Source organism: Haliotis rufescens, unplaced genomic scaffold (genome assembly GCF_023055435.1).
Source record: "Haliotis rufescens isolate VD_foot unplaced genomic scaffold, xgHalRufe1.0.p SCAF_11, whole genome shotgun sequence".
Classification (NCBI taxonomy): Eukaryota; Metazoa; Mollusca; class Gastropoda; order Lepetellida; family Haliotidae; genus Haliotis; species Haliotis rufescens.
The window spans coordinates 10324056-10454558 of NW_025963791.1; the positions used below are offsets into that span (position 1 = coordinate 10324056).

A 130503-nucleotide genomic window follows, 5' to 3' on the forward strand; every position below is an offset into this window, starting at 1 on the left:
TCTTTTGGTTAATGTGAAATGAGTTGTGTCTTTCGAGTCTGCTTATGAGAAAATATCAAGTATCTTTCATAAGACGCCATGAACTTCGCCACTTATGTAACTTAGACATTTCGCCACAATAACAAGGAGAATGTGTTTTCTTACAGCCACGCTAGGCAAGACAGTTTACGTACGCTTCAGTGACTTCAGTCTGATTGAACAACTTTCCTGATATATTAAAACTTCTACATGCATGGTTTTATAGTATCTTTTAATGTTGACATTTATTGTTTTAAAGTGAACCGTAATCTTATAGGCTAGACATCTCTTAATGTTAATGTATGTATTGTTGGCAACTTAATTTGCATGTAATAGATGTAATATGTGACACTTTAATATTCTCTTAAAAAAGAGAGAAACGCTTTACGGATGTTTTTGGCCATAAAAGCAATATAAGCGGACCAAAAGGTGCAAAATGAAGAGGTTTAATGTGTTATAGTGTCAGTGAAAAATTTCCCGGATCAAAATGATTCGAAAAAAACGCACCCAGTGCATGAACAAAAGGGCCATGGAGCTGCACGCAGTGCACATGCAGCAGCACTATGGTTGGTTGGTTTGTTTGTTTAACGCCGCACTCAGCAATATTCCAGCTATATGACGGCGGTCTGTAAATAATCGTGTCTGGACCAGACAATCCAGTGATTAATATCATGAGCATCGATCCACACAATTGGGATCGATGACATGCATCAACCAAGTCAGCGAGCCTGACCACCCGATCCCGTTAGTCGCCTTTTACGACAAGCATAGTCACCTTTTACGGCAAGCATGGGTTGCTGAAGACCTATTCTATCCAGCACGGATCACAAAAGCCTGTCTACACAACAACGTTAATGTTCTCCCCAGGCCCTCCAGATCCCCGGATTTGAACCCGATAGAGCACCCGAGGGGTGAATTGGATAGACGGTTACGCCGACCACAACCCCAGACGTTGTAGCAGTTGGCTTTTACTTTGCAGGCCCAGTGGGCTTCCATTCCCCAGGATGTCATTTGATGTGATTTGCATACTCGTCTCTTCCATGGGTCAGGCCGCTATCGATTCAAACAGGGTACATACGCGTTTTGATGGTAGCTGACCTTCTTCTTGGACTTTTCCTATGTACCGATAACTGAGATGACTACAATCACCAAGTTGTTCTCTCCGCAACATTTTGGCTCAATACCTAGCATGGTTCCTTGTATAAATGTATTTTCCTACCACACAGAAATCTGGCTTTGTGCGTTATATTCTTTTTTTTAAAGAGTTATTTCATTAGCTGACTCTAAGTTGGCTTAATCTTGAGCCGACTTACGGGATAGGGTGGTCATGCTCACAGACTTAGTTGATGCATGTCATCGTATCCCAAGTGCATGGATCGCTGATGTGGTGTCAATCACTGGATTATGTGGTCCAGACTCGACTATTTACAGACTGCTGTCATGTAGCTGGAATAAAGGACAAACAAAGGCAAACAAACAAGTGAATGGGCTCGTGCAATCCTGTGCATTATGCTTGTGACAAATGTAAGGAATGTAGCATTATGTGTTCAGAGGTTAGGGAGACCTCTTTTCGGCACCTTGAAGATCCGTGTGAGAATTGGTCCTCCCATGCTTGTAGTCAGAGGCGACGAACGGGATCTGGTGGTCAGGCTGGCTATCGTATCCCAAATGCCTGGATCGATGCTCATGATGTCAATCACTGGATTGTCTGGTCCAGACTCGATTATTTACAGACCGCAGTCATATAGCATTACTGGTAATATTGCTGAGTGCAGGGTTAAACAACAAACCAAACCAAACCAAAAAGATAGATGTTCATGGTGTCAATGACTGGATTGTCAGGTCCAGGCTTGAATATTTACAAGACTGCTTACTTATACCTGGAAAAAGACCCAAACTAATAATGATAAATGCTTTTACTGACTCGCCAGAAGCATTTGAGGAAAAAGAACTTGTGTAGAGTCAAATTACAAGAGCGCTTCTCAAATTCAAATATGTTTATTGATCAACTAGAGAAACATTCTAGTAAATAAATAATGAAAAAAAGAAGAGTTAAAACTAATTACAAATCAATATACAAATTACAAAACATCTTATATTTGAACCTCCAGTAAGTGGATCCGGAAAAACACCCACCATGTCAGATTTGGATGTTTGGAATCTACAGAAGTTTGTACAATTCAATACAGGTGAATCAGACATATAAGAAGGTGAAGAAAAACAAAAGAAGGGTCATCATTGAAAGGCTTTTCATGTGTCAGGCTTTTCAGGGATAATAACTCAAAGATGAAGTGTTATCTCAGGCATCCACTATGTACAAGCACTTAAAAGAGATTATAAATATTACAGTGCTCTTATTTTCCAGTTATATAATCCCCATCATGTAAGCTGTGTACAATAAAATCACTAACTTGCAATTTTCTTAATACAAATTGGTATATTATACACAATTACCATATCATAAATATCATATGTCGTATAAAATTATAATGTGGGGATTAATAATGTTCTTAACCACAAACATGAATCCATGTCCAGATATATTTCTGTCAGGTTGTAATTTGAACTAAGTAATAGCTATCATAAGCTGATTTGAAGTTTTGGCAGACTGTCATGGGAAAAAGTTGCCTAATTCTGTCAGAAAAAGTAAATAAATTGGATGGATATCAACCTCTCTGCTCCCGTAATATCTCAATTCATACAAAATGTTGTAACTTTGTTCTTCAAAGAAAATCTATAAATATAAATATTAACAAACAACAATAAATTAACAATAAACAACAGTAACAACAACATAACACACAATACTTGTAGTAATTATCCTGACATGTAGACTGCAAGTCTCTAAAATGTGCAGAAACATGATATGTCCTTGTGATCTAGGGCTGAAGGTGGCCCTCTGGGGAGTGTGGTCACTTGTTTACCCTGGTTCAGTTCTCTACAAGGGCAAGTATGAACCTATTCTGTGACCAAGCACATCCTCCCAAACATTGGTTAATGCTACAACTCTCACCCATGTCGTAATCAGCAGCATAATTGGAGCTGTTTTCTATATTGTCTTTCTCCCTTCCCAAGAATGCATGTGATATTGTTACCATATAAATCACAAAAATATTATTATCAATATTAAACCAGCTGTTTATTATTTTTCACGACCCTTTCGACTTGTGTTTTAGGTACTGTTACATTATGGACCACACTCTAGCTTTCTACCATATGGCTGCTTTATCTGATATTCATTGCTAGAAAATAATACCAAGCTATTTGCTAGGTGACTAGAATTTACGAGTGATTATATTGTTTCTTGTTCCACGACACTGCTAGTCATGTCCGTCCTTGGTATTTATCTGTACAAGATGTACACCAAGTATCAGTGAGTAATAGTAATGAATTTGTATACTCTTATTACACATGTGGAAGTGATGCAAGACATCATTATCTCATTATCATATGTTAAGATGTAAAATGTTTAAGGTGTAATATATGCACACTAGGGCTGGGACGAGTCCAAATTTACTACCCGGATACCATTCCCCCTAATACCCGACCCTACCCGGGTACCCACTGTAGGTCTCAGGAGATGTCTCAAAATGTCCGATTGGGAACAGCATAGCATAGCTCTGGCAAACCGTATTTAGATGCATGTATTAAACAATCTGGTCATTCAAACACTGAAGTTGAATTAAGTTATATCTTTATTCAAACATATGAAAAATCAGAAGTAATGGGTGCATAGTCAGAAAGAAATGCGAACATTAGTGACTTGTAGTTCTGGATAATTTGTCGGGTAGTCTTGTGGGTACCCGGGTCCTTGTCAGTACCCACCCGACCCGGGTACCCGAGTTACCCGTCCCAGCCCTAATGCACGCCTATCCTGAAAACGTTGATATTAGTTTCAAATACAATGTAACTAATAATTTCCCCTTTTAATTTATCTGGAATTATTTTTCTTGGGGAAATACCGTATTCGACGTAATAAGCGCCCAGGGCACTCTCAAAATAAGAAATAGGGGGCTCTTATTGGAATATTATTTTGGTGAAAAAAGAGAGTTGAAAGATAAATTTCGTGGTTTATGCTGACAGCCTAAAATGTTTATATTCAACAGATATATTTTTTCCAGAATTTCATTGCCCATAATTAAGGGTGCATATAACACACGAGTGCGTATTATACGCGAATAAATAAGTCTTTTGTACATTGATCAATCGAATTGGGATTGTTCACTAGCCAATTTATTAGCAAATATCGCCGTGGGCGCTTATTACATCGAATACGGTACATCATGTATTCTTTTATTCTAGTAACAAACCCCTGTACGGACATTTTGTCAAGCCATGTTCAAACATGTTCATTAAAGTCATGAAAAAACATAGTCCCCTTCGCATAACCATAGTCCAAGCTGAATGATCTGAGTGAGATCAGTCTTGTGTCAACAAGAGAATCACGTTTCACACCAGTATTTCAGGAATCAATTATACTGCGATTATGGCACCAATACAGATCCATTAAGTTAGCATAATAACTCCTAAAGCCCTATTATCCACCTGTCTCTGGATATTCCCCATCGACAACATTTACATCCTGTGAGTGAGTGAGTGAGTGAGTGAGTATGGTTTTACGCCGCTTTTAGCAATATTCCAGCAATATCACGGCGGGGGACACCATTTCATCCTGTGACTTCCACACAAAAAATACACACGCATAGAGACAGTTATATCTACATGTGGGACATCCATGTGTACTATTGGACAAGCTGCACAGTTACAGGACTACAAAGCCTTTGCAAGAACAAAATCTGTATATCTCTACATGACTAAGCTGACTAGATTTCCTGCATTTAAAGTAAATGGGCTAGATTAAGACTCCCAAGGTGGCGCAGTGTCTTGGTGCCTTGTATTGGTCATCCATTGAATATGTAACAGCTAATAGAAGCATTAGCTATGAAGTGACAATACCAATATACTTGCTGATGAGGACAATGTGCCTTGCATAAGTGTGTGAGCTTGTACAGCACCATCAGCAGCACGACCATCATAGGATGGAGGCTAATTCTGTTTAAAAGAGACACCAGTCATCAAGGTGTCATGGAATATAAATTTGTTCAAATATGGCTGCAATCAAATGCTGGAATGTGGAATGTGATCAATGCTCTTACTACAAGCTAACTGGAATACACTGGTAGTAACCCAACTCTACAGCCTGTTCAGATACATGGTATGTACATATGGAGTTATTGTGACACAAGCTATTGTGGTTACACTTCAATAGCTATATATAACTAACATCACAGTATGATTATTATCTAAGAATGAATGTCAAGGGGCCGTAACCCTAATGTTGAATATACATGTTTTAGGGTGTCCTAATTTTAAAAACAGGACCTATAATAATGTTAACACTGTATGTTATTCCTCGAAGCAGTTATGCATGTTCAATATATACCATATGTTGGACAAGGGTAAGTATGGATAAACAAGTTTCTGTTACAACTAAGATGTTTTCAGAGTAGATTCTAAAACATTTATCAAGCAAGTCATCACCCTGAATAGAATATACCCTGAAAATTAGCTCATTTGTAATAAAGAAGTTGTTCATGCATAAAACTTTTCCTTGTACATCACAACTTCTCAATGTCATTCAAAGACGTTGTACAATGTATAATGTCATGTCATGCAATAATAGCATATACTCAAGCAGATGTTTGTACATAAATCAGTAAATGAAACGTATAAACACAGTAACTGTGTCATATGAAGTAATGAGTGCCTGCATAGTGTGGTGATCATAAGTAGAGCACGTGGCAAGGCTGACAATGCTGCAAGAGTAGTGCCAGAGCACCTCAGCAAATGGAGTACAGAGGCGCTCCGCCTGATAACGCTACACAGACTACAGAGTTCCTCTGTTGGTGGAAGTGAAGTGCCAGGGCACTCATCACTGAGTACAGAGTTCCAAGGATAGACACGCCCACTGGTCTGTTTGTCCGACACAAGTGAAAATCTAGGACCAGTTTGTTTACTCCCAAAATCCACTTATTTTACATAACCACTAGTCCGAAATTAGCTGTGGACCAGCTGTGTTGGATATGACCAATGGTGTCATCGTTCCTGTGTTGTGGAAGTAGTGCCAGCGTATTCCTGTACACTTAGTACAGTTCCTATGCTGCCTGAACTCAACAGATCAACTCAAATGTGTGGCCATATCAAACGTGCAGGGTTGTGGCATTAGTGAGGGGCTGCAAGTGTCAGTGACGATTCAAATTTTCTCGATGTGCTTTCTGAAAAAATCAAAACAAACAAATTATAGCAAGTGAAGCATTCATATTTTTGACAGGTGAACAAGTGCAAATAAACTAGATTTCAATGGGTAAACATGCGAGTGGTACAAGGGTACAAGTGGTACAGAGGGAACTGGATAGTAGGGGTCTCCACAGTAGATCTTGGCTATTGAGGACCTCAGTGGTGGATCCTAAATAGTTGATCTTGGCTAGTGAGGGCCTTATCACTAGATCTTGCTTTTGATGACCTTATTAGTGGATTTTGGCTAGTGGAGACCTGATTAATAGATCTTGGTTTTGGGGGACCTCTGTGGTTTTTGGCTAGTGAAGACCTGATTAGTAGATCTTGGTTTTTGGGAACCTCTGTGGATTTTGGCTAGTGGAGACCTGATTAGTAGATCTTGGTTTTTGGGGACCTCTGTGGATTTTGGCTAGTGGAGACCTGATTAGTAGATCTTGGTTTTTGGGGACCTCTGTGGTTTTTGGCTAGTGAAGACCTGATTAGTAGATCTTGGTTTTGGGGACCTCTGTGGATTTTGGCTAGTGAAGACCTGATTAGTAGATCTTGGTTTTTGGGGGACCTCTGTGGATTTTGGCAAGTTGAGACCTTCAGGGTCTTCTTTATATGGATCTCTTTGGCTAAAGATACTTGGTAATATTTTGTTGAAAATAGAGATGGGAGAAAATGTTCATTACTACTCTATAATTGGTTTAACTGGGATGTATGAAGTTCCCTGTATACAACTGCATTGGTGACAAAAATGAAAATATAAATGGTAAAATCAACCAGTGATGCAGACAATGATTGAAAATTCAAATAAACATAAATTCTGTGACAGTGTATAAAAATATATTTAAAAACAAAAACAATTAAAGAGCAATCTCCATACACATAACGAGAACACCCAATGAATATATAACCAGTTTGTAAAGTACATCTATATCTAATCAAGTCTGTGTGAGTCCAGGTATATGGCTCGGTTAATTACACTGTAATTGCAGTTGGCATCGAGTTACCTGTTGTACCCATATATCTGACTTCTATAATAATGATATGCTGCAACAGATGTACACGTGACTGTAAAACAATCTACTTCTAGATTAAATCAATTTGTAAAACAGAGATGTCATTCCAGGCTTGGATACACTTTCTGATGGATTAGCCCAGTGAAGTTGGATTGCATAAGTAATCTATATATACTACACAAAAAATAGTTAAAAACACCCAATTCTTTCATATTTCAGACTAGTAATTCATTATTGGGGCACGGCGTTGGATTGGTCTTTGGACTATCATATTTAGCCCAGCCCAATACATGTAACAATTTTTAAAAGAACAGTGTAATTTTTGCCTGCCTGTTTGTTGTCATACATTTTGACATACACCCTCTGTCACTGTCCTTTTTTCATGACCCCGCTCCATCCAGTTGTGATAAATTTTGGCATCAGCCCTCTTTAGCTGTGTCATTTTTTCATGACCCCCCAAATCTAATAAATCCCTTCCTACAGTTGTGTGAAAGAACAGAGTACCCTTCACTTCTTTTGAGTAGTATATGTATAAATCAATAAAAGCAGCATGACATGGAATTAATAAGACTGCAGGATTCAGTAATGGCTTGAATATGTGAACATGAGTCATGGCGAATACGTCTCTAAATCATGCATATACCTGGAGTAGGATAGCACTAGATTTATCTATCAGCAGATGTGACTATAGTCATATTCATACTGATAAGGAATGATACATTATTATTGTAGTCATGAACTACTCTTGAAACAAAGAATGCTTCTTGCTTGAGAAATGCACATATTATCTAAAAACAATATAAAGACTTCGATCACTTTCTTGCCTTGCAAAGTTAATACCTTGAATAAATGAGATCATCAAAATAGCTCAACTTTGGTGTTAGAAAATTCTTGTTGCATCTAGCCAGACTTGCTGTTAATGCTGACATATTTTACACCAAATAGATGACGGAGACAGTGCCTGATGGTCAACAAATCTACCCCGAATTTGAGTATTTTGTAAATAACAATTTTTAAACTCATCTAATGGACCATAGTGACCATAGTGACCATCTCAGGCATAATTCACAACCCAAAAATATTTACAATATAAACACTATCTGAACACTGTTCTACTTATAGTGGGCACAGGTGGCCCAGTCGTCTAAGGCGCCACGATTCGCTGTGCAGAGTTGCATCGCTTGGGCACGCCAGAAACCTATGATTCTGGGTTCGAATTCCAGTTTGCCTGATTATGTTTCTAGGTTTGTCAGCACCATACCCGTGCTCATGGGTTTCACTGAAGTGGTAAACGTCTGAGACCTACATCACTTCGGGCTTTCCTCCCAGATTAAGCTGACACGCTGTGATATAACTGGAATAATGTTAAAAGTGGCGTTAAACCCAACTCACTCACTCACTCGAATGATGGGCTATAAAGCTTATAGCATATGGTTATGTCTGACATAGTGAAAATATCCCGTCATCCCAAAGGAGTGTAAAGTAGCACTGGCTGGCTTCATCCTTGGGAGAAGACTGACAACTGGTGTTGCATGAACTACTCTCTAATGACTCTTTAGTGGCATTAACAACCCTTTGATGGGTTTCTGGTAGAGAGATCCCCATTATGCCAGTTTGTTAGATGGAATAAATGGATAAGGGGTGGACACAATGGATACTGAGGGAGGACAGTAGCCACTTTGTAAGTCCAGTTCTCAGCTGTTACCTGGCTGGTTTAGCGTGTGATCATACCCTGACGACATGAACTGATCCCAACCCACTGACCATTGGTTTACCCACACAAGCTGACGTATGAGTAAGATGAGCGATTGATTCAATGAGCCCTTGTTCCAACCCTTCGATGGGGGGAGCCCAACAACACACTATATTTCTGAACACAAGCATGTTCTCTGAACAGTTTTTTTCCTGTAAAACCTGAGGCCAACTTATTTCAGGCAACTTGGAGGACAGATTATTTTTTTTGTAAACAAATCCACCCCAACCCCCGAGAATATCAAATGGTAAAAAGGAGTATCAAACGTAATTTCCTGGCGACCGACCTACACTTCCTCCACGAAATACATCACCCTCCATAACATGACAACCTAATCTACGCTGAAATTAACACGAGGACTGTCAGTATGCAGAGGAACATAATTCCCACAACACACCTCAAACTTAACAACGAACTGGTTGAAGATTCCGAACATGTCGCTTGTGTCCATCTTGTTGGGGTCCTCCCCGAAGTACTGCACCATCTCATGGAACGCCTCCATGGCGGTTGTCTGAAGTCGGGACATGGACTGCACCTCACTGGTGGCACGTCCGATGAATTTCTGTGGGAAACTCAGGAAAGATAGTGATAAAATGATTCTTTAAAAGTGCTTTAGGCCTGTGGCAGAAACAAATATCCCTACATGACAAAACTTTACTAAAAGGGCTGTTATTACAATAAAACAGACTATTTAAACCAAATGTAAACTAAAACATGAATAGACTAATTGATTTTGTAGCATCATATAAATATTACCAAAATTTGACTTAATTATCTCCCTTTGCTATGACATCATCGGTGACATCTGTATGAGCGCTAGTGCATCATTGCCCAATGTTTGTTAGAAGCAGCCTATATAATCTTTAGCAACACATGTTATCCCCATCTGAAGTCTTCATTAAGGGTACAAACAAATGATGCTATCTATTCCTAAGTTTGAAGTAGAAAATCCATCTAAACTATAAGCTCTTGTACATATTCTCTGGGCTTTCCACTGGTCGATACCAGTAAGAGTCACCTTCTTCTATGGGTATTTTAAAAATATAGCTGATCAGACATAACTGTCCAAATGAACAAGGTCAAGATAAAACCCCGGATAATTCTTACCGACAGGGCAGTACAATTATTCACATTGAAAGAAAAAGAAGCTGACATCATATGTTCCAAAATATATGTATTTGGACCAATTTTCAGGTTGATGCACATTATCTTTTTATTGTTGGTGTGATTGAAGGACAATGCCGAGCATGATATCAACAGTGAAGGATACACCAATGACTTCGTTGAATCTGTCCGTGAATCCGGCCGGTGCTGAGTGGCCTTTCATCTTCTCCAGGGTGCTGGAGATTTCCTGTAACAGGTGGTGCCAAGGATACATCAGTCAAACATCATGAACTTATACATACCCATGTGTTATCCATCACTATGTCTGTAGAAGGGGGAACATGATGACATACATCTGCTGAAACTCATTCACTGCTGGATTGATGTATTGACAGACACTGATCCATGCATGTATGTGTGTACCGGTAGTCTTTTAAGGTGTTGTATCGAGGAGAATTGATGCATGTATTTTGGCCAGACTTTTTCTTCTTACTTTCATGGATTTTTGGCCAATAGCACAGTAGTTCAGGATTTAAGAATAATATCTATTCCAATTTCAAATATTTTTTTCCATTTCCTTAAAAAGTATAATCAGTAGGTAGGGAAATATACTTTTTTTTAAAAATAACTAGAGACAAGTTTTGATTATAGTATTTTAAATAATTCATCTATATTAACAGTGATAGTAAATGAAGTTTTTTTTAAACATTTTACTTATTTCTGGTCAACGGAATAAAACAATTGATTTTGGGGGAGTCAACGGATTTGTAAATGAAGTTTAAAAAAAGTCTGGCCTTAAGACGTTCCCACACAAAAAAAACATCAAGAATATACATCACAGATATATTTGTCATTATAAACGCATTTGTTTCCCTGAGCAGTGACACTGTATTATTTCATGTTGTGATATTCAGCTTTAATTTGTTACAAGCAAATCCATGTTCCTTTGAGATGGGTAATATCTCATGATGACTGACTAAAATCTTATTATTGAAAAATCCCTTTAGGCATGGTCTCTAGTGACTGTTTATGTATTGTTACCTGGAGCTGGCTATAAACTATATTTGTATAGTATCCCGTCAGAATGGGTGGTTAGAGAGAGAGATATATATAGAGAGAGAGTATGGTTTTATGCCGCTTTTAGCAATATTCCAGCAATATCACGGCGGGGGACACCAGAAATGGGCTTCACACATAGTGCCCATGTAGGGAATCGAACCAGGGTCTTCGGCATGACGAGCGAACGCTTTAACCACTAGACTACCCGACCGCCCCTACAGAGAGAGAGAACAGTGCTGTACCTGTACTGCCTTTCTGAGATCCTGTAACTCCTGGTGAAGCAGAACGTTGGACACTGCAACAGGGATATATCACACATATAGCATACTCATTGTCTTGCGCAGTACTCTTGAAATGTTGAATGACAGTTTGAAATTATCAATGAACAGGTGTGTGAATGGCTGCTTGTACTAATCTGGACTTATGCCAGTTTTATAATGCTAGCCCACTGAGATACCACTGAGCCCACACAGTTTAACATGAATACCCCACTCAGATACAGTATACTGACTCTGAGCAAACATGCCAAAAAGGTCTGAAAGAAATCTAGATTTTTAACTTTGGCAATTGACATTATTGACAATAACAAGTCTGCTTCAGTAAATTAAAACTTTATTTCATCATAACAGTTTATGTAAATTATTATCAATGATGACAATTTCATATCAATAATCATTGATATTTCTTCTCATCATTGATAATTCTGATTATCGATCTTTTTTGCCAGCCCTACACCCATTTTATATTTGTTTGAAACAAACCAATTGATTAATATCACATACTATTTTAGAACATCCTAGCATGGCAAGTCAACGATTAATCTTTTGCAACACCTGGGAACAAATCCTTTGTTTCCAGCACGTTCAAGAACAGATTATCAAATCAAGTGACTAGTCCTTAAACACACATGAGCCGAGTCTCTCTTAATCCATCTTGAATATAAAATAAATCTGTCTATAAATAAAAGAGTCTGGACCAGACAATCCAGTGATTGACATCACAAGCATCGATTCACGCAATTAGGATATGATGACATGCACCAACCAAGTCAGCGAGCCTGACCACCGGATCCTGTTGGTGGCCTCTTGCAACAAGCATAGTCGCCTTTTATAGCAAGCATGGGCTGCTGAAGACGTATTCTACCCCAGATCTTCACGGGTCTCTGCATTATGTGAGAGTGAGAGCTGAAAGAAAAGATGACAAGGAGCACTACCTTTACTAGCTTTAGAAACTGCCTTTATTTCCTCGCTGAGTGTGATGAGCTCGGGGAACTTGGTCTTGATGGTGTCCACCAGGACATGGAGGAAGGTCAACTTGTTGTCGCTGGTCTTCGTAACGTCAAGCTAGGAGGTAAACACAACTACCATATACAACTGTGTCCATGTCAGCATACAAAACCAACTATGCTTCACTCATCGGTTGATCTGATCACATGAACACTTGGTTTAATATTGAAACATATTCATCGTATCCATGATGGTGATGATACCGGTAACTTCAACACGAGTAGAAACGGAAGCTGGTTCCATAGCCGAACATGTCTTTTAGATATCTACAAATTTCATTATAAATACTTGCATCTTCACTGTTTAGTTTTGACGACAACCCTTGAAAGACCCCTAATTCTAGGTACATAAACCTCGCCTTATACACAGCAATATACAGTACCAGTTTGGTAAAGCCCACTAGCATGCACATGATGCTGATAATACGAGCATCATAATCAGGGTGGATCAGGGACTCTAACTCTGCTGACCAAATGTGGCATGTTATACATCTGGCCCACTGATGCCCCAAGGTGCACACATTGACAGGGATGTGTGTTGTACTACCTGTGTGAGGAAGGTGACTCGGAAGCCCGCAGCCTCTCCCACCCTCTGGTTGCCCTTGTTCATGTAGTTCCCCATCGCCAGGATCAGCTGAAATAAAAACGTACCATGAGGTCATTGCTGATGTCAACAACATACCATGAGGTCATCACTCACTGATGTCAACAAAGTACCATGTGGTCATCGCTGATGTCAACAACATACCGTGTTGTTGAGAAGGCTGCTTTCTGATTGGCCAATATCAACTTCTTGTTAGTCATTTCATTGGTTGGTCAAAGTTCACGAAAGGTCGTTCTGACGTGACCCGTAACTGGATGTAATTGGATGTAATTGGATGTTCTCAGATCTTTGTTTAGCAGTAGTGAGATCTAAGATCTGATTTAAATGAGATTGGAATTCAGAGTTCCAGATAATGTTTTGAGCCATTAAGTATTTACTTAAACAAAAATCACCTAAAAATATATTTACATATAACTCTGTCACAACAATTTTGTTATTACACAGGATCTCACCTCCAAAATCTTGGCCAACTTCTTGCTTTCTTTCATTTCTAATGATGCTGTCTTGATGTAATGCAGATTCTGAAAACATATTCACGTGAATAGTTCAAATCATGAGAATGTCCACAGGCATACAACTGTTCTCAACTTTATGATAACAAAACTGAGAAACTAGAATCCCAGGTTGAGGATGTGTCCAGTTAGTTTGTGTTCAAGGTGATATAAATATTGTCTCTAATCAGCCGGAACAGCAAAATATTGATTTTACAAAGAGGACTCTTGCTGGGATTGTTTTGATGTAACTGGCTAATATACTAAACATTACAATAGCTAGTGAAGTTTTAACAAGACCGCTAAACGTTGACAGATAGCTAAAAATAACCTTCTTGTATTTTAGTTGTGTCCGATTAAGGTAGTGATTATGTATATTTGTTTATCTGTTTTATTTGTGGATCACTTAATTCCAATTGCACAAGGTGTCATTGTAGGAAAGATGTTTTTAAATAAATGTCAATTCAACAGTCCTTTGTTGCTGTGAATGTAATCCAATTATTGATCAACCAGGGAAGTATCAAAGGGAGATAACTTTGTACCTCCTTCATTTCGGTTATTTTCTCCTCAAAGTTTGTCTTGAATAGCATGGCCTGGAGTCGTTGATGGTAGCCTGGAATACGGCTCATCTAAAAGAAAAAACATGAAAGGTCATCACAAACTCAAATGACATAATACAAGAAATAACGGTCTCTGTGTTCTCAGGCAAATTAAATGATGTGTCAGCATAACAGATACAAAATAACCCTGCAAAGTGTGTTTCACTCAAGAAGTGGCAGCAGTGGTTGATAGCATGAGCATCCGTTACTCCCCTGGAGTGAGTGAGTGAGTTGGGTTAACACTTACTTTGAACAATGTTTCAGTTATTATCATGACATGACATTGATGAAACCCACAAGCTTATTGCTGACAATGTACTCTGGTACAGTGACACATTCAAATGGCCAAGTCACAGCAAGGAGTTGGTCCTTCAGCTTGTCACCAATATCAAGTTCTCAATATCCAACATATGCTGTGACTTATTAGTCCCCAAATAAGGTGTCTTTTGTGAGAAGCATGGGAACACTTGTGTACCCATCCTGCATGCCGTGACTGACAGATTTTATTGGTGCTTCGTTTATCTTGTCAGGCCATATCAAGCGTGTGTGGGCAAGCATGGTGGAGTTACCTCATATGTGAACTGGTCAGGTTTGCTAAGATCTTCAATGTCTCCCTTGAAATCACCATAGCTGGCCATCTGACAAAAGTGGGGTAAAATAAAATAATTATATGAATAATCCATTTGAATCTTAAAAAAAATGAAAAAAATGTTTACCTACACCACAAGGCTACTTGTAACATGAAAGTCAGGAACACTTTTCAACTTTCCCCACCAAGAATACCAGTAAACACAATTGGACTCACATTGAATTTGGCTATATAATACAATGTCACTTGTCAAGGATAGATAACACAGTGTACTTAACATCACATTGGAAATTTGAAAAAAAATAAATTGGTAATAAAAATGACGTGGCGTGCAGATGACGGAGAAACCTTTCCTGTTTTTAGCCTAATGTAAACCTGTCCTCTCGGGCAACCCAAGATACTTCCTCTGTCTTCGACAGTATTACCGCTTTCAAAATAAACTATATAAGTTGAATGGTTGATGATTTCAAGATCTTAACAATCCTTGACTGCATATATCCAGTCTGTTTCAGTGCATAACTTACCTTAACATTCCATGCATCTCACTATCTGTTATTTGCAGTGTGGGTGTATATGTGTCAATAATCATTCAGTGTCACCAAGTGTTAAAGCACTCCTTTGAATTTCAATGTTTCAGTGTCAGTCCACATGTTTCAGTATCAGTCCATTGTTTCAGTATCAGTCCATCGTTTCAGCGTCACAGTATCGGTCCACATGTTTCAATGTCAGTCCACATGTTCAGTGTCAGTCCATTGTTTCAGTATCAGTCCACATGTTCAGTGTCAGTCCACATGTTCAATGTCAGTACATGTTTCAGTGTCGGTCCACATGTTTCAGTATCAGTCCATTGTTTCAGTATCAGTCAACATGTTTCAATGTCAGTACATGTTTCAATGTCAGTCCATGTTTCAGTGTCAGTCCACATGTTCAGTGTCAGTCCACATGTTTCAGTGTCAGTCCACGTTTCAGTGTCAGTCCACATGTTTCAGTGTCAGTCCACATGTTTCAGTGTCAGTCCACATGTTCAGTGTTAGTCCACATGTTCAATATCAGTCTATTGTTTCAGTATCACTCCACATGTTCAATGTCAGTCCACATGTTCAATATCAGTCTATTGTTTCAGTATCACTCCACATGTTCAATGTCAGTCCACATGTTCAATATCAGTCTATTGTTTCAGTATCAGTCCACATGTTCAATATCAGTCTACTGTTTCAGTATTAGTCCACATGTTCAATGTCAGTCCACATGTTTCAGTATCAGTATATTGTTTCAGCGTCAAAGTGAACATGATTACATGGAAGTGCAGTTAACATAATGTCATCTAAAGAGGGACTATGTTCCATGGGCAGGTCATATTCCACTTCAGGTCTAAACATTCCAGTTTGTACTATTTGTGGCACCGAGACATTGTTTAGTGTATTTAAGGTACCAGTAATCACTGCTCGACTGAGACACATCATACAATTTTGCAGGCACATTAGTTTGAATTGTTTCAGTGTCAGTCCACATGTTCAGTGTCAGTCCACATGTTTCAGTGTCAGTCCACGTTTCAGTGTCAGTCCTAATGTTTCAGTGTCAGTCCACATGTTTCAGTGTCAGTCCACATGTTCAGTGTTAGTCCACATGTTCAATATCAGTCTATTGTTTCAGTATCACTCCACATGTTCAATGTCAGTCCACATGTTCAATATCAGTCTATTGTTTCAGTATCACTCCACATGTTCAATGTCAGTCCACATGTTCAATATCAGTCTATTGTTTCAGTATCAGTCCACATGTTCAATATCAGTCTACTGTTTCAGTATTAGTCCACATGTTCAATGTCAGTCCACATGTTTCAGTATCAGTATATTGTTTCAGCGTCAAAGTGAACATGATTACATGGAAGTGCAGTTAACATAATGTCATCTAAAGAGGGACTATGTTCCATGGGCAGGTCATATTCCACTTCAGGTCTAAACATTCCAGTTTGTACTATTTGTGGCACCGAGACATTGTTTAGTGTATTTAAGGTACCAGTAATCACTGCTCGACTGAGACACATCATACAATTTTGCAGGCACATTAGTTTGAATTACTGGAATCAAAATTGCTGGAATGCCAATTGGTTCTGAACATAGTCCTCCTTTAGGTTTGCTTTATATGTAACTTTCCTATACTAGACTTTCACACCAGAAATCAACACAATAATTCCATTCCTTTATAAGTATTTGCCAAGATGCTTGGGGTTACCTCCGTTCCACTGGGAGAGTAAGCCAGGAGTTGTTTAATGAGTTCTGGAGTCAAGATGTGCTCATCCATCCTGTACAGAGCCTCCTTCATCTGGGCTCCGGTCATCTTCAGGTGGCCCATCAGAATAGCTGCCAACAGAGAAGGGTACAGGAAGAGTGACATGGACAGAACCAGGTGCCAACAGAGAGAAGAGTACAGGAAGAGGGACATGGACAGAACCAGGTCTGCTGCCAACAGAGAGAAGAGTACAGGAAGAGTGACATGGACAGAACCAGGTCTGCTGCCAACAGAGAGAAGAGTACAGGAAGAGTGACATGGACAGAACCAGGTCTGCTGCCAACAGAGAGAGGAGTACAGGAAGAGGGACATGGACAGAACCAGGTCTGCTGCCAACAGAGAGAAGAGTACAGGAAGAGTGACATGGACAGAACCAGGTCTGCTGCCAACAGAGAGAAGAGTACAGGAAGAGGGACATGGACAGAACCAGGTCTGCTGCCAACAGAGAGAAGAGTACAGGAAGAGAGACATGGACAGAACCAGGCCTGCTGCCAACAGAGAGAGGAGTACAGAAAGAGAGACATGGACAGAACCAGGCCTGCTGCCAACAGAGAGAGGAGTACAGGAAGCAGGACATGGACAGAACCAGGTCTGCTGCCAACAGAGAGAAGAGTACAGGAAGCGGGACATGGACAGAACCAGCTGCCAACAGAGAGAAGAGTACAGGAAGAGGGACATGGACAGAACCAGGTCTGCTGCCAACAGAGAGAAGAGTACAGGAAGCGGGACATGGACAGAACCAGGTCTGCTGCCAACAGAGAGAGGAGTACAGGAAGCGGGACATGGACAGAACCAGGTCTGCTGCCAAGAGAGAGAAGAGTACAGGAAGAGTGACATGGACAGAACCAGGTCTGCTGCCAACAGAGAGAAGAGTACAGGAAGAGTCACATGGACAGAACCAAAGTCTGCTGCCAGCAGAGAGAGGAGTACAGGAAGCGGGACATGGACAGAACCAGGCCTGCTGCCAACAGAGAGAGAAGAGTACAGGAAGCGGGACATGGACAGAACCAGGTCTGCTGCCAACAGAGAGAAGAGTACAGGAAGCGGGACATGGACAGAACCAAGTCTGCTGCCAACAGAGAGAAGAGTACAGGAAGAGTGACATGGACAGAACCAGGTCTGCTGCCAACAGAGAGAGGAGTAGGTAGAGAGACATGGACAGAACCAGGTCTGCTGCCAACAGAGAGAAGAGTACAGGAAGAGGGACATGGACACAACCAGGTCTGCTGCCAACAGAGAGAGGAGTAGGTAGAGAGACATGGACAGAACCAGGTCTGCTGCCAACAGAGAGAAGAGTACAGGAAGAGGGACATGGACACAACCAGGTCTGCTGCCAACAGAGAGAAGAGTACAGGAAGAGAGACATGGACAGAACCAGGTCTGCTGCCAACAGAGAGAGGAGTACAGGAAGAGAGACATGGACAGAACCAGGTGCCAACAGAGAGAAGAGTACAGGAAGAGAGACATGGACAGAACCAGGTCTGCTGCCAACAGAGAGAAGAGTACAGGAAGAGTGACATGGACAGAACCAGGTCTGCTGCCAACAGAGAGAGGAGTACAGGAAGAGAGACATGGACAGAACCAGGTGCCAACAGAGAGAAGAGTACAGGAAGAGTGACATGGACAGAACCAGGTCTGCTGCCAACAGAGAGAGGAGTACAGGAAGCGGGACATGGACACAACCAGCTGCCAACAGAGAGAGGAGTACAGGAAGCGGGACATGGACACAACCAGGTGCCAACAGAGAGAAGAGTACAGGAAGGGAGACATGGACAGAACCAGGTCTGCTGCCAACAGAGAGAAGAGTACAGGAAGCGGGACATGGACAGAACCAGGTCAGCTGCCAACAGAGAGAGGAGTACAGGAAGCGGGACATGGACAGAACCAAGTCTGCTGCCAACAGAGAGAAGAGTACAGGAAGAGTCACATGGACAGAACCAGGTCTGCTGCCAACAGAGAGAAGAGTACAGGAAGAGTCACATGGACAGAACCAAAGTCTGCTGCCAGCAGAGAGAGGAGTACAGGAAGCGGGACATGGACAGAACCAGGCCTGCTGCCAACAGAGAGAGAAGAGTACAGGAAGCGGGACATGGACAGAACCAGGTCTGCTGCCAACAGAGAGAAGAGTACAGGAAGCGGGACATGGACAGAACCAAGTCTGCTGCCAAGAGAGAGAAGAGTACAGGAAGAGTGACATGGACAGAACCAGGTCTGCTGTCAACAGAGAGAAGAGTACAGAAAGAGAGACATGGACAGAACCAGGTCCGCTGCCAACAGAGAGAAGAGTACAGAAAGAGAGACATGGACAGAACCAGGTCTGCTGCCAACAGAGAGAAGAGTACAGAAAGAGAGACATGGACAGAACCAAGCCTGCTGCCAACAGAGAGAGGAGTACAGGAAGCGGGACATGGACAGAACCAAGTCTGCTGCCAAGAGAGAGAAGAGTACAGGAAGAGTGACATGGACAGAACCAGGTCTGCTGCCAACAGAGAGAAGAGTACAGGAAGAGTGACATGGACAGAACCAGGTCTGCTGCCAACAGAGAGAAGAGTACAGGAAGAGTGACATGGACAGAACCAGGTCTGCTGCCAACAGAGAGAGGAGTAGGTAGAGAGACATGGACAGAACCAGGTCTGCTGCCAACAGAGAGAAGAGTACAGGAAGAGGGACATGGACAGAACCAGGTCTGCTGCCAACAGAGAGAAGAGTACAGGAAGAGAGACATGGACAGAACCAGGTCTGCTGCCAACAGAGAGAGGAGTACAGGAAGAGAGACATGGACAGAACCAGGTGCCAACAGAGAGAAGAGTACAGGAAGAGAGACATGGACAGAACCAGGTCTGCTGCCAACAGAGAGAAGAGTACAGGAAGAGTGACATGGACAGAACCAGGTCTGCTGCCAACAGAGAGAGGAGTACAGGAAGAGAGACATGGACAGAACCAGGTCTGCTGCCAACAGAGAGAAGAGTACAGGAAGCGGGACATGGACAGAACCAGGTCTGCTGCCAACAGAGAGAGGAGTACAGGAAGAGAGACATGGACAGAACCAAGCCTGCTGCCAACAGAGAGAAGAGTACAGGAAGAGTGACATGGACAGAACCAGGTCTGCTGCCAACAGAGAGAAGAGTACAGGAAGAGAGACATGGACAGAACCAGGTCTGCTGCCAACAGAGAGAAGAGTACAGGAAGAGTGACATGGACAGAACCAGGTCTGCTGCCAACAGAGAGAGGAGTACAGGAAGAGAGACATGGACAGAACCAGGTGCCAACAGAGAGAAGAGTACAGGAAGAGTGACATGGACAGAACCAGGTCTGCTGCCAACAGAGAGAGGAGTACAGGAAGCGGGATATGGACACAACCAGCTGCCAACAGAGAGAGGAGTACAGGAAGCGGGACATGGACACAACCAGGTGCCAACAGAGAGAAGAGTACAGGAAGGGAGACATGGACAGAACCAGGCCTGCTGCCAACAGAGAGAGGAGTACAGGAAGCGGGACATGGACACAACCAGGTGCCAACAGAGAGAAGAGTACAGGAAGGGAGACATGGACAGAACCAGGTCTGCTGCCAACAGAGAGAGGAGTACAGGAAGAGGGACATGGACAGAACCAGGTCTGCTGCCAACAGAGAGAAGAGTACAGGAAGAGGGACATGGACAGAACCAGGTCTGCTGCCAACAGAGAGAGGAGTACAGGAAGAGAGACATGGACACAACCAGGTCTGCTGCCAACAGAGAGAAGAGTACAGGAAGAGGGACATGGACAGAACCAGGTCTGCTGCCAACAGAGAGAAGAGTACAGGAAGAGGGACATGGACAGAACCAGGTCTGCTGCCAACAGAGAGAAGAGTACAGGAAGAGGGACATGGACAGAACCAGGTCTGCTGCCAACAGAGAGAAGAGTACAGGAAGAGGGACATGGACAGAACCAGGTCTGCTGCCAACAGAGAGAAGAGTACAGGAAGAGGGACATGGACAGAACCAGGTCTGCTGCCAACAGAGAGAGGAGTACAGGAAGAGGGACATGGACAGAACCAGGTCTGCTGCCAACAGAGAGAGGAGTACAGGAAGAGGGACATGGACAGAACCAGGTCTGCTGCCAACAGAGAGAAGAGTACAGGAAGGGAGACATGGACAGAACCAGGTCTGCTGCCAACAGAGAGAAGAGTACAGGAAGAGTGACATGGACAGAACCAGGTCTGCTGCCAACAGAGAGAAGAGTACAGGAAGCGGGACATGGACAGAACCAGCTGCCAAAGATTAACCTGAGTCTATCTGTTCATGAGTTCTGGGAACTTTGAGTAAAGATGAACACGGTACCAGAAACAAACAAGGAGTGCCTGAAATTTGATTGTATTTCTGATTAGAAAGAAATATAGATATATTAATTTCAATGATTTACACAACCACATTCACTCGCCTTGGCCTTCATTTTCCATGTCCATTCACACTTTTTGTTGGTAGAAAAGTCCTTTAATTACATAACCTTATGGTAAATATCAGACATTCTCCAAAGGTTCGGATATACTTACACACATTGTATGCTTTCTTTGGATTTAGAATGCAGAGCTCCTGACGCTTCTCATGAAAATCTGAAATCCAAGAAAGGGAGAGACCTTGAGTTATGGACTTAAATGTGAATAATTTTGATGTTTACTTGTATATATATTATATTCATTGCCTTAAAGGTAGCACAAAATCCCTGTAATAATTTTTTTTTGAATCTTAGAATTAAATTTACCTTGCTTCCATAGGGAGGAACCATCTATTCATCATGGTGTGTTTTCTTTGCGGTAGAACAGGTACATGTCAGCCACAAGTATTGATGATGATGCATACAAGGAACAATCTGTGCTGCTAATCAGCTAGTTCCATTGATACCTCATCCCACAGACTATGAGATGAGGTCCAGCTTCTAATGCTGATCTTACTACCAATCTTTGCTTTCATAGGTAACAAAGAAGTCCTCTAGATGTAATCTGAGTCTGACTCACGTGTTTTCTGCATCTTGGTACTAAACTGGTTTTCCAGCTCCATATGCTTCACCATCTTTTCCAAGGAAGCGTTGTCTTTCTGAAGGTTTAAACATTCTCATGCATTAAGGTACATCCATAAAATCTAGATATAAAAATTATCATTGCTCTACAATAGATGATGACCAGTAGCCACATCAGCAAGAACATCTCAGTCAAGCCTGAATTCACAGATAATGACCCAACTTGAATTCCTGTATTTGTATTAGAGAATACAAGACATGTTCAATAGTTCAAACCAAACCACAACTAGGGCAGCTTGTGTTGACTAGAATGGCTGCAGGATCTAACTTCAAATAAGAAATCATTTAATCTGATTGAATCAGTATTTGGAATGTGATGTCCTTGGTTTCCAATGTTATTTCTCTTTAGTATTCTCCTTATATAATACACATCTGTGTATAATGTGTGAAACCTTCTTTTGAGTTTATTTTTTTTAAAAGAATATAGCTTGTATACAATCAGTATAACAGTCTGCCATCAGCCAGAAGCATTTCTTCCAACTTTCTTGTGCTTGCTAGACCAAACATTCCAAGCACATCCCCAAGAGGTACACACATTGACATTCCACCATAAGTTAGTCCTGCAGAACTACTCACATTGACATTTCTCCATATCATGTTCTCCAGAGCTACTCTCATTGACATTCCACCATAAGCATGTCCCCCAGAGCTACTCACATTGACATTCCACCATAAGCAAGTCCCCCAGAGCTACTCTCATTGACATTCCACCATAAGCAAGTCCCCCAGAGCTACTCACATTGACATTCCACCATAAGCTAGTCCCCCAGAGCTACTCACATTGACATTCCACCATAAGCTAGTCCCCCAGAGCTACTCACATTGACATTCCACCATAAGCTAGTCCCCCAGAGCTACTCACATTGACATTCCACCATAAGCAAGTCCCCCAGAGCTACTCACATTGACATTTCTCCATAGGCAAGTCCCCCAGAGCTACTCACATTGACATTCCACCATAAGCTAGTCCCCCAGAGCTACTCACATTGACATTCCACCATAAGCTAGTCCCCCAGAGCTACTCACATTGACATTCCACCATAAGCTAGTCCCCCAGAGCTACTCACATTGACATTCCACCATAAGCAAGTCCCCCAGAGCTACTCACATTGACATTTCTCCATAGGCAAGTCCCCCAGAGCTACTCACATTGACATTCCACCATAAGCTAGTCCCCCAGAGCTACTCACATTGACATTCCACCATAAGCTAGTCCCCCAGAGCTACTCACATTGACATTCCACCATAAGCTAGTCCCCCAGAGCTACTCACATTGACATTCCACCATAAGCTAGTCCCCCAGAGCTACTCACATTGACATTCCACCATAAGCTAGTCCCCCAGAGCTACTCACATTGACATTCCACCATAAGCAAGTCCCCCAGAGCTACTCACATTGACATTCCACCATAAGCTAGTCCCCCAGAGCTACTCACATTGACATTTCTCCATATCATGTTCTCCAGAGCTACTCACATTGACATTTCTCCATATCGTGTTCTCCACGATGTTGTTGTCCAGTTTCTCCCAGTTGATCCTCTTCACGTTCATCCCGCCAGGCTCGATCTTGCTGCTGGGACCTGAAGGCAGGATGAGAACAATCCGTAGTCCATATGTTACAGCATGAACAACAGCAGAAGAGGTGTTACATGCAAAAACTGAAACCTACATTATGAAAATTGTTTTACTGATTGACAACGACACAAAATATTGACAACAATCAGATTTTATGAAGATGAACTGCAATTGGTCCTTTACTATCATCCATGATATTCCAAAGGAAGTCGGGTTTCACTCTTCGATTTGAAACATGGGTGTCAGTGGTCAGATGTTTATGAACACAGAACTGATGTCACGTGACCATAAGAGATGATGTCACATGGGCATAGTGAGTGAGTGAGTGAATATGGTTTTACGCCGCTTTTAGCAATATTCCAGCAATATCACAGCGGGGGACACCAGAAATGGGCTTCACACATTGTACCCATGTCGGGAATCGAGCCTGGGTCTTCGGCCTGACGAGCGAACGCTTTAACCACTAGGCTACCCGACCGCCCCCACATGGGCATAGAGCTGTAATCACATGACCATGGACATTAAGTCACATGGGCATAAATATGATGTCACATGGCCATAACGCTGTTTTTAATGAGCACAAGGACATGAGGCCGAGGCTGAGGCTGCTCATAGTACCATGATAACAAGTGTCCCTGTGTTGTCACTCTGTGAACTAAGTAGATTAATATCTCTAAGTTGCAGATTGATATATTACTGGTACAGTACATTAACTACAGTATTTCCTACTAGTCTATTTGTCTAAAGGAGGTTCAACCTGTATCAGAGGATATAGTTACACTGTTTCTGCCCAATGTCTACAATAGGTCTTGTTGCTTTACTTTATCATTAGCAAGACACTTTACCTGGAGGTGGAGGTGGTGGCGGTGGTGGCGGTGGTGGCGGTGGTGGTGGCGGAGGTGGTGGAGGTGGTGGCGCTTGTGCTGGTGCAGCAAACATGCCATTCCGAGCAGTGGCATTACTATTGGATCTGGAGACTTGGATGCTCTGGGCAGTTACGCTACTCCCTGACCTCGACACAACCCCATTGACTGCAACTTGGTCACTCTTGGTCACTATGGTAATGTTCTTGGCTGGGGACCTAGGGCCCAAAACGCCATTAGTCTGATGACTCTTGTTGACCACAGGTCGGTCAAGTTCCTCTGCCTCAGCAGCCATCACAGCATCTAGTTCCTTCAGGGCCACCATGGCCTTCTGGTTGAACGTGTCGCCAGAGTAGTTGGATAAATCCTTGTCTGTGTGATAGTCTGTTTCATCTGTACTATACATCACATGGTTGCCGACAGAGCTCTGCGACGATTCCGTCGACGTGGTATGACTCAGATTATTATGGATCTTTACTTGTGTGGGCATTCCATTTGGGATGTTGCCATGAGAACTGTGCCTCACAGGTTCTTGTCCCTGGTACCCAATCGGGATCACCGTTACAAACCGCTTTGAGTCTGAATAATCACCATTAGCCAACAGGGGGCCACCATTGGGATCACCTGCTAATAATGCAAAAAGACACACTTAACAAAACGTTGATTAAATGGACAATAAACATACAATTCTTCATGTAATGTTTAACAATACTATTAATCATCTAGACATAAATACTGACTATTCAAATTTATGTGATGAGACAAACATATCTAACTAGTGACATTTTCCTCACGTGCAACCTGGTAACCTACGTAACAGTGACAAATATGACCTGGGTTCCACAAACAGATCTCTTGGGCTCCCAATTCTTACCAATAAGGACCGTCCTGCTCATAAGTGCCTCCCTGACCTCTTGCACTGCCCTCCTCGTCTCCTCCAACTCCCACAGCAGCGCACGCTCAGAGTTCTCCTTGTGATCTTTGGATTTTGGACGCCACTCAATAGATTCAGAAGAAGCTGAGCTGGTCTTTTCTTCATCATCAGACGATGACTGAATGACCATGAAAATGCGCAATGGTGAGTAACTTAAGCTTGTTTTAGTTTGCCTATAATTGTTATGTTTCATCTATGTGATATAGCCCATTTCTCATACAGCAGAGGGTTTCACCGCGAATAACTGCACTATTGCTGATTCTGCGTTATAGTCACTCATTGAGCAGAGTGCTTGGAATCGAAAGCTTGTATATCATAGTTGTAGTCCTGATTATTTACGACAGTCTTTTGAAAGAATTGAAAGATATATGTCTTACCAATTCCTCCTGATGGTGGTGGACTTTCCCAGACCCTGGAACAAGAACAAGCACACTACACTATGTGGTGGAAAGCCTGGAAGAACTATAGGGTCTGGGAGACAGCACACTACACTAAGTGGTTGAACGCCTTGAGGAACTATAGGGTTCAGGAGACAGCATACTACACTAAGCGGTGAAAGGTCTGGAGGAACTCTGGGGTCTAGGCAATCTCATTAAAATCAGACCTCAGTTCTTGCTTCCGCTAAACAAAGATCTGAGGACATCCCATTAGGGGTCACGTCAGAAAGACCTTTCATCCGACCAATCAGAGCATCGCTTACCAGATTGTGAAAGTGACAGTTGGAATGTGATGTCTAATCATGCAACCTCGAAAAATTTAACTCCGAACGATAATTACAGGTTTAACGACTGAATCCATACAATCTAGACAATCTATTATCCATCCCAGAATGTTCTTTTGTTCAGGTTTCAAATTTGTAACCGAGAATCTGTCAAAATATGTTTCGAAGTGTAGCCGCCAATTTGAAATTAGTGCCGTAAAACATGAGAAAGCTGCCTTCTGATTGGTCATACCATTGGACGGTTAAAGTTCGCGCAAGGTTGGTCTGACGTGACTTGTAATGGTATGTCCTCAGATCTTTGTTTAGCGGGTCCTAGAGATTGGGGTCTAGGAGACAGAATAATAAACTGAGTGGTGGAGCGTCTAGAGGAACTCTTGGGTCCAGGAGACAGCACACTACACTAAGTGGTGGAACGTCAAGAGGGTCTAGGCATCTTCCCGAGGCAAAGGAGTTAACTGACTATTAAAGACCAGTTTCCACCCTTGCCGAACTTGGCTGGAATTGCTGGGCTTGATCGTAGCGCCACCAGTGGCTATTACGAGTTATGTCCCTTCTATGTCCCTCCTATTGACCAATCAGATTCCATCTCTCATATCACTTACACTTGCTTCAAACAAAATGGTGGCGCCCAGTCAAGACGTTATGATCGATAATCAAGATCTATATTAAAATGAAACGGGTCTTATATCATGAAGTGCATCAAATCACGTGAGCGCCTTCATTAAAAACATGAAGAGATTAGCAAAATATCTGTTGAGACCGAGTTGTCGATGCACATGCTTTGCAAATCCTGCAAGCGAACAAATTCTGTTTGGCAGTTTATGAACCAGACTTCGTTGCGCGATTTTGATTGGACTGTGCATAGACTTGTTAGTCCAGCCAAAATATAACTCCATAATACCAGCCTAGTTCGGCAAGGGTGAAAACTGGACTTTTAAAGTCAATTAACTCCCTAGCCTCAGGAAGATGGGTCCAGGAGACAGCACACTACACTAAGTGGTGGAACACCTTGAGGAACTCTAGGGTCCAGGAGACAGCACACTACACTAAGCGGTGGAACACCTTGAGGAACTCTAGGGTCCAGGAGACAGCACACTACACTAAGCGGTGGAACACCTTGAGGAACTCTAGGGTCCAGGAGACAGCACACTACACTAAGCGGTGGAACACCTTGAGGAGCTCTAGGGTCCAGGAGACAGCACACTACACTAAGTGGTGGAACACCTTGAGGAGCTCTAGGGTCCAGGAGACAGCACACTACACTAAGCGGTGGAACACCTTGAGGAGCTCTAGGGTCCAGGAGACAGCACACTACACTAAGCGGTGGAACACCTTGAGGAGCTCTAGGGTCCAGGAGACAGCACACTACACTAAGTGGTGGAACGCCTTGAGGAACAATAGGGTCTAGGAGACAGCACACTACACTAAGTGGTGGAACGCCTTGAGGAACAATAGGGTCTAGGAGACAGCACACTACACTAAGTGGTGGAACGCCTTGAGGAACAATAGGGTCTAGGAGACAGCACACTACACTAAGTGTTGGGACTTCTTGAGGAACTATTGGATCGAAGAGACAGCACACTACACTAAGTGGTGGAACACCTTGAGGAACAATAGGGTACAGGAGACAGCACAATGATATCAAATGGTCACTCCCTAAGGACAGGCTACTGGCCAGTGGTGGGATGGTGTCATGCAAAGAGTATGGTGGATGTGTTGTGATGCCGCCATCGGTAACATGTGGGACATCAGGAGGATGTGGACTACAAAATGTGAATGGTTGTTACACACAGCACAGGCTGCTGGGAGACCAAGGACAGACGCATGGGCAGAGCACTGGCCTGGGAGGCATCTTACTGGTCAGTGTTGGGGGACATATCTGTGTTGATGGACACACAGCTGGGTCTTACATCATGGTGGGACAAGAACACGCAGGCAATGGATTGATATGGACAATCAGCAAATTGATTCTTTGATTGGTCGTGTGGAATGGATTGTTGTTGTCAAAACCGGTGGCCAATTCTCTCTGTCTGGAGCAGTCCACCTGTGACTGCAGTCTCAGCATAGGAGTGAACGAGGTTTTACTCAGCTTTCAGCAATATTGCACCAATGAAGTAAATGATGACACAAGAAAAGGCACGACCTATTTCTGTCAGAAACAGGACCTGCATGGTCTTTTGTGTTGTCAAGATACTGCTCCAACCACTTAACATTGCCACAGGTGATTGAAACAGTTTCTTCCTCTGATAATGACAGATGTGCTCTGTCTATTCACAGGGATGGGACAGTGTTCAAGTGCATAGTGACACTGTGTCATGTGCTTCGACACATTCAGACTTATATTGATAAGTATTCAGAACGTCTGACAGTGTCATCAAAATCAAAATGTAGTAAGAGTAGTAACAATAAAGTTTTGTATGAATGAAATACTAGGCAGTGTTCGATGTTACAAATCAGCTTTTTAGATCTTACTTACATGATACATGTACTTGAAATATTTGTGCTGTAATCATGGTAATAATGTAGTAATTAGTTCTAGCTCAAACAGGACAGATGACATAACAAAACAAGATGTACAACTGTCAAGACAGAATCACAAGTGAAGACACACGATTACATGCTGTGAAAGTCTGAAATTCAGTAAACAAAATATGTTGTGCGCTTAAACAGAGCAATGTGACAGATTGCAGACACAACACCTATCTACCGATCTCAATCTCTTCCTGAACTGCAAGGTCATCGTGAAGGTCATCGTCAGCGGGACCAATGTAGGAATCCATTGCTGAGTCAGAAATCTGACTTGCTGATTGAGGAGGGTCAGAAAACAAACCACTTTGATTGACAGAAACCAATGTAGCGTCAGAAATCTGACTGACTGATTGAAGAGGGTCAGAAAACAAACCTCTTTGATTGCCAGAATCCATGACACATCAGTGGACACACTCCAATGAATACAAGAACCATAGCATGTGTAGTAGATTACCAGGTTGCAGTTCTAATGCTCAAAGGAGTTCTTGTGACTATATTCTAAAGATTATTATTTCTGGCAGGCTAGAGCCTTTATCATCTTGCTGAAGCAATTAATAGATTTCACCCAGTTGTTGAAACGTAAAAAATCCTTTCTTTTGCAACAGACTGTACCATACAAGGAAACCATCTTACTGGTTGCAGAATGAGCCATTGTGATAAAATCCTCTTGTTCGTATTAAATTGAGTGAGGCAAGGAATTTTGAATGAAGACAGGTGGGTGAGAATCTGATAATTAACTTAGCATGGACTTTGTTCATTTATTACTTTTATTTCAAAGATTCTTATGGATAATATTTCAGATCCCCACACAATAGGGTAGAACATGGAGACTTAGACATCAAAATATATTCTCACATTTTCAAAACATTTCCTAAAACATATTGATTTAACGCATCCTTTGCTTAAAGTGAAGCAGCCATAAACATCTTCAATTTACATTGCTTAATTGTTGTTGACAATTTTAAAAATATTTTATGCAATAAAGACTTAAGGGAAAAATTACAATGTACCTATCCAGGCTCTTTCTCTAATATTAATAACATCAGAAATAAGACCTAAACCTCTGTTATAGAAATACTGGAACTTACTTATGTACTGTTGTCGGAAATTAAGTCTCCGCTTGACAATATCTTGGTGCGACGACGTCAGCAGCGGCAGGATAAACTTCCACAATGTCTTCTTGGATGGTGTGTCCAGCATCTCTTCCAGCTCATTCAGCAGGGCCTTCACATCTCTGCAGAACAATGTCATACACATGTACAGGGCCTTCACATCTCTGCAGAACAATGTCATATACATGTACAGGGCCTTCACATCTCTGCAGAACAATGTCATACACATGTACAGGGCCTTCACATCTCTGCAGAACAATGTCATACACATGTACCACGGCCTTCACTTCTCCGTCATACACATGTACAGGGCCTTCACATCTCTGTCATACACATGTACAGGGCCTTCACATCTCTGCAGAACAATGTCATACACATGTACAGGGCCTTCACATCTCTGCAGAACAATGTCATACACATGAACAGGGCCTTCACATCTCTGCAGAACAATGTCATACACATGTACAGGGCCTCCACATCTCTGCAGAACAATGTCATACACATGTACAGGGCCTTCACATCTCTGCAGAACAATGTCATACACATGTACAGGGCCTTCACATCTCTGCAGAACAATGTCATACACAAGTAAAGGGCCTTCACATCTCTGCAGAACAATGTCATACACATGTACAAAGACTTCACATCTCTGCAGAACAATGTCATACACATATATATCATCGGATCATAGGTTTTCGGACAGCCATGGTTATCGTGATTACTCGCGATATAACGGGGGAGTAGCATCACACAGACATTGTAAATACTTACATGATGGCTTGTTTTTAAGAGAAAGTTGTCTATCATAAGTGAACGAGATGCTTTACAGTTGTTCATGTGATTAGAGAGAAAACTATGAATGTTTCTTAAGCGTCCGAAAACCCATATTATAAAAATGATCATTTACATTGGGTATTGATAGTTTTCTTTGGGAATTCAATATATTTCAATTCCCTTGGGTCCTTTCTAATGGACATTTATAGACGTTTCTAAAATAATTCTGACAAAAATGCTCTTTCACTCAGCTTTTAATTTGTATCTTCTGTGTGCTGATACGCAAGTATTAAATCATACATTGGGTAAGCATGCAGAGTGTTGTCATTCTAGAGATTGTTTGTTCTTAAATTTCAAGCTTATTTGTATGAACTTAAAATTAGGTATTGGTGATATATTTTGTGTATTTTACACAAATACACAGCTTATTTGGAGCTCTGCTGAGAGGTGGGCAGGGGCCAACTGAGATTTGTGAAATGTATCACCTAGACCAATGATGCAAGTACTGAAACCCTGGGCCATGGATGAAATTAACTCAAAAAACAAACACGCCCACCACAAGGGAAGTAGGATATTTGGTTTCTGCTAGCAATGCAAAACGTTAGTTAAAGTATAGTCCATGTAAAATGAGAAGGTTTTCAAATTTCAATATTTATAGATTTGAAAGGTTCTTCCAAATTATCTAGTGCAGCGATTTAACAGGAGAATCGAAAGGACATACAAAATGTTTAGCATATGTCAAAACACTTACAGGCCCTATGGGCTAGTAGAACTATAATTTTATTGGCCTGAGGTAATTTCTACTAGCCTCCTATCCCAAATGTGTGGATCGATTCTCATGCTATCAATCACTGAATTGTCTGGTCCAGACTCGATTATTTACAGACCGCCGTCATATAGTTGGAATATTACTGAGTACAGCGTTAAACAACAAACAAACAAACAAACAAATAGTGAACCATTAATACTCAAGACAGGAAGTATCCATGTAGCATCCTCTCAAAGGGTTAAAAAAGGAGAACTCTTTAAAAAACAATAAAAATAAAACCTATCTGTATGACGTATATATACCACAAGGAAATCATCCGAACAAAACCTATACCACAGTCTTGCTATGATCTCATTCACGAAAAAGAAGAAGTTTTGAAATCAATTTCCAATACATCAGAGAGAACAGCAATGAAAGCACAGACAATTTCTTGCTTCATGGCTCCTTTGAGATGCAAGGTTTTGGTGAAGTGAAGATAAATGGATTCCCTGGGAGATGATGGCCAGGGTCGGGTCACTCAAACAGCCCAACATTTGGCAATATTATCAGCCTTGTCAGGTCCAGCAATACACGCTCCACAGAGGCAGAACACACAATAGAAGTTACTGCACTATAAACAACATATCCCCATCACTGGGGGTTATGTTGCCATACACAGTGCTTGCAGGCCTCATGGTGCTGTCAACATGTGGGGGATATGGCTATTTATCACATAGGGATGTGGGCTAACACTCTACACAAGTGTGGAAATCATATACTAGTTGTTTAGCCTAAGGTCAGACTTTGATTACAGGTTTTATTACTGAAAGCTTTAGATGGTAGGTTGCAATAAGAAAAAATAATAATTACAAATACCTACAACAGGCTTTTAAAGTGGCTTTGAGATTTAATCAGGTCAGAAGAAATGAAAAAAAAAGGATGCTCACTGGATCTCTAAATAATTTGAAATGACACCAGAGTTTGTTTTTAAGTATTATTTTATTATTTCAGTTGATGCCAAAACAAAAGGTTTGCGATTAGTTTTGTCATCAAAATGTTTTACTATTGCCAGCATAAAGCCTCAGCAATACTGATTATATCTGTTTCCCGAGTTTTTAGTTTTTTTAAGGTCGGCAGATCAATAAACCAAGTGGAAAAATGTAAGGCCTCTGTGGACAAAAAGAGAAGTGGATAAAAAACTGATACAGAAACTGATACAGAAACTGATACAGAAACTTGAAAGCAGCTCTAATTCAATATGGTGCTGATGAAGATAATTCTGTGCCTAACTTTAAGTGCTTTGAGTGTTAGCCTGGCATTTTAATGAGATGGACATGATGATGAAGCTGTACACGTTGCCAGCATGTTGTTCCATGCTTATGAGTGTTATTACCCACGTGGAATGTTGAAGCCAGTTCCATAAAGACAGGATTATTAGTTTACACACACAGAAAAAAATGTAAGATACTTATACATGGGTTTGTTCATAATTATGTTTTATTTGCATTGCAAAAGTAATTGTTACCAAATGGAAGTTATGCCCTAACTTAAAACAAATTGAAGAACATTTCAAAAAGGCACGTTAATGAAAGATGTTTTTTTGTAAAACTAGGTTACACATCCCCTTACACAAATCTTTAACAATAATATTATCTAAGATTTTGAGACGTTATGTTTACCCTGTCACCTCTCTTAACTTTTTTTTTTTTTTTAAAGCCACACAAAGTCATATTCCAGCTTATATGATGAGTTGCTGAAGACCAATTCTAACCTGGATCTTCACAGGGAGTCTCATAATTAATTTCAGCTAAACTTCAAATCAGGCCAATAGGAAAAGGGAACTAACTCTTTACCTTGTCCTTCCCAAAAACTCTGGGCACAAATAGACATTTCGAAGATCCAAGTTTCCCTATAAATCTAACACCACCCAACCACCCTTTTTCCAATTTATTTGACTCAGCAACAAAACTGAAACAAGATGAAACCACAACTAAAATAATTCAGCCAAGAAAGAAAATCAATTCATTCAAGGAGCTTATATGAGAATATATTTAATCCATGTTTTCCCACCTGTTCTCTTCGTACATATGGAGGGAGCGCTTGATCTGTATTCGCTCCTGTGATGTGAGCAGGAACTCGATCTGCTGCTGGAAGGAGGCGGGCAGACGGGCAGACGTCCCGATGTGGGTCTCCCACCCCGCCTGCTGGAGACCATCTGACAAAACATTGCAATGTAGGATAACCAGTGCAAGCTACCATTTACACGAGGAGTATTACATACACCCGGACGACATGGTTAACATACATTCTTAATGTCAGTATTTTCATTACCATCAGGTGTGGCCCAGTTGTCAAAGGCGGCACAATTCGCCCCTTAGGCGTGACAGAAAACTGTGATTGTTGGTTCGAATCCCAGATTCTACCTTTTAATGTTTCTAGGTTTGTCAGCACCATATCCATGCTTGTGGGTTTCACCTAAGTGGTAAACATGTAAGACTTTGGCCTTTCCTCCTGCATCAAGGCCAGTTAGTTTGGAGAAGGGCCAGTAACTTTAAAAAGGAGCAAGCCCTGCTGGCTACATACAGATTTGTTGTTAAATCTACCCCTGTATACATAAGGCTTTGATGTATCAAAGAGACTGACTTTAGAAGTTTTCACAAAGCATTCTTTTTCAACATTTGAACAGGAGTAGGTCTTTGACCCAAGCTGATATTCTTTGGAGATGTAGATAGGGACAGTACAAACAAATGGTTAAAAAAAATTGTCTTTGGTCACAGACCTGCTCACAGTTTATTTTCTCTAAAGTATGAAAAGTTAGTCTTTACTGCACATTTTAGGCATTTTTATGTATTTGATGAAGCCGTAGTCCAACACTTCCAAGTGTAAAAACAGAAAACAGGCTAGTAGATCATTTAAACATGTCTGAGAATTTTTTTTACCATATTTCAAATTCGAAAATTGAACATTTCCAGTGGGCCAAGTTCTGTCCAGAATACTACTACCTGGGCAGCTAGTAATGTCACTGTAACATTATATAAAAACAGCAGTTGTGTGGAAGGCAGGGTCCCCAGACTAACAGGGTTTTACTGTATATCAAACGTGCCTCTCTCGGGACTGCTGACTCATCCCTTATTGCAGCTGATTCCTATCATTTGACTGAGAGGGAAGTAAATTGATTTTTTTGGTTCCATTTCTCATGTTTATGAAGTTAAGAAATTGTTTTTCATGTAAGAAATGTATAAATAAGTTTTCTTCTTACTTGCTGTCATTTGCCCATGGCCATTTATTTTCTGCTGTGTTCGCAAAACCTCTGAAACATAAAGTTCCAACAAAGTGACTTCATGCAATGGTCATTTCTGAAAATGAGAATCATCGGACAATCAGACACTCGTCAAGTGAGATGCTATTCTAGTAACACACTGTTCAAGTACAACCCCCTTCAAGTGAGACTCTCCCGACATGGGTACAATGTGTGAAGCCCATTTCTGGTGTCCCCCGCCATGATATTGCTGGAATATTGCTAAAAACGGCGTAAAACCAAACTCAATCACACTCACTCACGTCAGACTCTCTATAAGTCAGAACCCCCCTATAAGTCAGACCGTCTATAAGTCAGACTCTCTAAAAGTCAGAGCCTCTCTATAAGTTACAACCCTTTTACAAGTCAGGCTCTCCTCAAGTCAGACCCTCTATAAGTCAGACCCCCACTTTAAGTCAGACCCTCTATAAATCCGGCTCTCTTCAAGTCAGAACCTCTTCAAGTCAGACCCCCACTATAAATCAGACCCTCTATAAATCAGGCTCTCTTCAAGTCAGAACCTCTTCAAGTCAGACCCCCACTATAAATCAGACCCTCTATAAATCAGGCTCTCTTCAAGTCAGAACCTCTTCAAGTCAGACCCCCACTATAAGTCAGACCCTCTATAAGTCAGACTCTCTTCAAGTCAGACCCTCTATAAGTCAGACCCCCACTATAAGTCAGACCCTCTATAAATCAGGCTCTCTTCAAGTCAGAACCTCTATAAATCAGGCTCTCTTCAAGTCAGAACCTCTATAAGTCAGACCCTCTATAAATCAGGCTCTCTTCAAGTCAGAACCTCTTCAAGTCAGACCCCAACTATGAGTCAAACCTCTATAAATCAGGCTCTCTTCAAGTCAGAACCTCTTCAAGTCAGACCCCCACTATAAGTCAGACCTTCTATAAATCAGGCTCTCTTCAAGTCAGAACCTCTTCAAGTCAGACCCCCACTATAAGTCAGACCCTCTTCAAGTCAGACCCTCTATAAGTCAGACACTCTTCAAGTCAGACCCTCTATAAGTCAGACACTCTTCAAATCAGACTCTTTTGAAGATGGACACTTTTCAAGTCACAAGCTCTTCCAGTCAGACACTTTTCAAGAAGATGTTTATACTGGAAGTCATGAAATGTTTGTTTTCTAAGGATGTGAAAAAGGGGAAGTAATTATGAAGGTGCCAGTGCCGCTCCCTGATGGAGAAGCAGAGGATGCCATGCTGCCTCACCAGTGGGGTACCTCCCAAGTCGTTCCCTAATTGTCAGTGAATATGGTAAAGACATGGTGTATTGCTCATGGAGGTGCACATAACACACTCAGGATACCGTCTTCATTCCACACATTTGCTTAATTCTCTAGCTGCTACTTTGTCTGAACCACTTAACATGTCCGTGTACACTGAGGGCTTCTACTGGGCTATCTCATGCAGGCTGGCAGTTGGCAGGTGGAGCAGAGAAAATTACCGCTTCTCAAATGTTTCTTGACTGTTTTGGGTTAACTAGCATGTGGGTTCGAAATTCCTTTTGTGAATATATTTAAATGCTGGATACAGAACTGAATTGAAGGGAGGCTGATAGTAGTGGAGATGTGGAAGTGTGGATGAAACTCATGGAGCTGGGTGTGTATGTGTTACTTACCAAGCAGTGGGTATTGGTTGGGCAGGGAAGATGGATCACACACAACAGTGGGTATTGGTTGGGCAGGGTACATGGATCTCACACAGGAGTGGGTATTGGTTGGGCAGAGTACATGGATCTCACATGGCAGTGGGTATTGGTTGGGCAGAGTACATGGATCTCACACAGCAGTTGGTATTGGTTGGGCAGAGTACATGGATCTCACACAGCAGCGGGTATTGGTTGGGTAGGGTATATGGATCTCACACAGCAGTGGGTATTGGTTGGGAAGGGTAGATGGATCTCACACAACAGTGGGTATTGGTTGGGCAGAGTACATGGATCTCACACAGCAGTTGGTATTGGTTGGGCAGTGTACATGGATCTCACACAGCAGTGGGTATTGGTTGGGCAGAGTACATGGATCTCACACAGCAGCGGGTATTGGTTGGGTATGGTATATGGATCTCACACAGCAGTGGGTATTGGTTGGGAAGGGTAGATGGATCTCACACAACAGTGGGTATTGGTTGGGCAGAGTACATGGATCTCACATGGCAGTGGGTATTGGTTTGGTAGGGTAAACTCACCCAGCAGTACATGTTGGGGCAGACTAATTCGGTGAATACAGAACTCCTGATGCTGCGGAGGCAGACGGGCGATCACAAACATCCACAATGTCCTCTTTGATGGTGTGTCCAGGATTTCAGACAGACTTGTTTCAAGCTCCACCACATCTCTGAGGAAAAAAGGCACAAAACATAAAATATATGAAAAAGAATCCCTTACTAAATTGCAATGATACTGCAACTCGGCACTATCTCAAACCATACAAAAAATAGGCAGACTTGGGAGGAACATACCATACACAACATACAATCTGTTTTAGTTAAAAGATGTGAATAAATACTATTATATTTTTTACAGTACAAATTCATCATTCACCAAAACAAAACTAAAAGGCGACTAACGGGATCGGGTAGTCAGGCTCGCTGACTTGGTTGATACATGTCATTGATCCCAATTGCGTGGATCGATGCTCATGATATTAATCACTGGATTGTCTGGTCCAGACTCGATTATTTACAGACCGCCGTCATATAGCTGGAATATTGCTGAGTGTGGCGTTATACAACAAACCAACCAACAACTATACAAATAGTTATGGTCAGATTTCTTATATCACCAATACAGAGAAACAGATCACAATGTGAAACCCATCAACCCATAAACCTAGGATTCTTCCACCAAAGAGCATACCCACTGCTTTGTCTTACCATGTAATACAAACTATTACATGAAATCTGTTGTTTATCATTCAGTTTCATCTCCAGCACAGACACAACAGGGAATGAAGGTTTTTGTTTGAATTTATGTGGATCCAGATTGATCAATACTTTAAGCTCACAACACTCTCTGAAGAGCCTGTACTTGCCTGCCTTGTGGGACAATGTGTAACAATGGACAGGTGTATGTGAGTGGTCAAGTGAGTGGTTGGTTGAGTGGTTGGTGGAGTGGCTGGTTGAGTGAGTAAGTGGTTGATTGAGTCGTGAAGTACTGCTTGGTTGAGCGAGTCATTAAGTGAGTAAGCGGTTTGTTAAGTGGTTGGTTGAGTGAGTTCTTAAGTGAGTCGTTAAGTGAGTGAGTGGTTGAGTGAGAAAGTAGTTGGTTAAGTGGTTGGTTGAGTGGGTAGTTGAGTGGGTAAGTGGTTGAGTGAGTTGTTAAGTGAATGGATGGTTGAGTGGTTGGTTGTGTGAGTAAGTGGTTGAGTGAGTTGTTAAGTGAGTGGTTGGTTGAGTGAGTAAGTGGTTGAGTGAGTTGTTAAGTGAGTCGTTAAGTGAGTGAATGGTTGAGTGTGTAAGTGGTTGGTTAAGTGGTTAGTTGAGTGGTTGATTTAGTTAAGGTTGAGTGAGTAAGTGGTTGAGTGAGTTGTTAAGTGAGTCGTTAAGCGAGTGGTTGGTTGAGTGAGTAAGTGGTTGGTTAAGTGGTTGGTTGAGTAGGAAAGTGGTTGAGTGAGTTCTTAAGTGAGTGGTTGGTTGAGTGGTTGGCTGAGTGAATGAGTTGTTACTTGAGAGGTTGGTTGAGTGAATGGTTGAGTGAGTTGTTAAGTGAGTCGTTAAGCGAGTGGTTGGTTGAGTGAGTAAGTGGTTGGTTAAGTGGTTGGTTGAGTGGTTGATTGAGTAAGTTAGTGGTTGGTTAAGTGGTTGGTTGAGTAGGAAAGTGGTTGAGTGAGTTCTTAAGTGAGTGGTTGGTTGAGTGGTTGGCTGAGTGAATGAGTTGTTACTTGAGAGGTTGGTTGAGTGAATGGTTGAGTGGTTGGTTGAGTGAGATGTTAAGTGAGTGGTTGGTTGAGTGAGTAAGTGGTTGAGTAGGTTGTTAAGTGAGTAGTTAAGTGAGTGGCTGGTTGAGTGGCTGGTTGAGTGAGTGGTTGAGTGGTTGAGTGAGTGGTTGAGTGGTTGAGTGAGTGAGTGAGTGAGTGAGTGAGTGAGTTGGGTTGAACGCCGCTTTTAACAGTATTACAGTTATATCACAGCGTGTCAGCTTAATGTGGGAGGAAAGCCCGAAGTGATGCGAGTCTCAGATGTTTACCACTTCGGTGAAACCCACGAGCACAGGTATGGTGCTGACAAACCTAGAAATATAATCGGGGCGAACTGGGATTCGAACCCACAATCATAGGTTTCTGGCGTGCCCAAGGGATGGTTGGTTGAGTGGTTGGTTGAGTGAGTATGTGGTTGAGTGAGTTGTTAAGTGAGTGGTTGGTTGAGTGGTTGGTTGAGTAGGTGGTTGAGTGAGTGGTTGGTTGAGTGGTTGGTTGAGAGAGTTGTTAAGTGAGTGGTTGGTTGAGTGGTTGGTTGAGTAGCTGGTTGAGTGAGTGGTTGGTTGTGTTGTTGGTTGAGTAAGTGGTTGAGTGAGTGGTTGGTTGAGTCAATGATTGGTTGAGTGGTTGATTGAGTAGTCGAGTGAGTTAGTGAACGAATGGTTCAGTGAGTCAATGAAAACACCGAGAAAACACCTGAAGCAATCTATATACAATAAATACCTACTTGCCGATCACAAGATATACATACATGTCAAAACAAGGCAGACACGCTCCCTAGATCTACATACATTTCAAAACAAGGCAGACACACTCCCTAGATCTACATACATTTCAAAACAAGGCAGACATGCTCCCTAGATCTACATACATTTCAAAACATTTAGGCAGACATGCTCCCTAGATCTACATACATTTCAAAACAAGGCAGACATGCTCCCTAGATCTACATACATTTCAAAACAAGGCAGACATGCTCCCTAGATCTACATACATTTCAAAACAAGGCAGACATGCTCCCTAGATCTACATACATTTCAAAACAAGGCAGACATGCTCCCTAGATCTACATACATTTCAAAACAAGGCAGACACGCTCCCTAGATCTACATACATTTCAAAACAAGGCAGACACACTCCCTAGATCTACATACATTTCAAAAAAAGGCAGACACGCTCCCTAGATCTACATACATTTCAAAACAAGGCAGACACGCTGAGCTTCGCGGTGCAGTCAAGAGGTGGAAACACTAAAGCATGTCAGAAATTAGGTGTACATCTACAGCAGCAAGTCCAACACGAGTGCCAGGCAGTGAGAAGGGTTCACCAGGCAGTGTATGTGAGGCAGTAGTGGAAGGCAGTTTACAGTCAATGGGGAAACATTTGGCAGGAGTCAGTGCAGGCTACAGGTGAACTCAGCGAGGAGGAGCAACAGGAGCTCGGGACTACTGTCGTGCTTCACCTCCCTTAGTGACACGTGTGGAGCCTATCACATGGTAAGTGAGAGTGTTGTATCTCCCCGGTGTCAACATTGACAGATTGTTGTGAACATGCAGCAGTGTATAACTCTACATTCACAACTTAGTCAGGTCATAAACTGGGTTTATAAGTGAATGTCATATTTCTACTGTCTCTGTTCATGTAGAACAATAAACCCATTGCTGATGACAGAAACTAGACAGCACTGCACATGGTGATCATCAGGATCACGACTATTATGTGAATGGTTGGCGATGGATACGGCAAACTGAGGATTTATCTGATGACGTGTGTATGGACAGGAAATATGGGTATTGATAGATATGGTGAAATGAATATGTAAATTTTCTTAACATGTGTTTCAATAATAATTTCAGCTGTGGATGTTATGTTAGTGTTACTTAGACATACCCTTTTACCTGCAGTAAATCCCTGTCGCTGACACCCACACCTGCAGTAAATCTCAATCACTCACACACCTGTACTAAATATTCGTAACACCCACATCAGCAGTAAATTCCTGTCACCAACACCTGAAGTAAATTCCTGTCACACACACCGGCAGTAAATCCCTGTCACCCACACCTGCAGTAAATCCCTGTCACCCACACCTGCACTTGCAGTAAACCCCCAACACTCACACCCACACCTGCAGTAAATCTGTCACTCACAATCACACTTGCACTAAATCTCAATCCCTCACACACCTGTACTAAATTCCCATAACAGCCACCTGCAGTAAATCCCTGTCACCCACACTTGCAGTAAATCCCTGTCACTCATACCCACACCTGCAGTAAACCCCCATAACGCATACCCACACCTGCAGTAAGCCCCCATAACTCACACCCACACCTGCAGTAAACCCGTCACTCACCGCGTCACTTCATAGGTCTGCATTGATCTCTTCAGGTGAGATCTCTCCTTCGATGTCAACAGAAAATCAACCTTAAAGGAAAAAATACAGCACATTATACAATAACTTTATTAATAATTAATATTGATATTATTATAATCAATTTTACAAATAATCAACATTAACACAAAGAATTTGAACATACTACTAATACTTTGATATTTTTCAAACTTATAAGATTAAAATAAATGAATAAAAAGTAAGACTGAATTTGAATTAAATTCTTAGTTTCCAACCTACCCTGTGCTTGAATGTGCGACCCTCTTTATCGACAAACTTCTGATTGCTCAGCCACTCTGTGGAGGCGTGGCTTGATTCAGATGAATCCGTGGATAGTGAACTCAGACTGATGGTTGGTGCTGCAAAAGAAAGAGGGTGACAACTCAGAAAATTAAAAATCACCAACTACTACAATTAATACTATTAATTCTAGTTCAGTCATGGATCAAAAAAATTCTTCCACACTTTACTTCTAAAGAACACATCTAAACATCTTCATGCGTGTCCTGGGCGAAATGTGCCTCCACATCCAGCAGTGAATGGGTACCCGGTAGGGTGAGATGGTAATGTAAACATTCTAGTCCCTCACAGACAGCTTGGGTTGTATACTCCCAATGGTGTTGAGAATGAAATTCGAGTGCACACTGACCCATTGACCAGGGTAATAATGCAACACTCTGAGCATGCTTTAGAGTGTGGATTTGAAGCATATTATTATTAAGCCTGAAAAAAACCTAGGTTTTCAACAAACAAAATCTCAACTAAACTTCCAATCTGAAAGTGAAATTGGGTCCATATGGGGAAAACAACCCATTTCTTAGAACTGACAAATACATATATGACACAAGGATTCATAACAGTCTAAAGTGTAACATATGAATCCAATGTATACCAGGAGAGCTATGTGTATTGTTCAAGGAGTGGGGTAATGTTCCTCAAAGGGTATGAAGCCATGATGGGAATCCTGCTGCTATTTGCATCTTATCCCCATCTCACCCAGTAAACCGTAATTCAGTGCTGCACGTTTGGAAACAGTCGGTGCCAGCTGATCCCACTGAACCTGTGCAGCATTCCAGGAAGCATGTTGATGCCATTCCAGAAAAACGGGGGGGGGGGGGGGGGGAAATGACCTATTTATCCACCAACAAGTAACATCTGATAACATCTGTATTTCCTAACACCAGAATGATTATGGACAGTTGCATTGTAACAGATTAAAGTACCTTTCGCTTATTTTTTTGTATCTTATTAATACCATTAATCATGAACAACTTTGATTGGGGCTTCATGTGCAAAAATAAATTTAATTTAATAAGAAATTAAATAACTGTAAACATATGCTGTTAGAACTAAATAGAAAACACATGTCTTAATTTAAATATTTTTGCATTATTATTATTATTGATTATTGATCATCATCATCATCATAAAACAACAACAACAATTTTGAAAAGGACTTCAGATGTAAAAAGAAATGTCCATAATTCAATTTTAAGAGATTTAATCCCTAACCATATGTTTCCTAAAGTAGATTTATGTACAGACATTCTCCCATTACTCTACTCTATCACAGCTGCTTGCTCTTGGCAGTGTGAAGTAAGGTATTGTTTGTGATGAAAGTTGACATGCTCAGTGAGGAACAAGGGGTAAGCAGGCAAAACATCAAGATTGATAAACATAAACATGGCAGTTCTACACATTGTGTGTGCAGCTTGAACGACTGTGATGAGTAAACCACGGAGCATCATCAACACTACATCAGTTGTTTCTTCTGTAAAGTCAAACCTTGTTTGTCAGGACACCCCCATCTTCACGAGGCAAGGTAGTTAACTGACTATAAACATCCATTTTCCACCCTTCCACCCAGGGAAGTGAACAAAATTAGTTCGATGTAACTAAAGCATTTTTTATAATAGCTACTTGGCAATAATATACACCTTCTACACTAATAGGGGCAGTGGGGTAGCCTAGTGGTTAAAGCGTCCGCTCATCACGCTGAAGACCTGGGTTAGATTCTCCACATGGGTACCATTTCTGGAGTCCCCGTTGTGACATTACTGGAATATTGCTAAAAGTGGCATAAAACTATTCTGACTCGCTCCACACTGCTGTTTATTGTTAACAAATCTGCAATATACACAAGAAAATATGTCTTGTAAATTTTCAGGCTTAGTAGGGGGCACTTATAAAGAACACTTACAAATTGGTCTAGACTCGGTCAGGGACTCGGTCAGGGATCGCTAATTGGAGCAGGATGCTCAATACGGTTGATACGGGTAGATTTGAGTTAATGAATGAAAATGTGCCTTGATATATACTGGCAGAAAATGGTGTATTGTGATTAACTTCATACAATTATACATGTCACCCTAATATCGCTGGTAGGACTGATATTTGCTGAATCAAGTTTAGTTGGCATCAAATTCAAGAAGCACATCGGAGTCTTTTTTATAGAGAGAGCTGAACACGTTGAACGGTTCCAGGGTCAATATTTATGGTATTTGTGGTAATTACATCTATTATAGAATTTAAAAAGTGATCACATCAGATCAACTCCATTTCAGAGAGCAATCTTTTTCAGAGCAAAATATCTTAATCTAATATAAAATGTGTCTGTTAACAGTATTAAAAGTGAGTGTTTCTGGTCATGTGACGTCTGCTACTCACAGTTGAGTCCCCCGACACAGCGCAGCACCTCCAAGGTTGGCGCCGTCCCACTGTCCTTCAACAGCTGCACAAGGCGATTGTGGTCAGCACGCCTACAAGGCAAATGTAGCATCACTTTAGATACAACAAAGAAATGTCATTTGTAATTACTTTAATATGACGACATATCGGTAATAAAAGTTGTTTGAGCCTTTTTTTTTTATTAGTAAGTTTACAAATATCAATATAGGTGGTCGAAAAACAAAATACATTTTCAACCTCCAGTAGTACGGCTGCTAATGAATGAAAAACAAACCTGTTGCTCACACCATAAAATACAGTCACGAAAAGATACAGTAAGATGATCCATTGCTTTTTGGTTAGAATAAAGATTTTTTATTCACCATTTTTTACTTCTTACAAATAGCGGTGATAATTCTCATGTTTTTTTCATTTCACCTAAATGTAAAAAGCGCGACCAAAATGTTTGTCAAAGGTCAATAAACATATTTTTTTCTAATTCCAGTTTTTTTTAAAGTCAGTCAAACTCATAATCCCCACCTCCAAATTCATTTTCTTTATAATGCCCTAAATCAACTTTTACCTTAAGAAAAATAAGCAAATCACTTAGATGTAAGTTTGCCTGATGACTAATTAAATCACACCATGAGAACTTTAAAGTGCCTAAATGATGACTTTAAGAAGGAATTACAAACAATGTCTGTAATTACTTTTCTATATAATGCATCACTTTAACATTGTAATTGAACAACATATCAAACAGGCCATTTTTCCTGTTCTTAGTTCTAAGTGCAAAAGATTTATGTTAATTGTTTTTCATCAAAGTCGTTGTTTTGAACAAGCAGCGTATAAAGTATAGCACACCTGACATCGATGCCATTGAGCCTCATGATGAAGTCTCGTGGCTGAAGACCTGCTTTGTCGGCTGGACCACCTTCATCCAGGTTCTCAATGTAGGCAGGGTTACTTCCCTTGATGATGAAGCCAAAACTGCCATCATCTCGTATGACCTGGATCACTCTATAGAGGATATAAATATCATATGATTATCCCATTACATGGAAATATAGATCAAATCTTTTGAGAAAGCCAAAAAATCAAAATAATCCCTGCTGAATTAATTGTCTGGTACCTAGCTGTAATGCTGTATACAAAAGATAGGATTTCATAGTTGAGAAGATAGTTTGTCATATTGACAAATAACACTGGATGAACCTAGCGTCATTGTTCTTGGAGAAGTCTGTGAAAAGAATGGTAGCTTGTCTGGCTGCAGAAAAAGAAACATGGCTGCCAATTATTACCACAGCTGAGCAAGTTGTATATATCTAACATCAGTTTCTTTCACTTCATGACAAGTTCCTTTATGTTGATACATTAGCATTTTTCTTAATTTGACATTTGCAGGGGAAAAAATAAATTATTTAGGCATATTAAGTCTGCTGATGATTTGTGGAGTGGGTTATTCTTGAAATAATCCAACAGTAAGAAACATGGTGTCAGACTGGTGCATTGTGGGTTACAGTAGATAAAGACATAATAAGACACTCAAGGTCTGATTGCAGTCCCAGTAAGTTTGATTCAAATTGTTAAGTTCACACAAGTTTGTTTCTCTCCTAACTTTTGTGTACCAAAGCGACCACCTCCGTGGTCCAGTGGGTGGAGCATCTCCCAGGTTATGAAGGGTTGGTGGTTCCATCCCTGCGTCATACCAAAAGATGTTAAAAAAATGGTACTCGTTATCCTGCCTGGCACTCGGCATTAATGTTTGGTTTGCGTCAAATTTCATGAATAATTATGATAATTATGATACTTATTAATCATGACGTCAAAAGCAGGAATGGAAATGACTTTAGAATGTTTAGCATAGTCCCTCTTGAATGTCCTCCTCATTGTAAACAGTCTGCTCAAAACAGTCGATGGACTTAACAAAGTCATCTTCCTGAGGCCAGGGAGTTAATTCACTATAAAGGTCCAGTTTCCACCCTTGCCGAACTAGGCAGGAATTATGGAGTTAGATTTTGGCTGGACTAACGAGTCTATCCATAGTCCAATCAAAATCGAGTAACGAAATTGCACTTCGCGAGGTAAGACCCATTTATTACAATCTAGATCTTGATTATTGGTCAAATCATCTTGACTGGAACTGTTGCTTGAAGCAAATGCAAGCGATAAGACAGGTGGAATCTGATTGGTCAATAGGTCAGTTAACTCCCTCGCCTCCGGAAGATGAATAAAGTCAGTAATTTGCTTTTAGAGAATAACATTCTGATGACACAGCTTGGAAAACAGTTTTACATTACACTCAAAGCTTAGAATTAAGGATTGTCACTTGAGAATGGAAATCTATCTCGAAAAGCCAACGTCACATGGAATAATTTATCTATTGTAAAAGATCACTTCAAATTCCCAATTAATTTTCTTTCATCTTTTACGTGTACAATGGAAGTATTTGTAAAATATTTGCATCAGAAAAATGTCCCACAGCCTCACTCATTATCATCAAGGGTAAATTGTTTGGAATGTTTTTTTCATTCTGAGTTCCAATTAACGTTACCTGCTTAAAGAAATTTCAGAGCCAGTAAATCATGTGGTGTTTTGTTGCTGTTCTGCACAAAACCATCTGGAGCAAAACAAACCCTGGTGATTGAAATGTGAAGCACACCCTTCAGTCGGTAACTTCTGCCAGACTGCTTATTCTGTTCCTATTCACTGACTTCTACTATAAATACTTCAAAGCATTCTCGAACCAAACCAGCTGGAGCTGCATTTCATGAAATTCTCAACATTGCTTATATTTTTTCTTATCTCATCATTACAAAATGCTTGGGGGACACTTCTGAAATTTTGTGGTTTACAGATTCCATTGACAGTAGACAAAAACATCTTTTTAGAAATGAAATTTACAAAACCTTGAATTTTTATTTCCTGTTTCTCTTTGATGTATTAGAAAATTGAAAACAACCAAATTCAAACAAAAAGTAATTGTTAAGACTTTAAAAAATAATTGATCAAATGCTGTTTCTTGTCTCTGGCCCCTACCGTATTTGCCGTAATAAGTGTCATGGGTGCTTAGAAAATAGGGAGGGCACATATCAAAAGAATACACAAATTAAATTTGTTTTCAGAGATCGAGAGTGGAGAAGAAGATTGAGTTCAAACTTAGTAACCATGAAACTAAAACGCTTTTGATAATAATTACTAGGCAGTTACATACACTTTCTACACCGCTGTGTTTATTGTAAAAAGATCTGTAACATCAGCGTTAGAAATTGGCACTAAGTCCTGAAGTCCTTGCCAAACTGCCCAATGCTAAAGGTATCATGAGGACCAGTAGAAATTTGCTCTTTTTAAGGGCTTTGCTATATGTTATTATTATAAGGACTAGTTGACTAAAAATGTTAGTTTCTACAGCTGAATATGTACAAGAAAATATTTTGGGGTTCAGTACCAGGCGGTCATAAAGATTATTGATTGGTCAAGAAGTTGGTCAAGGTGCTTATTAGAGTGTGTTGTATAATATGGCAAATATGGTAGTGATTGGCACAAAGCCTTCTCTGACATGTGTTAAGACATACACATGTTACTCTAATTATGTCAAACATCCTGCAGTAAAACCCGGCAGAAATAAAAACAGTTGTTAGCAATAAGTTTTTCCCTCAATGCCAACCAATACAAACAACCTAATGTCAAATAACATGAAAAGAAAAACCATTTTGAGTTAAACAGATTAATATTTTTGTTATTTTTTCCATCAACAAACTGCTATGTTTGTGAAAATGTGAAAAACAGGTAACAAAAAAAGTGCGTTCTTCTACCTTCTGTATCCAATCTTGTGGGACAGGCCTCCGGACACATTGCTGGACTGATCACTGGGCATGTGAGATGGGTTCTTCATCTTCATCAGTTCTTCAAATCGGGGGCGGTGATATGGGGGCACAAAAGGTCTGAAAGACAAGAAAAAAATAAAAAATAGCCCAGACTGAAATGTTTTTAGCCAGGTCACATAAATATATATTTTAGGACTGGCTAAAAAGATCAAAAATAGGAATTATTGTCGATGGGAAGAAATATTAACGATTATCGATATGAAACAATTGTCATCGATAAATACTCCATAAACTATTGTGACGAAATAAAGTTTAGATTTACGAAACAGATTTGTCATTGTCAATAATACAGCGTTAGGCACTAGTCCTTACCAAACTGCCCAATAGTAAAGGTATCCTAAGGACTAGTAAAAATTGGCCCATTTCAAGGGTTTTGCTATATGTTATCATTGTAAGGACTATAGTGGACAAAAACTGTTAGTTTCTAACCCTGTAATGGGAATTGTTTAAGTAGAAAGGCAAGTGTTGCATCTCAAATGTCCACAAAGTAATCTGTGCATAAATGTGTCACTGCTCACCAGTGGTGGGAAATCAGTCGATTTCCTTTAACATGTTTAAGACTTTCTTGCATATTGGCTTAAAGTTTTTCTCCAATATTTATTGATAATCGATCTCTATGATCAATATCGATAGCCAGCCCTAATATTTTTACATACCACTGCATATATATGCAAGGAGACACAGCTGTCTGCATGAGTGTCTGTCTATATGTAATCATGGGTTGGGTGAAAAAACCTAACCTCCCTACCAATCCAACTACGTCACTTTGTCCGAAACAAGAGACATTTTTAAATATGGCCATAAAATTTTAGATGTGAAACAAAAAAAGAGAGTTGTGTCACAATTAGGCATGGCAGTTGTAGGCAGCTTGGATGATGTGTGTGTTTATGCAGCTTTACATGGAGTGCTGATATGCAGATGGTCGACTGAACACATAGAAGTGTGATGCTAAAACCAGCTCTATCTGTCACTTTGGGTTTTCTTAGGGAAAACAAATTTTGAGTTTTGATCATTAATAAAAATGATTTTTTCAAAAAGAAAATACAAAAAATTGGATTTTGTCAAAATCTGACAAAAAGTAGACATATTTCAAACAAGTTTGTACCTGATTTGTCTGAGAACCCGTCGTTGATGTGGAGTTTTAAGAATGACACCCAGTGCCTCACAAAACACATCCACATCCCGATCCTCGGCATACTGCTTCAGTATTCCCACAACGGCCATCTTCTTCTCATAGTCATCACCAAGGATGAGGTTCATCTGTAACACAACAATAGGAAGAGTGTGGTCGACAGTTAAAGCGGGACTAGCTTCTGTAACACAACAACAGGCAGAGTGTGGTGGGCAGTTAAAAGGGGGACAGGCTTCATCTGTAACACAACAACAGGCAGAGTGTGGTCGACAGTTAAAGGGGGACTAGCTTCTGTAACACAACAACAGGCAGAGTGTGGTGGGCAGTTAAAAGGGGGACAGGCTTCATCTGTAACACAACAACAGGTAGAGTGTGGTCGACAGTTAAAGGGGGACTAGCTTCTGTAACACAACAACAGGAAGAGTGTGGTCGACAGTTAAAAGGGGGACTAGCTTCTGTAACACAACAATAGGAAGAGTGTGGTGGGCAGTTAAAGGGGGACTAGCTTCTGTAACACAACAACAGGTAGAGTGTGGTCGACAGTTAAAGGGGGACTAGCTTCTGGAACACAACAACAGGTAGAGTGTGGTGGGCAGTTAAAGGGGGACTAGCTTCTGTAACACAACAACAGGTAGAGTGTGGTGGGCAGTTAAAGGGGGACTAGCTTCTGTAACACAACAACAGGTAGAGTGTGGTGGGCAGTTAAAGGGGGACTAGCTTCTGTAACACAACAACAGGTAGAGTGTGGTCGACAGTTAAAGGGGGACTAGCTTCTGTAACACAACAACGGGTAGAGTGTGGTGGGCAGTTAAAGGGGGACTAGCTTCTGTAACACAACAACGGGTAGAGTGTGGTCGACAGTTAAAGGGGGACTAGCTTCTGTAACACAACAACGGGTAGAGTGTGGTGGGCAGTTAAAGGGGGACTAGCTTCTGTAACACAACAACGGGTAGAGTGTGGTCGACAGTTAAAGGGGGACTAGCTTCTGTAACACAACAACGGGTAGAGCGTGGTCGACAGTTAAAGAGGGACTAGCTTCTGTAACACAACAACAGGTAGAGTGTGGTGGGCAGTTAAAGGGGGACTAGCTTCTGTAACACAACAACAGGAAGAGTGTGGTCGACAGTTAAAAGGGGGACAGGCTTCATCTGTAACACAACAACAGGCAGAGTGTGGTCGACAGTTAAAGGGGGACTAGCTTCTGTAACACAACAACAGGAAGAGTGTGGTCGACAGTTAAAGGGGGACTAGCTTCATCTGTAACACAACAATAGGAAGAGTGTGGTCGACAGTTAAAGGGGGACTAGCTTCTGTAACACAACAACAGGTAGAGTGTGGTCGACAGTTAAAGGGGGACTAGCTTCTGTAACACAACAACAGGTAGAGTGTGGTGGGCAGTTAAAGGGGGACTAGCTTCTGTAACACAACAACAGGTAGAGTGTGGTCGACAGTTAAAGGGGGACTAGCTTCTGTAACACAACAACAGGTAGAGTGTGGTCGACAGTTAAAGGGGGACTAGCTTCTGTAACACAACAACAGGTAGAGTGTGGTGGGCAGTTAAAGGGGGACTAGCTTCTGTAACACAACAACAGGTAGAGTGTGATGGGCAGTTAAAGGGGGACTAGCTTCTGTAACACAACAACAGGTAGAGTGTGGTCGACAGTTAAAGGGGGACTAGCTTCTGTAACACAACAACAGGTAGAGTGTGGTCGACAGTTAAAGGGGGACTAGCTTCTGTAACACAACAACAGGTAGAGTGTGGTCGACAGTTAAAGGGGGACTAGCTTCTGTAACACAACAACAGGTAGAGTGTGGTCGACAGTTAAAGGGGGACTAGCTTCTGTAACACAACAACAGGTAGAGTGTGGTCGACAGTTAAAGGAGGACTAGCTTCTGTAACACAACAACAGGTAGAGTGTGGTCGACAGTTAAAGGGGGACTAGCTTCTGTAACACAACAACAGGCAGAGTGTGGTCGACAGTTAAAGGAGGACTAGCTTCTGTAACACAACAACAGGTAGAGTGTGGTCGACAGTTAAAGGGGGACTAGCTTCTGTAACACAACAACAGGTAGAGTGTGGTGGGCAGTTAAAAGGGGGACAGGCTTCATCTGTAACACAACAACAGGCAGAGTGTGGTCGACAGTTAAAGGGGGACTAGCTTCTGTAACACAAGGTAGAGTGTGATGGGCACTCAGTTTGTTGTGCAATCTCAGTATACAGGTGTCTCAATTGATGAACACTGATGGATACATTCCTCGAACAAGGTAACTGCCTGATATGATACATATTACCTTGGACTTTTATTCGTTATAATTCCAAAATTTGTATTCATATATTCATTTACTGTAACAAGAACGCAGGAGGCCTCAACAACTACTGATCAAATTGTTCCATACGTAAAAATATCCCGCATTAGCGATCAGTTGTTTCAAAGTGCTACACCTATGGTTAATATTATTTTAAATATATAACTTATTATGAAAAAGCTGCAACTTAAATAGCTCGATATTGGAATATATTTCTGATAAAATAATAGTTTCAGATACAATATATCTGATTATTACATCAAAATTCTTTGAAGGTATATTATTGTGTTTTTTTGTACCTGAAAGTTTATCAAAATGAACATCTTACGTAAATTTAATAATACATGCAACAATTGTTATAAGGACATAATGGAACATCTTCCCTAAATTTAATAATACATGCAACAATTGTTTTAATGGAACCCCTGCCCTTCATGATTATTTTGAAGTTTTCAACAACAAAAAAATGTGTTTGTGTTTCATGTTTTTATTGCAAGAAATGATTACTTGAAACACAACCATCTTGAAAATATCCATATTTCAACTGTTGTCTTACAACCATATCTCCATATGAATATTAAAATTGTAGGTGCTTATATCTTCATCATTTGAGCATGAGATACACGCTAAATGTGTCCGAAACAATCATTTCCTGTACTATAATATTATATAATATTATAAACTGTTGTATAGCATGATTGAAACCATGCTTATCCAAATAATTCTGAATAATTATTTTATCAGACAAGAGAGCTAGAACATGTAGAAATATTCCATCCACTAAAAGGCTTTCCTCCTAAAATGGTGGCACTTAATGTCAGCCATCTGGTTCTTCAAACCATCAACAATCAATGGAGCTGGGAGAACCCCATGTCAGATTTAATTAGCTCTGAGGAATGCTTCATTAAAGTTTAAAGGGTGTCTAATAAATACGGGCAGCTTCTATGGGCAAGAACAACACAAGGCAATCAATAATGCTAGCTTTCCTCTTTAATCCTTATGCTGGGGACTGCTATCTCATGTCTACTTGAGGAAGCCATGGCTTGAAGTAGCTGTGATAATTTAAAGTGTAGTCCCGTGGAAGTTAACGTTTCAATCATGGAGCATGTCTGTGCGAGTTCTTTCCTCTCCATGGATGTGAATAGCATACAATTTTTCAAGGTATATTATTAATAATAAATCTTGATGCAAGATTTGACATTAAATGATTCTACACATCTGTTTTCCCTTCCAGGTCTAAAAGGAAGAACTGTAAGTTAAAACATTAAAGAATTGTACATGTTTTAGCATCTTAAGAGTTAATTAAAACTTATAAACATAGAATTTTCAGAGTCGTAGGGTAGCTCAGTGGTGAAAATACTGGCTCGTCACTCTGAAGAACCAGGTTTGATTCCTCTCATGGGTAAAAAAACCACACCAAAGAGTACAATATTTTTTATTCCCCAACTGTGATGCACATTGAATATTGCTGCAAGTGCTGTAAAATACTATAATAATTATGATGTTGTTGATGATGATGATGATGATGATTGTCATCATCATACCACTGGCAACATGTGGTGGGACGATACACTGATGCATAGGTGGATCGTGATATTTTACTTCCTGATACAAGTATTGATCACAGTCGCACACAAAGTAAAAAAATTGATTCATACCGCAAATATTTACTTTAATGGCAGGTTTCAAAATTAACATAAGTCCGCTAGTCTGAGACAAGAAAAGTCAGGAAGGATGAATTGTGGAATAACAATTTTACCATTTTGTAGATGGTATCTCTGTAGCAAATAATTTTTGGCAAGGTTGACGGAATGCCCGTTTATAATTTCAAAATAAGTTGCTGATTTGCTAATCGAATATGCAGGGTTACTTCACAATATTTTGATGATACACACAAGTTCTATTTTTGTATATCTGTAATGTTCATTGCTTATTTGATACGCTTGGATTTTATTTTACTGCGTATTTCTGCATTTCTGATGCGTATTTTATGCAGATATGCAGCTTATCCGGAGCTCTGGAAGTAGGTTGGTACAAGGCCATCTATAGTAATGTGTGTTACCCATCTCTATACTCAAATTCAGCAGAAACGGATCAGGGGACAGTAAAGTTTAGAAAATAGTGCCACAGCACTATAGCTCACCTGGATATGTAGTCAACAACTTAATGTCAACAAATATTCAAACATTTTCTGCATAAACACTGAGGACAAAAGTATTAACAAACATGAAGCAAGTAACTAACTCTCTATGAAGTTTTCAAATCCACAAGAATGAATGTACTGTTGTAGAACGTTGTTTCAACCTTCTAAGGTGAAAAAACCCAGACAGTAAAATCCTAATGATTATAACTAAACATGATGTCATCAAATGGAACCATACAGGCAAAGTTCAGCTCCCTCATTCTGGCAATTTCAAAGACTATGTTTCCAGAGCCAAAACAGCATTTTGAGAGAAGTAAAGATCATTAAAGTACATTTTGAGCAGAAGCAGAAATCAGATTCAAACCTCTTGAACAAAGTTAGACGTCATCATTGGTGGGAACAAGTATATGAAGCATCAGCTTCATTGGTCAAGTGTTTTCTGAGGAGATGGTTTCAGTGCTATTAAATGCAGTTTGGGAGAATTTAGGAGCATGGTCAAAGTGCAGAGATCAAATAAAGGACCATCTTCCCGAGGCAAGGGAGTTAACTGACTGCAAAAGTCCAGTCTCTACCCTTGCCGAACTAGGATGAAATTATGAGTTATATTTTAGCTGGACTAACACGTCTATGCATAGTGCAATCAAAATCCTGTAATGAAATCAACATAATGCCCTGCACATTTCGGTTGATTGCAGGATTTGCAAAGCAAGTGTAACTTCATCTTCCCGAGGCAAGAGAGTTAACTGACTATAAAAGTCCAATTCCACCCTTGCCGAACTAGGCTGGTATTATGGAGTTACTTTTTGACTGGACTAACGAGTCTATGCATAGTCGAAACCGAAATCGAAATCCGCTTCGTAAACTGTCGTGCAGATGTCAGTCAATTGCAGAATTTGCAAAGCATGTGCACCGCCAACTTGTTGTCAGCAGATATTTTCCAAATCTTTTCATGTTTTTAATCAAGGTGCTCACGTGATTTGATGCATTTCGCCATGTAAGACACTTTTATCACAATATAGATCTTGATTATCGATCAGATCGTCCTGACCGGGCGCCACCATTTTGTGTGAAGCAAACGCAAGTGATACGAGAGGTGGGATCTGATTGGGCCACAGGAGAGGCGTAGAAGGGACATAACTGGTAATAGCCACTGGTGGCGCTACGATCGATCCCAGTAATTCCAGCCTAGTTCGGCAAGGGTGGAAACTGGACTTTTAAAGTCAGTTAACTCTCTTGCCTCGGGAAGATGATGTAACTTCAACTTCAACTGTTATTTTCCAAATATTTTCATGTTTTTAATCATGGTGCTCATGTGATTTGATGTACTTTGTGACGTAAGACCCGTTTTATTAAAATATAGATGTTGATTCTCGATCAGATCATATTAACTGGCCGCCACCATTTGCTTTGAAGCAAATGCAAGTGATATCAGAGGTGGAATCTGATTGGTCAATAGGATGGACATTGAAGGGACATAATTCGTAATAGCCACTGGTGGCACTACAATCAAACCCAGAAATTCCGGCCTAGTTTGTCGAGGGTTGAAACTGGACTTTTACAGTCAGTTAACTCCCTTCACTCGGGAACATGATAAAGGATAAAATTCGAAATATCTCTAAAACAGAACCTATTCCTTAATCCCCATTTTGAAAGATATGGCTCAGTAAAGAACATAATAAGTTTCAGTTTTCAATGTGGTCAAAGTGCAAAGGTCAAATTGAGGCCAAAATTCAAACTATAGCAAAAATATGAACATACATATTGAGCCCCACTATAGACTATGCCTGTACCAAATTTCATGACATTTTAAAAAAAAGTGACTGAAATATGGCTATTTATATGTATTTCAATATGGCTATTAATATGTATTTCAATATGGCTACCTTGGCGGCCATTGGATTCAAGCCTGTTATTGAAAAGTATGTAGTATCATCTTTGGTGGGAACAAGCATGTGAAGTTTCAGCTTCATTGGTCAACTGATATCTGTGGAGAAAATGTACTGAAGAGATGACCCATGATGTTTTGAATTTACCAATATGGCCACTGACAGTTATATTTGATCTTTGATCAAGATGTCTTGATCAAAGTGGATACTACACTAGGTGACCGTCCCACCCACCAAGTTTCAGGCCGTTGGCCCTTTAAGTTTTTGGAAAGAAGGTTTTTAAAATTCTTTCTCATTTTTAATCAAAGACGGCTTCCTGGCAGCCATTTTGAAATTCCATTTTTGATGCCTTGAACGCACTTTTGGGAACCAGACAACTTGTGATGACATAAGCTGACATAGCCTTTCAGGTCATGTGAGCTAATAATAAATGAAATGATGACAGCTGGTTAATTACATACATTGTCCAACATTATGGCATCACTATTGTGATATGTTTGTAGTGCAATGATTAGTGTACTGGAGCTAACAACTATTTAACAGAAGGAGAAAAACTTTATGCATCTTCAAAAATCCTGCAAAAAAAGGAATGGGTTTTTTTATGCACCAGGAAATTTAGGTTTCTTTTCTGAATGAGATGATAAATTTTATGTTCAGACAGGTAATGGGTTGAAATAAAAACATTTTAATTATTTTTTGGGGAGTAGGACAGAAACTCAGGACTGGCAGGAAATGAGAACTTCCCAAGAGACAGTTGGCCCCACGGAAGGTCATTCTGACAATGAAGACAGTTGTATGTCATCAACAACTTGTCCCCACACTGCTAAGTCCCTCACACGATATATATGTCCTAGTCTTCCAGCCCACTAGTCAGTTCGAATAGCGGATGAATATCTATATATCCTTGTCATATTCCTTTGTGTGCAGTTTGAGCTAAACCAATAAAATATGTGCAAAATCAATAAATCTACATAATGGCCCTAAAGACGTGATGCACACACCTCACTATAACAACGCCTGTTTTAGAATAAACACAATTTCATGATTGAGAGAATATCCAAAATATATTTTTTTCATCAAGTATAAATTGCAATTAAACCAACTGTAATATCTATTTGTTGTGTAATTGTTATAGTTGAAAGGAGTTTTAAAATGAGGTATGTGTTGTAATATGAGAAAATGGAGACCACCTGCTGCTCATTTCAATCGTAATGAAAAGAATGTGAGCTGAGGTAGTCTGAATGTCTGCCACTGATCAGAATATCAAACACAACACATTCCTCCAACTATGATAGGCATGATAGGGCAAGGCGATACTTTCACAGTTGCCTCTTCATCAGGCTGAGATTTTTAAACATGTTAAATAATCATATTTTCTTTGTTGAACAAAAAAATGGGCAAACTTGAACAGATAAATTCATTTACCACAGTCTCTGCACATGACTACTTTGAAAATTATTCCTAGTTATATAACCATATCGTCATTGGAAAAATGTATGTACTTTAAAAATCAATCAAATGTTCTTCACCATCAGATGTACTAAGCACCAAAGGCATTCAGAAACCGAACAAGAAAGAATTGCAGTGGGTGTTCAAAATGCAATGAGGGTGTGGCCAAATGATGTCATCTGCCACGCCTTATCATTTCTTATCATGTGATGTTTTTGTCTGAAATTTCAGGCCAGCATGGCTAGCTTACTGTCATCCATTTTGGAGCTAAACATGCTTTATAATACCTTTATGTCAGAATGGTGAGATCTAACTGGACCAAGTTATCATCACAAAATACCATGTATCCGTCTTGGAGGGAAATAAATTTCTCAGTGGTTGAATAAATCCCATATACCCTGCCAAGAACAAGACAGGCTGCACGTAGATTTCTAAAAAGCATATTAGATCCCTTATACCCCGCTTCCACTCAAAAAGACACATGCTTATTCCGAGTCAATGAAAGTCACGCGACATAGCACAAGCTAACCTCCGCTCAATCAAACAGCTGTTTTCTATCAATTTTGAATTTGTTTTAATTCTTTTACAATGTCATATTAAAACATGTCGGTAGGATAGATTTGTTGTAGAAGGATCAATCGGGGTACATGGGGTTTTGCGCGTCCCGTATTAGGTTTAAATGTTTAAATGTTGATGAAACTAAAACTCTTTAAATAATAGTAACTTGGCAATGATACACTTTTTTTTTTTAAATATGTGTATTATACACAAGAAATATGGTCTTAATAAGGGACGCTTATAAAGATTACTTACTGATTGGTCTACTCACTCACCGAGTCTGAGTTGGTGTGATTGCACATATTGGAGCAGGGTGTTTTATACATCGAATATAGTTTAAAAATGACAATCAATAATGACTTAGAAGTACTTTTCTATCAATATTAGGTGACACTTCTTTTTTACTTGCTTTACTGAAATTTTTACAGGAAAATCCTGTCCGTAGGTGGTGAAAACAAATAAAAAATGCAATTCAATTTTTTTAGTTTTCTGCTTCACTGCAGGTCGGCTGGTATGAAGGAATAATAATTGTTTAATGTGAGGGGAGACTGCAACACAGCTGTTGCTTTTAGCCGTGCAAACCTGGAGAATCAACATGATCAACGGGACACTGTTGAGCACCAATGCATCCTATCAATTTCAGGAAAACAAAAAACTTTATTTTGATTCTCATGTTTAATATAAGTCAACTTCCGTGGTTCCGTGTTTAGAAAATATTTTTGTGCAATATGCTACCAGCTTATTGTTGGGCTAAAAAAAGAGTAAATTCTGATTTTTTTCTTTTTTATTGTAACAAAATGTAGTCAACGGTTCCGTTAAGCAGCATTAAAGTGTGGCCTTAGAGCTTCTGCGGTAATGCGGTTGTCAAATAGGAATTGATACCTCTCATTGACCAATTAAAATGGAGTAATTTCAAACTTCATGGTAATTTGAGTTTAACTGACTGTACTGGTAAATTAAGGTATGGTCCAATAGCATCATACAATCAGATTTAGCATGTGTCCTGACAGGCTCTTAAAAAAAGCCAGACCAAGTACATATCAGGTCTGGTTACTACTAACACCTTGTCAATATTTTTTAATATCATTACAGAAATAAATCAGTGGAATGGAGTTGTGTGAAGTGTACCATTTATCATATGGTCAGGTAGAGGGATTTACTGGACATTAAATCCTGCATCCTATTTATCAACTTCAAAATGGACGTGCAGCAAATATGGACGTGCAGCAAATATGGAGTGCATCCACTGGGATACAGAAAATTTGTATGCAGTTTGGTCATTAATTACATTACACAGTCGAATGGTTCAAGAACTCCATATCTCTTTTCAACCAACAGCCTCGGAGAATGTGCACTCTTACGTTACTTGTGTACCGAAATGTCTTAAATTCTAGACATTTATCTGAGATGCCCATTTTGGAGCATGGGATCTCCATTTTTTAACCTGGGACCCTCACAATTGAAGACTTTGAGGCACCTGGACACCCAAAATATATAACCCAGGTAGATCCCTGCTAGTGTGAATTCAACAATGCATCACAGTGAATCATGACACCACTAGTCATTGTCATACCACATCCACATCCTGGTGGAGAGTTAATTAAACAGCAAGACAGCATGTGCCATATGTACACTGCATACTGCACTAATAAATAATACATAATAAATCATCATGCCATTGTCATTTATCAAATGATGAGGAATTGGCAAGGCTGAACCTGCAGTGGTCATTGTGTATATTTTCTGCAATCAATATCATGTTTGTTTGTTTGTTGTTCAATGCCGCACTCAGCAATATTCCAGTTATATGACGACGGTCTGTAAATAATCGAGCGGACCAGACTGACATGATGAGCATCAATCATGGCAATTGAGACACGCATGCATGAACCAAGTCAGCGAGCTTCACCATGCGAACCCGTTACTCGCTTCTTACGACAAACATAGTCGTCTTTTACGGCAAGCATCGGTTGCTGAAGACCTATTCTATCCTGTCATCCTGTTTTTAACATTCAGCCATGCCTGGATAGTTTCAGATGATGGGAGAAGATGTTGGAAGATGAGGAGTTACTTCTTTTTCTGAGTTGCAGTCATGATTACACAGTCAATTTCTTACAAGTTTCCTGTAAACAATCAAAATACTAATTGAATACTTGGGTTTTAGAAAATAATAGTCTCAGGCGATGCCCGCATTATCATAAAGTCTGCCACATGTTTCGTTTTTATTTCTATTTTCTCAAAAAAACTTAAAAATCCTAATACTTAAAAACAATGCGATCCAATATAGCACACAGTTACTTCCCTTTACATGCGCACTGCTTTACTGCGCATCTCGTGTTATGGTCATGGATAAACGTTTCGTTATTTGGGTATTTTATCCAGTGATTGGTTTTGATTGGGTATCCACAATTTTAGAGGGTACTAAATTGTTTTTTACCACCTGTTTCTTGACATTTGGATGTTTTAACCCATTTCATAACAATCCTTCTAAATCATTTAAGACAAGATAAGCTTTTTTACCAGGGGGTTAATTTTGATTGGGGATCCACATTTTTTAGAGGGTAATCAAATTTATTGACATTTGGGTATTTGAACTTAAAAACATGTTTTGTAACAATCCATGTAAATCATTTAAAACTACATAAATTGTAGTATATTTGTCTGCGTCTGTTTGCAGCTCCCTCTTCGGGAAGCCATTTTTGTTGTTGCAAAACCTAGCATTGTAAGAAAGGGGCTATAACCCCAATCAGCAACTGTTTAAGATATACTGACTAGACACAATGTGCTTTTTAATTGCAATCATCAGTATTCAAGTTTGTTTACACAGAAGTTTTCCGAATGTAACTGTCGGTAAGTGAATTTGGCGATCGGCTAATACACAATCATTTTATCTAACAGTTTTCAAATATGCAATCGTTTTTTCTAAAAGTTGTAAATATTCTCATTAGTTTCATTTCAATAGCATATTTATAGTTTTTGTTGCGAATTTGATATGCTAGGATTTGATTTGTCTGGGTATTTCAGATTTAATTTATGCTTTGTTTGTTTGTTTGTTTGTTGCTTTACACTGCACTCAGCAATATTCCAGCTATATGATAGCAGTCATATTTTATCTCGAGCTGTGTTTGCACTTCTGAAAGGGCTTTGTTCCCTATATAAGAGGTTTGCAGTGGCCAGAGACAACATCCAATGCATTTGATTAAGTATTATTAAAAAACTCAATAGTTATTTTACTTTTGTATGACCTTTTTTGTTGCATGACTTTTAATATTTCTGATCTATCAAAGATAAATCAGTCAGGGACATAAAACGAACTACAAGGATTTTATTTTATTTACCGATTGTGGCATTAGGATGTGGTTGGTTGAATCTGTGAAGTGACAATAAAAAGAGTGGTGCCCTATCATGCAAACATTAATATTGATAAACAGGTCAGTCTGTCATTAAAAATCTGGAAAGGAAGTAAGTACACATGCATTGGCGAGGAGGCAATGTTTCTCTTCTCACACTTTTGTTCAATGCAGATACATGTATAAGCACCTTTATCAAGCTGATATAAAAAGTGTGTTGTACAACTAGATTTGAAACGTTCAAAAGTGTACATAAAGAAGCTGCTATCCCTACCACTGCTTGTTATTCTGTGATAACCCATTCAGTTAAAGACCTCTTGCAAAGCTGATGACACCTAAGTATTTACTCCCTACCTCATAATGAGTTTTGTAGTTGCATCTTCTTGCACGCAGGTTCTTTGGTTTGTGAAATATAAAAATGTAAAAAAATATTTACTTCTTTCTGTCAGCCTTTCGATACAAAGTAATAAAGGCTGTTCTAAACAGCCAGGCAAAAGAAAGTATACACTAGAAAATTTAATTTGACCAAAAACTTAGAAACGTTATCAAAATGTTACTAGGCTGTAAACAGTTGCCGGAACACTTCAAACTTAAGGTCCAAAACACCTGTATCAAATACATCACCATCGGAAAACCATTTCTTGTTTGTTTCTTTTTTTGCCACCATCAAACATGAATGTATTCTTTTATTTATATAAAAAAGTCAATATTCAGCCATGTAATGATGGGGAAAGAGATATAACTGCTCAGACTTCACGGTCACATTAATGAGAACATCCAAGACTTGTTTTTTCCCCGTTACAATGTATTGTTGTTTAATGTCCAGTTCGTGCCTGACAAAGTTGGGAGTAATAAAGAAACGCCCAAGTTGAGGCAGCACATGTTGCAGCGCCGACTCCCACAGGGCCGGCCAGGAGGACAATGAGTAAACACTCAATATACAATAGCAGCATATCCACATCAATACACATCCAGGCATGACTGTGAGCTGGTGATATCACCACTCTGGCCCGCCCACTGATGACCGTCGATTAAATAAAGCAGAAGCATGTTTGGAGAGCCAGTTTACTGTATTGCGTCAGTGGCACCTTGGCCTCTCAGGAAATGCAACCCGGGGGTGGGGGACCAAAGCTCACCTGGTCGACTGACAGACTGACTGGCTGATGCTGCACTGTGTCAGTCTATCAGCTATATGCAGCAACAGTTTACTGTCAGCTACTATAGAGCACCTGCCCAGCTGTGTCCCACCAGCCTGGTATATTAACCATATAAAATTATGCAAACTAGACGCCTGCCCTCTAACCTGTGGCTAGTAAAATTTTGGTTTGACTAAAGATTCTGAAATGTCCCAAACACGTCTGGCTACTGAAATTTTAAGAGTTTTTTTATGTACACCTTACAGTTGATTAAAAAAAAACTTCCTCCCATTTCTGTTGATCAATATGATCATCAAAAATATAAAACTACAATTAATATCCATAATGAACCGTTGTTGCAAACTACAATTAATATCCATAATGAACCGTTGTTGCAAACTACAATTAATATCCATAATGAACTGTTGTTGCAAACAACGATTCATTAAGGATATTAATGGTAGTTTGCAACAACAGTTCATTGTAGATATTAGTTGTAGTTTTATATAATAGAGTTAGATTCATTAGAGTCATCTCCCTTCATCTTGTATGAGTGACTTTGGACACCGTAGTACTGTCTATAACAAACATGTTTTGATTCGTTGTAATTCGTAGTTTACCCAGTCACAAGCTGTGTTACTTAACAAACTTAGACTACCCATGTAAGACTTTGGGGGATGAAAATATACAGTTGCATATTTATGCTAGTGAAATATGAAACAGACTAGTATACAGCTTTAAAGGCTAGCCAGCCCCACTGGCCTGCAATATTTTGTGACTATTTTACACGTTAACAAAGGATTGGTGAAACATTTCACAAAATGTCAAACACCTCAGACAATGTTAGATATGGATGAGTAATGCATGTACCATAAGGCCACAATGAAATAATTATTACATTTTCTTACAAATTTTTCAAAAATGTTTTGGAGGCATTGTATTATTTATATTTTATTTCTTTAAAGTAGGTGAGTGAGGGTGTATGGTTTTAGGCCACTTTTAGCAATATTCCAGCAATATAACAGGGGGGTGGGAGACACCAGAAATGGGCTTCACACGAACCCAGGACTTCGGCATGATGAGCGAACGCTTTAACCACTAGACTACCCCACCTCCCCTTTAAACAAAGTATTTAGGCATTTGTGTACAGTAGCTGTCTGCATTCTGAATCTTGGTTTTGGTCCAATCAGTCAAATGTGTAAGACAAAAAATGAAAAAAGCATCGTCTGACTAAGATTGCTGCATCTACCTTGTCATGGAGATCCCTGGCTCTCTGGACCCTGTGTTTGGCTGGTGTGGACTTGTTCAGGTTCTTCTCCACTTGCAGCATGTTGGCGGTCCTTCCCACCGGGATGGTCAGGAGACTCATGCGCCCCGCCTTGGACAGTCTCCCCACATCATCCAGACTCAGGGCTGGCTGGTTGTTCACCTCCAGAATTACATCACCTGAAGGTCACAGAGTGAGTGAGTGAGTGAGTGAGTGAGTGAGTGAGTGAGTGAGTGAGTGAGTGAGTGAGTGAGTGAGTGAGTGAGTGAGTGAGTGAGTGAGTGAAATGGGTTTCACGCTGTCATAATCCATTCACAATTATATTTACCTTGTGTGACAAGTATGGGTACTATAAGGATCAAAGGATGCTGAATCTAATTACTAAACGGGCATCCTAAGTGAATACATTGTATAAAAATGTTGGCATTGTTCTGTTCTTGCATTTTCTTCTCAACTTGATATTTCAGACAATGTCACTGATCTGACGCTTATATCTGTCTGGGTAGTCATATTGATGTTATCATGACTATTGGGGCAGAAATTATGGATGAAATAATTCAGCTATATGACGGCGGTCTATAAATAATCGAGTCTGGACCAGACAATCCAGTGATTGATATCATGAGCATCGATCAACACAATTTGGATCGATGACGTTTGTAGAGTAATAGTGTGAATATTTTATTTTTCAAACTTAAAAGGAAATCAAAAGCCAGTTGGTCTGGCATCAATTCAACTTCAAATTTTCTCACAATTTACAATGACTAATCAGGAAAAAACAATTGTATTTTGAATGATGGAAACACATGATTTTGATATATCTGTATCAAATCCGCCACTTGTCCCTGTTGCTCTGAGCAGTGCCAGGAGAGATGTGATCCTTGCCTTGCCAGGAACATTAATATTGCAGGCCCAATTGTAAATAAATCATGCATGCTGGTTGTGCTGCAGTAATTAGGCAGATTGGGGCTGTTAAGTCAGCACTGGCCATGTGCCTTGATGACCACACACTCAATGTTCCTGATGTGCTCACTGTTAGGATTGGAGCGCCATTGATAACTATGGGCAAATTGACAAGAGAGGACAATTCAGGAATTGAAACTTCTAACTGTGTGCATGTGTGCGTGCGTGCGTGCATGTGTGCGTGCGTGCGTGCATGCAAATTTTATAAGAAAAAAAATGTCTTGTCCCCGAAAATTACTGAAGACAATAATTATGCTTCAGACTGTTGACCAAAAAAGACTTGTCTGTCGCAAACATTACATTGTTGCAAGGTGTTTTTTCTAAAAACAAAATTCAGGCCTTAGAGTTTTAAATAAAAAATATATACATTGTATCTGGTTTTGTTGTTATAAATGAAAAAATATCTAATCTTGATGCAAAATCCAAGCCCCTCCCCCCCGAATATCAAATAATAGGTGCCTAAAGTATGCCAGTTACCTTAGTGCTACGATTGCTTTGTCGAACTGATTTTAGTTTCAATCCAAGGAATAATCGTGAAATCTGTGATGGATTATTTTCCAATCATACCCTTTCTTTTTTTTTGAATTTCTTCGGATGATAAAATTTATTCCACCATGAATTTAGAACATACATGATTCTGATTGGTCAATCTGAGGTTTCAAATAACACAAAATACACCTCTGACTGAAACATCTGTTTTGACTCAGCATTCGGTTGCAAAATCAATTTAGCTCATTTAAATCTGAAGTAACCTAGCTCTACATTGAAAACACAGCATGGCTGTTTCCTAAATATAACATGTAAACCATCTGGCATGTGATAACAAGAGTGGTTCAAGGCTTCTAGAAGAGGTGGGCTTGCTGCAGAGTTATTTCCCTCATTACCTGTAGGATAAGAAAGCTTTAAATGTATGATTTTTCCTATTTTATTCACGAATGTTTGTGGACAGAGTAAGAAAGAAGATTGGTTTTCCAATATCAAAGTTCAGTGGGATCTATATCACAGATTACAATAATAAACATAATAGAAATTTTGAAATATGATGGGGCGGTCGGATAGCCTAGTGGTTAAAGCGTTTGCTCGTCAAGCCTAAGACCCGGGTTCGATTCCCGACATGGGTACAATGTGTGAAGCCCATTTCTTGTGTCTCCTGCCGTGATATTGCTGGAATATTGCTAAAAGCAACGTAAACCCATACTCACTCATTCACTTAGAAATATGACTATGCATGTTTAAACAGGGACTATATTCTCCGCAGCCATAAGCCCATTTTTATCCACTGCAATTAGTGCCAGGTGTGTATGGAGACAATGCTTCTTTGAGATCAGGGTCATGATTAACTGCAAATCATTGCTAATTGATATACTTAATAAAATCTGAGTTATAAAACAAAGTAGGTTTTAAACATGATAAATATTTCCAACAAATGCCTGATTATAGCCTGATAATGCCTGTGAATTATAGTGTTGGGAGATGATTGTGAAATCATGCATTATGACTGATGACTGGATCATCCAAACCGATAGATCATCAAAATTTATCGGTTCGTGTCAGTTTGCTGTTTTTGTTAAGTTCAGTACAATAAGATTGCAACCGACAAAAACATACACAAATTCAGCAGTTTATTTTTAAAAAAAATCATGATGGCTTCACGCTTTCTCCAAGTCATAACTAGTCCGATCAATTTCCGATTATTTCAATTTAAAGGAACACACCTAGTCAATTAACCTAAGCCTGTTTTCTTCTTCTAATGACAACCATCGCCTTGCTTCCAACAGAAAGAGTATGACATCAGGAACATAGGCCTGATAATCCTTCTTATACACTGGCAGTGGGTATCCACAAGTTTTAGAAGGTATTCAAATTTTCAGTACACAACTGTTTCTTGACATTTGGGTATTATAACTTGAAAACCTGTTTCGTAACAATCCCTGTAAATCATTTAAAACTATGTGAATAGTAGTATGCCTGTCTGCGTCTGCTTGCAGCTCCCTCTCTGCAGTGCTCCAGATAACTTTTTGAGCAATAGAGTTTTTACTCAAAGATTTCTATTTTAATTGGGTTATTACAGTTTTCATTGGGTAACCAATATTTTTCCACTCATCTATTCATCACTCTATTGGGTTTTTCCCAAAATGAGTAAGCATTTTGAGATTTAAAAAAAAACAACATAATGTTTTAGATGTATATAACGGTTCTAAATATAGGCTTGACACGGAAAGTAAATTAGCTTGTAATTGTGTTTCGGAGATTAGCTCCGTTGTACACATGCTCAAAAAGCTTCATTGGCTTTGTTTGTCGTCACGATATAGCTGAAATATTGCCGATGTAAGTAAAGCTTTAACTCACTCACTCATTGGCTTTGTACGCATGCTGTTTTTATACATTTGATTTTTTCATTTAATGCATACGTTTATGTAAGCAAATTAATTGAAAGTAATTGGGTTTTGAATATTTTTGGGGGGTATTTTACACAAATACGCTGCTTATCTGTAGCTCTGTCTCTGGGAAGCCATTTTTGTTTGCTAAACCTGACATTGTAAGAAAGACGCTATCACCAATCAGCAACTGTTTAAGATACACTGACTAGACACGATGTGCTTTATCAGTCTTCGAGTTTTTTTGTAGCATAATGTCACTGTCTGTAAGGGAATTTTTCGTGATCAGCTGATCTAATAGTTGTAATATTTGCAATCATTTAATCTAATAGTTGTAATATGCACATTAGTTTTATTTCAATAGCATATTCATAGCCGAATTCGTTGTGTATTTGATACACTAGGATTTATTTTGTCTGCATTTTTCAGTTTATTTAATGTGGTTTTTTTTAACGCAAATACCCAGCTTATCTAGCATGTCCAGAGCTTGGAACTACTGTATTATGTGGCATATTAGTCAAAATGATAAAATACAAGGGGTTAAGAACACGGCTAGATATTTCAACAATACATAGCATGGCAAGTGAAATGTTTTGTGTCCAGTAATGTTTTTTAAGACATAATAATTCCTGGTAAGGCAAAAAAGGAAATGTTTCTCAAGCATTGATGCACCACTTTACATCCTGCATGAGTCATTTGGATATTTTTATCAAATTCCCTGCATCATATAGGGCAGACTTATCTATGCTTGACAAATGACATTGAATGAAAGGGCAGAGTTCAATGTGTTCCCCGTTGTTTTTGTTGGTAATCATGAAAGGAAAAAAATCTCCTTCATCACTTTCTTTCAATAAAATATAAAATAAAGTCCTACCTACCACCTTACTTAATTTGCCTGAGAAACAGTTACTTTCTTTATGCAGGCTAAGTCAGGTCAGTGGGAACAGTGTTTGTGTAGGGGGAAGGGGCTTAGTTAATCAGTCTGTGGAAAAACTTTGGATTCTGAACTCCATGAACTCAGGGCACGAAATTAGAAAAAAAAATTTGTGTGCCCAAGGGCACTGAACCTGTTTTTCAGGTGTGCCATTTTCAGTTGAGGTGTGCCTTGTCTATATTACCCAGTAATTATAACAAATAGTGATTGTCTGCTAGCTTTTTCACAACAATTAACATGAAAAACCTTCTGTTTGAAACGCAAGATCTATGTAATATTTGTGATAGTCTGTCAAATTACGGAAAGATGTGATAACATTCAAGTGTATTTTCTGCAGTCCTGAACATCTTGTCACACATCTGTAAGATACTTTCAATGGAAATCACTGGAAATACTGTCAACTGATTTCAGAACAGGAAGTCGATAGTGGAACATGCAAGTCTTTCATTTCACGGGTTAATTTTGCCAAGACATGAAATACAAATTAACGTAAGTACTTTTAATGAAAATGACCATGAGGCACTGTACATAAAATTCAAGGGTGACATTTTCTATTCTATGTGTGCCTTGGGCACTGCCCCACTAGAGCCCTGGAACTAGTCACCTGACATTATTTTCAGTAGATTTTGTATTAGATTATGGACTTTTATTTGGTGAAGCTTACCAGAACAAAAGTAAACTTTCAAGACCTGTGCTTCGAGATAGCAGCTTGAGCCACAGAAATATATTGTAGGTTTTTCAATTTATTTTATATAGGACAGTCATGTTTGTTTGTTTGTTTATCAGGTAAACAGTGAAGGTGGCAAGTTGGTGATGTGATGATTTATATATGCTTGTTCGTCTGTTGTTTAACGCACACTCGGCAATATTCCTATATGACAGTGGCCTGTAAATAGCCGTGTCAGACTAGACAATCCAGTGATCAGTATTGTGAGTAACAATCTACGCTGTTGGGGTTCATGCATGCAATCAACCACTTCACCGAGCCTGAACCCCTTATCCATTTAAGCTCACCTCATGACCAGCATAGGTTGCTGGAGACCAATTCCAACCTAGAATCCCCACAGAATAATTTCTATACGCACCTATCCTCAGTCCAGCTCTGTAAGCTGGGCTTCCGAAGTCCACGGCTCCCACAACCAGCGGCCGGCCTTCCACAAGAGTAAATCCGTACCCTGTTGCATTGCGGGCAGGAATATCCACTTGACACAAACACGACACAACCTCCACCCCCGGGGGCTGGGCACGGCTTTGTTTGGCGAGTACTCGCAATGATTCTGCAGACAGAGACGTCACATCTCGTCCTTCCAACTGTAGAATCTGGTCTCCGGGCATAAGCCCTGACCGATGAGCAACACTGCCTTTCTCCACATAGATAACATAGCATGGACCACGCCCATATATCTGAAAGCCATATGACAGGGGCCACTTCACTGGCACCCTTAGAGGCATGTTGTTAGTTAAACGAGTCACAAATTACAGTATTTGAGATGGTACTGAGATTGGGTGTACTTCAACGGCAGCAGTATTTCTTATTCCATTCGTTCTTTAGGTATAGTCCATTTTGTGGTCGGCACAAATCTGAAATTTAAGTTCAATAATATTTAAAATAAATTCTTCTTAAAAACAAGTTAAATTTCATACTAAACCAGAGTAAACCTTGATAAATCTGCAGTGAATACAGGGATAGACATGGCCACTAGACCGTTAAGTAGTCCGAGACTAGTGAAAATCTAGGGGGACTATCGTTGTTTTATCCTAAAAATTTACAATTTACATAACCCATAATGAACAATGGCATCTATCCCTGGAATCTGATTAATACTTTTACAATCATGTTTTCCCATAACATATAAGTTTACCACTGTATAAAACACTATGAAACACACAAACAAACATGCAACATTTCTCTTTTACACAAACAGAAGTTCTGCATCTCTTCAAAATTTACCGTTATGATCCTGAACCAACTCAATTAGGTCAAAAGTACAGTCACCTGGCCTTACTCATCGCTCCAGGTGTTCATCCATTATTCACCATCATCACATTAATTTAGACACTCAGCGTTTGATTTGGAATCTCTCCACGCTGGTGGAGTTCATCACAACCATGTTGAGGCAAGAATATACTCCCTTATGCTGAACTCATATTCTCGGAGATATCCGCCACATACTCTGTTATGTGTCTTACACTGACATGCATGATATTTATATACTGAACTATTAGGGTGTGTACTTGTAACAATCAATAAAGCCATTGTGCCAAATGAAGAATATATTATTGAACAGGATAACTGTAATTGTAAAGCATTGTTGGAATATATGCCTGTGTTCCTTCCAAAAAGATATAACTCTACATTCTATCTCTTAACGGCAACAATATTTGTAAATATTCTATGAAAATATTAAAAAACCCTTAAGGTTTTCAATTCGAGAGTATTGACAGAAACACACTCGTATATCAGATGGAGAAAGTCATATCCAGAATATTCTCGATAAATGCATTGATTGTAAAGATCTCATAGCAAACACATTTTACTTTCACTTGAAAACAATCTAATCACGTGATATGTGAAACAGTCAAATTTAGAAAAGTTACCTTTGAAGCTGTTTCCTCGCAGTCAACCACAGTGACACACATTTACCTGTCCAGCACGTCCGATCAAACGATGATGCCTCACCGCTGCATGGTGAATAAATCCCATATCGATCAACAGCAACAAGTTGCGTTCGAAGCTAGCGCGCTGATCAATATTATGTCACGTGACGCCACGTGAGAAGCTGTTGATGTAAACTTCCGGTTTCACACGTGCATAAGAATGGCTGCCGAAATTGTAAACACGCCGAGAGAGCAGCGTTTATTTTGACGATCTGCGGCGTCCTGGCAACGGGAAAGCGCTGGCGCTGTTCTTCAGATGATAGAGCAGAATATGCTGCACGTGGACCCAGGGGTAAAGCTTTCTCTACTTGTTGATCAGGAAGTAAAATAGAGCTTTGGTATCGCCAACTCAAATGTCGCGTGTTGTCGATACGTCGCAGATGTCATTTTTGTGGTGGAAATGAATCTTGTCTTGACATTTGACAAATCGATGTATCATGTCAAAGTCACCTTGTCAAAGATATTTCTCTTCCCAAGGACTTATATTTCGATATAAATTTGTAAGATGACTAGCCAGTTTGAGGTGATACTTTCTAATTCAGACGTCGAACATACTATTGATTCCCAATAATTGAGATAACAGCAATGATATGAGAGAATCATGACGTTAAGTTTGATTCATCCCTGAGTGTTGGCGATTTATGTCCTCATAAAAGAACTCTGGAGGCAACGGTCGGCGAAACTTCAATCATGCCTTCTACACTAATGAAATGGATGCTCTGTTGACAGGCATGGAGTAATGAGACAGCTTCTGTTATTTTAGACATATATCTTGTTATTTTAGACAAATATCTTGTATACATGCTGGCATCTTGCCACTTTTGTATCTCCTTTTAGGGCAGTTTTTAGACGTTTATGATACAGTGAAGATAATGAGGCTAGAATACAAAATAAGAGATGTGCACAAGCTTTGTTAAAGTTTATGAATTTTTTGCCGCCTTGCTATAATAGCAGGAGGTTTGGGGGGCTTGCCTCCAACACAACACCTTGAAGCAAATGCTGTCACAAGTACATGTCAGTTTAAGTTGCCAAAGTTACTAAAGAGTATGTTTTGTTTTTTAAATAATGGAAACATAAATTATAGGGGCACTGATCTACAGCAAGTCCCCGGGACTGGTTGTTGCCTTTGTTATTGTTTTTTTGTCCCCATGAGTACCCGGATGATATAGCAGAAATATAGACTAGTTCGCGACCTGTGTTGCGCCCTTTGTAAGCACATTATTGATTGTGTAAGGGCGTATGGTCACATTGATCAACAAACTGAAATACAGTTTATTATTGAAATAAAAAAGGAAATGTAGGTATCTTTGCATTGGTAATGGTTATGAAGTTTTGATAAGGCACTTCCTTGGTATTGTGTGGTTTTCGTTTACACTATTTTGACTTGCAGTGCAAAATAAATATTTCACCTGAGCATTGCTTATTTTATCGTGTGTATATTTTATAGTCAAAATGTGTAACATTTCCACTTAGGCAGTTTATCAAATGCCTAAATATTCAGTTATTTTACAAATTGACTGAAAAATCTGTCAATTTATGTTATTATGATACCAAATTCTAAACATTTTTATGCTTTAATTTAATCACCCAGTGACTGAAAATGCTTGGCTTAAAAGAAAACGAAATTCAAAGTACATTTCTGTAGTTTGGGCTTCTAATCCTATCATAATTAGTTTACTGTGATGTTTTAAGCCCCTTTGACATGTTTGAACATCTTAAGAATTGTTAGTCAATCTGATAAATAAATGGACAGATGTTTCAGTCAATTTGTAAATTAATGAAATATTTTGATATTTTTATGAATTGCCCAAGTGAATCACATTTTATACATTGACTGTAACATATACATGCCTACAAACGAAAAGGCTTGTGAAAACAATGTCTGTCTTGCATTGAAGAACTTTTCAACGAAAACATAGAGGAACAAGCATGATTCTATTCAATGCAACTGCAAATGAAAGAAAACACAATGCAAATATCAGAATTACAGCCTACCAAAGTTATATGTATAAATTTAGGCAGCTACCTTCTTCAAGGAATGTATCCGTGAATATCCACGTAAAGGAACAATATGCCATACATCTACATGTGTACCAAAGAAACTTATTCGATGTCAATCAATGTATTATCGGCTAATCCTTTGAACAAAGTATGTTGTTTTTACATCAGCCCTTCATGCCCAGATATGGGTGTATTCCATCGGCTTTAGTGAACCTACACATGTAAACACTTACTTCTGACAAATCCACTGTGCAAGATAACAGTGATTAATCAATCAACATATTTTCTGTTGATCCTTTGATGGCTAGGAATGATCCATTGATTTACAACAAAGTAAATCAACTGATCATTCATCTCTTGCTGGGATGCCACGTGCATGTTACATAACACACATTTCACCTCACTCCAAACCTGGATTCAGATTGAATAATTACCCCAGACACAATAAATGCCAAATGGGAACCTTTATCAGGTAATCTAAGTGGTGCTACCACTAATTATACCTGTAATAAACTCATTAACTGAGCATCAAGTGAATGACGACAAATACACAAATGTAGGGTTATACCAGATGACAAAAGTAGTAATGGTATTATCCACACAATCCCTGCAGGGATACCTTTTTTATTATTAAACTATAACCATCAGGGGTATTTCCAAATATCGACATCCGATGAGCTTCCGACGTTCTTTTTGTCTGGGCATATTGTTTAGGCTAAAAAAATGAATTAACATGCGCCCTTTGTCAAAATCTTTCCTGACTATTTCATGTTAAATCTGTAATGTTGTAATCACATCACATTGATTTCTTTCTATCTGCAGGTGACAAAACTGTGATGTAGTGCTTATAACGTCTTCACGCCAGTAAGCCACCGTTGATAGTAGTGCGTGACCTTACCCATCGGCCTTGACCCGACCCGACCTACCGACCTGCGCCATCATGGACTTCATCCTCCTCTTCACCATCTACCTTTCCCTTTTTGGACTGTTTGTTGTCTTCTACTTGTTTGGAGATCACCCGTTGCTGAACAGCGGGGTGGTTGGCAGACTGAAGGAAAACGTCATACAGGTACTGAGTATGCTTGGAAATATTATTATCCCCTGCATAACTCCTAAACCATTCAATATTTTTTCATGGAACTTTGCAGGTTTGTCAGGTACAAGCTGAACTGGTGCCTTTTGCTGTTTAGAAATTTTTATTTTTTACGTTTCCATGGCAACAAGATGGACTGAGGTTCCAAACTCTTCTTTTTTTTTACAATTTCCATGACAAGTTCCACCTCGGTTATAAATGGTTAGGGTTTGTTTAGATTTAATTATGTCATAAACTCTGCAACAGGGGCAGAGGATATAGCCACGTTAGTGGCAAACTCTTGTTAAACTTCTGATGTACCAGGGGGCACGGGTGGCCCAGTCGTCTAAGGCGCCGCGATTCGTTGTGCAGAGTTGCGTCCCTTGGGCACGCCAGAAACTTATGATTGTGGGTTCGAATCCCGGTTCGCCCCAATTATGTTTCTAGGTTTGACGGCACCATACCCGTGCTCGTGGGTTTCACCGAAGTGGTAAACGTCTGAGACCTGCATCACTTTGGGCTTTCCTCCCACATTAAGCTGACACGCTGTGATATGACTGGAATACTGTTAAAAGCGGCGTTAAACCAAACTCACTCACTCACTCACTCTGATGTACCAAGCTACTCCGTGGCATGTTACGAGCATTTCATTGATAGGTCCTATATCGATAACATGGGTTATGTGTGTCAAGACAGGATGTATGAGATCGAAGGTCGAGGGTGTATACACATGTTCGGGTGGTAAAATTCTCCACATCCCACTCCTGTGAGAAATATGTCATTTTGAGTTCCTAAGTTTCAGATTTATTTTTGGTGAAATCTTTTAGCGTTACAATTAGATCTATCTTGTGACTGCCATCATATTTGTGTGGTAACCCGAAGTACAAACAGGGTCAGTTGTCAAGTGACAAGTGACACCACATCAAACATAATAACATGGCTACTATTCGTTACCTCATGTACATCCATACAGGCATGTCGGCCAACTAGTCTGTCTCACAATCCCTGAACCATAACATTTTCCCTTTTGCCCAGTCCTTACTGTAATGCTATAGCCCTAAATGAAGCAAGTCTAGATTTTCTACAGGTACATTGGGGCTCCTTTTCTTTATTTATATGTAGTTGCTTGTTTCTATCAAAATTTTATGAAATTCAGAGACAAAGGGTTAGTCTCGCCAGTCGTCTTGTATAGGTTTTTACAAGATGGAAACTGGCTTGCCAGCTAGAATCTTTAACGAGTAATGACAAGATGATACAAATATACATAAGGGTGACATGTACAATGGTATGAATATAAATTATAAAGAACTACTTGAATAAGTCATAGGTCTCAAGTCACTGTTAAATTGACTTAAATGTACTAAATATGTTGATTTAAACATATTACATTATGAAAAATCAATTGGGTTACAGCGGTTAGGCACTAGTCCTATAGTCCTTGCCAAACTGCCCAATAGTTAAAGTATCATGAAGACGAGTAGAAATTTGCCCTTTTTAAGGGTTTCGCTGTATGTTATCACTATAAGGACTAGTGGATGAAAACTGTTTGTTTCTAACGTTGAATTAGTCTTTTGAATGGCATTTAGAAGTGATACACATTAGGAAGAGAATTTATGGAATTTATTGACATCCATAACTTCTCTTCCTTAAATGGATTTGCCACATATGATACACTTACGAGGCCTTCTATATACATTTCATTACATTATGGTTATGTTCATGTATAACAGAGATTGTACATTTATGAAAAATGATAGTGCATTACAGGGTTTGCCCTAGACATTAAAAATTGGGAGTCATTATGACCCCCAACTTTTCAGATTAGGAGTCATTCATCAATTTTTGGGAGTCATATTAACTAATCTCAGAATCTCGCTATCAGGATGAAAAATTAAGTAAACATAAACAAGGTAAGATTTTAACTTTTTATATTCTTCATTATTTTAACTGTAACATAAATATCTTTGATTCACAAAGTCAAGTATATTGGGCCTAATACTCGATAAATCTTTTTTTACATTATGAATCATAAATAACTTCTATTCTAATCTTTTTGGAAACTGTGAAAAGTGCAACGTAGATCGTGATAGGTACTAGGCAGAGCATGTATACTGTTGTGTTGGTCGTCTACCACCTGCGACTCGACCTTCGTTAACTCTTTCAACACCAGTCAAACAGAAGTGTTTACTGCTGTGACACCGAGTTCCCAGAGACTCTTGTGTGATAGATGAAGCCAACATTTATCAAAGAAAATACCTGCTTGTAAAATATATTTGCCACTACATGTTATACACCATTTGAAAGGTCTGATCCTATGGTTTATAAATATGAAAGTTATGTTTTTCACATTATATAGAATAATGCATTTACAACTTAATTAAGTTCGTTGTAAATAAAAAATGTAAGCTAATACGTTGTTAACATCCAGATTAAGGACCAAGGAAGCGAAAACTTGACGATTTTCGGCAAATATAAGATTTCATAAAATCCACTTACCTATTTCTGTTTTATTTTCATTGTTTATGTAATTGGAAAATCATTTTAAAAAGAATTATACCCATTTCCCGATAACAGCGGCTGTCCGCTCAGTAACAAGAAGAAATACCCCCGTTTTCGAGGCTTCGTATGAATAACACGTTCGTCGAAGAATGGCAAATGACACATCGCTAGAAAGCTTATTCCTTTATCTACACGCTCGTAACATCGGCTGTTTTTTTTCGTAGTTATAACAAGCGATTTCATTGGAATAAAATTGATTTCCAATGACGCTTTCTTTCCGAAATCTGCTACAAGTTTCGCGATTGGTCAATTTTGAGCACGTGACCTAAGGCAGCCAATCAAATTACAGCTGTGATACCAAGCTCGTGTTTGATAAATTTCAGAAGTTGGCGAAAGGTTTTTGTTAAATCGTTATTCTGAACGTTTTAAGCAGGAAATCACGATACATATTAAAAATATGGAACTTCGTGAATGTATCGTGCTAGGTTACGAGCTGTGACAAAGATTTTTCACGCATATATTTTTGCATTAAACATCTTGTCCGAGCCGAGAATTCAAGGCGACGAAAGCCGAGATGTCTTATATTACAGGCGATCGCACAAAAAGATGGAAATAATAACTTAGATGTAAGCTTGATTACTTTTAGATATATTTTTGTTGATTTTATTTATTACTTTGTATAATATATTTAAAGATTTGTTTAACACGCCTTTATTTTGCTCTCTGACATGTTCGATGTGGACCCGTTGTCGAAATGTGTGTCCGAGAATTTTATTTTCAACAACATCGCGGGGAAATAGTGAATATTTTTTTAATTTATCGATAAAAAATTATAAATTGAAATGGAATACGTATTTCAGACATTGTGAAATGTGATAGATTTAATAAATGAATGATATTACAGGTAGGTCCATAAAAATATATACTATTTTAACGTGACTACGGCTTGGCCGGTTAACCCGCTTACGGTGTCTGGGGACTCGAAAACCGGCCTACGGTGTTGAAAGAGTTTACCGCTGATCATCTATAACGCTCATCAATTATTTGGACCCCGAAGGTAGCGTTGTAACGAGGGATCACTGTATTTTCTTTCTGACAAACGGAAAGGTCTCAGTTTACTAATTGTAATGGCTGTTTCATTGCGTCAACACTGACGCAGTAGAAAATATTTTTAACGTATTTTCAATTATTTATGCGTCAAATACGCAGGTTTTCTGCGTCAGGGCGAACCCTGGCATTATATTTATGTACAGTCTAGGGCTGGGACAAGTCCAAATTTACTACCCAGTTACCCGACCCCCTATTACTAGACCCTACCCAGGTACCTGCTGTAAGTATCAAGAGATGGGTACAAAATGTCCGATTGGGAATAGTTTGACTTTCTGTCAAAGTTTAGACACACATATAAAATGATCTGGTCATGCATACACTAAACTTGACGGAAGTTTTATCTTTATTCAAACCTATAGAGGTCAAAAGGAATGGGTGCAGAATCTGAAAGAAATGCTAACGTTAATGACTTGTAGCGTAACCATAGAGTTATAGATAATTTGTGTCATTAAACAATATGTCACATGATAAACAATGGGTCCGGGTAGTCCTGTGGGTACCCGGGTCCTTCTCGGTACCCACCCGACCCGAGTACCTGAGTAACCCGTCCCAGCCCTAGTACAGTCAACACTTATATGTTTGAGTTGGGCGACTCTTCACTTTTTTTTATGATGGAATGTCTCCCTCAACAGTCAAGTGTCAAGAGTTCATGTATTGTGTCAAGTATCCTGTCATGATGTCACTATCAAGATGTGTATTGTATCACAACAAAGTGTATCCTAACAGCCCTAGCAGGGATTCATTGAACAGCTGGCCCGTTGGCTTGTGGCCAGTTAAAATTACAAAGGGCTTGCTGAAACATAAAGTAGATGGCCCATCTTGCTTGTCAAAATTTCACCCCTTCTCTGTGTATGTTTAATATTTTTAACTGGACACTGCATGTGACTCGTGTACTTTGATGAGAAAATATTTAGGGTGGAGATGAGGTCGTGTGAAGATCATCTCGGTAGAATGACATAATCAGCGTCCGTTTTGTACATGTTGTAATGTACAACAATGTGTGTGCAACCACATCTTTATTTGCTCATTAATCACAACAAAACGGGGCAAATGGAAGCCATCATATAAGTGCAGGAAATGACAATTTAGGGGTGAGGAATTCTAAACTTTTCAGAGCCCCCTGGGTAACTCAGTCATGGCCTCAAACATTTAGTTTTGGGCCAGTTAGTTTGTAGAAGGGCCAGTAACTTTTGAAAGGAGCAAACCCTTCTGGTTACATTCAAATTTGTTGTTAAATCTGCCCCTGCCTAGCACTTGGATACCTTTGTAAAGTCTTGTCATGTCATCAGTAATAGCCCCTGGAAAAGAACACAAGAGCACAGTTTAGAATATGTCAGAATAATTAATGTTTCTTTGAAAATGGTTATGAAGAAATGACTTCATACAATTTGTGACCATTATCCTTTGATAAATGAACAAAACATTTAATTGGGCAACTGGTGATAGAATCAGTGTGTGAGGACCTGGGTGTAACTTGATGTAATGTACTGGTGATGTTTGTGTTTCAGACTGTGATGTTCTGCATCCCAAGCTCAGTCCTCCAGATCAGCTCAGACACAGCACACTATCTGTTTAATACAAGGTAGGGACAGTAGTTAATAGGGAGGTGGGTTGGTCTAGTGGTGGAAGCTTTCGCTCATCATCCTAAAGACCCGGGTTCAATTCCCCACATGGGTACAATGTGTGAAGCCCATTTATGGTGTCCCTTGCCGTGATTTTGCTGAAATATTGGCATAAAACCATACTCACTCACTCACAGAAGTTTATAAGACTCAGTTGTCCTGTATTAATTCAGCGTGGGGAAATATACATGAGCCTTGCTGTCTGGAACCTTGCTCTTATCGGATGTCAGGAGTACATTTCTGCTGTAACCATGAATTATGTGATCTCTACACTATAAAGCTGCCAGTTGGTGTTGTCACAGTCTCTATCTCCTACCCATGAAAACTGTACACCGTTAACACCAGTGTAGAAGAAAAATAAGATAATTATGAAGTAAGGAAAGATTATCAGAATGTGTAAAATTGATGCACAGTCACATGATTCAATAATAAATAGATATAAAATATATTCTGCTGACTGAATATGTATGAGTTGGTATCAGAATTTGCATGTAGCATGTGTTTAGTAATGCAAGACATATTTTCAATTGGCTTACAGAATCCACTGACCCTTAAAAATTAAGAGTAAAAACCAACAAACTGAAAGCCCTATTTGTTTGTTCCTCCAAATGCATACTTACATGTTCACAACAGATAAATGTGTAAACAATACGTAAAACTGCAAGATCAACATATGCAGATATATTGCCTGAACCAAAAACAAATCTAAGGCTAAAAAAATAGTATTGGTTTTCAGGCACCGCCCTCATCATTGTAAAGTTCGCCCACACGTTTTGTTTAAAAAAACAAAACCCAAATCCTGAAATATTCCTAGTACAAGGGTAGTCAAATACTGTGTTCCAGTGTTTTACTCACCAAGGAATACATTGATGTAGGGAGGCCCTTTCCCAGGTTGACTGTACACACCTGTTTATTTTGTTACATACTTGTTTGGACAACCAACTCTCTCTCTCCCCCCCCCCCCAAAAAAAAACCATACAAAAAAAACCACCAAAAAAAACCACTCCCAAGCCATTGCCTTTTTTTTTAAGCCTAAAATGTCTATTATTATTATTGTTCCTTCCAAACATGCCAAACATGGCTACTATTCAGGATTGTTTTCCTATGGTGCAAACAATAAAGCAAGTTGGCCCTGAGCTGTTTATTTACTGTCACGCTCCAGGACTGAACATAAGCTAGCTTTGTTCTTCAGATAGTCATCATTCCTAGTGTTGCCGAAATCAGGATACTGCTGTAAAAACATGCTCCACCTCTTCCAGGAACCACATCATGCAGTGTGTGTTTGGTCTGTTGGTTCTTCTCGGCCATGCTATCTGGATGTTTGATCTGCTCCCAGTCTTCTACACCCTGGACCCCGACGCCAACCACATCATCGTTCCCATCTCCATCGCTTTCATCAACCTGGCCTGCTTTCATTACAGCTGCACCACCAGTGCAGGGGAGATAACTCTGACCAACCAGGAAAAGCTGTTTTCTGTGTACAAGCCCGATAAGCTGCTGTACAGATCAGGGGCTGTGTGTTGTACATGTAAACTAGAGAAGCCCCCTCGGTCCAAGCACTGTAGTAAGTGGACTGGGTACCTTAGGGCTACAACTGTCATAAGTCTTTGTCAGAGCTCCAGATAAGCTTTTGGTGTTGTGGGTATTTTACCCATGCATTTTAAGATCATGGGGTATCAGTAATTCTATCTGGGTATTTAAATTTCTGTTACCCACTAGTTTTTACACATGTGGGTATTTAAGTTAAATATTTAAAAAACACTATTCATCTAGTCCCTGCAAACTGATGTCGTGTGGGTTTGAGAGCTTTAAAGGACTCAAAAATACCACGATACTTCCACAACAAAGTGTGATGGGTAATGATTATGATGTAACTGTCATCGTGGAGTTTGGCAAGGTTGACGGAATGCCTGTTTATAATTTCAAAATAAGTTGCTGATTTGCTAATCGAATACGCAGGGTTACTTCACAATATTTTGATGATACGCACAAGTTTTATTTTTGTAGCGTATCTGTAATGTTTGTTGCGTATTTGATACGCTTGGATATTATTTTACTGCATATTTCTGCATTTCTGATGCATATTTTACACAGATACCCAGCTTATCTGGAGCTCTGCTTTTTTAAGGTATGGGAGTAACGACAACCTGAGTGCTAAGATCGCTTTGTACGACGGCACCCTGGAGAATAGTATAATGTGCATGGTTCAAAATTACTTATATTAGAGGACCAATGGCATGGTTCATATCATAGATGCACAGCTCTGGGTGTGGGTCCAATCTTGATTATTTACTGCTGCTGTCATATAGCTGGAGAATTGCTGAGTGCGATATTGATATATAAATATGCCAGTGGTGTAACGATACAGCGATACAGTATGGTATCATGATACGAGGCCCACGATTAGAATACATCGATTTTCAATCCCTGTTTCGCGATACATACCATACAATACATTACAAGGTATATTGGTGTTAAATGCATTAATAATAACAGAAACTGTTCAACAACCAGTTTATGCAGAATAGCTAGTATTTCCCGATTGACTATAAACAACATAACCTTCACAGTGCCTCAAGTCTATATGTGTATGCCTTACATTGTCCCATCTTTGATCTCTGAAATTAAAAAACAAATGACTCGGGGTTGTGATTCTCCTGGAAAAAGAAAGAATATCAACTTATGAAATAAAAGTGTTGTATCGGGATATGTATTGTATCACGACCCCACCGTATCATTACACCTCTAAAATAGACGTAACGGCACAGATCATTTCGTATAGGCACAGTAAGGATATGTTTCTCGTGACTGAACATGCTGAAGGGCACACTGAGAAATCTTATGTTTTCAGTTCAATGTGATGATGTACATCACATGAAGCCAGTGATAATTGTGCTTTAACAATAGGGGGCACAGGTGGCCCAGTCGTCTAAGGCGCCACGATTCGCTGTGCAGAGTTGCGTCCCTTGGGCTCGTCAGAAACCTGTGTTTGTGGGTTCGAATCCCTGATTATGTTTCTAGGTTTGTCAGCACCATACCCGAGCTTGTGGGTTTCACTGAGGTGGTAAACGTCTCAGACCTCCATCACTTCGGGCTTTCCTCCCAAATTAAGCTGACACGCCGCGATATACCTGGAATACTGTTGAAATCGGCGTTACCCACCCACCCACCCACTCACTCACCCACCCACTCACTCACTCACTCACTCACTCACTCACTCACTCACTCACTCACTCACTCACTCACTCATGACAATAGTTATCTGGACAAGCATGTTAAATGAACAAAGGAACAGGCTTAACGTGCCTAGTGCACAGTAAGATGCATAAAATAAACCCTGGATCCAGGGTAGAATAGGTCTTAAGCAATCCATGCGTGTTGTAAAAGGTGACTATGCTTGTCGTAAGCGGTGACTGACGGGATCGGGTGGTCAGACTCGCTGACTTGGTTGTGTGTCATCATGTTTCAGTTGCGTGGATCGTTGGAATTAGACAGACTTTTCTTTAGGATAAATAGTTACTAATAGCTGTGTGATTCTGTGAATATCATATGTTAGGAATAAAAATTGTATTACTTGAGCCATTGGCTGGTGTAATACATCATGACACATTTTGTATTTCTAATACATGATATTTTACCACATGAGGGTAATGATCTTATCATATTATGTCATTCTTAAAATAATTGATGTTTAGCACATATTTTTTCTCCGTGAAGTGTTTGAGTTAACCACCACATTCTGCTGAATGATGTGCAGTCATATTTGTCGTCATAAAGTATTTTCCTTCATTAGGATGATTTGTTGAGTGAGTGACTGAGTATGGTTTTATGCCGCTTTTAGCGGGGGACCAGAAATGGGCTTCACACATTGTATCCATGCCGGTGAGTCGAACCCTGGTCTTCAGCGTAATGAGTGAACGCTTTAACCACTGGGCTACCAAACCACCCCACGATGATTTGTTGATGTTTTGTTCTGTTTGTGTCTCCTGTCTGATGTGTACACAAACTACATGTGTTTCCTTGCAGGTATCTGTGACAAGTGTGTGCACCGCTTCGACCACCACTGCGTGTGGACCAACAACTGTGTCGGGGCAGCCAATGTCCGCTTCTTCAACTCCTTCCTCGTCTCCCTTGTGGTCATGTGCCTCAACGGGGCCTATATGTGTTTCCGGGCCCTGTACCTCATCGTCATTCGCATGAAGCTGCTGCAGACATCGTACGTGGACATGAGGACGGGCGAGGTGAAGCCCATCTCATTAGCAGTCTTGTGTCAGGTACGTTTTAACTTCTTTAACATGATTAACGTGTGATGAATGTTCCCCAAATTGTTAAAATATTGAACTGAATGTTTGAATTTAAGCTCTCTATTTTTATACAAGAATATCTCTAATATGCCTTCACTTAAAAATGGCATTAGTAAACTTTAAATTGTATTTCAGCACCTGTTTTTCTCTGAATCTCTGTTTCAGCACCTGTTCATGAAGCAGTCCTGTTTTTAGCACCTGTTCATGCAGTATCCCTCTGTGTTTCAGCACCTGTTCATGCAGCAGTCTCTCTGTTTCAGCACCTGTTCATGCAGTATCCCTCTGTGTTTCAGCACCTGTTCATGCAGTATCCCTCTGTGTTTCAGCACCTGTTCATGCAGTATCCCTGTGTTTCAGCACCTGTTCATGCAGTATCCCTCTGTGTTTCAGCACCTGTTCATGCAGCAGTCCTGTTTCAGCAAATGTTCATGCAGTATCCCTCTATTTCAGTGCCTGTTCATGCAGTATCCTTCTGTGTTTCAGCACCTGTTCATGCAGCAGTCTCTCTGTTTCAGCACCTGTTCATGCAGTATCCCTCTGTGTTTCAGCACCTGTTCATGCAGTATCCCTGTTTCAGCACCTGTTCATGTAGCATCCCTCTGTGTTTCAGCACCTGTTCATGCAGTATCCCTCTGTTTCAGCGCCTGTTCATGCAGTATCCCTCTGTGTTTCAGCACCTGTTCATGCAGCATCCCTCTGTGTTTCAGCACCTGTTCATGCAGCAGTCTCTCTGTTTCAGCACCTGTTCATGCAGTATCCCTCTATTTAAGCACCTGTTCATGCAGTATCCCTCTGTGTTTCAGCACCTGTTCATGCAGTATCCCTCTGTGTTTCAGCACCTGTTCATTCAGTATCCCTGTTTCAGCACCTGTTCATGCAGTATCCCTCTGTGTTTAAGCACCTGTTCATGCAGCAGTCTCTCTGTTTCAGCACCTGTTCATGCAGTATCCCTCTGTTTCAGCACCTGTTCATGCAGTATCCCTCTGTGTTTCAGCACCTGTTCATGCAGCAGTCTCTGTGTTTCAGCACCTGTTCATGCAGTATCCCTCTGTGTTTCAGCACCTGTTCATGCAGTATCCCTCTGTGTTTAAGCACCTGTTCATGCAGTATCTCTCTGTGTTTAAGCACCTGTTCATGCAGCAGTCTCACTGTTTCAGCACCTGTTCATGCAGCAGTCTCTCTGTTTCAGCACCTGTTCATGCAGTATCCCTCTGTGTTTAAGCACCTGTTCATGCAGCAGTCTCTCTGTTTCAGCACCTGTTCATGCAGCAGTCTCTGTTTCAGCACCTGTTCATGCAGTATCTCTCTGTGTTTAAGCACCTGTTCATGCAGCAATCTCTGTTTCAGCACCTGTTCATGCAGTATCCCTCTGTGTCAGCACCTGTTCATGCAGCATCCCTCTGTGTCAGCACCTGTTCATGCTGTATCCCTCTGTTTCAGCACCTGTTCATGCAGTATCCCTCTGTGTTTCAGCACCTGTTCATGCAGCATCCCTCTGTGTTTCAGCACCTGTTCATGCAGCATCCCTCTGTTTCAGCACCTGTTCATGCAGCATCCCTCTGTGTTTAAGCACCTGTTCATGCAGCAGTCCTCTGTTTCAGCACCTGTTCATGCAGTATCCCTCTGTTTAAGCACCTGTTCATGCAGCAATCTCTGTTTCAGCACCTGTTCATGCAGCATCCCTCTGTTTCAGCACCTGTTCATGCAGTATCCCTCTGTGTTTAAGCACCTGTTCATGCAGCAGTCCTCTGTTTCAGCACCTGTTCATGCAGTATCCCTCTGTTTCAGCACCTGTTCATGCAGCATCCCTCTGTTTCAGCACCTGTTCATGCAGCATCCCTCTGTTTCAGCACCTGTTCATGCAGCATCCCTCTGTTTCAGCACCTGTTCATGCAGTATCCCTCTGTGTTTCAGCACCTGTTCATGCAGCATCCCTCTGTTTCAGCACCTGTTCATGCAGTATCCCTCTGTTTCAGCACCTGTTCATGCAGTATCCCTCTGTTTCAGCACCTGTTCATGCAGTATCCCTCTGTTTAAGCACCTGTTCATGCAGCATCCCTCTGTTTCAGCACCTGTTCATGCAGTATCCCTCTGTTTCAGCACCTGTTCATGCAGCATCCCCGCTGTGTGTTCCTGGCAGCATCCCTGTCTGTGCTCATCGTGCTCCTGGGCACATTCATGGGCTATCATCTCTACCTAGTGGTCACCAACCAAACCACCAATGAACGATACAAAGTGTCATATCTGGCTGAGAGGGAATACATTGAAACTGGAGATGCTCAACGGAGAAAGAAACTCCTGGCTCATAGACCCTATGATAAAGGCCTACTGCAAAATATTTCCGAAGTCTTATTCCCTTGGAGTGTCATCAAGTCAGCGCTGAAAGCCAAAGGGAGATAACTCTTTACATTCCTATATCCATCACTCAGGATCCTTTCAAGGCAGTTTATCTGAATGCAAGATAACCCAGATGTGTATGGTCCATGCCAGGTTTTCATGTGTATACATACATGCTGAATGTTATAGGGTCTGTAGTATTTTGTTTACACTTAAATTTGACTTATTGCTAACAGTATTAATCTAGACGCCAAACTGATTGTAATAATACTTGCTTTGAAGGAGTGCTTGAATTAAATCATGAGGTAAATGACCATATCTCAAGTATTCTCATGGTCGCATCTAGTATAAGCTTGTGTCTCTTGTTATAGAAATGCATTTGTAGTTATTCCATAACAGGAACACTCAAAAGATAGTCATGACCGTTATGAAGTATATAAAAGTAATTAAGCTGTGATTTCAGCGTTAAAAACTAACAGTCTTAGTCCACTAGTCCTGATATTGATAACATATATAGCAAACCCATTTGAAAAGGGCAAATTGCTACTAGTCCTTATGATACCTTAACTACTGGGGAGTTCGGCAAGGACTACAGGGTGCCGTTGTACAAAACAACCTCAGCGCTGCGACTGTCGTAAGTCTATGTTAAGGTATGGAGTTACGATCACCTTAGCGCTAAGATCGCTTTGTACAACGGCACCCAGGACTAGTGCCAATTTCTAACTCTGGATTTAGCTAGAAACAAATCACATGCAAATGGCATTAGGAAACTTGAGAAATCAGGATTTTAGCAATACAGTGTCCTAAAGTGTCGATTGTATGATTCAGACTACATCATGAGCATCTGTTCATGAATCACACCTTCCATCTTATGTACTGATACTCCTTCTTAGATCTGTACTAACATGCTTCGGAGGGGAGATGATGACAAGCCGTACATGAGGATGCTCATGATGTGGGTATCCTTGAGTTTACAAACTGTAATATGTAGATAATTTATATTGTAGTATATAATCTATATCATGTATATATTTTCTTTAATGCCTTACTTTTCACCATGGTACTTTTCATCCTTCATGTTGATGTTGATGATGATGATGATGATGTCATTTTTCATTTTTTGTGATAGTTATGTTACAAATTGTGTTGAATTTATTCGTAACCAGTAGCCAAATTCCAGTTGTTAGAGCCTTACGCACATCTTTGTACCAAAGCTACGTGATATTTTTGTACCAGTTCGTGTAGTTATTGATAACAATACCAAAAACAATAACTTTTTAACTGTGGTTGTATTGTGTTAGGTGAACTACAAAGCCTTGTTTGTGAAATTCCTTACAAGAGATCTCCTAAATTGATTTGACAGTGGAGCATGGGTAAGAATAGCTTCCAAGCAGCATGAGTGAGGTGAGTGAATTGCATCGGATGGTTAGACTCGGCGTCATGTTATTTCATGTCGTCATGTCCTGACCGGCAGTTGCTCAGTGTCTTCAGTCACTGGTGTGTCTCATCCAGTGTTCAGTACTTACAGGACTTCTTGCAACATAATGGAGAGTTCAGGAACATTCTTTCACTCTCTCCGAGATATGCTCTGGGAATGTGTTTGTCTCATGAAATGAGGCTTTAATATTCAAGTCTTTGAAGACGACATCACACGTGTACAGTCTCTATTTATATTTGCAACCCAGTTGAGCACAGCCTTTCTCTCAGGCTCTGTTGACACTAATAATCACACATTTCATAGTGTGATGCCAGTATTAATAGAGCTTTAAAAGATGTTTGCAGTGTAGGATCAAACATAGACTGTCTTCATTTCAAGTCATGTAACCACCGACCTACCCTGCCGTCCATCTTCCATTACGTTTAGATGGAGTTTGTGAGATTTGGAAGAGTTGAGTTATTTCAAGATGCATCATCTATACTTGGTCTGGCTTTTATACACTACATTCCTCCATCTCATGAATACAATCGTTCGCATTACATATCTATTTTGGTCAGCTAATGAAATCGGGTAGAAGGCAAGTGAGGTGTACTCTACTTTTGTGGACCCTATTTTCACCGGACATTGATTCATTGTGTATCGCTGCATTGAATATTTCAATTATATGAGGGATGTGTGTATAATGATCAGGTGTGGATCAGACAAACCAGTGATTGATATTATGAACAACATCCTATAGGGCTGAGACGAGTCCAGTCCTGGGTACCCACTACCTTATTACCTGACCCTACCAGGGTACCCACTGTAGGTCTCAAGAGATAGGTACAAGATGTCCGATTGGGACTTATTTTACCATGACCCTGGCAAAATGTATTTAGATACATGTATTAAACGATCTGGTCATGCATACACTGAAGTTGACTGAAGTATTATCTTTATTCAACCATATTAAAAGTCAGAAGGAATGGTGCATGGTCGGAAAGAAATGCGAAAATTAGTGACTTGTAGTGTAACTATAGAGTTATAGATAAATGTTGTCAATAAACAATATTTCATGTGACTAACCACGGGTCAGGATAGACCTGTGGGTACCCGGGTCCTTCTCAGTACCCACCTGACTGGGGTACCCAAGTTACCCATCCCAGCCCTAACATCCCTATGCGGTTGGGTTACGATGACATGCAATCAATCTGTGTCTGTGGTTGATAAGGGAAACATTGCTGTTTATTCACAGTACACTAAGCACTCATTTGTCAGTGCTCTCGTTGGCATCGTGGACACATCTTCATGGATAATGGAGGAATGTACAGTATACGAGGCTGTGAAGTATTGATGATGTACGAACTAGATGGTGTATGTGCTTTTATACCTTTATATGCTGTGGATGTCAATATTAGTGTAGTACAGTCTGAAACACAGGTTAGACAAGCAATGAAAGTGTGTTGTGCCGTCATTGTATTGTGATCTGTTGCTACCCTCCCTCCGTGTAAACTGAAGTGGAGGATGGTGTACTAGCTTCATAGTCTTCCAGTTCTGTAATGAATTTCCCTGTAATGATTGATGTTCTCCCACAGGATTGAGTATTTCCCTGTGGGTAACAGTGTCACTTGTCGCAATAGAGAACATTGAATGATGACAGTGATGTGTTAACCATTAGGCAGGACTGCAGGGTCCAACCAAGCTGTAAAGATGCATCTTTCCGAGGCAAGGGAGTTAACTGACTATAAAAATCCAGTTTCTACCCTTGCCGAACTAGACACAGGAATTATGGAGTTATGTTTTGGCTGGACTAACGAGTCAATGCATAGTCAAATCAGAATCATGTAACGATGTTGACATTCTGTTCATAAACTTCAGTGCAGATTTCAGACAATTGCAGAATTTGCAGAGCGTGTGTACCGTCATCTGGGCTTCAACAGATATTTTCCAAATCTTTTCTGTATTTCATGTTTTTAATCAGGTGCCCAAGTGGTTCCATGCATTTTGCGTTGTAAGACTCATCTTATTACAGTAAATATCATGAGTATAAATCAGATCATTTTCACTGGGCACCGCCATTTTGTTTGAAGCAAATGCAAATGATATGAGAGGTGGAATCTGATTGGTCTGTCGGAGGGTCATAGAAGTGATGTAACTCATAATAATCACTGGTTGCGCTACAATCGAGCCACATAATTCCAGCCTAGATTGTCGGGGGGGGGGGGGGGGGGGGGGGGGTGTGTGTGTGGAAAACTGGGCTTTTTTAGTCAGTTAACTGCCTTGCCTCGGGAAGATGTAAAGATTCCACCTCACCTGTTTCATTAGAAAGCCACTTTCTTGCCCTGATTGTCCTGTAAGATTTCTATTTGTTGGCAGTTATCAAACACATTAAAACTTGATGAAAACACTGCTGATTAATCTTACTGGTATGTCCATTGTTCCATTGTGAGTCAATACCAGCAATAATGCGTCATGGTATTCCACGCAGCAATAGGTATGTACATCTTGTTTGTCCAGCCATCCAACAACTACTATGACTGATTGAGGTATGGCCTGCAACTCAATCCTTCCTTCCTGTGTCATACAGTAATTACAGCGTTGGTTTGTGTGGTAAACTGGTGTGGAGGTACATGCTTCAGTGTGTCAGTCAGTGAAGAGGACAGATGTGTTGCAGCAACTGTCAGGCTCCTCATGGAGCTAGATCTCTACACTAGTGTCAGGCTCCTCATGAAGCTAGGTCTCTACACTAGTGTCAGGCTCCTCATGGAGCTAGATCTCTACACTAGTGTCAGGCTCCTCATGGAGCTAGATCTCTACACACCTGTCAGGCTCCTCATGGAGCTAGATCTCTACACAACTGTCAGGCTTCTCATGGAGCTAGATCTCTACACAACTGTCAGGCTCCTCATGGAGCTAGATCTCTACACTAGTGTCAGGCTCCTCATGGAGCTAGATCTCTACACAACTGTCAGGCTCCTCAAGGGGCTAGATCTCTACACAACTGTCAGGCTCCTCATGGAGCTAGATCTCTACACTAGTGTCAGGCTTCTCATGGAGCTAGATCTCTACACAACTGTCAGGCTCCTCATGGAGCTAGATCTCTACACAACTGTCAGGCTCCTCATGGAGCTAGTTCTCTACACAACTGTCAGGCTTCTCATGGAGCTAGATCTCTACACAACTGTCAGGCTCCTCATGGAGCTAGTTCTCTACACAACTGTCAGGCTTCTCATGGAGCTAGATCTCTACACAACTGTCAGGCTCCTCATGGAGCTAGATCTCTACACTAGTGTCAGGCTCCTCATGGAGCTAGATCTCTACACAACTGTCAGGCTCCTCAAGGGGCTAGATCTCTACACAACTGTCAGGCTCCTCATGGAGCTAGATCTCTACACTAGTGTCAGGCTTCTCATGGAGCTAGATCTCTACACAACTGTCAGGCTCCTCATGGAGCTAGATCTCTACACAACTGTCAGGCTCCTCATGGAGCTAGTTCTCTACACAACTGTCAGGCTTCTCATGGAGCTAGATCTCTACACACCTGTCAGGCTCCTCATGGAGCTAGATCTCTACACAACTGTCAGGCTCCTCAAGGGGCTAGATCTCTACACACCTGTCAGGCTCCTCATGGAGCTAGTTCTCTATACAACTTCACAATACGGCTGAGACACTGCCGATGTGGCGTTAAATATTAACTCACTCACTCTCTATACAACTAGCATACTCCTCTTGGTTTTTTTGGATCCATCAATTATTCTGTTGAATTAGCTAAGCATGTGTTTAACACTATATTTTGATTATATCTGTTATGAACTGACCTTCCTTTCATCATGTTTGTGATGTCTGTATCATAAGGTGCGTGGGCCAGGGGCATATTATAACTCTGATCTTTGTATCCTCATGCAGTGCTTCATCATAAAAAGGGATCAACTTGGAGCTACATTGAGCATGTTGAGCGTGCTTTATGAACACTTGGCAGATAGCTCTAATAGCTTATCTGCATCTTGGTGTGACCCTCGAGGCTCCTATTTTTAATCTTAGCATCCCATGGTGTATTTCATTAGCTAAATCTCAGAACTCTCAGTTCTATAATTTGATGGTCAAAATTTATGTTCTAAGATGCCCTAATGTAATGTTGTATGTTTTTTTTGTTGAAGAGTTTTTGACACAATCTTATTATTTTCTTGTGATCTTGAAACACTGGCTAATTATCATCATTTAAAAAAAATAAGGATTTCTTCTGACCTTTTTTTGGCTTAAATTTGGACCGATGTTGATGGCATTTATATCCCTGTCCTGTGTTGTGATATCGGCATGAAATGTCAGAAAATCCCAATATGGCTGATAAAAGATTCAGCTGAATAGATCATGATAATAATCCATCTATTATTTATCACATATATTTATACATCATAAACATGATGCAATGCAAAGAAGACAAAGAACCAGTCTCAGAATGGCTTCTAGTAGCATGTTATACATTTATTAGATAAGGAGATAATCAATGTACACATGGATAAAAGAAAATCTATTTCATGTGAAATGTGAATTTGTTTTTGTATTTACATGTGCAAAAACATTAAAGTCATGGACAATTTATTCTTTAAGTTTTAAGCTAATCCTATTGATCCAGAGGACATTGTGATCAGGTGAAAATAATAATAATATGGATAATTTTCTTTGTTGTCACATTACACACGGTTGTCTTTCAGTTACTTGGTTGTGAAATATTTATGATGTATGCAAGAATCTTATGAACTGTCATTTGATTATCACAGAAACCGCTCAGTTATGACTGATAAAACTCAGTATGGTGAGTGAGTGGGTGAGTGAGTGAGTGAGGTTCATTCCGCTTTTAGCATTATTCCAGGATTTCAGTGTGGCAAACCTGAAGTGCTGGGACAATACACCGATGCGTCAGTCGCACACTAAAGTACTCACGGAAATGAAAAAAAACTGTTTTTCTCAATTTAACAATCGACACAAAGTGTTACGTAGCTGTAGATACGAAATAACAAAACAACTCGAAAAGTACTAGTCTGGATTTGTTAGTTTGATCTCAGTGAACAATACAAAATGTACTTTACAGTAGGTAATTTGTCGGCACTTTCAACATTCTAAAATAAAACTAAGTCCAAATTGACATAGCAGAAACAGACTATAGGCATTATGCACCTGTTCTCACCTGTCGTCAAGGTGTCATAGGTCACCTTGATCTACTTACACCTGGTTATGCCCTGTTTCACAATAGTCTGTTTTATTCACATTTTTACACACTTTTAAAAAGGCATAAAAACATTTGATACGCTGTATTTGTGCCACGGCCCAATTAGTACTAATTTAGTTGTTTGAATATTTACATATTTTGTATATTAACTGCATTTATTTAAGATCTGAGATCGAAAAAACAGGTTTTTTTTCATTTCCGTGAGTACTTTAAGTAAAAATATCAATTCTGACCTTAAATGTTTGCTTTAATAACTGTTCCACTTGACACTAATCAGTAGTGCAAGCTAATAGTAAAAACATATTTTTAGCAATGCTCAGTCAAATTTAGAATTTTGCATATTGTGTTAACAAATCACTGATTAAGCTTTAGAAATCCTTCAGAAATACATATCATAGGATTGTATTTCTCCCACTTGTCTGATTAACTTTCAGAAAAGCTCTTTTGACAGTGCCTTTGAGGGCCCAAAAAATCCCTTTCGCCTAAAAAATGGCAACAAATGAAAAGGGGTAACATTTTACGAAAATGTTTATTTGAATTAAACCATAATATAAATTAAACATAATAGTAGTAATCCATGGCCAATTTTGGTGCATATTCACCTTAACTGACTTTTTGGAATAGAAAAATGACTTTGAAATGTGGCGAAAATGTCCAATTTTGGGGGAAAGTTTATAACTTATGACACATCTCAGCTTCCAGGCACCGTTTCTAGTACAGCACCAACTGTGCCTGTTAATATGGGAATGCAGAAGATAAAAGGCTGAAATATTTTTCTCTCACATTTGACTTAAGGGTTTCCAATTTCTGTCTCTTTACAGCAAATTCATCAGTGGCTCTTTTTAATTTTCTTTTCAAATTGTAATTTTCCATTTCTAGAGATATCATTAAGGAATTAAGATTAAGCTGCTGAAAGCGAACATAAAAAAACCCTTCCAACCCATTTAGCACACATTTGACGGTTTCTGGGGGCAAATTTGTGAATTTCAAATACTAACTCATGTTTAAAACTTAGTCGGAACTACACTCACATCAGCCTGTGCTTTCATGCTGTCAATAAGTTGCAACTGTTCAAGTAATGGGAACATATTCAAACTTCACTGCTTATTTTCTAAACTTTTTTTCTTTGGTTTTTCAATGCTACGTTTCTGGGACCCGTTCCACAAAGCGATCCTAGCGCTACGACTGTCGTAAGTCAGTTTTAAAGAATGGGAGTTACGACCGACTTAGCGCTAAGATCGCTTTGTGGAACGGGGCCCTGGATCTTGATCTCAGCAATGAAAGGGAACCAGACCCACTACTACTACTAGAACTGCTAAATTGAACAAGTGATGGAATGTTTCTCTTGAAGTTTTATCACTCACAAAGTTCACACTCAAAATGACCATAAAGCCACTGTGCAACCTTATTATTTTCTGACAAACATTGAGAATAAGTTGATGTAACAGATTCACAATCTCTCAATTTTCTGTAAGAATCAATTAAATTCTGGTGGTGATGTTCAGGATACACATTCAATGGACACTCAATTGTGGCCGAATGAGACTTTTTCAAGTTGCATGTTTTGAAGCAACTGTTTGACAGGTCTTTTCATTAATTAAAACATAAATTTAGTTATTTATTGTAACACATATATAACATCATAATTGTTCCTCATACCTACGTTGAAACTACATTCATTAATGATAATAAACATGTTTCAGTCACAAACACATGACATTGACAATGTGAAATGGTTCAGCCTGACAAAGTTATTTTAGTTTTTTTAAAACTTTAAACACATATTATAGTTTGTCAACGCAAAATTTACAGTTAAAAAATACCTCAATGTCATAAATATATTCTCCAATACAACATTCTTACATTTACTACTTCAAATTGCGACAATTGTTGCAAGATTGTTAAAAACAAATACTGTAGAGTTTGTGAAACACAAGCTCCTCACAGCGATATCCCGTTTGCAGAGCTCTCTATACCGAGAGTGTAACGAAGGTGTAACACGCTGGGAAGGAGCTTGGTGAAACATGTCCAAAGGGAAGTAACTGCATAGTAATGTAAAAACTGCATATTGCTAATAGAAATAGGGTGGGGTCTGATTTAATTTATTTTTTTTAGATATTGTCCCTTATGTATTACATCTAAAACACGCTGAAAATTATAAGAAATGATTGCAGAAGAGAATAAACCTATTTACAACTGCGTATTCGGCTGTGTTGATAGTTTTAAGAATAACTGTTGACTTCATCAATGTAACTCAACTTCGAAGAAAATTCTAAAAATAGCAGCTTATGAAATACGCACGCAATCTTTACCCTAGTTTGTGATGTATGCTGATTTTACTGCTTTCTGCGTTAATCAATGAGTTAAGAGATGGGATTTTGAACCGACCCTCCGAGGTGTGGTAAACTAGCTTTGAGAATTCGTGTGTTACCTCCTCTTGCCTTGAGCATTGCTACTGTCACTATTCAATTCAGAGCCGAAGACATCTTTTCAGACTCTTTGAATCCCACCTATTATTGTTATGTGTACGATAAAGCATGTTCGAGGTTTTTATGATATTTAAAACCATTATCTGCGGGATAAGTCATATCCTCATCAAAAGGATAATGGCTTTTAATATCATACAAAACCCAAGGGGAACTGTTTTATCTAAATATGAACTGAAAAAACCCAACTTAAACATACTTTCCATGAACCTAAGGAAACTGGCGTAAAATATCTATTGCTGGCGTACGGTTTTTGAAAAAGACAATAAAAAAAGCAGCCTGTGTAGCCTAATGTTACACTCACTGGGCCACTGATAAAAAGGTTGTGTGTTCAATCCCCGGGAATATGAAAAAAACATTTTTCACTTGATTTTACATTTCATTACATGTTACAATCTGAATGGAAGTTGTATTAATAAAATCCCCGGGATATTTTAACACATAATATAGCAAATAATCCTGGAGTTTCCTATAAAATTCCAGATATATTATATAAAATCCCGCTGACATTACAACAATGGGATGAAGTCCCTGGAGGTTTATAAGAGAACGCCTCATTCGGTTTGGCACTGTACAAATGGACTTACTATTGTTCTGACAGTGTCTGCAAGCTGCTGTGTGGACAGTAGGGGCTGACCCAATCCCACCCTATAATAAGTTACTGGTTACCCTTTTTCAGTGTGTGATAACCTGGCCTGTCAAGCTGATGATAATGTGTTATTTGTTGTTCAACATATTCAACCAACTATGTTTTATTACTTAGCTATATTGATAGAATCTTTGTGTTGTGTTGAATCAGGACGTAAACTTCTGCTGTGGGCACAAATGCATTTTACCTGACATCTATCCACCATAATGGCGTGCGACAGCATTACTATTTGAAAATGATGCTCTCAGAACAGAACAAATTACTCTGCTTGCTTTTGTTTGGTTTAATATGAATAAACAGAATTGGAAATTAGAGCAATTTGTAAACATAATTGGATGTCAACGTCCAAGCTTTACTTGAAAATAGAAGGTCCAGTATTGTGTGCTGTAATCTCATCATTGATGTACCTTGGGGCCATTTTCAACAAACAGTGTTTTTCCATTTACATTGGTAGCTAAAAATCACATTTACTTATGAAAGCATTTAATTCAAGGTGTAGGGGCAAGCCCCACAAATCAAGCTATTTTAGCAATGTGGCTGCAAATGGCATCTGGAAAATGTATAAATTGTTCCAAAGAGGGAGCTTGTGGAGATCACTTACCAAAATGGTGGAAGGTGTAGGGCTGCGATGGTTCAAAATTGTGTACACTAAAATCGTTATCGATTACTATTTAACGTTTTCGTTAAAATCGTGCATCGTTAGAAAGAATTGCGAAAATTAGCGACTTGTAGTGTAACCACTGAGCTATACATGTAGTGAGTTTTTGTCTACCGGGTAAACAATATACGTGACTATAACCAGGGGTCTGGGTAGTCCTGTGGTTCCCTGGGTCCTACTCAGGACCCACCCGACCCGAGTTACCCGTCCCAGCCCTAGTAAGATGCTACTTGCCCTGGCAGGTTTACCTTGTCATGTGTTTGTTTATTTCTATGCAAATTCCTCGACCTCATAGTCATGATATTAAAGAGCAGAGACCTATTATTTCCCAGACAGATGTTTGAATGGTTTTCACCACATTGTGTTTGCAGTACAGAACTCGGGGCCTGTTTCTTAAAGCAATCATTATAAGTAGCAAGTCTTAGCTTTGCGCCATGCATGTGAGCCAGTGCTGTTTGTACATAGGCAATATCAATCAATCCCTTTCTGTCATCAGATCTAGTCATGTCCTGCCTATGAGGCAGGAAGGTAGAAACAGCCACACAGTGGCATTTTGTATGTCATAGTTTCATAACCGGAATATCAAGTGATTCAAGTGATTCGGTTGTTAATGTTTGGGATGGCCTATGACCCAAGAGACCCAAATTCTACACATGGAATTATATCATTCAGTATTGATAGCATACTTCTACATAAAATTTGTGAAAGTGATACTTTGTTCTAAAACATTTCTGAAAGAACGAGACAATATGCAAGCAAATGCGACACAAATTGGTAAATTGTCTATGTCATTGTGACTGATAAATAGTGATTGTGTTATACAAACTCGCGACTGTTTTTGGTATGATGTTTAGTATTATGATGTATGAGGCTGGCTTGGGAAAATTCCGGCATGGGTTTTATACCACTAGAATGTAACCAGTTAAAATAGGAAGTGTACTTGAAGGCAGACCTTTGTCGGCAACACTTCATGATATATTGTCCACTCAGTTATGAAGATGATTATTATCTGTCAATGGTAGTAAGAATTTTTAAATTAAATTTTCTTGAAATTTATTTTAATTTTATATGCTGTTATTGATGTAGTTTCACATTTAAACAAATGTAGATGAAGCATCAAGGATTGTCATCTGAAGAAAGCCTTTTGTCCTTAGCCCCTGTCAGGGGCAGCCATCATAGAGCTGGAATATTGCTGAGTGCGACGTTACACAGCAACAACAAACCTGTGTCATAGTGGTATTAGTACAGTGAAATCTTGTTAATTGTTCCCAGTGAAACCACAGAGATTAAAAGAAACCTGGATTGTAATCAGATATGCCAACCATTTTGATGTCTACCAGAACTGTAACAATATTTTGGACCAAATTTCGCGATAATGGTTACGGTATGTAAAAATATATCAAGAATATTGTCACAATACAACCTTGCTAGTATTTGGACTAGTTATTGGCCTCGCTAAAGGCATTGTCACACATACAGCCATTATTGATAAGCCCTTGGTTTAACTTGTGAAGGGAAGGTTGACATTTGAGGTTGTATTTTGAGGAGTTTGGGTGATACAATGCAATACAAATGATGATTATTGTCATCAAAACCATAGTCAATCACACCGATAATTATTACTATAGATTTTTTAATTATTCATGTTAGCCCCCAATTAACCCAGATACACAATTGCCCCAATTTTATCTCTATTTTTTCCATTTATTCGTACATGTATGTAGTGAAGTACCTTTTTCATATATAGATGTCCCCGTCAGTTATTGTCCCCAGATTTGACTCATGGATTTTGACTTATTCTTTTAATGTAACATTATGGTACAGATGCTCGTACCTTTATCAAGCAAGTGATCAACAGCTGGGTAATTGTCTGGATGGCAGAGTGTCCAGATTGATGAGGTGTCATTGTATCCAAGTTTGTATCTTACTACTGGAATGAACACAATAAGTGTTAAGCTTGTTGTATGGCAAACTCTTCCACCTCCAAGGCAAATATACGATAGTGTGAGGGCAGAATCAGTGGCCTTTTTGTCAAAGGTGCCTCAATTCAATGTGCAGAGTTGCATCCGTTTGGCATGACATGATCCTATGATTGTGAGTTCGAATCCCAGATTTGCCCTGATTATGGACATTGGTTTGTCTGGACCTAACCGTTGGTCATGGGTTTCACCAAAGTGGTAAATGTGTGTGACCTGCATCACTTCATCTTTTATTCCAACCAGCCACACCTTGATTTTACAGTACAAATCTAATGATCCTCAGGCTCTGTTTAGGTATCAGTGATCTGTCATGGCCCTCAGAGGAAGCTCACATGTTGATTTTGGGGTATTTTCACAAGGGCAGACTATTTTAATTACTTGTTTTACAGATCACCTGTCACTTTGTAGCGATTATAAAATGTATATTGTCTGTAATATCCAGTAACTTTACCTTTAAATTTACAATTACATGTGACTGTGCATGCTCTCTCATTCTCACTTGCGGGAGGCCCTGGTCGCCTATTCGCTGTGCAGAGTTGCGTCCCTTGGGCACGCCAGAAACCTTTGATTGTGGGTTCAAATCCCGGTTCGCCCTGATTATGTTTCTAGGTTTGTCAGCACCATACCCGTGCTCGTGAGTTTCACCGAAGTGGTAAACGTCTGAGACCTGCATCACTTTGAGCTTTCCTCCCACATTAAGCTGACACGCCGTGATATAACTGGAATACTGTTAAAAAGCAGCATTAAACCCAACTCACTCACCCACTCACTCTCTCACTTGCTTCAGGTTAGACTTCACCTAAAGGAAAGGGATAGTATTTTCCCATAACACAAGAACAAAAAAGGAATCTTAAGTTTAAAACTGAGGTTTGCCAACTTTGTTTCATCCAAAAATTGATTTGCAGTTTCACAGTAGGTATCGCTTGGGTGCAATCAAGCCTCAGAGTTTACAACTTTTATCAACTCATGATGATATATTTAATAACAAAAGAAGATGAGATTTTTTATTTATCATCCAAAATCATTCTTCCATTTGTAAACAGTTTTAATCATTATAATGCAGTGAGTGTAATAGGTACAGCTAATAAGCTTTAGTGTCAGAGAGATTAGAAATGTTTTGATGGTGACCTCATTGTAACAGTGATGTCACAATGGTCTGCAAATTTAATTGCAGCAATGTCTCCGAGAAACAAAAATCCCTTGATCTCCCCCAGGTGATAGCTTCTGTGGAAGCCAGTTTGGGATCATAACAGAAAAAATGTTTATGGGCACCGTGCAGTGGTAAATGATATAAGTCAATGATTTGTTTCATTTCAAAAAGAAATTTATTCACTCTTGCCCACCCAACCCGACCCACTCTTTCTCTCTGCCCTCGTTTCCCCAACACCTTTCCTGCCTTTGGTATTATGTGTACCAGAGCTGGGACGAGTCCAAATTTACTACCCTACCCCTGCCCGACCCCTACTGCCCGACCCTACCCGGGTACCTGCTGTAGGTCTCAGGAGCTGGGTACAAAATGTCTGTCTTGGAATTGTTTGACCAATAAGCATTTAGGTACCCTATAAAATGATCTGGTAATGCTTACACTGAAGTAGACTGAAGCTTTATCTTTCATATTAAAACATATAAAAATCAACAGGAATGCATTCATAGTCCGAAAGAAATGCGAACATTTGTGACTTGTAGTGTAACCATGGAGGTCTAGATAATTTTTGCCATTAACAATATATCATGTGACTATCCACGGGTCCGGGTAGTCCTGTGGGTACCCGGGTCCTCCTCAGTACCCCATTGACCTATGTACCCGCATTACCCGTCCCAGCCCAAATGTGTACAAGAAGTAATAAATTGATCTCTCCCTGTAAAGAATTTTTTACTTGTTGATTTTCAAGCACCTATTTGTCATTTGACTGTTTGGCTCTGTCATGTCTGTGAGAGATATACAGTAGTGTTTCCTCTTATTGTTGACTATTTCAGTGATATTTACATTTGTTTCATATTACACTGTGTAATAACAAACTATGCATTTTCTTGTTTTTCATCTTGATTAAATATTTCCAGACTCATAATGATTTGTGTTTTGTATGTATGACTCAAAAGTTCACAAGTAGTCACACTGATTTACATATGATAATGAATCACAGTCACATTCAAGAACATTCATGTTGAATTGACTGTACATCGATCAGACAGAACAGGACTAGTAATGAAGAGAGACTGACAAAAACTACACAGATTAAGCCAGTTGGTATGTACACTGAATTTATACCACTCCACTTATATTAAATTATTTTTAGCATTCAATGATACACGAAAAGGATTCTCATGAAATGTTGAGAGATATTTAAATATATCGGACATATCAAATCATCCCTATGAAAAGTGGAATAGTATTTTTCCTCTATAACTCCAGTACCCAGCTGATTGGATTCAAATCATTTAAAACCCACCTTGTAAACACTATTTGTATGTATGTATGTGTGTGTGTGTGTGTGTGTGTGTCTGTCTGACTGACTGTCTGTCTGTCTGTCTGATGTATGACAGATGTATGACAGTAATCCGATTGTTAAGCTATAAATTATTTCACAAAGCCCATACTGTAAATAACACTGATTAAAAAATGGTGAGATAAGATAAGGCTTTGGCTAACACTTCCTTCTATCTGAGACAATACGGTCTCTGCCTGTACGTTTGCATCAATAATGTGGGACTTAATCATTATAGACAGATATTGTGGTTTATGTCAACATGTTACAAGTATCATGTTCAACATAAATCTGATTAATAAACTATTTAGTGGAATGAATCCGTGCTTGGCATAATGAATTAAAATCCGTGTCTATAAATAACAGGGGTTTTCCAGAATTCAATCTATTTTTAGATGGGAATTTCCCACATTTTAACATTTGATAAGACTAGCTGAAATGAACAACGTTCTTTTTTTTACTTTCTCACTTCCTTGACTAGTGTCGGTATAGAATCAGGCTTATTAAAAAAATATACAGTTAATAATTCAAAGTATTTCAACCACGACAGGAAGAGAATGAATGATATGTGCGTAGTTTCATAAAGCAGATACCATATATGCATGGTCATTGATACAAGTAGGAGTTGACTATAAACAACATATCACAGTCAAAGTGCCAATCCCAGTCTTGCGAATGAGCTGCAGGTATTGGTCAAACAGGGCGTTTATATACACTGTATTGTATCGTGCACACCTTCGGTCACGTGACTAATGGCCGCGATATAGGGTATTCCCCTTTTAGAGCTCACGCAATACACAGCCGTCAGCCGACCAGTTCAGCTATGTGAGTATCCGTCCACTGCAAGTAGACTTGCGCCATATTACTCTTGTTAAGTGTTATTTTCCATACTCAAGTTATGGTCAGCGAAGGATATTACAAGTAGGTATTTTGTTTTTGATGGTACTCCATATTAATTTTTTCAAATTTCATATTTATGAATTTCTCGGAATCAGGTGATGTCTTTTGGGGAGGGATATATTACTCAGGTGTTAATCATAGCGTAATAATTTATACTGTTTACTAGGAGTGACGTGGGGCTATAGAAAAAGCTAAACTAAATATAGATTTATTTAGACGGAATTATCTGACATTGCGTATCAAACCAATTGACTCAAGTCAAGACAACTAGAGGTATGTACCGTCAGTCACGGGACATTGTAACTAATAATCCATACTTAAACCCTCACAGATGAGGTCTAAGAGTTTGTTGGTAAAGATCATGTGTTGCATGGTCCTATGCGTCAGTATGTTCTCTGTAGGTTACAGAAAAATAACAATATGGCTTTAATATTGCTAATATATTTCAGCATGTTTTTTTTCAATTTTGTTTAAGTCAGTTTTTCGTGTTTTTATTGGGTGTAGGATAATTCGTTTACGCAGTTTCATTGATGATAAAATATGTTTCCCAATGCTGAAAACCTCTTAAATTTTAAAAGGCGTGTCACATGACCTTTTGCTATTTCAATTTCTCCTCAGGGAGTGGCTATTTCCTCCTCGTCTGAGCGATATTGTACAAACCTCGTTAGTCTGAACCTCGATAATCCGGAAATCCCTGCTTCAGGACCATTAGGTCAGACATCGTTTGTTAACGAAGATTCGGCTCAGGTAGGAACATCGACAAAAATCAAAATGTTATGTAGGTTGGGGATTAGAAGAGAGATTAATTATGTGTCGCAATTCGTCATAATTCCTCCAGTTTCGATATTTTTAAAGATAAATGTTTAACACATTTAAATTATAGTATTTGATTTTTTTTATTTATATTGAGAGCGACAGTAAAGGATTTTTTAAAGCTTTTAATTTTTGGAGTAAGCGGATGGTGCATTCAATTACAAAGGGACATTACTCCGTATCCTTGATTCGTTCTTATCATTGATTCATTGGGAACAGTTCAATCCTGTTAACGAGATGTAAGTCTATTTGATTTGTTTGCTTGTTTGTTGTTTAGCGCCGCACTTAGCAATATTCTAGCTATATGACGGAACTTGTATCCGAGAAGATTATTTTATCATAAAAAATGAGTGAGTTGGGTTTAACGCCGCTTTTAATAGTATTCCAGTTATATCGCGGCGTGTCAGCTTAATGTGGGAGGAAAGCCCGAAGTGATGCAGGTCTCAGACGTTTACCACTTCGGTGAAACCCACGAGCATGGGATTAGTGCTGACAAACCTAGAAACATAATCGTGGCGAACCGGGATTCGAACCCACTATCATTAAGAGAGAAACTGTATGAGAAACTGGAGGCACTTGTATATTTTATTCATTTAAAAAAACTGATAAATACATTAACTGTCGACAGATGATATTCAAATGAAGCATGAGTGTTTTGTACGACTTTTTATCGTGTATTTTATAAAGGGAACAAGGCACACATAGCAATTTCCTTCGTCTGTGGATACCGATGCACGTGAGGCATGGGGTGGTTGTAATTGTTAAATTAATATATTATTGCCCCTACAGCGGGATTTAAATGCAGCGACATATTTAACAAGTATGTATTCAACTTGTCACCACGTAATTTCATCTAATATTAAAAAGAACCCACTATGTTCGTTGAATTTAGTTTGGTGGAAAGTTGAGGTGATGTTGGGTTTAACGTCGCGTCCAAGGTTATCGCACTTATTTAGCGACGTGCATGTACGTGTGTGTGTTTGTGTGGCTGCTTGAACTAGTCCGGACTGATGCCGATTTATAGTGCTAGCTCACTGAGATACCATGCCGCAGTTTAACATGGATACCCCACTCAGACACAGTATACTGACTCCGAGCCGACCAGTCCTTGTCTTAGCCCCTTTATGCCGAGCGCCAGACAGGATAACAACAAGTACCATGCATCGTTTAACGTCTTTTGGTATGACGCGGCGGGGGATCGAACCCCGGACCTTCTGCTCTCCGGGCGGACGTTCTACCACTAGACCACGGAGGCGGTCTTGATGGAAAGGAGAACATGTAGATTATGTTAAATGTTTTTGTAACAATACATTTCTACCCTAATAGGCAAAGTTGGGTTGAAATATCAAACTTTAGACAAAAAAAACCATATCATATAATTATATAGATACACTATCATGTCGCCCACTTTGATAAACATTTGGTTGTTTTGTACAAAAACAAGCCATTTTAATATTTTAACTATTGTTCAAATTTGAGGACAGTTATCGGTTTCGTGTTCCCCATGTATACATTTTCAGGATGAATTTTTATTCACACATTGATGCGGCTCATGTGCTCTTTGAAGAATGCTGAGGTATTGCCATCTCCAAATTCAGAATGTCCCGCTTGGCATCCTCCTAACATCCATAACATCATTCTTTAACTTGTACGGTCTGGTTAAAGACAGGTTCGGACGGTTACGTGGATCGACGGAATGGACAATTGCTTTTGCCCTACTCGAATATTTACAGGGCTTCGTGAAATGGCTATATTGTGAATAGTACTGGCTGGCACCTTACCGATAACTGTCAGGCAGACTAAGATATGATGATTATGATCACTGATGCATAATGTATTGGAACAACTGGCAGCTATTTACACTATTATAGATATCCAGGGGGCACGGGTGGCCCAGTCGTCTAAGGAGCCTCGATTCGCTATGCAGAGTTGCGTCCCTTGGGCACGCCAGAAACTTATGATTGTGGGTTCGAATCCCGGTTCGCCCCAATTATGTTTCTAGGTTTGACAGCACCATACCCGTGCTCGTGGGTTTCACCGAAGTGGTAAAGTCTGAGACCTGCATCACTTCGGGCTTTCTTCCCACATTAAGCTGACACGCCGCGATATAACTGGAATACTATTAAAAGCGGCGATAAACCCAACTCACTCACTTACATCTGATGACGAACACCTGGTGTTTTACGTGTACAGAATATGTCACAAAACTCTGTTGGTTATTTATATTGAATATTACTATATCGTGAATAAATTATTATATGAAGTGGTAAACGTCTGAGACCTGCATCACTTCGGGATTTCCTCCCACATTAAGCTGACACGCCGTAATGTAACTGGAATAATGGAACTCACTAACTAACTATAGATATCCAAATTATGTTCGTCATGTGTACTTCCTGAGTAATAATGGAGATGCATTTTGGCAAACATAACAAATATGCTCGTGAATAGGAAACGCCGATTCAACCATCCCGACGAAATAAGTGACCAGTCTATTTCTGTACAAAGCTAGGCATGGATGATACGTCCAAGAGAAAGAAATGAGATGTTGGATATCAGGGAAAGTTGTCATTTAGTTTACATACCAGACACAACTAATACATATTACCAGGAAATCTAGGACAGAAAGTTGTCATTTAGTTTACATACCAGACACAACCTATATGTATTACCAGGATATCCAAGACAGAAAGTTGTCATTTCGTTTACATACCAGACACAACCAATACATATCACCAGGTACTCTAGGACGGAAAGGTGTCATTAAGTTTACATACCAGACACAACCAATGCATATCACCAGGTACTCTAGGACGGAAAGGTGTCATTAAGTTTACATACCAGACACAACCAATGCATATCACCAGGTACTCTAGGACGGAAAGGTGTCATTACGTTTACATACCAGACAACCAATGCATATCACCAGGTACTCTAGGACGGAAAGGTGTCATTAAGTTTACATACCAGACACAACTAATATATATTACTAGGTAATCTAGGACGGAGAGTTGTCATTTCGTTTACATACCAGACACAACCAATACATATTACCAGGTAATCTAGGACGGAAAGTTGTCATTAAGTTTACATACCAGACACAACCAATGCATATCACCAGGTACTCTAGGACGGAAAGTTGTCATTAAGTTTACATACCAGACACAACCAATACATATTACCAGGTAATCTAGGACGGAAAGTTGTCATTAAGTTTACATACCAGACACAACCAATGCATATCACCAGGTACTCTAGGACTGAGAGTTTTCATTTCGTTTACATACCAGACACAACTAATATATATTACTAGGTAATCTGGGACGGAGAGTTTTCATTTCGTTTACATACCAGACACAACCAATACCTATTACCAGGCTGCCCATTGCAAACCGGGAATATTTATAGAATAAGAATTATAAGGATACCATAATATGAACTCTTGCCTTGGTGGCTGACAAAGAAAGTATTTGTGTATTCAAATATATTTTTGGAAAGAAAAGGAAAACCCCCAATTGCAAAGACGTTTAACACTGATATACATTTATCTTTACGTACAGTGACATACACGGCGTATGGTGTATATATTTTAATGTTACATACAAAACAGCAATGAATGTCTAATGTTTTGACTCTGAAGAGGCGGCGGGGTAGCCTTGGGGTTAAAGCGTTCGCTCGTCGATTCCCGGGTTCGATTCCCCTGATGGATACAATGGGTGAAGCCCATTTCTGGTGTCCCCCGTCGTGATATTGCTGGAATATTGCTAAAAGCGGCGTAAAACCATACACACTCACTCACTCACGTCTGATGCGCCGCCAATGGATGTGCAGAGTTGCGTCCCTTGGGCCAAAACTGACGATCGTGGGTTAGAATCCCAGATTCTCCCTGGTTGTGTCTAGGTTTGTGCTCGTGGATTTCACCAAAGTGGTAAACGTCTGATACCTGCATCACTGCGGCCTTACCGCTGTCATATCACTGAAAATACTGTTCTGTGCAGCGTTAAACGAAATACACTCACTCTCATTGAGACTAACATGTATCTGTATGACAGCACAATGGAGCATTACGACATCACCACCAGCATGCCGCTGCTGTCGGGCCTGGAGACGGCGTTCCAGGATTCCCTCACATCCAACACCTGCATCCCTCTGCTGAAGCAGGAACTCAAGTCCAAGATCCAGATCAGACGTCTTCGGCAAGGTCAAGGCGAACTGAAGGTCACCTTTGAACCGAAACCAAAACACGAGGTACATAAAATAGATACGAATTATAGTTTATATTCCCGCAGCAGAACAATCACACGCACGCACGCACGCGCACACGCTCTGGAATTCTTTTTTGCGGGACTAGTTTTATTTGTAACATGTTTTTATCCAGAGGTGCCGTATAAGTATTTTGGAAGCTAGTTAGTTGATAGAGTTTGTTGTATGGCATTTTTCGGTGACAGTACAACTGTGTCTTGTTTCTCACCCCAACAGACAAGATCTTGCGTTAGATGTCTATATCAATGTTTAGTCCAATCTCATTAAAATCAGATCTTAGTTCTCGCTACCGCCAAACAAAGATCACTCTCCTACCCAGGGTTCCTTGCGGCCGGCAGCCAGCCAGCATAGTACCTCTGCCACAGGCCAGCGCCATGTGACGATTCGTCACATCTTTCACAGTCCATTCAAGATATTGCATATGATGTTCATCCGTTTCATTTTTGACAAGCTTTCACATTGTGATAAACAAATGTCAAAGAATGGTTACGGTTCATTTAGAAAGTATCCTAAAACGTGAAAATCTACTTCCTTTTGCGTAGTTATCGTTTGTTTACATTGGTTGTACGGCTCCACGTGCTGTCATCGAAGCCCTACGGAGAGCTAGCGATACGGTCACTTTGATGTATACATATATATTGTCATGCAACTCACTGTCGCAGTTGTGGTAGCATATCAATATTATTATGCAAAACAATATGTAAAGCATAAACCAAATACTTGCATTAGTCCGTTCTATACTGATTTCTGAAAAAGCGCGTTTGTTTACAAACAAGAGAAAAGTCCGGTCACATGATATGCAAATTAGCCTGTGGCAGTGGTGTTATGCTGAGTCACCACTGCGACGGAGTGTGAACAAAGATCTGAAGATATCCCATTAGGGGTCACGTCAGAACGAATTTTTCATCCGACCAATCAGTGCGTCGCTTACCAGATTAGGAAAGTGACAGTCGGAATCTAATCATGCAATCTCGAAAACTTTAACATGGGATATTCCGAACGATAGTTACGGGTTTAACGACTGAACCCTTACAACCTAGACCATCTATTAGTCATTCCAGAATGTTTTTTTGTTCAGGTTTCAAATTTGTAATCGAGAATTTGTCAAAATATGCTTGGAAGCGTAGTCGCCAATTTGAAATTTGTGCCGTAAAGCACGAGAAAGCTGCCTTCTGATTGGTCATTAAATTGGTCGGTCAAAGTTCGCGCAAGGTTGGTCTGACGTGACCCGAAATAAGATAGCGAGAACTAAGATCTGATTTTAATGAGATTGTATGTTTTGGTATTGTAAAATGTATCCAATCCTTCCGGAATAATGCCATGTTCATCTGAGCGAATGGAACTTTATATTAAACGTATCCAACCCGTTTAATACCACGTTTACCTCGCCGATTGGAGTCTTCCTGTTTAGGGAACGCCATATTAAACCCAATTTCACATCACATCACCTTCTCGTTAAGACGTAACAACTACAATATTTATTATTCAATTGTATAGCAGTAAATTGTAAATGCATAACGCTATCTAAATCTTAATTATAAACGATTTTTTTACGTGCACTATTACTTTTTTACGTGTTGCATGTGCGTATCAAGTGCGATTTTATTTTCGTCCCGCGTACCACACTGCTGAGTTCCGAATACCCTCTAAATATACCCCCGAATCCCGCATTGCAAAAGGGGGTTGACAGCTTCTGTTATTGCAAGGCTGTTGTTTCAGTGCAAAGTTGCTGAAGTGTTGATGATGTTGCAGTGTCGATGTTGTTGCAGTGCTGTTGAAGTTGCAGTGACAATGTTGTAGTGATGATGGTGTTGGTTGTAGTTGACGGATGAGGAGAAGCAGAAGCAGGCGAGGAGGCGAGAGGTCAACAGGATGGCGGCGCTCAAGTTCCGGAGGAAGAAGAAGGATAAGATAACGGAGCTGGAGGAAGTAAGTCACGTGCATGGATGTAGTCACTGAGTCAGCAGCATAACAGATGTCGGTTTATCAAACCCGGTGGTTAATGGTGTGAGCACGAACCTCCCTGTCGCTATGGTGACACACTTGTTAAAAATACGATAAGGTTCCATTAAGCGGCATATTATCAAAATGTTGTCGTTAAAAAAAACAAGTTGCATTTGAAGCTCAAATAACATTCCTAATATCAGTGTTAACATGGACGTGATCCATAGTCTGTCTCCCAGACCCTAGAGAAGAAATTAGGAAAGGAGTCCAACTCAAGTCTAGAATGATTGGGCAAGTCTAGATTCCCCCAGCAAAAAAATAAACATTGTACTTGGCTCAATTTGGATTTGAATTTTTTTATTTAGTGTATATGTTACAGGGAATATGTATAATCAGGGAATATGTATAATCCCTGAACTTTTCAGGGAATATATTTAATGTCTGATTCACTCAGAGAATATACATAATCCATAAACTGTTAAGGTATTATACATATTCCCTGATTTAACATCAGGTGTTTTAGACATATTCCCAGAAATTAGCATTTTGTGTATATATTTCCTTATTTCTGGAACTGAATGTCAGTCTACCCTATTCACCGCAGTGTTCTAGATACACTGCTATATGGTCTCTGTAAATACGCGTTATAAAGTTTATAAGAGGGGGCATAGTAAGGAAGAAACGGGCATTGGCTCTTACGGGTAAATATTGTCTGTTGCAGAAAGCAAACAAACTCACTGCTGAGAACAAGCGTCTGGAAGAAGAACTACAACAATGGCGGAACATCCACGAGACCCGACAGTGCTCAACCCCGGCCACACCCGAGGGTGGCTATGTGTGGGTGTTGATAGAGACCGACAGGTGACCCCACGGGGACCTCCGTAGCCCAAAAAGACTGTGACCCACCACGTGATTTCTGACGTATGTGCGTGAGGGCACCGTGACACTGAACTATTTGCTTTGTTACGGAGAGAGCATTGTATATATGTTTATATATTTATTCAAGTATCGTTGTATGGATGGTGCCGGGGAATAGTGTTGTAATTATGGTAATACGTTACAAATGCCCAGAAGGCAGATTTACCCGCAAGCACCATCGTACCTTCCCAAGAGCAGATCTGATATGGCGATCGGCTTCGATTGAGAACATGTAGAAGATAGGGAAATGCTCCCTGATTGGACATCATGTATCACGTGATACGTCACGCCTAACGTTGAACACTGACGCTATACGACCTGGGTCCCGTTTCACAAAGCGGAGTTAGCGATAAAACCGTCTGAAATATATGTTGAAGCATGGGAGTCACGATTTAAAGCGCTTGGTTCGGAACGATTTCACTGTGTTTGTGTATGGAGTGACGACATTCGTAGTGCTGAGATATCTTTTAAACGTGACACTTTTGTTTTTAGACGCGTGTGGTTTAGATTGAGTGCACTAGTCATTTTGAAATAATTAAAGTTCGTTGTGTTCATTGTAATTCCTGCATTCTGATTAGCTCAATAGATCACATGTTTGTAGCATTCATTCCCAAAACATGTACAAAATTATGCCACGCTCATCGACGCGGACTACTTTTACTACGCGGATTCGTAGTTTTCACATCGGGTTTTCGATTCATACCTCAATGAACCGAAAACAAAATCCACAGTCAATTCTTAAATGAGTTAGATAACGTGTTTTGTGTTTAGACAATGACAAAAATCATAATTATATTTTTTAGTTGACTGTCCAATTCAACTAGTGTATGCGATGACGTGATTTTTTACAATGTGCACTCTTTTGCAGATATTGTTGTTATATGTACGTGCTATACGTATACATCTGTTTACCTCTATCTCTGTGTTGACGTTATTATTACACGTTTATTTCTATGATGGAACAAGAATAAAGAGACCCATCGAACTATATGGATCTTTGCTTGATTCCTGTGATATTCTTTTGTTGTTATTTATATCGCCGACGAAAGTGTCAAATTCTAATGGCCATAGTTTGGTTAAGGGTCTCTGGCAGAACCTTGGGCCTTGTCTTGTACAGTTTAATATGAACGTCCAAAGGAAACTCGATGAATGTGAAGGTATATCGTTTTCAAAATGGTCTGTCTTTTAGTATAAATCATTGAGTATTTATCATTTTCAAAAAGCATTGTAAGCATTTTCGCGTGAAAACCGATAGCGTCATTCGAGTATATTTGTTTTCAAGAATGTGTATCCTCGCCCCCTATACCCAATGTTTGTCGCTTGTGCCAACGTGTATGAAAATTGGGCGTCGACAGATATCTTCCAAATATTTCCATTTTTTTAATCATGGTGCTCAAGTGATTTGATGCACTTAGCGAGGTAAAACCAGTTTAAATAATAAAAGATCTTGATTATCGATCAGATCCTCTTGACTGGGCGCCGCCATTGTGTTTGAAGCAAATGATATGATGTGAAATGAAAATATTTGAATAATATCTTTGGACGCCCAGTTGACGGTACACATGCTGTGCAAAACAAGCAATCGATTGAAATCTGCGATTATGAATGGACTATGCATAAACTCGTTAGTCAAGCCCAAATATAACTCTATAATTCCAACCTAGTTCGGCAAGAGAGGAAATTGGACTTTTATAGTCAGTTAACTCCCTTACCTCGAGAAGATGGATTGCGTCGGATAAGTCGAATTTGATCGTATGTGAGTGTGTGAGTTGCGTTTAACGCCGTCTCCAATTGTGAATGACGCTGAAAAACGTTTTGGATGTCTCGAACACTCAGATAATTCGCACGTTTTCTCAGGTCGATTCAAATTCTACTAGTTGTATATCTTAGTGTTTCATATGCTGTCAATATTGAGTTTATGAAGAAGAGCAGACATGGTTTAGCCTTGATAACGACAGATGATTAAAAAAAAACCTCACATCTCCACAGTCTTGAAAGAATCAGGTATTATTTAACTTCAGTTGGGTAGAAAATGTTTAAGTGCACTGCATCAATACCATTGCGTGGATCGATGCTCATGATGTCAATCACTGGATTGTCTGGTCCAGACTCGATTATTTTACAGACCGCCGTCATATAGCTGGAATATTGCTGAATGCGGCGTTAAACAACAAACAAACAAACAAACAAACATCAATACCATGCTTTGTTAATCGGGACATTCGTTAATCCAGACATCACTTTGAAAGCTACCGGCTGGATGAACAGGGTTTCACTGTATTCACAAATATGGTCGGAATGTCACTGCAACTACTTCGTAAAACGAAAAACGTCTACAAACATCATACTGCATACATTGACTATAATAAAATAACAGCATGTATTGAAATATGTCTCTCAAACACGGCACTTTCAATACCGCCCTGACGTCAATCAGTGTTCGTATCGTCAGTCAGTGGTCTTGAAACATGTGTGCGTCATCGTGTGTGTAAACACCCCTTCAAAACGTTCCCCATGCTGTATTCAAACTGTGGTCGCTCAACCGTGAGAGTATTGGGTTGCGGGTATACCACAGTAACGGTTAAGCGGGATGTCGGCTGTGGTTGTCATGACGCTGCCATATACAACTGATAGACTGAAATATACATGACCCAAACCACAAACTGCTCGGGAACAAAACGGATGTGTTTCCGGAACTCGTGATATACAGCGCCATGAACCTGGGCACCCGTCTCCACCCGGTCGTCATCAGGACCCTCAGTGTTCAGCGCCAGGACACATCCTTCTCCACCCCATTGTGAGTATGCAAGGCTTTAGTTGAATTAAGTGATCTGGTATGATAAAAAAGCGCCCTATACTAACACTTAGTCAATGAAAACATGTCTTTAAAATAATAAAAAAATGTTTTCGAAAGAACCTTTCCTCTTCTGCTGTTGTGGGATCAAGCAAAACTAGACTTGGTTAATTTGATCAAGACTTGCCTAGGCTTTAAGTAAAAAACATACCTAAAAAATATAAATTCCTCATTCATGGTGCACGACTAAAAGCGCCCCCCAATACATAGTCGTTACGTCAATACTGTATTCAAGTCTGGATCATTATAACAAGTGGAATGCGCGAAATGATTTAATGGGAATAATTTGGTGGCGCAGGCAATAACATGTTTTGGGGGAGATTTTTCGAAAATTAATTAAAACTGCAGTTTTTATTCTTTTTTTGATATGTGGATCTTTCTTATTGTCCTACATTGTATTTAATAATGCCAGTGACGTGATTCATGTTTTACTGTTCTTTAACCTTCAAATGCCTCTGTGAAGTTCCTGGTTAGAATTTGTCTTCAGCAACCCATGCTTGTCTCAAGAGGAGCCTATGCTTGTCGTAAGAGGCGACTAACGGGATCGGGTGGTCAGGCTCGCTGACTTGGTTGATGCATGTCATCGTGTCCAAATTGCTTAGATCGATGCTCATGTTGTCAATCACTGGGTTTTCTGGCCAGAGTCGAGTATTTACAGACCGCCGTTATATAGCTTGAATATCGCTGAGTGCCGCGTTAAACAACAAACAAACATAACCTTTATACTTCGAAGTGAGGCTTTGTTCCTAGGACAGATAAATATCTTAAGATATTTTATGGTTAACATAACACAACTACCATAATAATGATCACATGTTCTTTAAATTGGAAAAGATTGACATGGATACAGAACAAAATAATTAATATCACAGCCATAATTTCAACAAATTTGCATTTAAATTAATCTTTGAACATTGAGGTGCGACAGGTGTGCCTCTTTCATCGTGTTTCTTTGACGGGTGAATAAAATATTTGGGATCTGCTAAATTTATCATGGGAATTCCATCAAAATGGCTATCAATACACCGATCTGCGTCGTATATTCTATCAACCGTCACGGAAAACACACATATGTCGAGGTTAAATGAAGACTGTTTATAAATAGAAGGGGAATTCCCATAGTTCGAGCGGTTGAATTTGAATCTTCGTGTCAGCAGTCTCGACATGAGCTGTGCAATGAAACCTTTCAGTCCATCATAAAGCAGCATGTTGAAAGAAATAACTGATTGTTGTTATAGACGACAGAATACTGGATGCTGAATACTCCATAACGGATACTGTAAACAACGCTATCGGCAGTATTTAACTGGTAAGTGCGGCGACATCTTGTTCCGGCTTGTATTTATATTAGGCCACCAGTTATTGTTGTCATCCTACACTGTTACGAGGCGATGAGCATCCCGTTTGAGTATGGATTCCAGTCTACTTATTCACCGCTAAACTTTATTTATTCCCTGGCGCATAAAGTAACGTTGGTATAGCGTTATGCATTTACAATTTACTGCTATACAATTGAATAATAAATATTGTAGTTGTTACGTCTTAACGAGAAGGTGATGTGATGTGAAATTGGGTTTAATATGGCGTTCCCTAAACAGGAAGACTCCAATCGGCGAGGTAAACGTGGTATTAAACGGGTTGGATTCGTTTAATATAAAGTTTCATTCGCTCAGATGAACATGGCTTTATTCCGGAAGGATTGGATACATTTTACAATACCAAAACATACAATCTCATTAAAATCAGATCTTAGTTCTAGCTACTGCTAAACAAAGATCTGAGGACATCCCATTACGGGTCACGTCCGACCGACCTTGCGCGAATTTTGACCGACCAATGGAATGACCAATCAGAAGGCAGCTTTCTCGTGCTTTACGGCACTAATTTCAAATTGGCGACTACGCTTCGAAACATATTTTGACAAATTTGAAACCTGAACAAAAAAACATTCTGGAATGGCTAATAGATGGTCTAGATTGTATGGATTCAGTCGTTAAACCCGTAACTATCGTTCGGAGTTAAAGTTTTCGAGGTTGCATGATAAGAAATCACATTCCCACTGTCACTTTCATAATCTGGTAAGCGATGCTCTGATTGGTCGGATGAGATAAACATGGTTTTATACAGAAAGGGTTGGATACATTTTTAATAATATAACCTACAGTAAACTACGGTTATAACGAACTCAAAGCGGCCACTTATTTTAGTCGTTATAGCCGTAGTTCGTTATAAGCATTTATACAGAATATATACAGCAAGCATACAGCAAATTGACGGGATCAAAACACATTTCGTTATATCCGTCAGTTCGTTATAAGCATGTTCGTTATAAACGTAGTTTACTGTATGTAAGATCTCTGTAGGTAGGGTTGGCCATCTTCTAAATGTGAGCAAGCGTGTTAGTTTTCCTTGGTCGGCATCTAGTTACTTGAATCCGGTGTCCACGAACATTAACATCCTGCCGAGAGCACTTCATGTACTGGCTCGGTGTTTCCTGTGTCTGTTTTCAACTATCGAGACGTTGGAACGTTAGTACAGTGCTTAGTCTGTGCTCTAAAACCAAGTGTTCTACTTCTGAACACTAGACAGAACACATGGATGTTACACAGTTAGAGCGAGTCAGTGATTTGGGTTTAACGCCGCTTTTTACATTATTCCAGTTTTATCGCGGCGTGTCAGCTTAATGTGGGGGGAAAGCCCGAAGTGATGCAGGTCTGAGACGTTTACCACTTCGGTGAAACCCACGAGCACGGGCATGGTGCTGACAAACCTAGAAACATAATCGGGGCGAACCGGGACTCGAACCCACAATCATAGGTTTCTGGCGTGCCCAAGGGACGCAACTCTGCATAGCGAATCGCGGCATTAGGTCTCTGATATACAACTATTTTTATTGTTATGTAGAGGTGGCTTGTATTGCCATGGGAACCAGCAGATAAAAAGAGGCTTTAATACTTAGTTTTATAAATTTGCATCGAATAGTAAAGAACAACGTTAGGATTCTTCTGAATGTAAGAAAATAAGAACTTAAATACTCACACACATTTCCTCCCTCCCCTCTTCCCATCTTCCCGAGGCAAGTGAGTTAACAGAGTATAAAAATCCAGTTTCCACCCTAGCCGAAATAGGCTGGTATTGTGGGGTTAAATTCTGGCTGGACTAACGAGTCTATGCATAGTCTAATCAAAACCGCACACCGAAATCCGTTTCGTAAAATGTTGTGCAGATTTCTGTCGATTGCAGGATTTGCAAAGCATGTGCACCGCCAACTCGTTGTCAACAGATATTTTCCAAGTCTTTTCATGTTTTTAATCTAGGTACTCACGTGACTTGATGCACTTCGCTATCTGGGACTCGTTTATCACAATATAGGTCTTGATTATCGATCAACCGCCTTGACTTGGCGCCGCCATTTTGTTTGGAACAAATGCAAGGGATACGAGAGGTGGAATCTGATTGGTCCATATGAGAGGCTTAGAAGGGACATAACTCGTAATAACCACTGGTGGCGCTATGGTCGAGCCCACGAATTACAGCCTAGTTCGGCAAGGGTGGAAACTGGACTTTTAAAGTCAGTTAACTCCCTTGGCTTGGGAAGATGCCCCTTCCCTGAAAAGAGCACTCCAAGATAACGCCTCATATTCATTTAGAAGGCCAGCCATCAGGGGGTGCCGTCATTGTGTTATACTCTTACGTTTCAACTGAAAACAATATAACATGTCACATTGGACTTAATTGTCCTGAGGACTTTACCTTTTCTTAACTATTGTATGAAGACTTTCAAACAATTATTTATTAGTATTTAACAAGGACCGATCCTTTCTTGTGTAACGCCATATTCTGAAGCGAAGTAGAGAAAGTTTTGTTTAACGCGTCACGCACTGTCCGAGGAGTAGAATAATTAGAAGTGATGACGTATCCGGTCTCATAGACTTTAACTTCTACGCCTTTTGTACGCCTTTTGGTACGAAAGCCTAATAGTGCCACTTTGGTAGCCTTTTTTAAAAATCGAAATTTCTCGTTATTTCAATTATTTTCTCGAAGTTTCGAGTTTTCTCTCGTTAGTTCGATTATTTCATCGATATTTTATTATTTTCTCGAAATTACGAGTTTTTATTCGTCATTTTGATTATTTTCTCGTTACTTCAAGTATATTTTAAAAAATCCAAATTTCGAGTTTTTGAGATAAACTTGAATTAACGAGAAAATATTCGAAGAAAGGAGAAAAATCTTCAAGTAACGACAGAGCGAACTCGAAATTTCGAGAAAATAATTGAAATAACGAGAAATGTCGATTTAAAAAATAAATAAATTAATACTACCACAGTGGCACCATTAAGCTTTCGTTCCAAAGGCGTACAGGTTGTTACGAAGTTAAAGTCTAAGAGACCGAATATTTTCTCGTTAACTTTATTTCAAGTTTCTCTCAAAATCTCGAAATTTGGATTTTTTTAAATAAACTTGAAATGACGAGAAAATAATCGAAGTAACGAGCCAAACCTCGTAATTTCGATAGCTGCCTGATTTGACCGCGGCGTCCCCCTTTAAGAATCACCCACAACTTTATTTACTGGCACCGTTAGTAATTAACGTGTATTACACATTACTTTCCTCTACGTTTGCAATGACATCCTGCTCTCCACATGCAGTAGTAGGGTTCGATGTTTGTTTGTTTGTTGTTTAACGCCGCGATTTGCAGTGTGACTTTCTTTTGACAAACATACGTATTAAAACAGCTTAAGCCACCTTGTCCACATTAACAAGTGGTTTTGTTATGTACAAATCGAAGACTGATTAATGGGTACAGTCATATAGTCCATATTAATATTATCATGATCATCATTTATATCATTACATTATAATCATTATTTATCTAAAATTATTTTTATTTACTTTAATTTTGAATACATTTGTATATGTAAAGGACAAACCTCTCAGCCGGGTTACCTTGACAACGGTTTGAAATGTCTGTCACCCCAGTTGCTAAGATACTGTGAGCGTGTTCCTTTACTTTAAAAATGTATTTCCCGATTGGTTCATATCATTTTATCATTACATTTTATCATTTTTATCATCATACCTTCATGTAACATGTGAAATACAGCAAAACCTCGTGAATTCGAACCCCTGTGACTCGACTGGCCGTATTAACCGTTGTTACATTATGGTCCACGAGGAATCGATACTAGGGTGTTATGTCTGCACTCTGCTTGTGTCGATCTACGGACATTGTCGATGGTCTCCAGAATTTCTAGTTAATGGGATTGTACTGTATATAATTTCAGATATGTTCGTCAACTGATAGTCCAGTTTTACAAACTTCCGATCTGACCATTGCTTTAACATGATTGACTGGTCATCGGACTGACTTAACGGGACGCTTGGGTAGCCTAGTGGTATAATCGTTCGCTCATCACTTGAAGACCCGGGTTCGACTCCCCACATTGGCACAATATTTTCATTCTCTCATCTCATGCAAGCATTCAGATACGAGTATATGATATATATATATATATTAATATTACTGAATATTCTGGACCTATAACTGGACTATCATTTGCAGAAATGTCTTATATTAGTATTATTGTGTTTGTTATGTGATTCGTGATCGTTCTTCGTTGAATAATATCATAAATAATACATAATTGACCTCTTTTAATATTGTGATCAAGTAAATTAAGCATTGAGGGGCGGTGGGGAAGCCTAGTGGTTAAAGCGTTCGCTCGTCGCGTCGAAGACCCGGGTTCGATTCCCGACATGGGTACAACGTGTGAAGCCCATTTCTGGTGTCCCCCGCCGTGATATTGCTGGAATATTGCTAACAACGGCGTAAACCCTACTCACACACTCACTTTAAGCATTTTCAGCGTTACGACTACTGTTACTCAGAAGATTGAGTAAACAATAGTTTTAATTCTGGTCCGCATTTTGAAGCGTTCTCCGAAGATGGAAAAGACATATCAAGCGAACGAGGTAAGTGACAACTTTGAACCATATAGCCATACCTGTTTTTCCACTCAACTGTATTTAGTAATTGTGGTGACTATCATACAAGATATATATGATAATTAGCCTCGTTCTCATATCAACGCGTCATTTGTGAAAGACGCCCCTAGATGGTAATCACTTGATACTGTTGGCACACACACCAATGCTTGAATACGTTTATTCGAAATTTGAATCGAATTAAAACAGTCCCTTCAGTGACAACGCGACTGTGTGGTCTAACTCAACTTAGCTGGTGGTGACGAGGTCAGAAAGCCCCATCTAGGACGTCAGTTGTCACATGACCTCGTTGACGTCACGTTAGGTATCCATGGAAACGGCCACGCACCATTGCCTCCCAGATCCAGACAATGTAGTGTCTACAGCGAGCATGATGTAGGGGACGCCACGCTGGCTCTGGCGTCACATGGGTACTTCCTGTCGGTACCTAACCGGACGTCGAAGGGAGTGTTTAAAACAAGAACATTTTGAACGTTTTTTGTGTGCAACAGAGAAGAGTATGTTTTGCTTGAACTATTTTGTTGTTTGTTATGAGTGTGAGACAAACAGGCTTTAGGGTTTGTGTTCTAGCCAGGAAAATCGAATATACACCCTGGTCTTTGACTGGAACCATCAACATACCTCTCTATACTTGTCTGGACAATCGAGAATACACTGTTCTAGTCAATAAGGATAGTCGACCAAACATTATAATTACTAGTCTACGGTTATAACCCTTGTCAACAAGAACAGTCGATAATACACTGTACTAAGCTACACTGATAATCGACTATACACTGTAGCGTTCACACTATGCAACAGTGATAATCGACTATACACTGAAGCGTTCACACTATGCAACAGTGATAATCGACTATACACTGTAGCGTTCACACTATGCAACAGTGATAATCGACTATACACTGCAGCGTTCACACTATGCAACAGTGATAATCGACTATACACTGCAGCGTTCACACTATGCAACAGTGATAATCGACTATACACTGCAGCGTTCACACTATGCAACAGTGATAATCGACTATACACTGTAGCGTTCACACTATGCAACAGTGATAATTGACTATACACTGCAGCGTTCACACTATGCAACAGTGATAATCGACTATACACTGTAGCGTTCACACTATGCAACAGTGATAATCGACTATACACTGCAGCGTTCACACTATGCAACAGTGATAATCGACTATACACTGCAGCGTTCAAACTATGCAACAGTGATAATCGACTATACACTGTAGCGTTCACACTATGCAACAGTGATAATCGACTATACACTGCAGCGTTCACACTATGCAACAGTGATAATCGACTATACACTGTAGCGTTCACACTATGCAACAGTGATAATCTACTATACACTGTAGCGTTCACACTATGCAACAGTGATAATCGACTATACACTGTAGCGTTCACACTATGCAACAGTGATAATCTACTATACACTGTAGCGTTCACACTATGCAACAGTGATAATCGACAACCCACTGTACAATAGAAGATTGATAATCGACAACGCCGTGCTAATTTACAGGGATAATCGATATGACACTGTACCAATCAACACGAAAAATCGATAATGCTCTGTACTAGTCAACACGAATAATCGATAATGCACTGTTCCAGTCAACACGAATAATATATAATACACTGCTAATCAACATGGATAATAGATAAGACACTAGCTGTTCTATCGTCAATATGTTTAATCCATTTAAAGTGAGGTGAATTGGGTATAAAGTCGCGTCCAAGATTATTGCACTTACGTATATAGCGACTTGCATACACACAGATACTCATTAGAAACTCCATAACACTGTTCTAGTCTACCTGGATAACCGATGAGACTTGACCAGGCAACACGGATAACCGATAATACTGTGCTAGTCAACACGGATAACCGATAACACTGTGCTAGTCAACATGGATAACCGATAACACTGTGCTAGTCAACATGGATAACCGATAACACTGTGCTAGTCAACACGATAACCGATAACACTGTTCTAGTCTACATGGATAACCGATAACAGTTGACTAGGCAACATGGATAATCCATAACACTGTGCTAGTCTACATGGATAACCGATAACAGTTGACTAGGCAACATGGATAATCCATAACACTGTGCTAGTCTACATGGATAACCGATAAGAGTTGACTAGGCAACATGGATAATCCATAACACTTTGCTAGTCTACATGGATAACCGATAAGAGTTGACTAGGCAACATAGATACTCCATAACACTGTTCTAGTCTACATGGATAACCGATAAGAGTTGACTAGGCAACATAGATACTCAATAACACTGTTCTAGTCTACATGGATAACCGATAAGAGTTGACTAGGCAACATGGATAATCCATAACACTGTGCTAGTCTACATGGATAACCGATGAGAGTTGACTAGGCAACATGGATAATCGATAACACTGTTCTAGTCTACATGGATAACCGATAAGAGTTGACTAGGCAACATGGATAATCCATAACACTGTGCTAGTCTACATGGATGACCGATAAGAGTTGACTTGGCAACATGGATAATCGATAACACTTTGCTAGTCTACTTGGATAACCGATAAGAGTTGACTAGGCAACATAGATACTCCATAACACTGTTCTAGTCTACATGGATAACCGATAAGAGTTGACTAGGCAACATGGATAATCCATAACACTGTGCTAGTCTACATGGATAACCGATAAGAGTTGACTAGGCAACATGGATAATCCATAACACTGGGCTAGTCTACATGGATAACCGATAAGAGTTGACTAGGCAACATAGATACTCCATAACACTGTTCTAGTCTACATGGATAACTGATAAGAGTTGACTAGGCAACATGGATAATCCATAACACTGGGCTAGTCTACATGGATAACCGATAAGAGTTGACTAGGCAACATAGATACTCCATAACACTGTGCTAGTCTACATGGATAACCGATAAGAGTTGACTAGGCAACATGGATAATCCATAACACTTTGCTAGTCTACATGGATAACCGATAAGAGTTGACTAGGCAACATAGATACTCCATAACACTGTGCTAGTCTACATGGATAACCGATAAGAGTTGACTAGGCAACATGGATAATCGATAACACTGTTCTAGTCTACATGGATAACTGATAAGAGTTGACTAGGCAACATGGATAACCGATAACACTGTTCCAGTCTACCTGGATAACCGATAACACTGTGCTAGTCTACATGGATAACCGATAAGAGTTGACTAGCTAACATGGATAATCCATAACACTGTTCTAGTCTACATGGATAAACGATAAGAGTTGACTAGGCAACATAGATACTCCATAACACTGTGCTAGTCTACCTGGATAACCGATAAGAGTTGACTAGGCAACATGGATACTCCATAACACTGTTCTAGTCTACATGGATAACCGATAAGAGTTGACTAGGCAACATGGATAATCCATAACACTGTTCTAGTCTACATGGATAAACGATAAGAGTTGACTAGGCAACATGTATAATCCATAACACTGTTCTAGTCTACATGGATAACCGATAAGAGTTGACTAGGCAACATGGATAATCCATAACACTGTGCTAATCTACATGGATAACCGATAAGAGTTGACTAGGCAACATAGATACTCCATAACACTGTGCTAGTCTACATGGATAACTGATAAGAGTTGACTAGGCAACATGGATAATCCATAACACTGTGCTAGTCTACATGGATAACCGATGAGAGTTGACTAGGCAACATGGATAATCGATAACACTGTTCTAGTCTACATGGATAACCGATAAGAGTTGACTAGGCAACATGGATAATCCATAACACTGTGCTAGTCTACATGGATGACCGATAAGAGTTGACTTGGCAACATGGATAATCGATAACACTTTGCTAGTCTACATGGATAACCGATAAGAGTTGACTAGGCAACATAGATACTCCATAACACTGTTCTAGTCTACATGGATAACCGATAAGAGTTGACTAGGCAACATGGATAATCCATAACACTGTGCTAGTCTACATGGATAACCGATAAGAGTTGACTAGGCAACATGGATAATCCATAACACTGGGCTAGTCTACATGGATAACCGATAAGAGTTGACTAGGCAACATAGATACTCCATAACACTGTGCTAGTCTACATGGATAACTGATAAGAGTTGACTAGGCAACATGGATAATCCATAACACTGGGCTAGTCTACATGGATAACCGATAAGAGTTGACTAGGCAACATAGATACTCCATAACACTGTGCTAGTCTACATGGATAACCGATAAGAGTTGACTAGGCAACATGGATAATCGATAACACTGTTCTAGTCTACATGGATAACCGATAAGAGCTGACTAGGCAACATAGATAATCCATAACACTGTGCTAGTCTACATGGATAACCGATAAGAGTTGACTAGGCAACATGGATAATCGATAACACTGTTCTAGTCTACATGGATAACCGATAAGAGCTGACTAGGCAACATAGATACTCCATAACACTGTGCTAGTCTACCTGGATAACCGATAAGAGTTGACTAGGCAACATGGATACTCCATAACACTGTGCTAGTCTACCTGGATAACCGATAAGAGTTGACTAGGCAACATGGATAATCCATAACACTATTCTAGTCTACATGGATAACCGATAAGAGTTGACTAGGCAACATGGATAATCCATAACGCTGTTCTAGTCTACATGGATAACCGATAAGAGTTGACTAGGCAACATGGATAACCGATAACACTCTGTGTTCGCATTCGTTACCACTCGCCATTTTCTGTAACCTGCAAGAAGAAAAACAGACCACAAACAAAACGAAACAGTTAAAATAATATTAATCGTCAAAATAATAGAATAAATGGTCAACGATGATTGCAAGATTGTCATCACCTGGGTGATTGAATGTTCATTTTTTTAGAAAAAACCTTCGAATGTTTAAACCGAAGGGTCATCTAAACCTTTAAAGCGTTGTACTGATGTGCAAAGTCACCTAACAAATGTGCCATGATTGAATTCCTGTTTGATAGTGATTCACATGCTCATGATATAGTCGGAATCGTACAATTTAGTCTTGTAATTTCTTAAGTAATTTCTTATGATTATGGAAAAGTTTGTCGCTTTTATTGATGGGTCACATTTAAAAGTGAAATCAGATATAAGTTCTGTTTTATGTTTAAAGTTATATCAATTAACCATGCCAGATCCCACTGTAATCATCACTATTGTTTCATAACCATTCCACTGCCGAGATGGCCCCCACTTTCTGCCATGCTACCAATACCAATACCAATGGAGTCTGAATATTGAGATGTCTGGTGACATCATTGAAGTCAACATCTGTTGACTAAACATATCAGTTCCAGACAACATATGTTACATAATCATTATATACCAGTAATATAAGTATTACTTACTTCACTGAGTTGCTAATGACATGACCTTAACCTTTGATTACAATACAGTCCACCATTACAGACTTCAACACTAGAGGGCGCTGTACATTATTACCTAAAGGGTAGAAATGTCTTTTACGGTTGTCAAACCATGGATATATATAATATCGCTACAAAGAGGTATTTGTGGTGTTTAAAGGTCGCGTATAATAATCTGTTTATTCTCTTGCATTGACAATTTATATTAAGACTAAACGCATTCCAGAGTGCCCTCTTATATATGACGTGGACGAAAAATAGGCCTTGGCAACCCAAACCAGAGTACCTTTGAGATACTGTGGACTTTGGATGGGTGTGATAAAACAGTTAATGTGTTAGATAGTCTCAGAAGCCCTGCTTTTGATAGTGATTCATAAAGCTGATGATATAATCGAAATCGTACGAAAGTAGTCTTCTTTCAGCAGAGATGTCTATATGTATGGATTTCTTTTGCCGTTATTATATCAAGTGAACAAAATACAAGAGGCAAGCGTGTCCACTATCCTAATCAAAGCCTAGAAACTTGGCTTGGATATAGCCCAGTGGACACGCTTACCTCGGGAGGATGGACTGTCCCACGTGAAGATCCGGGTTAGAATTAGTCTTCAGCAACCAATGCTTGTCGTAAGAGGCGACTAAGGGGATCGGGTGGTCAGGCTCGCTGACTTGGTTTGATGCATATCACCGTGTTCCAAATGCGTAGATCGATGCTCATGATGCCAGTCACTCGATTGTCTGGCCCTGGTCCCCGACTCGAAAGCGTCGTTAAACAACCCAACAAATGAAACCGGAAATCCGCTCCAGACAGACGCCGAGTGTCTGGGTCGATACAGGACATGCAGTGGAACACCGTCTTCTGTTATTGACATGATTGTCGAAGGAATGTTTGTCAAGTTGGATGAGCTGTATTGGTTGTTTCCCAAAACAACATCAAGCCATTATCACTACATGCAGGAGGTTGGTTGGTTGGTTTGTTGTTTAACGCCACACTCAGCAATATTCCAGCTATATGACGGCGGTCTGTAAATAATCGAGTCTGGACCAGACAATCCAGTGATTGATATCATGAGCATCGATCTACGCAATTGGGATCGATGACATGCATCAACCATACAGCGAGCCTGACCACCCGATCCCTTTAGTCGCCTCTCACGACAAGCATAGTCACCTTTTAGGGCAAGCATGGGTTGCTGAAGACCTATTCTACCCCGGATCTTCACGGGTCTCACATGCAGGAGGACAAAGACGTAGGTCTTATCATTTCGAAAACATAGTTGCATTTGGAATACATTCACAGATATGTGTATATCAGGTTACTAATCGATAAAATCGATCTCGGCAGATTATTAGAAACAGTTTTTGAGATGTTTGGATTCGGTGGTATCAAAGTATCACTGTTGTTTGACAACTCAACGTTTGATACGCTATTGACGGTGTTTTCAAATTTGACGTTCATGAAAATATAAGTATGACTGTTGCGTTGTTATTTATAGGATTCTCTATGTTAAAAGGACTTCTGTGATACATTTTCAGAAAACTCCTTGACTTGACTTGACCTCCTTTGGTCACTGCTTATTCAGAGACCCACGAAGTTCATTCTCTTCATTAAGACATGGTTGATTTTTGCAATAAATATTTTTTGTTTTTTGTTGTGTGGACTGCGTAGGGACCAATGATTGTCAGAGCAAATATAAACAAAATTGAAAAGAATCGAACTGACATCCCCTATTAAATCATAACCACGTTTAACAAGCAGTTACGGTATCTTAAACGAAGGTCTCGTAAATATATGCCGCATATATTACTGCAACGTTATTTTAACTTTCATGTTTGCACCATCTTTCATTTTACTTAGATTCAACATCGATTATGCAAATAATATGATAAAAATATTGTGTATGTTGTTTAGTGACATTGACATTAAGACCGGCGATTGGACGTTTATGTTATATGTTTAAAGCATGCATCAATCACTATGTATGGACAATTTCTCAAATTTGAAAAACAATTAATTGCATTCAGTAGATTGGCATGACAACGCCTTCATTACATATGCGTTTGGTTTTATCATAATTTATAAGAAAACGTTTTGTTGTGTATTTCGCAGCTTTCTGCAAATATTACCTACGGGGTTTCAATTGTTGCCGAGCCAAGAATAAAAAAACCCGTCAAATACGAATTTTGGTATGACCCCCCCGGGACTTCCTACAGATGTTTATTTTCAAACCGAGTCAGAACAGGCGTTTGTATGATCAAATAATATTTTATTTTTTTTATGGTAAGACTACGAATGGCATGTAAGTAAAGAGTATTAATTAGGTAACATGTTTCATTTCCTAATAGGTTAATAACACCTGCTTACATGAGCCAGGTTTATTAGAATATGTTCAAAAGTGAAGCAGAACATGGAAAATAATATCGAAAATGAATTGTCGCTCTGCAACATTTTATATGAATGTATCTAATGTCGATAAACTCCGTGCGTGTGGTGATGCTTCAACGTGAGATTTCTTCACATTGTCTGCCGATTTTATACAACATAGAAAACGAATATTCAAACGGAAGACGTTAGATGGGAGCTGTCATACAGGTAATGGATAACCGGAGTTATGCTCCAGAAAACTTGCATCACCTGGTGTCTTGACAGTCCCACAATTCACAGCGCGAAATATCAAATTTAGATGGTTTCCGCCTGAAGGTGGCGTCTTTGAAAACACGAAGCGAAACTAATTGTGAGAAACATGGCGTTGATATATAGCAATTATAGCGATGGTCTCATGTTTCAATCTCATAATCTGAAGAATTCATTAAATTCTGGGTGCGACAGCTGGTGATACTGACTGCACGCCAGGAAATGGCATTGTATGCCTTACGCATTATTTGCCATGATGTACAGATTGTATTACAAGATGTCGTCGTTGTGAATGAGGCGTCATTAATTCCCCTTCTTCGGGGCGATATCTAGCCTCGTTTTCATTTTGTGAATGACTGTGCAGAATGGGGGATGCACGAGTGTCATGACGCATATCTGCGGTCAAGGTCACATACTTAATTTGGACAATAGCATCTGGCGGGAATAAAAAACATATTTTTTTGACATTATTTGTGCTAGTATTTCAAATTAATTACAATCGTGGCTTCTATGTGTGTGTTTTTGTTTCGTGTACAATACAAATTGTGCAACGAATGGGAAGATCGGCAATGTGTGTCGCTATATCTGATAACTTTGTAAAATGTGTTTTTAATGCCCGAAAATCCTTTTTTGTCACTGCGTATGAAGACTTTTCTCGATAAGCATAAGTTCTCCAATTTATAAACAACCCAGTCAAACAGTTTGACATTACAACGCATTTAGTACATAACGCGTTTGTTAAATATAATAATTTATAACAAAAACGATGAGATTATTATTTTCTTATCGCTGTGTCTTTAAAGCTTTAAGGCAGGTACCAATGACACACTGAAACAGCAATTAAGGCCGGCGCTTTGTTGTTTGAATTATACGTTTAAAGCATGCATAAATCACGTTTGGGGCGATTGAAACATGTTCTGCGTTAATTTCGATTGCTGCTGCAAAACAAAAACGCTCACACGATCTTTTTTATGTGGAATCGCTGCAGAGTGATGCCTCAAATAGGATACATCTTTACACAGATCAAGCATAAAAAAATATGAAAATAGTGTCGTATCATCTCACACGAGCCAATTCAATAAAGCAAACATTTAAATTATGTTCATCGTATACAGGTGATGGGAGCTCATTATTGACAGTCACTGGTGCATAACATTGTTTTGTTAATACTGCAGGCAAAGTGCACTGTAGGCGATAGTAGTCATTACAACTAGTATTCCCCACCCCTCATCATAACAAAAGAAATCACGGGTCTATTATCATGTGTGCAACTATTTACGTGACTGTTTTTTGAAAGTTGCAATATCTATCATGTATCAAATACAACAAGAAAATTATTTTTTTCATTGAAAAGCTTTTCAATTATAATACAAAAAAATATATATGGGATATTGGGGGTGGGTGGGAGTGGGGTTGGTCTTAATAAAATAAATGACAGCGAACGAGGGTCGGTCGCCAAAATCTATCGCAACTATGTGTGTGTGTGTGTGTGTGTGTGTGTGTGTGTGTGTGTGTGTGTGTGTGTTGGGTTTGGGAGGAGGGGGTGAGTAGGAACAACAAAACTAAGTGACTGGTCGCTTATTACGGTTTTGGGGGAATCATAAAAAATGGTATATTTATTAAAGGGGGGCGTGAAAGAATGTTACACTTAAAAAGGGGGTCGCCATAATATGGTACATACCGGAGACCAGTCTCACCGCCAAAACCCCCCAACCAACCACACTTTCTAAATGAATGAATGGATAACAATTTCCACAAGGGTGAGTCATGAATGAACATAGCTCCACGTCGACAGGCCACGTAGCTCAATTATCTCAATGACCAATCAGAAGGCTAAACAGCTTTGATTCAGACGGAGGATGCTATTTTGGGTTTGCTTTCCACTTTGTGAATGGAACCACATCATGTTTGTCATTCATAGCTTAATGTAGGTCAAGGTCATAGTTGTGACTTGAATTAACATGCCGTGATATTGATTTTCGAAAAAGTGAATGATCTTGAATAGAAAAAAAATGTTGTGTTCAAGCAAGAAACGTGTACACATATCTAACTTTCAGCGCCATATGCTGATCAATAAATAAAAAACAAGTAAAAAAAACACACATATTTATATGCAATTATAAATAATATAAATAAAATAAAAAGCATCATAAAGTTGTGAAAAAACCCATCCCGTAACTATGATGACGAGATCAAGACGTATAAAACAAATAGTTATATTCCGTGTTCAGTGAAATATCACTTTTCTCATTCATGTGAACTACCGGGCAGAAAGCATGTTTGATGGTGGGAAAAGAAATTAACAAACAAGAAATAGTTATTCAATGATGCTGTATTCGATACCGGTATCATAGCTGTATTTTGGACCTCAAGTTTGCAGTTTTTCGCGACTGTTTTCAGACAATTTGATAACTTTTGTATTTGTTTATTGTCAAATTCAGGTGTAAACTTTCTTTTGCACGGGAGTTCACGTCAATAGACCTTTACGTGTTTGTTTGTTATCAACCACATCATCATCATCATCATCAAAAACATCAACAACTAGATACAACAGACGTTGATGTTGCTCGAGGATGATTTGATGATTGTTTTTAGAGACAACTGCTTATTTTGAATTAATGTTGGTGGATAAATTGTGCATGGTTTATGTACTGAAAACCAGGAATTAGGCAGTTGGCATGGCAACATGCTACATAGCCGAGTCATTCTGCACAGTGCGGGACAGTCACCTTGGCAACCTCTGACCTAACACTTCCAGATCTTCACCGATGCTCTCCATCGATCCTATCACCATTCACTGTGTAGGTGGAATTTTTAGCTATGAAACATCGCAATCGACCTTCACCTTCTTCCCTTATTTGGTTCTGTTGTTTGGCTAACCCTCAAATGACCATATTTGTACATCCCACATTAAAACAGTTCCTCGGTTCCTCGCCTTCGTTGGTTTATTCACGGCCATATGCAGATTAAATTATTTAATAAAAATGTAGATATCAAATTTTTAAATACACGAGTAAGTGGTATTTGTCAACGAATTTTAAAAAAAAATTAATACTGATTCACTGCCGGTTATTCATTTCGAGGATCACGCGTACATAATGTACCATATGTTACGTTAGCAGACGGATCTCACAAAGATCAATGAGAAAAGAAAAGGATATGTTTTGCGTTATAAATATTTCCAATACCAAATATTCCGCGTTTAGCAGGATAGCTGTTCTTAAACTAAACTCCCAGGCAAAGAAAGTATAATCCGTGATTTATGGTGTCTGAAAGAGAAATAAACAAGAAATGGTTGTTTGATGATGATGTATCTGTTGAGGGAATCATTGTTGTGTTTTGGACCTTAAGTTTGAAGTGTTTCGGCGACTGGCTAGTAACGTTTTCATAACGTTCGTAATGTTTTGGTCATATTCAGTTTTCAAGGGTATACTTTCAGAGTGTCGATGAGGGTACAGATACACTGATGTAGTGATGCCATTTTGATTCACGTCCCCATAACAATAGCTATCTACAGTAGAACACGGATATAACGAACTACAAGGGACCAGAGAAATCAGTTCGTTATATCCGTTGTTTGTTATGCATGATTTTGCTCGGAAACGTCCGCCATCTTGGATAAGACAAAACACAATTGCAGTGTTACGCGTGAAATCTTCATGGCCTAATTGCACTGCAAGTTCGTCAGCTTTGGTCTTTCTTGGTTTTTATGCCAACATCAACAGCATTAATATTTCTCAATTTCATGTCTAAACTGATAGCTTTCCTATTATTATTTATGATAGCATATGCAAGTGAACTGACACTTGGACACATCTCGTAAAATGTATATGTTTAATGTTTGTATATATTTATCTATTAATATAATTAATATATTCACTCTTCCTAACAATCCAACACACGTGATTTATTTGTAGTATAGCTTTTTAAATTTATTATTTATTTATTTATTTATTTACTTATTTATTTATTGTCTGTCTGTCTGTGAAACTGTCCGGGTTAATCAGTGGGAAACATTCTTTGTATACACGAAAGCCTAGTCTATCTTTAATACCTGTTAAGTTTTCCAGTCTTTTCATGTTTAGTTTTTACAAGAATCCTAAAGTGTTGGATTATATTCAGTCATGGAGAGCTTATGTTTTGTCACTTGATTCACGGAATCGCTGACCTTAAAACAGTTGTTTTTTAGCCGCCAACATAAAAAAAACCCGTTTTGATGATAAAAATAATATCAGTACAGTGTGCATGGACTGACATGCTGAAAAAACATGCAGTCTCGAGTGCATTTTTGAATACTTGCAAACAGAAACAATACAGAAAGTTGCTGTTGCAACTGCATGAGAATATCAAAGTAAATCCGAGTAATAGTCGATCGGAAGGCGTTGTTTTCGGTTACTCGGGGTCCGGACAGCAAGGGAATCTGGACGGTATACAAACGTACCTGTAAACGAGAGTTTGTGTACTCAGGATTTACTCTCTACATGTCTGAAGGGTGATAACATTTTAGTGATGAAAGTGATGCTGTTAAAGTTTGTTTAATCCTGGCCGGTCCGAATGTTGTAAGGATCAGTGCCAAAACCTTCAAAGATATTTAAATTCTGCGCAAGAACCGTTTATATCAGATATAACGTATTTATATTTCTAGTTTATTCTGTATTTTATGTTAATGTATTCTCTAATTTTTAAAAATATGTTTGTTACATACGTTTAGTCTCTCATGACTCAATAAGGAGTGGCTTATTCAATATCGTATTATATAATGTTTTACAGTCAACTACGCTTATAACGAACACGCTTATAACGAACTTCCGGATATAACGAACTAATTCTTGGTTCCGTCCTTTTTGTGTTTATTTGTTGTACTTATGCATAAAACGAACTACGGTTATAACGAATTAAAAATAGTGGTCCTTTTGAGTTCGTTATAACTGTAGTTTAGTGTATATCTAAAGATGAGGTGTTTGTCTGTCTACAATGATACCCAAGTCATTCTGTGTTAACATTACTCTCGTGAAAATCCGCTCTTGACAATATAGAAGGAGTGAGTAAGTTGGGTTGAACGCCGCTTTTAACAGTATTCCAGTTATATCACGGCCTGTCAGCTTAAATTGTAGGTTGAAAGCCCGAAG

At 39.6% G+C, this 130503-nt stretch overlaps 4 protein-coding genes across 11 annotated transcripts; 3 read left to right on the forward strand and 1 right to left on the reverse strand.

Annotated features, from left to right (window-relative positions):
- Positions 1 to 4323: 4323 nt before the first annotated feature.
- Positions 4324 to 69820, reverse strand: LOC124146351 (delphilin-like). 2 transcript variants are annotated; one of them, XM_048392205.1, is made up of 29 exons: positions 69686 to 69820; positions 68173 to 68668; positions 62795 to 62991; positions 48690 to 48844; positions 47513 to 47641; positions 44562 to 44717; positions 43698 to 43789; positions 41271 to 41389; positions 40992 to 41062; positions 36906 to 37054; positions 34666 to 34716; positions 33477 to 33621; positions 29861 to 30006; positions 25900 to 25934; positions 25463 to 25640; positions 24571 to 25215; positions 23627 to 23730; positions 22089 to 22167; positions 21627 to 21686; positions 17039 to 17166; positions 14784 to 14852; positions 14158 to 14244; positions 13577 to 13645; positions 13068 to 13154; positions 12449 to 12578; positions 11478 to 11530; positions 10343 to 10423; positions 9470 to 9634; positions 4324 to 6293 (listed from the first exon to the last, which is right to left on the reverse strand). In XM_048392205.1, exons 2-29 carry the CDS (start codon positions 68537 to 68539, stop codon positions 6261 to 6263), a joined length of 3780 nt encoding a protein of 1259 aa, XP_048248162.1. In that variant the 5' UTR covers positions 68540 to 68668; positions 69686 to 69820; the 3' UTR covers positions 4324 to 6260. The 2 variants fall into 2 exon arrangements, with proteins under 2 accessions (XP_048248162.1, XP_048248163.1); XM_048392206.1 differs by lacking the exons at positions 25463 to 25640; positions 25900 to 25934.
- A 50-nt stretch (positions 69821 to 69870) lies between these two features.
- Positions 69871 to 88325, forward strand: LOC124146352 (palmitoyltransferase ZDHHC4-like). Its single transcript, XM_046516601.2, has 6 exons — positions 69871 to 70037; positions 72569 to 72815; positions 77936 to 78009; positions 79309 to 79613; positions 82076 to 82323; positions 84454 to 88325. The coding sequence occupies exons 2-6, from the start codon at positions 72687 to 72689 to the stop codon at positions 84751 to 84753; spliced, it is 1056 nt and encodes a 351-aa protein (XP_046372557.2). The 5' UTR covers positions 69871 to 70037; positions 72569 to 72686; the 3' UTR covers positions 84754 to 88325.
- Positions 88326 to 88328: 3 nt separating this feature from the next.
- On the forward strand, positions 88329 to 90706 carry LOC125377970. Its single transcript, XM_048392207.1, has 2 exons — positions 88329 to 88791; positions 88864 to 90706. Exon 2 carries the CDS (start codon positions 88871 to 88873, stop codon positions 89771 to 89773), a length of 903 nt encoding a protein of 300 aa, XP_048248164.1. The 5' UTR covers positions 88329 to 88791; positions 88864 to 88870; the 3' UTR covers positions 89774 to 90706.
- Positions 90707 to 99257: 8551 nt separating this feature from the next.
- On the forward strand, positions 99258 to 109441 carry LOC124146350. 7 transcript variants are annotated; one of them, XM_046516595.2, is made up of 5 exons: positions 100342 to 100417; positions 101111 to 101239; positions 105358 to 105553; positions 107390 to 107497; positions 108234 to 109441. In XM_046516595.2, the coding sequence occupies exons 3-5, from the start codon at positions 105362 to 105364 to the stop codon at positions 108375 to 108377; spliced, it is 444 nt and encodes a 147-aa protein (XP_046372551.1). In that variant the 5' UTR covers positions 100342 to 100417; positions 101111 to 101239; positions 105358 to 105361; the 3' UTR covers positions 108378 to 109441. The 7 variants fall into 7 exon arrangements, with proteins under 7 accessions (XP_046372554.1, XP_046372551.1, XP_046372553.1 ...); XM_046516596.2 differs by lacking the exon at positions 100342 to 100417 and adding an exon at positions 100446 to 100513; XM_048392208.1 differs by lacking the exon at positions 100342 to 100417 and adding an exon at positions 100722 to 100765.
- The last annotated feature ends 21062 nt before the right edge of the window (positions 109442 to 130503 follow it).

Bases quoted from the DNA above. Each gene is read 5' to 3' on its own strand.
- LOC125377970 (XM_048392207.1), top strand. From the start codon at position 88,871: ATGGAGCTAGATCTCTACACTAGTGTCAGGCTCCTCATGGAGCTAGAT.
- LOC124146352 (XM_046516601.2), top strand. From the start codon at position 72,687: ATGGACTTCATCCTCCTCTTCACCATCTACCTTTCCCTTTTTGGACTG. The intron at 79,614-82,075 runs GTAAGTGGACTG...GTTTCCTTGCAG, and splicing joins CCCTCGGTCCAAGCACTGTA to GTATCTGTGACAAGTGTGTG. The intron at 82,324-84,453 runs GTACGTTTTAAC...CCTCTGTTTCAG, and splicing joins CATTAGCAGTCTTGTGTCAG to CACCTGTTCATGCAGCATCC.
- LOC124146351 (XM_048392205.1), bottom strand. From the start codon at position 68,539: ATGCCTCTAAGGGTGCCAGTGAAGTGGCCCCTGTCATATGGCTTTCAG. The intron at 33,622-34,665 runs GTAAGAAGAAAA...ATGTTTTGTCAG, and splicing joins CCATGGGCAAATGACAGCAA to ATGGTCTCCAGCAGGCGGGG. The intron at 22,168-23,626 runs GTGAGTAGCTCT...TTAAACCTTCAG, and splicing joins CGATATGGAGAAATGTCAAT to AAAGACAACGCTTCCTTGGA.
- LOC124146350 (XM_046516594.2), top strand. From the start codon at position 100,491: ATGGTCAGCGAAGGATATTACAA. The intron at 100,514-105,357 runs GTAGGTATTTTG...TCTGTATGACAG, and splicing joins GTCAGCGAAGGATATTACAA to CACAATGGAGCATTACGACA. The intron at 107,498-108,233 runs GTAAGTCACGTG...TGTCTGTTGCAG, and splicing joins AGATAACGGAGCTGGAGGAA to AAAGCAAACAAACTCACTGC.